Raw genomic sequence first — 144,179 nt, forward strand, 5'->3', positions numbered from 1 at the left:
TCAATTCTTGTTCTTTTTTCGATGCCTATCTAATGGTGTGCACGGTGGCACCCATTTCAGTTTGGAATGACCATTTTTCACTTGGTCAACCCTAACTCCAGTCTTACTTTCGTTGAGTCACGGGACTTCTCGGAAGGCCATTCTCGTGACTTGGGGATGATGTACATCTCAATAGACTTGTTTATATTTATCTTCTGTGATACCCCTCGGATCCAAGACACGGGTTGACCAAGTCCGACCCGAGTCCGAGGGATATCAAACAATTAAAGTATTTTAAACGAACACAGATTACAAAAAAAAATGATTTAAGAAATAAAAGAATAAGCGGAAAGAAACTATAAAAGAAATCCTCAATATAAAAACCTTAAAATATTAATAACTTAAAATCCTACAATCCAAAATCTCCAATCTTTTAACAACTCGGGAATCCATCTCTAGTGGACCCCTAATATAAAAATCCCAAACTGAATCAAAGTAAAACTGAAGATAAAATCCAAGTCGAACATCTGGAAAGAGATCCTACATCGTCGGAAGAATGAGTGACCGTCTCTGCTCCACACGAACAAGTTCAAGCCTGGAACTGACGTACACCTGTAAAATAGGAGTGGGTCAGGCCCACGAATAAGTTCTATCCTACTGCAATCCAAGCAGAGACCCGATACGCATGTACATACTAAATAGTTCAACAATAGCTAATAGTCCGTACATAAATATATATCCACACTACTGGACCCTCGCTAGACTATGAAGAGGGTCTCAACCTGAATAGAAGGCATCACACAAATCGCACCTGAGTGGGTATGAGTACCTAAGCCTAAATAGGGTATACCTTAATCCCCACAGTCAGCTACACATCCAACTGCATATACGCATCCTAACCGTTGACTCTGAAACTCAAGCTCATGTCATGGTACCATAAAAATATATTTAAACTCTAATTCCATCCATCCACAAGAAATCCATGAAGTCGTTCGGCGTAGTCAACCGCACCGACTTACATACATATAAGGAGGATTTATTTAATAACCCGTATCCTCATTCCAAATAGGTAGGACTTAGCAACTTGTGCTGTCCAAACCTAGTATGTCACCGTCCTATACCGGTACATACAATCCAATCCATCCAATAGTTGATACCAAACATAACCAATGCACATAGCAACTGAGCCGTAATAAGCATAAATAGAGATATAGACTAACATGTTTACTCCAGTAATTGATAACCCAAAATCATAAGACATATCAATTAATACCATGATGAATATAAAAAAATATATAGGTTATCATATTCATCCCATATCTCCATTATAAATTATCATATTTCTGAGCATGCAGATAATTCATCATTCTCGTCCACGAATCCATGACAAGTACAATAAACTTAACTATATTAATTATCATGCTTTTCACTATTAATAGCATCATAATAATCCATTTTCCATCCACAGAGAATATAAATTAAGTTCAGTAAAATTATAATTTCTCTGCACTATAATGAACAACTTCCGTCGATGCTTACTAATGTTTAAGCTATAAACACATATTGGTTTATTAAACTTTAATCCACCCTCACAAGTGTTGATTAGACTTAGAACATCTCAAAACACCCAAGTATAGCTTCCTACAGCTTCTGAAAAATCCAAAATCTGAGTTCCGTAGCCAAATTGGTCGCAGAATACGCAAAACTGGAAAGAGCCTACTCTTTCAAATGAAAGAACCTGCTCTTTTAACCGAAAGAGCCTACTCTTTTTTTGCTTAGAGCCTGCTCTTTGGTTGCAAAGAGCCTGCTCTTTGCTTCTATGAGCCGTCTCTTTGCAAACTCAAAGCGTTTTTTCTCTGTTCTTCATACTTAGAGTTCTTAAGTGTCTAAATTAGATTCCAATGTGCTTTAATAAATATTTTAATTCCCTATTCAATCAACACTATCCCTTAAACAGGAAGTACACAAAGAATTCACCAAATTCATACATCTCTGTAAGACACACAGAAATACTTCCACAGACTTTTAACATTTAATGCTCTGAGTTCAATTCTGTATTATTCTGTTCTTGGAGACTTTAATCATACTCTAAACCATTGCTAAACCATCCATTACAGTCATAATTCTACTTAGAAAAACTTAGAAAATCAACCCCCAAGAAGCCACTTCACTGAAAATTGAAGACACCACAAACAGAACGTAGTACAAACTGGAAAATAAAAGTAGAGCCGGCTCCCCAAATATTGGAGCCGCCTCCAATAGCCTTGGAGTCGGCTCCAATTTCCTAGGAGCCGCCTCCACCTCAAGGAGAGCCGGCTCCAATCAAGGGAGAGCCGGCTCTCCCCCTCCTCTGCCTCGTGTTCTCTTTTCCGGCTACGTTTAACCCTTCTACAAATCACCGTTTTGATTTCCAGAAATTTCTAAGTAATTCCCAGTAAATTCTAATGTTGGTTTAAGCCTTGATTATACTTAATAATATGGATTTAACCAAGCACAATGCAAGATCAGTTCCAAGCTTAACAGTTTATCAAACCAAACCTAGGACTAACAGTTTGCGTCCTAGTAACAGATAGCCTATCTATTTTTGTTTTAAAATCATATAATAAACCTGGAACCAATTTAATATGCAAAGAACACGAGTATAAGGGAGAGAGTAAGGTTAGAACTTGCCTTTGAGATCTTTGTTCAAAATCTCTACGCTGTCTTTAAAGCTTTCCAACGATTCCCACTGCAAAACTACTCTGTTGCTTCTCTATCTCTAGAGACGTGAATAGGGTTTTGTTTGTTTTCTAAAACCCTATACAGACATCTCACATATATTTATAGGGTTTTACTAAACCCTAGATTAATTCCAACCCTCCTAAAAATCCTCACCGACCCAAAGAAACCTAATAAAACCTATGTCCGCAACAACTGACTTTTAAAACAAAACCCTATTTAAAAATACAATTAAATTAAAATAATTACCACTTAAATTAAATTAATCAAACCATTTTATTAAATTAGATTAAATCAATTAAACAGTTAAATTAAATCAAGTAAAGCATTTAATCCTAATTAAAAAAAATAACTAAATGCAATCAAAACAACAACCATGAAAACAATTAAACTAAAACAAGGTATAAACATAAAACCCAATAAACTCATAATGAAATTTAAATAAATTTTCAATTAAAACAAACCAATTCATAATTAAATAAATAAAAATATAATTTAAACAATAAAATAAATTCCAAACCTATCCTTTTTAAATTAGGGGTATTACAGCTTCCGTATTTTGGATCCATTTCGAATCACCACAGGACACACTGGGTTGTAAAATCCAGGGTCGTCACATTAGTAGCCCGATTAACTTCCACGTCTTGGTTTTATTCTGGGATTTGATGTCCAAGATATTCTGCTATTTGATTTCATATTTAATTACAAGTTGACGACCAATGCTTAATTATGACTTGTGTGATTTTGGTGTTTTAAATGTTGAAGTTGTTTAGTACACTTATGCCTAGTATGTTTATATATTGCATTTGCATTTTAATTACTAGTGTAGCTTGGAATCATATTCCGCTATTTGATTTCTCATTTAATTACAAGTTGGTAACCAATGCTTAATTGTGACTTGTGATTTTTGTTTATCAAGTTCTAAAATTGTTTTAGAGACTTGTGTATTTTGTATTTCATTTCAACCATTTAAGTAATTGAGATGATCCCGTAGTTCGCTTTGGAACATAGACGCTAGATGGCATGAACCACTTTAGTTGATTTCGTATCTTAGATTTCAAGTTGATAATTTTAAGAATCTATATCTTGTTACGTTGTATAGTATGTTTTTATATTATTTAATTGCATAAATATTATAGTTTATGCTAGAAATGTTTTAAAGTAGCTTAGGATGACCCTTGAGTCTCACTTTTGACATAGACGTTAGGTAGCATAACCCCTTTGAATTGTTTCACATTAATGTGATAACCTTGTAAAATGTTAGGTCTATGTATGCTCATTCCCTATGAGTAATACAAGTTACTCACCTCGCTGAATGCGACTTGTTTCAGGTACAGGAAATTATGATTAAGGATTCACATTATGTCTTGGATGTTTTGTAGACTTGAAGTATTTGATTCATGCAATTGTTAGCAGGAAATGCTATTTTTGGTATATAATGTCAAAACTTGTATATTTGATTCTAAATATGTAATTTGTACGTAAGTATACCTTTTGAGATGTATTTGACATGTATGTAATGAGGCCATGGGCCAAGTGCTTTTATTTTGCATCGTAAGTACTTTTACTTTCAAGCTATTTTATTGAAAAATAGAAAAATGGCATGCTTTAACTTCACTACATTTGCATGGGTGGTGGGAAGTGGGTTTTAGCACTTTTATAGGGTCTTTTGATTTATGCATGAAGTGTGGCCAAGGGCTAAACGGTCTTTTGACACCACTTTATAATTTTTAGTTTCAAGTTTTCTTTTAAAAGTCTATTTTAGGCAAAATTGAGGTTTGATAGTTCATATTTTGCATTGGTGGTATTTTTAAGTCATGGGTCATTGTTGTACATCCTAATAGGTAAGTTACATCTGCGTGCAAGATCGTTTTCGGGCAAAACCTCTCCCTTGGTGATTTGAGTACCCTTTGGACTCATTTTGCAGTTTTCTTTACCAATCTGGTTTAAAGGGCATTTTGGGTAATTCACTTGAAAAATAAAAGTTGGTTTTGACATGGTTGATCAGAAAACATGATTTTGGGGGAGGGGTCACTTCACAACTTTTTCCAAAAAAGTCCCTTAAAGGCCTCAAATTTGCATTTCAAGTTGGCTGATCTGGTGCAGCCTTAAAAGGACGAGTGCTCGTAGGCAAGGGACGAACGCTTCAACTTTGGGCAATGGGCTCAAGCCTAACTATGAGTGCTACACGAATGTCAGATAAGCACTCATCCGACATGATAGCTTGGACGAGCGCTCCAAGCCCTTTTTTCTTGTTGACTTAACTTTGACCCTCCGACTTCATATAGTCATATCTCTTTCGTTTTAACTCCGAATTGGTCCGTTCTTGAGTCTAAACTGACAGAGTCAAAATACGCTTTCCAATGGTACCAATTAAAGTTTCAGATTCCACTTGTAGCTCAAGATATTAAATTTTTAGTGAGGTAGTGTCAGGATTTAGTTCGACCCAGGATGGGATTCTTTTGGGGTTTCTCTTCCTTTGACTTTGGGACTTGATATCTTTGTCATCCGGACTCCGAATCAAGTGATTATTGAGTTTATATTTATTAATTTTTTGTTGTCTATCCAATGGTGTGCACGGTGGCACCCATTTCATCTTGAAATGACTATTTTGCCCTCGAGACCAAACTTGGTCCATTTTCCACCTTGCTTCCGCACTTTGTTTTCTTTGACTTCCGTGACCTCATGGAAGGTCACTTTGGCATCTTAGGGATGTGTTACATCTCTAGAGACCTTGGTTTTGTGTTTCACTTTTGCATTTCAATCCGTTTATGGGCCATCTTCGGGTCATCATAGGACGCACTAGGTTTGTAAATCCAGGGCCGTCACAGGTATACATCCCACCCTCTATGTTTGTCATAAAATGACTATTTTACCGTTAGCTTCCGCATTATAACTGTTTTGACCTTAGCTTCCCCATTTGTTGCCCAGGTTCTCGAGTCGTGTTTGGATTTACTTAGTTAATGCACCGGATCATGGGATTTAGGACGTTACATAAAAATTACTTTCTCAACACCTTTAAGATCTCGATTGAGCCTAGTTTCAATTTCTTAAACCACACCCGTGCTAACCCTTTGAGAGTAGTAGGAAATGTGATACCCCCTGATTTCGGAACATGGGTTGATCAAGTCCGCGCACAGGACCAAGGGATATCAAAACAATTAAAGTATTTCAAACAAGCACAGAGTACAAAAAGAAATAAAATAAATAAATAACTTGTAAAAGGAAAATCTATTAAATAATAAATCCATTAATAATTCTCCAATGGTTACAACTCGAGAATCCCGTAACTCAAGGACTCCTAAAAATATTATCCAATAATCCAGTCAACTAAAAAAAAAAAAAAAAGTCTATCATCCTACTTTGAAATAAACTGAAAGAGTAGATAAGTCCCCCAAGCTGCGGATCCTGAACCTTAAGACTTGAACCTTTAATACTCTGAAAGATAAAACTAAGTGGGTCAAACCCACGGGCAAGTTCTATCTACCAGGCCTCTGAAAACCAATAAACACATCATCTCAAACCAAAACCAAACCTAATAAAGCTTTTATCTTTAATATACAATGATACATATATATATATATATATATATATATATATAAATAATTATATATAATACAACAGTCACATCTATTACTAGATTCATTAATTCCAAAACCATTAACAATGATTAAACAATAATCATACCTAAACCAATCCACCATTTCTTTTAAAGAAAAAGTCCCTTAAACCTTAATTCCATTTAAACGATTATTAAACCATTTAAATAATAAAACATGCTTCAAGAAATATTTCCTTTAATCCAAAACTAAATAATGATTTTAATTATTTAAATCACATATCAATGATATATGCCTTGGCAATTCATCCATGCCTTTACCATTATTATTTTATTAATATTGTAAAATAATATAACAACCCTTTTAAATAATAAACTCTTCTACGATAAGAATATCTATCAACTCCAAGTTATATATACAATAATCCTAGATGCAATTTAAACATCTAATACACATAGCCATTGAATTATGCTTTGCAAATCAACCATGCCATTATAAATATATTTATTTATACATTGATAATTCAACCATGCCTCCTCAAGTATAAATATTTATACTTTTAAACTAGCAACTCGTCCATGCTTCCTATGTATGTATTTTATTCATACAAATATTTAGGCAATATATTTACCTTTGGCAACTCATCCATGCCAACAATTCAAACATGTACCAATTTTAAACTTAAAAACAAACTAAATCATACATAGACATCTCATGCATATTATAAGCATATTATTAATTTAATAACCAACCTATTATGATTTAATCACCCATACTACCTATAAATCAACATATATCAAATAAGAATAATTAACATTAATCATCTTCAATAATATATATATATATATATATATATATATATATATATATATATATATATATACGCACTTCCTTCCATAACAAATTATGAATTATTTATATTTACGCAAATTATATGCTACTAAATAACTTAGTAACACTCTATGGCTCTCAGAACACCTCAACTAATGGTTGATTTCAACACTAATAAGCTTGAAACCAATTTTGGGACATCGCCGAACTTCATAACACCTTTCTGGAACTCCAAACACCTTTTTACGTGCACGCACTCCCACACTCCCCCACACACGCTGGTGAGTTGGCACACGTGTTGGGGCGCGTTGCTAAGCACGCGCACGCGCGCTGGCTGTTTCTCATTAAGACGCAGCGCGCTCTCATTGGTTGGTTGCATTGTGTTTCTGTGGGTGCACTACACTGAATTAATCTGCCCACTTCAATGGCCCAGATCCGTGTGCACCATAGCATGCACATGTCGCGCCGCACCGGATCGTTTCCTCTAGTTAACCCCATCTCTATGCCTCAGATCCGTATGCCCACCCTTTTAACATAGTCCACACCATACTAGAATGCTTGCCCTTTTGATGCGCCGATTACAAAATTCCGGTGCATCTATATAAATAGTGTATATATATATATATATATATAATTTTCCAACAAATATAGGAAAATAAATTCGAATAAAATTCTAAAAATATAGAAAAATCACAAAAAATTCCAGAAATTCTAAGTAACTCTCTTGGGTCATAGATCAAGTATAATAGTTGATTTTAAATATATACAACCTATATATATAATTAAAATCCAACAATTCCAAAAAATAAAATAATAATAAATCATGTTTCTAATACTTCGATTTAATCCTGATTTAATCAAATACAATTAACTTAATGCTTTTGATTAATCCGTTCTAACCATGATTTAAATTAATAAATTTAATTGACGTCTTGATACTCAAGGTGAAATATTTATTAGTTCTAAGAGGAAAGATAAAGAAGAACTCGTCTAAAGGTTTCAAAACGAAACCGATGCCTCAATCCTTGGTTGTCTCTTCCAATTTCTGCATCCTCTTTCTCTGATCTGGCCTCCTCTTTTCGGCCTTTTTCCTCTTCTTTCTCTACCTCTCTTATTTTTCTAATGTGAAAACCTTTTAACGATAATAATCTTATGTGTATATATAACCACATTAATAACCTAATCCTATTTCTATTATGACTACCAATTAAAAGAAATAATAATAATCTTTAAATTATATAAATATATACACATATATTATATTATATATATAAATACACATATATTATATAATATATATATGTATACTTCCTTCCTTAATTAATTAAATCATATACACATATATATATCCACAAATATATATATATATATATATATATATATATATATCTTTCCATAATAATTATTAATTAATTATATTTAAATATTAATTAATTAACTTCAAATAATACTTATAATTATATTTATGCAAAACAAAATCCTTTAAATAACCACACAACCATGGACCTCTAATTAATTACCCAACAAGGCTTCATCCACACTCAAGACCACTTCCATTGGTCCAACATCCCTTAACCCCAAATTCAATTAATTTAAATAAATTAAATAATTAAATAAATACTTAAATTAAAATAACTAATTACTTGAAGCACATAAACAAAATAAGAATTTACAACCAAGTCACACCATACCAATAAAATCAACACGACAACAATTCAATCAATAATCAAGCACAGACACAAACAATCATTATATCAATAATTCAAATAAAACAAATGTTAGAAACGGGGGCATTAAAAACATAAACTTTGGATGAGATTTTGAATAGATTCCACTAAGAATTTTTTGCAGATCCATAGACGAGCGCGTTCCTCTCCGCAAGAAGATGAACGTGGTATATTTGCTTTCTTAAATTTGTTTCCGGGTGAATGATAAATTAGTTCCAAAGTAAGGTATTTAATAAGCCTAAATGGGTTTGTAAAATTTGGGAAATGTTTGTCCCACATAAGAAAAATATTAAAACCAATTTGAGTTTAAATAAGCCTAGTATGGGATTTGGGTTTGGCCCCAAGGGCACCCAATTTTAAGAGGGGAAGGACCTAAGCAAGTTTGGGTCCGAACCAACTACCACACATGCGCATGCCACCTGACCCGGTCTGGTCTGGGCTTGGGCTGGGGCGGGGCGGGGCTTGATTGTGAAATATGTTTAATTTTTTATTAAATGAAATTGGGCTTGTGTGATTTGATTTTAATTTTATTTTTGCTGGGCTTATTAAGATAGCCGAATTGGGCCTATTTGCTGGGCTTCATAATGGATTAAAAAATAGTTTTGGTATTTAATTTAAATTAAAACCTTAAAACAATTTTTTATAAACCATTATAAACCAATGGTTGTACCCTTTTACAAATTAAACCACTTGCAGTTTTTCCTGAACCATTGTGAACCAATGGTTGCACCCATTCGAAAAAGGCACCATGTAACCTATAAATACCCCTCATTGGGTTAATTCCAAATCACACCAAAATTTAGAGAATTCTTCTCTTCTTCTGAATTTTCTTCTTCCTCCTTCTTTCTTTAGTCTGTGGGTTCAATCCCTACTCTTTGGATTCGAGCCTTAGTCAGTGAGTTCGAGTCCAAGGTCAAGTCAGAGAGTACTACACTGAGCCAGTTCGCCTATTCCTTTGGTTTGCAGTGTTACTACCGAAGGAAGACAAGTCGTTGTATCTTGGGAGATAGACGCCACTGAGTCCGTTAGCACCATAGCGAGGCAAATCTGTCTTAAGGATATAGAATCAAATTCTAGCCTCGACTTTTAATCAGGTTTTTTATTTTATTACATTAAACTATATATTATAAGAAATCATATATATATATATATATATATATATATATATATATGAATATTACATTCTTACATAATATTTAAATAAATAATACTACAGTATATGGCATAGTTAAACCATATTTTGGACAACAATCTTAAGACAGATTTTGCCTATACTATAGTTTAATTATTTAAATATTGTTGTTGTTATTTTATTTCTGTAAATTTGACTATGGTCTGTATATTTAATATATAACAGATGAATAGCAAGTGCAAGTGCTACTATGCCTAATGTTCCCATCAGTCATGGGGAGAAGCCCGAAAAATTTAATAGGGCAGAGTTTAAAAGGTGACAACAGAAAATGTTATTTAACCTTACAACTCTGAGTCTAAGCAAGTACCTAACTGAGACTGCCCCAATGCTAAATGAGGGTGAGACTGATATTAACAAGCTAGGAGCTATTGATGCATAGAAGCATGGAGACTTCCTATGCAAGAACTACATCCTCAATGGATTGGACAACACTTTTTATTATGTGTACAGTGATAAGTGCTAAAATATGAAGCATTTTAGCACCTAAACTAAGGTATTTTAGTCCAATCATCTATCTTTCTTTCATGTTTTAGTACTTATGTGTATTTTTGTTCATTTCAGGTTATTAAGGTTTAAACGGGCTAAAATGAGCCTTTTAGCTCAATTTTGGAGCTAAGTAGAAGACCCGGAAGAAGTCAAAAAAATTGCACCTGAATGGTTTTCGATCGATCGAAGATTTCTACAATCGATCGAGATTAAGGCGTCGCCAGCTCAATTGTAACGACCCGGTCATTTGCCTTCCTTTCCTTTTTCCTGAAACTTTACGAATGAATTTTTTTCATTTAATTTTCTTTTCTGAGCTCTGTTTCGTGTCACTTAGTGTCATCTCCAGTGCTCGAAATTGGTTCCTAAGACTCTTTTCCGTGGATTGACAACTTTCTTTGAGGACCGAGTCAGTTTAACATTTTTCGTTTTTTGACACTATGCGTTATTTCGTCCTTTTCCTTATTCTGTCTTATCTCCGTTTGTCAGTTTTTGGCACAACCTCACTTCTCATGCTCGGAGTTGGTTTTTGACTTCATGTGCCTTCATCTTGAGTGGTTGTCTCGAAATACGTATCTTTACTTTTGCAAGAAAGTACTCTGGTTGCTCCCGGTGCCCATAGGGGCATGGATGCACAATTCTTTAGAATCTTTTTCATTTCTTGGGGTGTTTTTCGTAAATATCTTTTGAAGATATTTTATTTTAGGGGTATCTAAGAAAATATCTTTTGGAAGATATTTTCATTCTGGGGCAGTTTCGCAGTTAACCCTTTTTGTAGGGGTCATTGTGCAATTAACGAAAGTTATCGCAAAATGTCTCGTCTGGAGCCTGGATCCTCGTACGGGATTCATTTTCACATTTCATCGAGTCATGGACTCTTAGAATTTCCTTCTGGTCGTTTTCCCCAGTTTTAGGGATTTCTGGCCCCGGTTGTCGTTGAACTTGTTTGGGGCATAACTTTCTGCTCGGGACTCAGTTTTGACACTGTTTCTTCCTTTGTTCATATTTTCTCATTTTGAATCTTTTTTGTTCATGGAGTTTTGCTGTTTGAGCACATCTGCTCAAAATCCACTTTTCCAGACCTGGCGGGGCCCTTTCGGGACACTTTTTGTGATTTTCTATAAATAGGGGGTTTGAAAAATTAAAACATAATTTTCCTCTTCTTCCCCACATGTTCTGGACCAGATCCCACAGCCTTCCATGGCTTCCATCTTCTCTCTCCTCTTTTGGTTCACTTTTCTTTGATGAAAAGTCTTCGGCCTTAACGTTTAATGCTTGTCTTGACGCCGCGCATCTTATGCCCTTATTAGAATCCATTTCTGACGATTTTTTGAGTTCGCGTTTGGAGTGAAGTTGGGATTTTCATGGGGCTTCTTGCGGATTCTTGTTCACAGTGTTGTCCCCGACAAAACCTCTCGGTATCGTCGGATTCGGAGCACTTTCGTTTCAGTTGGGATTTGAGATTTTCATCTCAAATTGAGGTAGGGGATGTTCTAGGTTTAAATTCTTGTTATATAGCATGCTTGTGATGCTTATACTACTTGTTTGCATGATTAAATATAAAATCTAGAGATTTTATTATTTATTTTTCTTGTACGGGATCTAATTTTCCCAGTTGCTCGTGACTTGGTTTAAACATGTAGCATGATATTATATTGCCCCATGATATGCTCATTGTCGTGTATTAAAATTAGAGCATTTAAATAAGTACTAAAGTTTTTATTTAATATTTATCTTAGGTGAAAGATTAATTCACATGGCCTTAACTAGCTTGAAATCAATATGTGTTAGCATATTATATTAGGCCCTAGCATGCTTTTCAACATAGATTAAATTGAGAGAAATCGGAATTGTTTTGAAAAATTAGTAATTATTAAATAACTTGATTAATTAATTTGCCCCGAGTGCACTATTCACTCTATTTGAATTCTGACTTGATATTCTTGATCTACATGCCATATAGCTTCACATATATTTGATTTAGAATATTTGGTGAGGTTTTGAAACCTTTCATTTAATTAATTTCCTTGTTTAAGATTTAATCCTCATGGTGATATACAACTTGGAATTGATTTGTGGCATGCAAGAAAATTAGGCTTTGGTATGGTTGTTCATGTATATTAAATTGGGATTAATTACATGAAAATTGTAACTTTTATTTTATATTTAACTTTAGTGAAAGTTTAATTCACATGGTCGTAAATTGAATGAAATAAACTTGTAATGTGATATTTCATTAGTCCTTGGCATGTTCTCTAAGATATGTTAAATTGAGAACATTTAGTTAAGTTTGAAAATCTAGGGATTTTAATTAAAAGAATTAATTAAAATCTATTTAATGGTCCCCTTAGCTTAATTAAGTTTTTAACTTGATAATTGTATTGATCATGACTTGTTTACTAGCATATATTAATTTGGGACTATTAGAAGTTGTTTTAGAACCTTGGGATTTAAATTAGCATGATTTAATTAAAGTTCTACTTTGTTGTTCCAACAACCTAATTGAGTTTTAGAATGGATATAGGTGATGACCATGCCATGTCCTTTAATATGTATTAAATTGAGGTTATTTGGAATTGAATCGGAATCTAGAGAATTTAATTGTGTTTATCTATTTAAATTCTATCAATTTGCTCCATGATTTAGTTGTGTTTTAGAAGTGGTTTCTATATTCAAATCATGGTCTTGGACTTGTTGTATATTCATTTGGTTATGTTTTGAGCATTGGATAACATAGTTGCTATGTTTATACTCATGAGAATATGTTTTCCTTATTAAATATATTGTTGCCTTGTGTAATGATTTGCACACTTCGTATTTAACATCTTTCATGCATAGCGTGTAATGAATCGCATACTGAAGATTCAACATCCATCATATCATATTAGTTGTGGACTTAGAGCATGTATTGTATAGGTTTCCAAATTTGATGTGCATGGTAGATAGTTGATTATCTTGTATATACATGCTGATATATACGTTGTTGCACAACTTGTTGATTTTGGAAACTTGGGGATGTTGTTGTTTTGCTACGGCTAGGACATGGTTCTAGTACGGGGGATAGTCCCTCTATATAGTCTAGTGGGCACATAGGGAGGTTACCCATGGGCTAGTAACCCTAAAGTAACCACATTATCGGTTTGATCCGGCGTGACATCTAAGTATCCACTTTATTTGACTTCGCATTTCATTTCAAGTTGATAACTAGATGATGTTGTGACTTGTTGTTTCTTTGTTGATTTCCCATTTTAAGTTGCAAGATGTTAACTTAGAGAAATCATGCTTTACGTATTGTATTAGAAGTTCTAATGTTGGTTAGATGGCATTGAAATTGTAATTTGTGTTTTGATGTTCTAATGTAGTTTAGGATTAATCCTATAGATTCAATTGGAACATATATATTATGCCCCATTCGTGATTTCAAGTATACTCCTTGTCATGTTAATTGCATCGATAATGTAATTCTTGCTAACATATGCCCGAGCATACTTATTTTCATGTTATATGGAATGTTCCATCCTTGTATACTTGCATAGATATTATGCCTTATTCTTGATTCCGTGTATAATTCTTATCGTGTTCTTTGGATTATCCCAAACTTGACTTATTTCATATGTGTATATGTATCATAATTCTTATTGCTTATGTTCCATGATAGCTTAGGATGCGCTCTGAGTCTCACTTTGACATAGACGTTAGGTGGCATGAGCACCTTTTACATGTTTCACCTTAAGGTGATGAAATTGTAAAATGCTAGGTCGATGCATGCTCATCTCCTTCGAGTAGCTTTATGTTGCTCACCCCTACGTTACTAGGGCATATTTCATGTACGAAGACTTGGTTCGTGATGCTTAGCATTCCTTGGATGTCGTGTAGCTTTCAAGTTTCCATTTCATACAAATGTTAGCATGAAATGTCATTTTGTAGACTTATATGTAAAACTTGTATTCTTTGATTCCATGTATGTAATGTATACTTAAGTGCACTCTTTTCAATGTATTCAACATATATGAAATGAGGCCGGAGGCCATTGACATGTATATTGAATTTTTTGTAACTTCTAACTTCTTGAAATATTAGGAAAATATGGAAAAATGCCAAGTCATTGTCTCACCATGGTTGTATCAGGTGTGGGAATTCCATTTTCATTCTTTCATAGGGTCATATAAATCATGTTTGAAGTGTGTCTAAGGGCCAAACGGTCATTTGATCCCATTTTGTATTTTTGGATTCCGAGTTTTCATGCTAAGTTCCATTTTTGCCTTTTTGCCCGGTTGGGGGTCGAATTTTGCATCGGTGGTATTTTTAAGCCATGGACCATTGTAGCACGTCCAAATAGGTAAGTTACGTTTATGTGCATGGTCATTTCCGGGCAAAACCTTATCGTTTGTGTTTTGAGCCTCTTGTGAATTCATTTCGCACTTTTTTTGAATAATCTGATCTAGGGGCATTCTAGACCTTTCATATCAGTTTTATTTTGTTCTTTTCACATGGTCGCTTATAAAACATGATTTTAGGGGGGGTTTCTTTTTCGTGTTTTTCCAGAAAATGTCGTCTTAGTGCTGAAAATCGATGGCAAAGTTCAGCTTTCTGTTTTTTTTTTAGCAGTTTTTTGGACCTCCATGACTAGATTTCATGGAGGGGCATTTCCGGCATTCTACATTGCATTTTTTTTTTTTAAATTCTTGCGATTCACGTAGAAAACTCAATTTTGAGAGGGGTTTCTTCTTTGTGTTTTTTCAGAAAAATTCATCTTCTAGTTTGTTTTTGCTCTCAGTTGTGGGCAGATTCTGAAAAATTTCATGTAGCAGCTTTTTGGGTCCATATTGTCGTACGCTGTTCAAGGGGCATTTTAGGGGCTTTACATCGTGTATTTTTTGGTTTCTTCTATGATGTCGGGTAGAAAACATGATTTTAAGGGGGGTTTCTTCTTCGTGTTTTTCTAGAAAAACTCGTTTAAGAGTCCGTTCATAGCCTCAGTTCTGGGAAAAAAATCAAATGTGGCTTGCTGTTACAACACTGTTCATACCCAGATTTTTGACCCGAAAAGTGAGTCTATTTTTTTGAAACTTTGAGGCTTCATATCTTCATCATCCGAACTCCAAATCAAGTGATTTTTGAGTCTAAGTTTATTAACTTTTGCTTGTCTATCCAACGGTATACACGGTTACATCCAATTATATCTGAAAAGACCATATTACCCCTTGTCAAATACCCATGCCGCATTATTTTTAAACCCAAAAGATGTTTTTTTTAAAACTCTGACGTGTCATATCTTCTTCGTTCGGACTTCAAATCAAGTGATTCTTAAGTCTAGATTCATTAATTTTTCCTGGTCTATCTAATAGTATGCTCAATTGTATCTAGTTTGGTCTAAAAGGACCATTTCAACCCATGTAAAGTACCCTTGTCGCATTGATTTCAAACCCAAAAGTTTAATTTTATGAAACTTTGGAGTTTCATATTTTCTTCATCCGGACTCCGAATCAAGTGATTCTTGAGTCCATCTTAATTAGTTTTTCGTTGTACTTCCAATGGTGTGCTCGGTGGCACCCGAGTCCATAATTTTTGAAATGACTATTTTGCCCCTGGGGGCTTATTTGTCATATTTTTGGTCTTTTGCTTCCGCGTCAGTTCTCATTAAGTTCCACGACCTCATGGAAGGTCAATTTGACTTCTTAGAGTCTTGTTTTATGTTTTCACTTCCGCATGTTGGATCTGTTATCGGGTCAATCTTTGGTTCATCACAGGACACGCTGGCCTAAAAACCAGGGTCGTCACATCAATGGATAAGGTTGCCAGGTGTCAAAAGTGTCTTGCTACATCAGCTTCGATCAAACGAAGTAAGTGTTTGATCGATCGAAGTTCTGTTTGATCAATCGAAATGACTGCTGGTAGTGCACTTTCTAATTCCCTAGCGGGCCCGGACTCTACCAACTTTTGTTGCTGCGAATTTCCACCAATCAAATGCAGTATTTCTGACTTGCTGCCTACTTAAAGAGGATTGTAATAGATTAATTGAACCAATTTGTAAAAGGTTCCTCTAGTTGATATTTTACCAATTATAGAAACAGTTTCTCTCTCTATACTAGGGTTTGTGAAGAAAGCAAGGATGAAAAAGATGATGACAACTTTGAAGCTAACCCTTGATGGTTCCATGGCCACTACAATGAATGGCTAAATCTTTCTCTTAGGACTAGAGATAGCCCCTAGGCTTGCTTCCTAAACCTAGCCTTTTGTATATTTTTGGGGATTTTAGTTGTAATTGATGTTTTGACCATGAATAAATATAGATCTTGTGATTTTTATATGATTTGTATGGATTAATGCTTTTAATTGATCATTTAATTATATCTAAATGTCTATGTATGCTAGAATGAATGTTCATGTGCTTTTCTCTAGATTTAATGAAATTGATGTATGTCTATGTGTGTTGATATTATGAATCTAGTGATGATCAAGACATGGTGCTTAATTGATTATTCTTGTGGTTTATTTGATGGTTCATACTTATTTCTTGATAGATTGTGCCACCTCCTTAGCTTAATTAGTTTAATTTTCATGTCATTAGCATAGTTATAGTGTAATTGCTTTAATTTCCTAGATAGCTGGATAATCCATTTTTGTTGTTCGATGTTCCATACTTATGAGTGCAAGAAGTAAATTTCTCTAGATTTTTGTGTATGCATTAATTGTGGTTTAATTGAATGGTCAGTGGTTTATTTGATAGGTTGGCTACTCACTTAATTGATTAGATAATCTATACTTATTTGTCATCCATGCTTAGTTTTCATTTGATGACACACACACAAAAGTTACAACATGAATTTCCCCATTAATTTACAATTGCTAGTGTTTGGTGAAGTGAAGCTTAGTGTTGAACTCTAAGCCCTAAGACCTTTCTCTCATATTAATTTCCCTAATTTCTAGATTGTCACTTAATTTCATTATTTTAATTGAACCATTAGTTTAATTGAACCAATCAAACCCTATTTGATCATTTGACCTACTAATCCAATATTGATTCTAGAATACCTTGCTTTTTCCTTGGGACGATCCTTACTTACTCTTGCTACGTTAGTAATTAGTAGTGGTAGTAGCACTTTACAAATTTAAACTTGGCCACATTTTATCACACACCGAGTATTGGTTGAGCGACGACACACCAAGTTTTGGTGCCGTTGCTGGGGATTTGCAACGCCGTATTTTGGGATTAGTTAGGAATTAGTACTCCTTTGATCTTGTTTTTACTTTATTTTACTTGGTTTACTTATTGTGTTTGTTCTTGATTAGCTAGGTACTTGGAGCCAAGGAAAGCAAAGCAAAAAACTTCAAAACAAAGAAACAAGCTAAGCTAAGCAAAAAGCATAAAAAGCAAAAATATAAAATATAAAATATATTTAAAAAAATTGCAAAGCAAAGCAAGGTAAAAGTTAAAAAATATTTTAAAGTTGCTTAAGGACCTTTTGTGAGTTATTCTAACTCCCTTTACTTAGTTAAATCATAGGCACGTGTGGTGGCAATTCTTATTTTCATTGTTTATCATCGGTCCGCGTGGAAGCAATTTATTTCTTGCATTTGTTGAAAGTATGGGAGTATAGGATCAATGTATGTGGAGGCTTGTTGTTGATTGACTTGTTACGGAGGAGAATTGTTTGCTACTTGATATTTGTTGAGTTGTTACTTGTTTTGATTTGTATTGTGCATGCATGGTCGTAGGTCTTTGAATCCTACTCTTGTCCCATTGAATTTTAATCTTGAATCAATTGTTCATAATCGAAGGGGAAGGGGAAGGGGTAATTCAAGTGAGTCCATTTCATCAATCGATGTCCATAATGAGGACTATGTTGAAGACCTTGGTCACATCGACTAACAAGGCATTTTTCACCCTAATGTGCATCAACAACATGATAATATTCAAGTACCATTAGGCATGCCTAGACCTTTCATTCCACAACAACAAGGCCAAGTTTCAATGGGAATGACAAGTAGGGTTGCAAATGAACTGAGTTGGTCATGAACAGCTCGGGCTCGGCTCGTTAAAAGCTCGGTTCGGGCTCGTTCGTGAACTAAACGAGCCGAGCTTGAACAAATTTTTTAGGCTCGTTTAATAAACAAGCCAAGCTTGAGCAATGCTAAGCTCGGCTCGTTAGGCTCGTGAACAGGCTCGTTTATTAAAATACTCAATTTTTATTTTATCTAATTTGATACTCATATATAATTCTTAAAATACTTAATTTTTATTTTATCTAATTTTATACTTATATACAATTGTGTGGCCCATTTAATATTAGACCCAATCTAATTATAAGTTCATAGCCCAGCTTCATTTAACCCTAAGCCCAACTATATTTAACCCCAAGCCCAACTATACTTAACCTATTGACCATTACCCTATCATCATTTATATATCTTTATATCACCGGATTTTCTCACCAAATTCATTTAAGCAACCGTAACAATGTCACAGCATCACTCTTTCAACCCAACATCACTTCTTCTTCTATTTAAAGCCGTCGACTGTCTGCAACAAATATCTAGGATGAAACCCTAAAGAAATCTTGCAACATCACTCCACTAATCCCTTTTAACTTCTATACAGCATCTTACAGTGATGGTTTCCAAATTCCAATAGATCTCTCTCGTAAATCTCTCTCTCAAATCTCTCTCTTGGGTCCCGATGTCTCAATCCCATTTTAGTGTTGGGGAAATAAGAGGAAGATGATCAAACAAAGGACGTCTCCGAAAGAGATGGAGCGATCTAAAGGTTTTTGTTGTTTTTTTTTTTTGTTTTTTTTTTAATTATTTCTTTTGGGCTAAAGGCAAGCTTGAGCCAAGCCAAGCCTGAGCTTTCCAAAATATTGGTGAGCTAAGCCCGAGCTTAGTTTGGCCAAGCTCGCATGAGCCATGCCCGAGCCTGAGTCACCTCCTGAAACTGATGAGCCGAGCCCGGGCAAGGTAAAGCTCGGCTTAGCTCGGCTTGGCTCATTTATAGCCCTAATGCCAAGGCCATTTTTTTGTACCACCTCCACCTCCCATTGCTCAAGCAAATCATAGGGCTTATGTAGAGTCACCGATTGTGAATCCCCCCCCTTGCTTTAAGAAACCATTATGTGCCCAATGAGTATAATGCATTAACATGCATTCAACTCCCTCCATTTAGAGCACACCATTATGAGATTAAACCACAAACAATTCAAATGCTTCCTAATTACCATGGATTACCAAATGAAGAACCTTATAAGCATTTGGATGAATTTCTTAAAGTATGTTCCACCATGAAATACACGGACATGCCGGAAGAAGTTTTGAGGTTAAAACTCTTCCTTTTTGTAATGACCTGGTCATTTTTATTCCTTTCCCTTTCTCAGATTTTCAAGGATATTTTTTTGCCGTTGATCTTTTCCTTTCTGAGTTGAGTTCCTCATCGCTTAGTGTCATCTTGAGTGCTCTGGAGTGATTTCTGAGACTCTTTTCTTTGGATTGACAACTTCCTTTGAGGACCAAGTCAATTCTACATTTTTCGTTTTTTGACACTATTCACTTTTCGTCATTTTCCCTATTTCGTCATTTTTCCTATTTTGTCTTTTCCCCGTTTGTCATTTTATTGGCGTAACCACACCTCTTGTGTTCAGAGTTGATTTTTGACTTCATGTATCTTCATTCTAAGTGGTTTCCATGAAATACGTATCTTTACTTTTGTAGAGAAGTACTCTGGTTGCTCTCAGTGTTCATAGGGGCATAAATGCAAAGTTCTTTGGAAACTTTTTCTTTTCTTGGGGTGTTTTTCGTAAATATCTTTTGAAGATATTTTATTTTAGGGGTTTTTAAGAAAATATTTTTGGAAGATATTTTCATTCTAGGCCATTAGTGCAGTTTTCACTTTTTGGAGGGGCCATTGTGCAATTAATGAAAGTTATTACTAAATGCATGGTTTTGGGCTTGGATCCTCGTACAGGATTCATTTTCACTTTTTGTTGAGTCACGTACTCTTGGGATTTCCTCCTGGTCATTATTTTCCAGTTTCAGGGTTTCTGGCCCTAGTTAGTGCCAAACTTGTTTAGGGCATAACTTTCTGCTCGGGACTCGGTTTTCGACGCCGTTTCTTCCGTTGTTCATATTTTATCATTTGGAATCTTTTTTGTTCACAGAGTTTTACATTTGAGTGCGTCTACTTGAATTTTACTTTTTAGGACCCGGCGGGGCCCGTTCGGGGCACTTTTTGAGATTTTCTATAAAAGGGGGATGAGATATTTCATTTTTCATCTTCCCCACTCCTCTTGCACAACCTAAAGCTTCCATGGCAGCCCAAGGGAGGCTGCCACCTTCTTTCTCCTCTTTTGAACTTCATTCCTTTGTTAAAACATAGTAGGGCCTTTGTGTTTATTGCTCGTCTTGGCGATACACATCTTTCACCTTTATTAGAACCTATTTTTGGCCACATTTCGAGTTTGGGTTTGAGGTCAAGTTGGGATTTTGGTAGGTCCTCTTTAGAGTTTAATGTTTATGGCGTTGTCCTCGACAAAACCCCGAAGTATCAACGGATTCGGAGCCGTTTTGTTTTGGTGACTTTTGAGATTTTGATCTCAAATTGAGATAAGGGATGTTTTAGGACTATCTATGTGTTGTATTGAGTGTTTCCCATGATTATACAATTTATATGTTTGTCTTGTATTAAATCTAGAAAGTTAGTAATAATTATTTCTTTGTATAAGATTTAATTCACATGATGATGTATAACTTAGATTTAAATTGTGGCATGCTAGAAAGTTTAGTTTTAATATGTTTGTTAACATATATTAAATTGGGATTTATTGAATAAGAATTGCACTTTTTATTTAATATTTTTCTTTGTGAAAGATTAATTCCCATGCTTTTAAATTAAGTTGTGACATGCTTTTAAATTAAGTCTTGGCATGTTTGTTAACATACTTTAATTTGAGAGCATTTGGACAAGTATGAAAATCTAGAGATTTTAAATTAAATGACTAATTAAAATCTATTTAATGGTTCCCTTGGCCTAATTAAGTTTTTAACTTGATAATCATGATGACTAGGACTTGTATACTAGTATATATTAAATAGGGACCATTTGAAGTTGCTTTGAGATTAAGAAGTTTAATTATCATGATATAATTAAATTCTACCTTCTTGTACCATTGGCCTACTTGAGATTTTAGCAAATGTGTGTGGATACCATGCTATGTTGTTTAACATGTATAAATTGCGGGCCATTTGATTGAGATTTGAAACCTAGGGAAATTAATTAGTTATTTGATTAATTTCCGTTTCTATTGCGTTAATGATTAAATCATGTATTTGACATTGATAATATGTTTAAAGCATGATTTTAGACTTATAATGGATTTATGAGTTATGTTTCAATATTGGATTATATTGTTAGAGCGTGTAGCGAATTGCACGCTGAAGATTCAACATGTGATGTTATATTAGCGCGCAACGAATCACGCTTTGAAGATTCGACATTGTCATCCTATAGTAGTTGTACATTTAGAGCATGTGTTGTGTGGTTTCAGCCTACTTGTGCATGAAGGTAGTTTCGTGTACTATTCAATAAGTATATAAGTTGTTCACTTATTATTTTGGAGTCTTGGGACATTGTTATGTTGAGATGGCTAGAGTTTGGCTCTAGTCCGGGGACAAGAGTCCTCTAAGTTGTTGAGATAGTGCATACTAGGGTGGTCTTCCCAGCGGGTTAGTGCCCGGAATAACCATTGCGGTCTCGGCAGAATTCCCAGCGTGATGTCCAAGTCTTCCACTATTTGTTTTCACATTCACTTCCAAGTTGACAATCATGTTTATATTGTGACTTGTGGTTTTGGCTATCGGCGATTTTGATGTTGTTAAGTACATCCATGCTTTATGATCTTAGAGGATCTTTGTAAATTTTGATGTTGTTGAGTACATCCATGCTTTATTATCTTAGAGGATCTTGTAAATTTTGATGTTGTTAAGTACATCCATGCTTTATAATTTTAAGGGATCTTAGTAATATTTTGTTGTTGTTAAGTACATCTATGCTATCATGTTCAAATGTAGCTCAGGAATGATCCTATATATTCATTTGGAACATAGATGTTAGGGGGCATGACCACTTTTGTCGTTTTCGTATTTTAGATTTCAAGTTGATGACTTTGAGGATCTATATCTTGTTGCTTTGTGTAAGCATGCTCCTATGTTGTTGAAATTGCATGAATGATGTGTTATATGCTAGAAATGATCTTAGGTAGGTTAGGATGCTCCCTGAGTCTCACCTTTGACATAGATGCTAGGTGGAATTAATCACAATGATTAAATCATGCAAACTTGTAAAACGTAGGTCGACGCATGCTCATTTCCTATGAGTGGCTTTATGTTGCTCACCCCAAAGTTACTGGGGCATATTTCAGGTACAGGATTCGAGATTGGAGTATTGCATTTGCTTTGGGTGAATTGGAGAGTTAAAGCCTCTTTAGAAGTATTCTTGTTCACTTGCAAATGTTGGCATGTTTAGTTTTGCCTATGAAATGTAATTTTTCTAACTTGGAGGTTTGATATGTCAAATGTTGTAAATGAATTGTAATAAGGCCAAGGGCCATTGTAACATGTTTAAAAATGTTATTTTATACTTGTGTGTATGTTCATATCATCATTTAATAGCATATAACTCATTATGGTCATGCAATGGGGGATTCATTTAAGACTTAGAAACTTTCCTTCATTTTTGGTGCATAGCAGGTTCATTCTTACATTTTTGTCCTATTTTAGTCGATTGATGGGTTGTTTCGGTCGACTGATGGGTTGTTTCGGTCGACCGACACATCTTTGAATTCCATTTGCACAGTAAATCCCAAGTTCCAGTAGCTCTTTTCAGCTTTCAGGCCTATTTCGGTCAACCGATGGTTCACTTTAGTCTACCAAAATGAGGGCTCAATCCTCTTCTCTTCCTAGCTCACTTCGGCCGACCGAAGCTCCATTTCGGTCGACCGAAATGAGGCTGCCTTGTAAGTTTTGTTTGGTTTGTTGCCTAGGTTGGTTGACTCCATTTCGTTGTTCCTACAGGGTCTTTCTTAGCTTGTTTTAGCCATTTTAAGACACTCTTGGTCTAGTTTAAACTAAATTTTGTTCCCTTGGTTGTCATTGGTACTATGGGGTACCATTTGTCGTTTCATTCTAGTTTTCGCTTCCGCATTTCGGATCCGTTCTCGGGTCGACTTCCGGTTCATCACTGACACACCGGGTTAAAAAACTTGGGCCGTCACAAGTGGTATCGGAGCTCCTTGGTTTGAATACCTTAGATGATAGGTTTTGGGTGCATATCATGCTTTTGTTGCCATGCTCTATGTGGTTATATGCTTCATGATAACATGTTTTGGTTTGATAACATGTTTATGTGCTTATATGGTGTATGTAGTATCATGTTTGTTTAAGCATGATTTTATTTTAATGTTGAGAGCGTGACATATGATGTATGCTAAATTAGAATTATATATGCATAACTGTGTTGCATATTTGGCATGACATGGGATTGGTCATTGAGGCACGAGTTGAGGTTGATGGTGATTGTAGTCACAATCTCGTTGTGGTATAGGTTGTTGTCGACCTAGCATTGGTTTTGAGGTAGGTGGATGGTCACCTTTTTGTTTAGGCTCTCGTGAGATGAGTCATTTGGCGTTGCCATAGTGGTGGATTTATTGGTTTTGGGCCATTATGAGGTTATGGACCTCTTAGGATCCTTGATTATTCAGGATAATTCCTTTGGAACTTGTGTTTTTCATGGGCGGGTACGTTTGTGGGCAGGTGCATGGCACTGTCATGCTACCATACTGGCTAGCTACAAGTGCAGTTCGGATGGAATCAGTGTTGGTTTTGCTTTGATAGGCATTGTCCTTTTGATCGATGATGATAATGGTTGTTTTGGAGATCAGTCGTGGTGATTGATTTGGTTGTTGTTTGTATGGCTATAATTGCCATTTTCTTTGGAGTTCTCCTTGCGTGATGACGCTTTTGGGATCAAGTCAATTAGATGATGTTTCCCGCAGAGAGAGCATTGCACTGTTAATGTCACTTGTAGTGTCACCTATAGATTCAGAGATAGATTGTTAGAGTCTTACCATTGTGGTAGGGGCTCACGTTTGTTTTGAGACAGGTTGTTATCGCATTGGTTATTTTGGAGTCAGTTTATGGCTAGGACTGGCCTTTGCTTTTACTTAGGCACTCTAGGACATGATGTCCATAGGGTTCATTGTTGCCTCATTTTTATTTTCTATAGTTTCATTTACTACCGTGTTAGTGGTTTGATTTATGATATTGTGATGCCTGAGTAGGTGGAGATCTATCCACATTTGCCTTTTTGTTGGGTGGCATTAGCATGCCTTTCTTATATGCTTAGAGATGCTATATTGTTACTGTACTATAGTGACATGGTTTTGTGCTTACATGGAGACATGCTGTATGTACCCTTGATTTATCTATGTGAGTAGATTACTTATCTGGTAGTTGCATTCTTTGTCATATGCATGACTTCCAGGTTTGGTTTTCCCATTCGTTCCCCTCGGTCGCATGTAGCATTTATGCGGGTTTCCATAATGGTTTCATGTTTGTTTTGTGTAAGGGACTTCACAAGAAGTGAGTCTATTTTCTTCGTTGCATTGTGCGCTGATTTGGGGTTGGTTGATCTATGAGGATCACTATCATTGTCTTGAGTCCTTGATGAGGATTTGATAGATTTTGGTCGACTTACTTCCATATAGGGGGTGGAGTCTTTGACCTAGTTGTCTTTCATTTTAGAGATGGAGTCGTGGTGTTGTCTTTGTAGGACTGGTGGTTCCCTTTCTTTCGTGTCTTCCCTTGGGGAGTTTTTGCCGTGGTTGTTGACGGAGTTATGGTGCTCGGAGTGAGTTGATTGGTGTATGATCATTTTACGGGGACTTGTGTCCATATTATTGAGGAATTATTTCATTCGTGAGGTGAGCTTGATGCTCTTTTGAGAATGTCTTTTGGAGACTTACCTTGGTTTTGGAGACCTGGATGTGGTTGACTCTTAGGAGGAGTTTTGGAGGATCGCTGTTAGATATGGCTTGTTTGTGGAGTTTTCTCGTCCTAGCTATGACTGGCGTGGTTTTGAGGAATTGTAGTTCCAATGATTGGTTGTGGATTGAAATTGAGGAATTTTGATTTAGCTTGGTATTGCCAAGCACAGTTTTGAAAGATTCATTTTGTGACCTTGGTTGTTGGCATTTTGATGTGTGTGCCACTTGGTGGACTTTTATTTTGAGGATTTAGTTATCCGTGATAGGGATATGGATCTAATGTTTGATTATGGTGATTGGTCTTGTAGTTGATCTGTTTCATGGAGAAATGTAGGACTTTCGATGAAATGTCTTGTTAGGAGATTTGTTCTGATTTTTGTTGGCGTTGATTTGTTTGTTAGACTTTGGATTCTCGATTAATGTTGTTGGTAGTAGTGTTTTGAGACATTGGAGTTGTTGGTTTTGTTGTATTGAGGATTTAGGGCCTTTAGCATAATGGTGCCTATGACATTGTTGTCAGAGTTTGGGATTGACCAGGATGGTCTAGAACGTCTTTGGACCATATTCCAACTCTCACAGATGCCTGGTTCCCGCATTGCTTTTGGCCATGATTGTTTTGTGACATTGATGTCATTTGTATCGAGAGTTTCATGGGTAGACCTAGTGGGGGCAGGTTATGAACTAGTGCCTTATACTGTCATGCTACCGTACAAAGTTGTGTGTTGTGGGCGAGTGTTTGTTGCCGTCGATGCTACCTTACTGACGAGTAAGTGTGGTCGGGCGCTGTGCACTGTCTTAGCTACCACACATTTGAGTACGTCGTAGGCGAGTTCTGGTCGCTATTCGTACTGCCATGTCGTCTTTGTTCGGTACCTTGATTTGATACGTGGTTATCTTGGAGTTCTTTTGGTGATTGTTTTTGGATCGGTATGATGGTTCAGCAGGAGGGATGGTCACGGTTGTTGTTTTCCGCTCTTTTGTCTGACCTTGGGTTCTGTGTGTTAGTTCTGACTAGTCGTGTGGCCATGTGGTCACTTTTCCTTTGAGAGGTTGTTTTGTCATTAGCACGTGGGTGCAAATGACACTAGTTTGTGTGTTCCTTTCAGCTTTGAGGTCGCTGGTGTGGCGTGTTATGTGGGATACTCAGAGATGTACTCTGTAGTTATCCTGGTTTTGCCTTTTGTTTTGTTGGGGCTGGATTTCGAGGATGAAATCCCTTTAAGGTGGGAAGGTTGTAATGACCCGGTCATTTTCATTCCTTTCCCTTTCTCAGATTTTCACGGATATTTTTTTTCCGTTGATCTTTTCCTTTCTGAGTTCAGTTCCTCATCACTTAGTGTCGTCTCGAGTGCTCTGGAGTGATTTCTGAAACTCTTTTCTTTGGATTGACAACTTCCTTTGAGGACCGAGTCAATTCCACATTTTTCGTGTTTCGACACTATTCACTTTTCGTCATTTTCCCTATTTTGTCTTTTCCCCGTTTGTCACTTTATTGGCGGAACCACACTTCTTGTGTTCGGAGTTGGTTTTTGACTTGATATATCTTCATTCTAAGTGGTTTCCACGAAATACGTATCTTTACTTTTGTAGAAAGGTACTCTGGCTGCTCCCGGTGTTCATAGGGGCATAAATGCAAAGTTCTTTGGAAACTTTTTCTTTTCTTGAGGTGTTTTTTGTAATATCTTTTGAAGATATTTTATTTCAGGGGTTTTTAAGAAAATATTTTCGGAAGATATTTTCATTCTGGGCCATTAGCGCAGTTTTCACTTTTTGAAAGGGTCATTGTGTAATTAATGAAGTTATTACTAAATACCTTGTTTTGGGCCTGGATCCTTTTACGGGATTCATTTTCACTTTTCGTCGAGTCGCGTACTCTTGGGATTTCCTTCTGGTCATTCCAGTTTCAGGGTTTTTGGCCCCGGTTAGTGCCAAACTTGTTTGGGGCATCACTTTCTGCTCGGGACTCGATTTTCGATGCCATTTCTTCCGTTGTTCATATTTTCTAATTTTGAATCTTTTTCGTTCATATATTTTTGCATTTGAGTGCGTTTGCTCAAATTTTACTTTTTCGGACCCGACGGGGCCCGTTCGGGGCACTTTTTGAGATTTTCTATAAAAGGGGGATGAGATATTTCATTTTTCATCTTCCCCACTCCTCTTGCACGACCTGAAGCTCCCATGACAGCCCAAGGGAGGCTGCAACCTTCTCTCTCCTCATTTGAACTTCATTCCTTTGTCAAAACATAGTAGGACCTTTGTATTTATTGCTCGTCTTGGTGATACGCATCTTTCACCCTTATTAGAACCTGTTTTTGGCTACATTTCGAGTTCGGGTTTGAGGTCAAGTTAGAATTTTGGTAGGTCCTCTTTGGAGTCTAATGTTCACGCCGTTGTCCCCGACAAAACCCCGAAGTATCGTCAGATTCGGAGCCGTTTGTTTTGTTGACTTTTGAGATTTTCATCTCAAATTGAGGTAGGGGATGTTTTAGGACCATCTATGTGTTATATTGAGTGTTTCTCATGATTATACAACTTATATGTTTGCCTTGACTTAAATCTAGAAAGTTAGTAATAATTATTTCTTTGTATAAGATTTAATTCACATAATGATGTATAACTTAGATTTAAATTGTGGCATGCTAGAAAGTTTAGTTTTAATATGTTTGTTAACATATATTAAATTGGGATTTATTGAATAAGAATTGTACTTTTTATTTAATATTTTTCTTTGTGAAAGATTAATTCCCATGGCCGTACCTTGCATGAAATTAAGTTGTGACATGCTTTTAAATTAAGTCTTGGCATGTTTGTTAACATACTTTAATTTGAAAGCATTTGGACAAGTATGAAAATCTAGAGATTTTAAATTAAATGACTAATTAAAATCTATTTAATGGTTCCCTTGGCCTAATTAAGTTTTTAACTTGATAATCATGATGACTAGGACTTGTATACTAGTATATATTAAATAGGGACCATTTGAAGTTGCTTTGAGATTAAGAAGTTTAATTATCATGATATAATTAAATTCTACCTTGTTGTACCATTGGCCTACTTGAGATTTTAGTGAATGTGTGTGGATACCATACTATGTTGTTTAACATGTATAAATTGCGGGCCATTTGATTGAGAAATGAAACCTAGGGAAATTAATTAGTTATTTGATTAATTTCTGTTTCTATTGCATTATTGATTAAATCATGTATTTGACATAGATAATATGTTTAAAGCATGATTGTAGACTTATAATGGATTTATGAGTTATGTTTCAATATTGGATTATATTGTTATAGCGTGTAGCAAATCGTACACTGAAGATTCGACATGTGATGTTATTATAGCGCGTAACGAATCATGCTCTGAAGATTCGACATTATCATCGTATAGTAGTTGTGGATTTAGAGCATATGTTGTGTGGTTTTAGCCTACTTGTGCATGAAGGTAGTTTCGTGTACTATTCAATACGTATATAAGTTGTTAACTTATTATTTTGGAGTCTTGGGACATTGTTATGTTGAGATAGCTAGAGTTTGGCTCTAGTACGGGGACAAGAGTCCTCTAAGTCGTTGAGATAGTGTGCACTAGGGTGGTCTTCCCATCAGGTTAGTGCTCGGAATAACCATTGAGGTCTCGGCAGAATTCCCAGCGTGATGTCCAAGTCTTCCACTATTTGTTTTCGCATTCATTTCCATGTTGACAATCATGTTTATATTGTGACTTGTGGTTTTGGCTATCGGTGATTTTGATGTTGTTAAGTACATCCATGCTTTATGATCTTAGAGGATCTTTGTAAATTTTGATGTTGTTGAGTACATCCATGCTTTATGATCTTAGAGGATCTTGTAAATTTTGATGTTGTTAAGTACACCCATGCTTTATAATTTTAAGGGATCTTTGTAAATTTTGATGTTGTTAAGTACATCTATGCTATCATGTTCAAATGTAGCTTAGGAATGATCCTATATATTCATTTGGAACATAGATTTTAGGTGGCATGACCACTTTTGTCATTTTCGTATTTTAGATTTCAAGTTGATGACTTTGAGGATCTATATCTTGTTACTTTGTGTAAGCATGCTCCTATGTTGTTGAAATTGCATGAATGATGTGTTATATGGTAGAAATGATCTTAGGTAGCTTAAGATGCTCCCTGAGTCTTACCTTTGACATAGACGCTAGGTAGAATGAACCACAATGATTAAATCATGCAAACTTGTAAAACGTAGGTCAATGCATGCTCATTTCCTACGAGTGGCTTTATGTTGCTCACCCCAAAGTTACTGGGGCATATTCGAGGTACAGGATTCGAGATTAGAGTTTTGCACTTGCTTTGGGTGAATTGCAGAGTTGAAGCCGCTTTAGAAGCATTCTTGTTCACATGCAAGTGTTGGCATGTTTAGTTTTGCCTATGAAATGTAATTTTTATAACCTAGAGGTTTGACATGTCAAATGTTATAAATGAATTGTAATAAGGCCAAGGGCCATTGTAGCATGTTTAAAAATGTTATTTTATACTTGCATGTATGGTCATATCATCATTTAATAGCATATAACTCATTATGGTCATGCAATGGGGGATTCATATAAGACTTAGAAACTTTCCTTCATTTTTGGTGCATAGCAGGTTCATTCTTACATTTTCATCCTATTTCAGCTGACTGATGGGTTGTTTCGATCGACCGACACATCTTTAAATTCCATTTGCACAGTAAATCCCAAGTTCCAGTAGCCATTTTCAGCTTTCAGGTCTATTTCGGTCGACCGATGGTTCACTTCGGTCTACTGAAATGAGGGCTCAATCATCTTCTCTTCCTACCTCACTTCGGCCCACCGAAGCTCCATTTCAGTCGACCGAAATGAGGCTGCCTTGTAGGTTTTGTTTGGTTTGTTTCCTAGGTTGGTTGACTCCATTTGGTTGTTCTTATAGGGTCTTGCTTAGCTTGTGTTAGCCATTTTAAGACATTTTTTGTCTAGTTTGAACTAAATTTTGTTCCCTTGGTTGTAATTGGTACTATGGGGTACCATTTGTCCTTTCATTCTAGTTTTCGCTTCCGCATTTCGGATCTATTCTCGGGTCGACTTTGGTTCATCACTGACTCACCGGGTTAAAAAACTTGGGCCGTCACACTTTTCACCTTAAAAGATAAAGCAAAATATTGATTTAACAATTTGAGACCTTTTTTTTATAACTACTTGGGCAGAGATGCAGCAAGAGTTCTTGAAAACATATTATCCCGTGTCAAAAACCAATGCAATGAGAACTTCAATTCGTGAATTCTTACAAGGGGATGGGGAATTGTTTCATGAGGCATGGGAATGATCGAACGATTTGCTTAGGAAATGTCCTCACCATGACATCCGTAAATGACAATTAGTTCAACAATTCTTTAAAAGTTTATCAAACAACCATAAGGGTATGGTTGATACTTCTATGGGTGGTTCTTATCTTGATAAGTATGAAGATGATGTGTGGCGCTTATATGAGAGCATGAGTGAAAACTCATTGCACCAATCCTTGTCATCTAAAAATTGTAGAAATGTAGGTGGAAGGAAGAATATAAGCTTATATCAAGTTGATAATTCTAATGATGTTTCGCCGAAGTGAAGTCTCTATCCCAAAGGTTTGATCACTTTTTGATCAACCAAAATTCGGCCCATCAAGTATCTTCCTCCCCTAATCTTACTGTTTTGCATTCTACTTCCAATTGTCCTCATGGACATGTGCATAGTGAACACCACGAACAAGTGAATGCCATTTTTTTAAACCAAGGGAATAATCCTATGGCACTCACTATAATCCCGGGTGGAGGAACCATCCAAATTTTTCTTGGAAAAGCCAAAAGGAAGGCTCAAACCCTCCCCAAAGTGGTTTCCAAAGCAAGTATGTTCTGCCACCTATGCAAGGCCAAGGTTCCTAAGGTTATCGTTCATCTTACCAAGCATCACATGGAAACCAATTTTCAAACTCTCATTTTCCAAACCAATCATCATATTCTTAAGGTAATTCAAGAAGTCCCGCATTTGAAGAGAAAGTTTTATCTGCTTTGGGTACTTTAGAGGCAAATACTCAATTGTTTCACCCTCACTTCCAATCGATTGCAAAGCTAGAAACCCAAGTTGGGCAAATAGCTAGCACGTTGAATGCAAGGGAGAAGGGAAAAATGCCTTTGAATCCCCCACCAAAGCAACAATTTGTTGTGGAGACCAATTCTTCTTCGGAATGTCATACACTTGAACATGTGAATGCGATGACTACTTTAAGAAGTGGAAGAGTTATTGACAACCAAGTTGGTAAATCCAATGAAAAGAGTGAACCGGTGCAACCCAAAGTTGACACCCATCCCGTCTCACATCCCACTCCTCCTTCATTGAATGTGAAAGACGTCATTGTTGAAAATGCTTCAAAGAATATTTTTGAAAAAGCTTTTGAGCCTAAGGCTCCATTTTCGGATGCTTTAAAAGCATCCACCTCTTTTGAAAAACAACAAAACAAGGCTAATGAAATCACTGATGTGTTTAGGCAAGTAAAAATCAATCTTCCTCTCTTGGATGTAATTCGACAAATTTCGGCTTATGCCAAATTTTTAAAGATCTTTGCACCCTTATGAGGAAAAACAAAAGCCAAGCACCAAGAAAAGTTGCTTTAACCGAACAAGTAAGCTGTATCTTGTAACACAACACCCTCCCAAAATTTAAAGACCCCGGTTCACCAACCACTTCATGCACTATAGGTGATCATACTATCAATTAGACTCTTCTTGATTTAGGAGTGAGTGTGAATCTTCTCTCCTATTTGGTTTGTGTTCAATTGGGCTTAAGTGATTTAAAACTGACGTCGGTAGTTTTGTAACTAGCCGACCGATCAATTAAGAAGCCCCAGGGTATCATTGAAGATGTTTTGACTAAAATTGACAAGTTCTTCTTCCTGATCGATTTCGTTGTCATTGACACGGAGTTGGTCCCAAATCCTAAGAGCCAAATTCCTGTTATCCTTGGTCATCCCATCTTGGCTACTGCTAATGCCAACATCAATTGTGGGACAGGGATGATGCAGATCTCATTTGGCTACATGAAAGTGAAGTTGAACATTTTTAATCCAACCCCAAATTCTATGGACAAACATGAAGATATATGTGTTGTTGAAAAATATTTTGTAAATGAATTTTTTAAAAAAATGAGTCCCTGCTTGGTGTTGAAATATCAAATGATTTGTCTTCTAAAAAGATCTCAAAAGAGATTATTTTAAAATCTAGTGTTGAACGGGAATAGAAGCCCAAAAGTTTTGTTGACCAAAGACCGTCAATTTCACTTAAACCAAATCCAACAAGTTCCTTAGGGAATAGTTTGTTAGGTGGGGTTCGAAGTTCGATTCACTCCGCCGAGAAGGGGATGTCTACCAAGATCTTTGATCGGGGGTAAAAGAGCCCAACGTCTTACTAGAGACATTAAAGACTAGTGCTTCGTAGGGTTTACCAACCCTATTCCTCCCTCATTTCTTGTTTTGATATTTTCTGCGTCGTCTAGATATAAGTTGAATTAAAAAAATCCAGTTTTCAGCCAGTTTCTTGCATTTTCTGCACTTCTAGTGAAGTTTCGATCGATCGAAGCCCAGTGAAACTTTGATCGATCGAACCCTGTGAATTTATGGCTTTTCATCTTCCATTTTGATCGATCGAAGCTCATCTTAATCGATCGAAATCCATTTGGATTGATCGAAATCGATTAATCGAAATTGCGTCTTTTGAATTTTCAGAAAACGCTTTGGCTGTTGGCCTTCCCACCACAACCCTAATTTTTAAATGATTTTCTCTCTCCTCCCTTATTATTATTTTTTTATATTTTATTTTATTTTTTCTTTTTCCTTTTCTTTTTTCTTCTTCTTTTCTTTTCTTTCTTTTTCTCTCTACCTCCCTCTCAATTCTCTTCGTCTTCTCTCTCTCTCCCGGCGAAAACCCTCTCTCACCCTCTCTATATTTCTCAATCCCTCACTTCTCTCTTCTCTAGCCTACTCTAGCGAGATGAACCAAGGCTACCACCACCTTCCTTTCTCTTCTCTCGCAGGCGAAAGCCACCCCCATCCCGCCGTCTTCCATCCAACCTCCATTCTTTCCGGCGACGAGTTTGTAGTAGTTTAGAAGGAGAACGGGCATTCATTGAATGGTAGATTGATGTAGTGGGCGGTGTCCCTTCTTGAATTGTTGAATGAATTTGATTTGAATTCCATATGCTTCTTAAACTGTTGATTGAATGTTAAAATGCATATGTGTTTGTACCTTTGAAAATTTTGGAAATAACCATTTTTAAAGGGAACCCATGCAGGATTTTTGAAAAATTAAATGTGAATCTTTTTTTAAAATTCCAATCGACACGTGGTTCATTTTTTATCTTGAAATGGAATTTGAAAAAGAGTTTTGAAGTTAAAGGATTTGATTTGAATTGAAAAGAAAGAAAATTTCAAATTTTTGGAAAATTGTTTTAACAATCTACTTTGATTTCAAATGTGAAGTTCTTGACTTTGGAAATATATTGATTTTGAAATTTTGTTTATTGATTCAAAGTGCAAAATTTGAATGTCAAAATGTCGAAGTTGTATGTTAATTTGATATTTGAAATGGAAATTTGTTGCTTTGAACTTGTAAAATTCTTGATACTTTGAAGTTGTTATGGCATTGCAAATTTGCAGTGTTGTGAGCATAATCCCGACTTGTTTCATTTGCTTGTTTTAAATACGAAATGCATGGATGTATTTTGTTTTGAGTTGTCTTAATTGCATGCAAGCATTTGTGATGCAAAGTCTTGTCTTAAATGCATAAATGTGTTTCAAATGAACCTCTTTGAATGGTTTTGATCTCCAATTGACTTTAGCTCATGGTTTAAGTGCATTGTTTTGGTAAAATGAACTTTAAATGTTTAAAATGCTTTGTGATCACACTTGTTGGTTTCAAAATGATTAAAGGGAAATTTTTTAACTTTGTTTTGAAAATGAGAAGTCAAGTTGCTTAATTTCTTCTTTTGATTGTTCATTCATTGCATGATTCTTGTTATGAAGCTTTATACAATGCAATTGAATGTTTTAACTCCAAAGTTTTCAAAAATTCCAATTTTGCCCCAAAAGTGTCAAGAAATTCCACAGTTGACCAAAATGTACTTGCTTGAGATGAAATATGTTCCATTTGACTCATTTCCTTCCAATTGCATATGTTAAGTGCCTTTGAACTTGTTTGTGATACAATTCTTGATTCTTGCCATGCTAGGGCATAAGTTTCATGTCTTTTGACCTTCCCTATCATGATTTTGAACTTATCTTGAAAAATGAGTTGAATTGGCATCCCATTCCAACTTTTTGAAGTCAAGTGATCCCATTGTTGCTTTATGATCTTGAAACTTGTCAAATGTGTTCCTATTTGAATAATTGTGTGCATTTTGGAATAATTGCAACTTGTTACTTGTATATACACCATTTTGCACACACTTATGTCACATTGATAGTTTTTGAGAGTTTTTGTGCATACTTTGAACATATCTTCTTGGAATTGATCTTTGACTAGGTTTTGGGGTAGGAAATGGATGTTTAGAGTTTAAAATGCATGATTAGGATGTGATTTTTGTTCTTTGGCCTTAATATCACTTTTTGAGCTTAACGTGAATTTTGAAATGCAATTTGACATGAGTCTGAGGATATGTTTGCTTTGTCTTGAAAATTGTCTATTTAAATGCCATTTGCTTGATATCATACACTTGTGATCCATTTCTAAAAGCCAAGTAAGGGCTTATGGCCTAGGTTCTTTCCGGTCTTGATTTGGATTCCAAAATGATAAGCTTCTTGTATTCTCAATTTTTTACCATTCTTTGCTTCATTTAAGCTTTAAAGGGGGTCGCGAGCCAAAAACGATCATTTTTCTGCCTATCTATTGCTTATAGCGGGGTCACGAGCCATGAGTGATCATAGGATGTTGATTTTGTTGCAATGGAGTACGAGATATTTCTTTATCTGGAGTTTGTTGATATATGTGCATCATTTAGATATATGTTATCTAATTGCATACCATGTCCAGGATTCATTCTTGAACTTGTCTATCATAACATGCCTTGGATTGAAGTGTTTTGCAACCATGCATTCCACTTAGTCTTTATTACATGATATGCATGCTTCTTGAGTCCTAGGTTGACATTTTCCATGATTATTGATGAGCGTTGAATATTACATATTCGAGCCCCTAAATATACGTATGTTAAGACCTAAAGTGATACTTCTATCCATTGCTAGACTGATTTCTGTGAATTTTGTGTTTTTAGGTACTTTCCCTAAAAAATGGTTAAAACCGTGATGTTATGATGAAAAGAATGATAAAGAAGTTTACCGAGTCATTGCTGGTCATTCAAAGTAAGTCGAGAGTCAAAATGGTGAATTTTGGGGAGTTTCAAGTTCAGAAGCTCGAGCCTTAGTTCTATGGCTCGAGCTTAGTAGAAAAAGACAAGAAATTGCAAAGGCAAGAAAGCTCGAGCCCTGACCCTCAAAGCTTGAGCCCAACCACAAGGTGCTCGAGCCTTTGCCTAAGAGCTTGAGCATATGATGCGTCAGAATTTGAAGAAGTTGATCCAAGTTCGAGGACCTTGTGCCAAACCTCAACGGATCGAGCACTACCACCTAAAGCTCGAGCCCACTGGCCCAGAGCTCGAGCCTAACACCTTGGGATCGAGCACCATGAAGGAGGGATTGAGCACCATCAATAAAAAGATGTTTCAGACAAATTTTGCTCCCAGAGCCCGAGCCCATGCTTCAAAGCTCGAGCACAACCACTCAGGGCTCGAGCATTGCTGAAAAGTCTGAATCTGCTTCAGTATTTTGGGCATAACTTTTGACTCAAAATTCTAAATTGAGCAAACTTAGAGACTTTGAAAAAAAGACTCGAAGCCTGATGTTTTTGTCTCTAATATCCATCTTGAGATTTACGATCTAAATGGGTCAAAATCGCATTACAACATCAAAATAAGTTGCTGGCAAGTGAAGCTTGAGCCTGGGACTCCAGAGCTCAAGCCTTGACATCCTGGAAGTTACAAATACATGCGGGAATTATATATTTTTACCTCTCTTTATTTCCTTAAAGGCCCAATTGTTACCAAAAGCTAGAAAACCAATCCAAAGGGGATTAGGACTTGTTTTCCACTATAAAAGAAGGGATCCATCAACCCATCATATGATTCCTCTCTCTTGATCTCTTCCATGGTTATTAATCTCTCTCTCTCACGACGGCTTTTAGGGTTTTAAAGAAAAAGATCCAAAAGGAGTTTTGGCGGTCCATGGCGATGAAGACCACAGCAACACAGATGATATCTTGCGTCGTCATGAGTAGCTAATTCCTATCTTAGGGCATTGATGTAGCCCGAATCCGAATACTATGGTTTGATTGTTCTGTACTTTGGGAATTTAATATATTATGTACTTTGATTACATGATTTTGAGCAATTGAGCCAACTCAATTGGTGTTTTAATGAATTAATAGTTTTTAAATAGTTATTACCTTATCTTAAATATAATTACTCCTAAATTATTCTCAACCCATTCTTATTAGACGATATCTGGCGGAGCCCTGTTGGACATAAGAATGGAGATCATGTAGTGGTGTTCAAACGTTTCTCTTGAATGAACTCTTTCATAATCTATGCTTAGGAAAGATGAGTTATACTGCAACATTACTAAGAAGTACATAGGCGGATAATTCATGCCAACTTTTGATAGGTTATAGTTAGCTAAATTCAATGAAACATCTTTCTTTAAAATCGAATTAAATGAATGTTATTGTGTTTAATTCATATGATATATAAAATGTTAAAATCTCAAGGTTGAACAGTTGACCATAGTATAAGGTTCGTGGTGAAGTCAATCCTTAAGTATCTCTATCTCTGATCTCAATCCCTTTACTTTATTTATTTTTTGTTTATGTTATTGCACCACAACAAATCAAATCCTCTTTTTAAATTAAAATAGTATTAATTGAAGACTTGATAAACTACCACAGTCCTTGAGGTTTGACACCCTCAACATAGCCTTATCCTATGAGGATTTGTTCTATTGCGAGTGGTATTTTATTATTGATAAATAAAAACACACATCAATTATATGCTTCATGTTATCCTGCTTGCTCCATTTGATATTAACTGCTGAATTTGTAGACATTCTTGCTTAGGAATTGATATAATGTCATCCTAGGGTCTACTCGTCATGAAATTACATAATCTACTTAAGTTCTAGGTTTGTGAATACACGTTGCATCTTTTATACACATCACAACCTATGCTTGTCCTTTTGATCCTATTTCTGCTCAAAATGTTCCAAAAGTGACTTTTCTACCCTCTATACCATCATTGCATTGTCTTGCATATCTGAGATTGCTTATTGTGCTTTGACCTATTCTGTTTAGTTAAGGTATGTTGAATGATAATTTTGAAGCTTTCTTAATTATTTCTTACACAAGCATGATCCTATTTGTCTATTCTCTGTTTCTACTTGATTCAAGCATGGTTTGTGTTTTTTTATCAGTTGCTTACCTTATTCTCTACCTGTGCACTGATTTATTCTTATTTCTTTTGTAAATACAGCACAGATAAAAGACTGTTGCTAGAAAGCGAGTACATTATACATAGAGCTCCACAACCACCTCCATCTCCAGAGGCAGAGTCTTCTTCGTCTTTATCTTCTACTGCTACAGCATTTACAGCAGTACATTCAGAGCCATCTTCTATAGAGGCCCAGCGTCTTATTGTCCGTGCAGTACTTTCTATCTCGTACTCTCATAGGAAGCTGGAGCCCGAGTACAGATTCGACCGCAATCTATTTCCCCGGTTGGTTGTATTGTTTTACCAGAACCTCCGATTGGATGAGGATGACAAACTTTTATTATATATGACTATAGATGGCTAGGAGATCAACATTTCTCTCCTGGCCATAGTTGCTACTTGCCGATGCCCTCATTCATCTCCATTGATTGTTGATTCTCAGGATCCATTATATCCTAGTGCTTCACCTTATCCCTCCGAGCTGACCATGGTAGCAACTCTATCTCCACATGCTGCCTATGAGGGCAACACATTTACAGACCAGGTTGCCATTGATCCCTAATACTAATTTATTGATTCTATGTTGCACCTAAATGCCTTTCCATTAGACCATGGTACACAGCGGAGAGAGGGAATTTTTCAGGCTTTATAATATTTGAGCCAGGGCTATTTAATTTCTGTTCCTTCACTCATCTGGGAGCTCATTTATAAGTTCTAGAAGAATTTGATTCATAATCATAATTCTAAAGCTGAGGCTCGGCCTTTACCTTGTGGCCACCTGATTACTCAGCTGCTGATTGACCAGGGTTATCAGTTTAACCCAGATGAGATTCCAAAAGAGGATGCACAGAGAGCTAGGAGGGCTTATGACTAGGCCAAGTAGACAAAGACTTATAATTCTTGCCGTAAGAATAGAAAGAACATGGATCAAAAAAAGAAGCGCGATCAGGAGAGAGCATAGGAGAATGCAGCTACAGAGGAGATAGCCGATAGATCACCTCTCAGATAGAGGTGTCTCACAACTACTTGAGCTTCTACCTCATAGCCAGATGTACCTACTGCATCTCAGCAGACTGGCCCCTCTCATATTTGTGACGACCCTGGATTTATACAAACCCAGTGTGTCCTATGATAACCCAAAATGGATCCAAAATGCATAAGCTAAAAAGAAACATGGCCTCTAGAGATGTATAACATCCCTAAGACACAAAAGTGGCTTCCTGAGGAGTCCTGAGGCTCAACGGAAGTAAGAAGGAAATAATGATTCTAAAACCTTACAAGAAATGGACCAAGGGTAAAATGGTCATTTCACCCATAAATGAGTGCTACCATGCACACCATTGGAAATAAAACAAAAAATTAATAAATTTAGACTCAAGAATTGCTTGATTTGGAGTCCGAACGAAAGATATATGAAAATAGGACAAAACGGCATCCTCCGATTAAGAGGTACCATGACCCTATCTCACTAAAACTGGTATAACTCTCACTACGGTTAATTTTTTGAGTGTGGCTGGTATCATTGGAAAGCTAACTTCAAGCTATTGAGTTTAGGCTCAAGAATGACCTGATTTGGATCAGAAACGAAGGAAATATGACCCTCTGAAGTTGACTCAAGAAAACTGTCCAAGAAGCTGAAAGGTGTAATACCCCTAATTTTATAAAGGATAGTCCTGTAATTTTATTAATTATTTAATTGCAATTTTTAATGGTTAATTGTGATTCTTTGATTTATTTGAATTACTTATTATTATTTGAATGATGTGTCAGTTTACTTGATTATTTGTTTAATTGATTTTAATTGCATTCATTGTTTACGTTAATTAATTAATTGTTTTATTTGGGTTTATTTAATTAAATTTAATTATTTTTTTGCCTTAACGTGTCTATTTATTGTTGCATATACATAGTCACATTAGGTTTAAACTTTATATGGGTAGCCGACGTTGTTTATATCACAGGATGGTTTATGGGCCGAGTTGGGCTCTGTCTCTAATCTTACAGGGATTAGGGTTTTAGGGATTAAAGCTTATAAATACATCATAATAATATAGGTCTAGGGTTACGATCAAAGCATTTAGTTCACAGACATAACCTAAGTTCTGTAAACACATAAATAGAGGGTTGAGAGCAAAGTATTAAAAGATCTGCTAAGGGGAGAAGTTAGAAGGGCAACGAGGAAAGGCTAAAGGCAAGTTCTAACCTCATCTCTTTCCGTTTTACTCATGTTCTTTGCAAGCCTAAGTAGTTCCAGGAAATCATTAAACGAAAATAATTGACTATGCATGTTTAGAACTCATTACATCAGTATGTGCTGAAACTTGTTGCAAACTGTTTGTCTTGTGTTCAACTGTGTAATTGTTCTTTTAAATTACTGGTAATCAATGCATAAAGGAGGTAGATGGGTTCTCTCTGGGTAGGACTGAACATAAATAAAAGTGTTAGAAGCTGCAACAGAGAGGGACGGAAGTAGTGGAGTCAACCAGAGACGAAACCAGCAGACAGAGGAGAGGGGGAATAGGAGGCGGCTCCAAGGGATGATGGAGCTGGCTCTACATGGTTAGGAGCCAGCTCTACCATGTTTGGAGCCGGCTCTACCATGATTAGAGGCAGCTCTACTTTGTGGGAGCCTGTTCTCCTTGTTTAGTTTTTTTTAGTTTTTGCGAGTTCTGGGCTGGTTTCTGACATGGTAGATGTGTGTAGGAGCTGTGAATGGGAATTGTGGTTGATGTATGAGTTTAACTTAGGTCTTCAGAGGGCTTGTTAATACATATTCAACCAATTAATATTATTGTTTGGACGGTATACAATTTCTAAGAAAACTGGTAGACTATTTTGGAGACTTAAGATTTAAACTACACCATTTTAGGTGTAGCAGTTTTATTTGGGAATGGAGTTAGGCTATGATCATGGTTCTGTAATGGTCTATAAGCATGCAGGAGTATAGAATGAACTACATGCTTATAATGGATGAAAGATGTATACTTACATTATCTGTTTCATTCACTCCAGAACACCTGTTTAGTATTATAGGATAAGTATGTGAATTTGTAAAATAAATCTGTCATGCTTACTTGGATTTGATTAAGGGTTATATACATAATCTGTATTATCCATTGTGGAACTGTGTGGAGGAGTGTTGAATAGACTTGTTAAATAACAAAGTTTTAACATGTTTAATGTGAAGCAATTGATGTTTACAATTGAGTGATTTACTGTCGATTGTTGGATATTCTGTATGGTTGATAATTATTTTTATTACTTGCATTATCAACTATGGATGTCGGATTATCATTAGATATACTATATAGTTGATAATTACATTTATTACCTATATTGTCAACTGTGGATGTTGGATTACATGCACCGGTATGGGACGGTGGCATGCTTAGGTTTGGATTAGTTTTCAAATACTAAATCCTACACACGGAATAAGGGAATGGATATCAAAATAAATCCTACTTATAATTGAGTCAAAGAAGCTGTATAAGCTGAATGACTCCTTGGATTACTCGTGAGTTATGTTAAGTCAAAAAAGCTGCACAAGCTGAATGACTAACTGGACTTTTTATAGTTAGGATGGACTTTAAGTATATATTATGGTATTGCGATCTAAGCTTGAGTCTCAGAGTCGTCGGTTAGGGAGCGTATATGCAAAAGGATGCGTAGCTGGATATGTGAGGTTGAGGTATACCCAGGTATTCATGCCTACCTTTGGGTGCGTTTTCACATGTTGCCTTCTATTCAGGTTGAGACCCCCTCCGTAGTCCAGTGAGAGTCCTGTAGTTTGGATATAATTATGTATCGGACTATTAGCTATTGTTGAATTGCTTAGGATGTATATGCGTATCGAGTTTCTGCTTGGATTGTAGTAGGTTAGAACTTGTTCGTGGGCCTGACCCACTTCTATTTTTCCAAGTACTCGTCAGTTCTAGACTTAGGCCTGATCGTGTTGAGCATATACTACTACTCACTCTTTCGACGATGTAGGACTCTCTCCATAGTTTATTTTTGGATGTTCCTTTCAGTTATCGTTATTTTCAGTTTGGATTATTATTAGGGGTCCACTAGAGATGGATTCCCGAGTTATTTAATCTATTGGAGGTTTTTGAATTATTGGGATTTAAGTTTTTATTTTAAAGAGTTTTATTTTAGTTTCTTCCAGCTTGTAATATTTATTCTTAATTCATTTTGTTATCTGTGTTCATTTTAAAATATTAATTGTTTGATATTCCCTCGGGTTTGGGCCTGGGCCTGATCAACCCGTGTCTCAGATCCGAGGGGTATCACAGTTGGTATCAGAGCACTCTAGGTTCAAGTGTCTCTAGGATGTTTCGTACTAAGACTTCCGCATAGCGTTTCTCTTGATTAGAGCTTAAGTTTAGGTTTCATTGTATTCCTTTACGGTTCAGATTAAGTCGTTCTGATGTCTGATCATTCCATGTTAATAGATAGTTAACGCTAGAAGGGGACGAAACTTGCAAGGAAACAGGCACTGGAGGAGAGCTGCACGTAGGCAGCAGGAACGCCTACAGCGTCAGCAAATGGAGGAGGAGCAGTAAAGGCTTGGGTTTCGGGATGATGATGTTCAGTCTCAGGAGGAGTAGGAGGAGGTTCAGCAAACTCGGGATCAGGGAGGAGATCCAGAGTATCATCCTCACATTAATAATCTCATTGCTCGGGCTATAGAAGCTGGGGTAACAGCTGCACTTCGGAATCAGCCTCAGGTACAGCCTGCACCACTACCAGCACCGACTGTTCAGACTGATACTTGGGAGAAAGCCAGGAGTTCTTTCACGAGGGGAGTCCACCTGAGTTCACAGGCTCCACCGATGTGAGGGCAGCTCATCAATGGAAACAGGACATCGAGCAACATCTTCGCTTGGTTTAGTGCACGGAGGTTCAGAAGCAGATGCTTGCTACCTTCAAGCTAGTTGGGGATGCACTACTGTGGTCAGAGTCCGTTACCACCACAGAAGAGAGGATGACATTGACATATGATGAGTTCAGTGCACGCTTTGAAGAGAAGTACTTTCCTTATGCAGTCAGGGCAGTAATGAAGACTGAGTTTCTTAATCTGCAGCAGGGAACTTGACAGTAGCGGAGTATGAGCAGCAGTGCACACGCTTGTCTCCTTTTGCACCAGAGGAGATGGATACAGAGGAGAAGAAGCGCAATAGTTTCGTCAAGGGACTGATGTGGTCTATCAAGAGAGCTATTACAGGTAGTCCAAACTATACTACCTATGCTCAGTGGTAGACGCCGCTCTACAGCAGTATTAGTTGACCGTTGATTTCAGACAGGCCAAGGGTGAGAAGTGGGGTGATAGAATCTCTGCTAATCAGTCAGCTAAGAAAGGGAATGGGAACGGACACTGACAGAATGACAAGGGCAAATTCCAGGGACAGCAGCCTTGGAAGAAGCACAAGGGTGGTTCAGATGCTCCCAGGGATGTGGCACCTATTCAACGACAGCAAAATGGGGGACCACAGGCAAGATAGGGTCAGCCACAGGCTAACCAACAGAGGAGGCCATTTGGTACTTTCCAGGGTAGTTGCTACACTTGTGGAGAGTATGGTCACACTTCTAGGCAGTGTCCTACAGCAAGATAGGGACAGGGACAACATGTACAGCAGGGGCAGAGGGCGCCAGTGCTTTTACCAGCTCCACAGGTTCCACGGATTCAGGGACAGACATATCCAGCTTTACCAGTGCCATTGCAGCCTTAGGGACAGGCACCGCAGCAGTTACATTATGACAGGGTGTACAACCCTAAGCCACAGGATATGCAGGCACGTCAAGCTATTGAGGGTAAGTTTCCTATTCATGGTTTACTTGGACGTGTTTTATTTAATACGGGTGCTATACACTTATTTGTATCTAGGACGTTTGTTGTATTGTCTGGGATGACGACTCGGGAATGCAGTAGACCATAGGGTATTTCTACACCATTGGGTGATACAGCCATTTTTCATGAAAGTGATAGGCCTGTGACACTAGACATTGGTAGACTCAGATTTCTAGCCAATCTGCTAGTTTTGGACATGCACACTTATGATGTGATACTTGGGATGGATTGGTTATCTCACTACCATGCCCAAGTTAATTGTTTTGATAGGTCTATTGTGTTTACCATACCTGGTCAGGATATGTACGTTGTCGCTATGCCGCGTTCTAGCGGGGTTATTAGCACCTATTTGTTTCATATGGAGGAGGAAACGGGGGAGGGGACTACTGTATCGTTGGATAACATACCGATTGTACAGGATTTCCCGGATGTATTTCAGGAGATTTCAGGGTTACCACCTAGTCGCGAGATCGACTTTGTGATAGACTTAGCTCCAGGAACTACGGCTATTACTAGGGCACCATATAGGATGGCACCAGTGGAGATGTGTGAGCTGAGGGATCAGATTCAGCAGCTACTCAACCAGGGTTTCATTCGCAGGAGTATTTCACCCTGGGGAGCACTGGTGTTATTTGTGAAGAAGAAGGATGGTTCGCTCCGTCTGTGTATAGATTACAGGGAGTTGAACAAGGTTACTATTCGTAACAAGTATCCGTTACCCAGGATTGATGATCTTTTTGATCAGTTGAAGGGAGCTACGTATTTTTCTAAGATTGATCTGCGATCTGGATATCATCAACTTCGGGTTCGGGAGCAGGATGTTCTGAGGACAGCGTTTCTCACTAGATATAGATCTTACGAGTTTCGAGCGATGTCGTTTGGGTTGACTAATGCACCAGCGATTTTCATGGATTTAATGAACAGAGTCTTTAGGGCTTACTTGGATCAATTTATCATTGTCTTCATTGATGATATTTTGATTTACTCGAGGTCAGAGGACGATCATGCTAGACATCTTTGGATAGTCTTGCAGACGCTTCATGAGCACCAGTTGTACGCCAAGTTCAAGAAATGTGAATTTTGGCAACGGGAAGTGAAATTTCTAGGTCACGTGGTGTCAGAAAGGGGAATAGCGGTGGATCCGGCCAAGGATTCAGCGGTGGTTGAGTGGGGACAGCCTACATCACCTACCGAGATTCAGAGTTTTCTTAGTTTGGTAGGATATTACAGGAGGTTCATCTAGGGGTTCTCAAAGATAGCGGGACCACTCACTCATCTGACTAAGAAGGGTGTACGATACGTGTGGGATGAACATTGTCAGAAAGCTTTTGAAGAGCTAAAGACTAAGTTGACTTCTACATCGATTTTGTCTACCCCACAGAGTGGGATAGAGTATCTGGTCTACACGGATGCTTCTTTGCAGGGTCTTGGATGTGTTTTGATGCAGGAGGAGGGTCCGATTTCGTATGGATCTCGGAAGCTTAAGCCTCACGAGCTTAATTATCCAACACATGATTTGGAGTTGGCAGCTGTGGTCTTTGCCTTATGTATTTGGAGGCATTATCTATTGGGTGAGTCCTTCAGATTATTTAGCGATCACAAGATTCTGTAGTATTTGTTCACTCAACGGGAGCTGAATATGAGACAGTACAGGTGGTTGGAGTTTGTGAAAGACTATCACTTTTCTATACAGTACCATCTAGGGAAAGCAAATGTGGTGGCAGATGCACTCAGTTGCCAACCTGTTGGTAATCTTTCCGCTCTATTCACTACTGAGTGGAATGCATTGAAAAAGGTTGATAAATTGTTGGATGCTTTCATGGCTTGCATGGTAGTTACACCTTCTATCATTCGCAAGGTTTTGAAGGCACAACTAGCGGATCAGCAGTGTATTGACAAAGTTACAGAAATAATTTCTAGAGAGGTTCCATTCTACCATGTTGGGGCTGATGGAGGTTTGCGATACAAGGGACGGTTAGTGGTACCTTTTGCTGACGATTTGAGGAAGGATGTGATGACTGAGACTCATCACTCTGAGTTTTCTGTTCATCCAAGAGGGAACAAGATGTATCAGGATATGAAGCGGCAGTTTTGGTAGGTAGGTATGAAGAGGGACATTGCCCTTTTTGTTTCTCAGTGTAGTACTTGTCAGATGGTCAAGAGAGATCATCAGAAGCCGCCAGGAGCTCTACAACCACTGCCGATACTGAAGTGGAAATGGGAGAGCATTTCTATGGATTTTATGGAAGGGTTGCCAAATTCCTTCAGGGATCACAATTCCATTTAGGTCATCGTGGACAGATTAATGAAATCAGCTCACTTCTTGCCTATTCGCACTGACTTCACTTCGGAGTAGTTGGCGAGACTTTATATTTCAGAGATTGTAAAGTTGTATAGCATTCCATTGTCTATTATATCGAACAGGGATTCGAGCTTTATGTCAGGATTTTGGAAGAGTTTTCAGCAGGCTTTGGGTATAGAGTTACACCTTAGTACTGCTTATCATCCTCAGATTGATGGACAGACTGAGAGGGTGAATCAGATCATGGAGGATATGCTTAGGTCGTGTGTTCTTGATTTCAAGGGCCACTGGGAGGATTACTTACCGCTTGTGGAGTTTGCTTATAATAATAGTTTTCAAAAGACTATTGGGATGGCACCCTTTGAGGCGTTATACGGCTGCCCGTGTCGATGGCCTGTTTGTTGGATGGAGGTTGGTGAGAGCAAATTCTTGTGTCCTGAGTTCATCAAGGATACTTCTGAGAAGATCGCTCTTATTAAAGATCATATGCGCACTGCTCAAAGTCGGCAGAAGAGCTATGCTGATCGTCGCACACGTGCGCTGGAGTTTCAGGTGGGGATCAGGTATTACTCAAAGTGTCACCTATGAAGGGTATAATGCGCTTTGGGAAGAAAGGGAAGTTGTCTCCATGATTTGTCGGTCCATTTATGATTATGGATCAAGTTGGAGCTGTCGCTTATCGGTTGGCACTTCTAGATAATTTGGATCGCGTCCACAATGTGTTCCATGTTTCTATGTTACGAAAATTTCTACGAAATGAAGATCGGTATCAACATATCAATGTTAGGGAGATTGAGTTGTAGCCGGATGCAACTTATTTGGAGCCATCGTGTTCAGTGGAGTCACCACAATAAGGCTGAGTCCACTTGGGAACGGGAAGATGTCATTCGCTCGTAGTTTCCTGATATTTTGGAAGAAGGTAAGAGCGAATTCCGAGGACGGAATTCCTTTTGTTAGGGGGGAAGAATGTAATACTCCTAATTTTACAAAGGATAGTCCTAAAATTTCATTAAGTATTTAATTGCAATTTTTAATGGTTAATTGTGATTCTTTGATTTATTTGAATTACTTATTATTATTTGAATGATGTGTCAGTTTACTTGATTATTTGTTTAATTGATTTTAATTGCATTCATTGTTTACGTTAATTAATTAATTATTTTATTTGGGTTTATTAATTTAAATTTCATTATTATTTTGCCTTAACGTGTCTGTTTATTGTTGCATATATATAGTCACATTAGGTTTAAACTTTATATGGGTAGCCGATGTTGTTTATATCACAGGATGGTTTATGGGCCGAGTTGGGCTCTGTCTCTAATCTTACAAGGATTAGGGTTTTAGGGATTAAAGCTTATAAATACATTATAATAATATAGGTCTAGGTTTATGATCAAAGCACTTAGTTCACAGACGTAACCTAAGTTCTGTAAACATATAAACAGAGGGTTGAGAGTAGAGTATTGAAAGGTCTGCCAAGGGGAGAAGTTAGGAGGGCAACGAGGAAAGGCTAAAGGCAAGTTCTAACCTCATCTCTTTCCCTTTTACTCATGTTTTTTGCATGCCTAAGTAGTTCCAGGAAATCATTAAATGAAAATAATTGACTATGCATGTTTAGAACTCATTACATCATTATGCGCTGAAACTTATTGTAAACTGTTTGTCTTGTGTTCAACTGTGTAATTATTCTTTTAAATTACTGGTAATTAATGCATAAAGGAGGTAGATGGGTTCTCTCTGGGTAGGACTGAACATAAATAAAAGTGTTAGAAGCTGCAATAGAGAGGGACGGAAATAGTGGAGTCAACTGGAGACGAAACAAGCAGACAGAGGAGATGGGGAAGAGGAGGCGGCTCCAAGGGATGATGGAGCCAGCTCTACATGGTTAGGAGCCAGCTCTACCATGTTTGGAGCCGGTTCTACCATGATTGGAGGCGGCTCCACTTTGTGGGAGCCTGCTCTCCTTGCGTTTGTTCAGTTTTTTTTTAGTTTTTGCGAGTTCTGGGCTGGTTTCTGACATGGTAGATGTGTGTAGGAGCTGTGAATGGGAATTGTGGTTGATGTCTGAGTTTAACTTAGGTCCTCAGAGGGCTTGTTAATACATATTCAACCAATTAATATTATTATTTGGATAGTATATAATTTCTAAGAAAACTGGTAGACTGTTTTGGAGACTTGGGATTTAAACTACACCACTTTAGGTGTAGCAGTTTTATTTGGGAATGGAGTTAGGCTATGATCATGGTTTTGTAATGGACTTTAAGCATGCAAGAGTATAGAATAAACTACATGCTTATAATGGATGAAAGATGTATACTTACATTATCTGTTTCATTCACTCCGGAACACCTGTGTAGTATTATAGGATAAGTATGTAAATTTGTAAAACAAATCTTTCATGCTTACTTGAATTTGATTAAGGGTTATATACATGGTCTGTATTATCCATTGTGGAACTTTGTGGAGGAGTGTTGAATAGACTTGTTAAATAACAAAATTTCAACATGTTTAATGTGAAGCAATTGATGTTTACAATTGAGTGATTTACTGTCGATTGTTGGATATCCTGTATAATTGATAATTATTTTTATTACTCGCATTGTCAACTGTGGATGTTGGATTATCGTTGGATATACTATATAGTTGATAATTACATTTATTACCTGTGTTGTCGACTATGGATGTTAGATTACATGCACCGGTATGGGACGGTGGCATGCCTAGGTTTGGATTAGTTTCAAAATACTAAATCCTACCTACACGGAATAAGGGAATGGATATCAAAATAAATCCTACTTATAATTGAGTCAAAGAAGCAGCATAAGCTGAATGACTCCTCGGATTACTCGTGAGTTATGTTAAGTCAAAGAAGTTGCACAAGCTGAATGACTGACTGGACATTTTATGGTTAGGACGGACTTTAAGTATATATTATGGTACTGCGATCTGAGCTTGAGTCTCAGAGTCATCGGTTAGGGAGCGTATATGCAAAAGGATGCGTTGCTGGATATGTGAGGTTGAGGTATACCCTGTTAGGTCTAGGTATTCATGCCCACCTTTGGGTGGGTTTTTGCATGTTGCCTTCTATTCAGGTTGAGACCCCCTCCATAGTCCAGTGAGAGTCCTATAGTGTGGATATAATTATGTATTGGGCTATTAGCTATTGTTGAATTGCTTAGGATGTATAAGCATATCAATTTTCTGCTTAGATTGTAGTAGGTTAGAACTTGTTCATGGGCCTAATGCACTTCTATTTTTTCAGGTACTAGTCAGTTCCAGACTTAGGCCCGATCGTGCTGAGCAGAGACTACTACTCACTCTTCCGTCGACTTAGGACTCTCTCCATAGTTTATTTTTGGATGTTCCTTTCAGTTATCGTTATTTTCAGTTTGGATTATTATTAGGGGTTCACTAGAGATGGATTCCTGAGTTGTTTAATCTATTAGAGGTTTTTGGATTATTGGGATTTATGTTTTTATTTAAAGAGTTTTATTTTAGTTTCTTCCAGCTTGTAATATTTATTCTTAATTCATTTTGTCATCTGTGTTCTTTTTAAAATATTAATTGTTTGATATTCCCTCGGGTTTGGGCCTGGGCCTGATCAACCCGTGTCTCGGATCCGAGGGATATCACAAAAGGAAACCAAGCTCCAAGAAGGATCAGCCAGCTAACGTACAGTACCATCCAACTAAAACTCAATTATCAGCCGGTTGATGAACAGTACCAGCCAGCTGAAACGCCATTTTTCACTTGCAAACCTACTGGAATTGGTCTCGAGCAGTCATCAGTCGGCTGATGACTACTATCAGCCGACCGATAGACCTGGTAGCAGTAGAAAAAGCTGTTACAATCCATGGGGAAGGTGCTTGGCTTAATCCTAAAGCTATGCATGCTTCCCATTTGATCTGAACAAGTTTCAAAATATTCTATGATCACAATTATGCATCCTTAGCATGTTAAGACAAGAGGGAAGCTTAAATCAACTCTAATGCATGAATTTTTCATAAAATTCCATAAAATCACCCAAAATAGTTTCAGAGTTGAAACTTAAGAGTTTTGTGAAATGTGGACATGCATGCAAACGTAAAAAGACATTTAAGACGCATCCCAATGGTCCGCGGCTTCAAAATAACCCCAATGCAAAATATAACCTCTCAACAGCCAAAAATGCCTTAAAATGCAATAAATGTAACAAAAATGTAAAACCTATAATAAAATGGTGTTTGGCCCTTGGCCACACCTCATACATGATCATAGAGACCTATGAAAGAAAAAGAATAGAATTCCCTCACCCGATGCAAACATGGTGAAGCTCTGCAATTTTTCAATATTTTCATAGTGAACCTTGAAAACGAAAGTGCATAGAATACAAGATACATGTCATGAGCCTTCGGCCTCATCTTATACATGTTAAATACATTGAAAAGAGTGTACTTATGTACACATTACATATATGGAATCAAAGATACAATTTTTGATATACAAGGCTACAAAATGACATTTCATGCTAACATTTGCATGAAATGGAAATTTAAAAGCTACAAGTCATCCAAGGAATGATGAGCATCACGAACTAAATCTTCATACTTGAAAAATATCCCCAGTAACTTCGAGGTGAGTAACATAAAGCTACTCGTAGGAAATGAGCATGCATAGACCTAGCATTTTACAATAATATCACCTTAAGGTGAAATATGTTAAAGGGGCTCATGCCACCTAACGTCTATGTCAAAATAAGACTCAGGGAGTATCCTAAGCTACCTTAGATCATTTCTAGCATAAATCACATCATTGATGCAATTTAAACAATATAGAAGCATGTTATACAAAGCAACAAGATATAGGTTCTCAAAGTCCTCAACTTGAATTTTAAAACACGAAAACAACTAAAGTGGATCATACCACCTAACGTCTATGTTCCAAATGAATCTATAGGATCATTCCTAAACCACATTTGAATATTTAAAACACAAATCACAATATCGATGCAATTCAACCAACATTGGAACTTCTAATATAACGCATAAAGCATGATTTCTCAAAGTCAACATCTTGAAACTTAAAATAAGAAATCAAATAAAGAATAACAAGTTACAACATTATCTAGTTATCAACTTGAAATAAAGTGCGAAATCAAATAAGGTGGATACTTGGACGTCACGTCGGATCAGACTGACACCATAGTTACTAAAGGGTTACTAGCCCACGGGTAACCTCCCTATGTGCGCACTAGACTATAGAGGGACAATCGCTCGTACTAAAACCATGTCCTAGCCTTAGTCAAACAACGACATCCCCAAGTTTCCAAAATCAACAAGTTGTGCAACAACGTATATATCAACATGAATATACAAGATAATCAACTACCGACCAAGCATAACCAAATTTGGAAACACATACAATACATGCACTAAGTCCACAACTACTATGGCGTGACAAATGTTGAATCTTCAGTGTGCGATTCATTATAGGCTATGGCAATCTCATTCAATATTGAAAACATATACTCATGAATCTAATACAAATCCAAAATCATGATTTAAACATACAACGAATGTCAAATACATGATTATATCATTAATGCAATAGAAACGGAAATTAATTAAATAAACCCATTAATTTCCCTTGATTTCAAATCTCTACCAAATAATCCCAAATCAATATATGTTAAATAACATAGCATGGTCATTACAAAAATCAAGCTAACAACTTAATTAAGCCAATGGAACCATTAAATAGATTTTAATTAATTCTTTTTATTAAAATCTCTAGATTTTTAAACTCATCCAAATGCTCTCACATGAACATAGGTTAGAGAACATGCCAATGCCTACTTTAATATCACATTACAAGTTAGTTTCATGCTTGATACAACCATAAGAATTAATCTTTCACAAAAGATGAATATTAAATAAAAGTTGCAATTCTTATTCAAATAATCCAAATTTAATATATGTCAACAACCATACCAAGGCCTAAATTTCTAGCATGCCACAATTTAATTCTAAATTACGTATCATCATGAGAATTAAATCTTAAAAATAGAAAATAATTAAATTAAATTCTAGAACTTGAACTAAAGCATGCATACAAGTTGTATAAGTATCTAAAATCATCAATACAACATTTAAATGAACCTAAGACATCCCCTACCTCAATTTGAGATGAAAATCTCAAAAGCCACCAAAATGAAACCGCTCCGAATCCGACAATATTTTGGGGTTTTATCGAGGACAACGCCGTGATCATAAAACTCCAAGGAAGATATACCAAAATCCTAACTTGGCCTCAAACCCGAACTCAAAAATTGGCTAAAAACGGATTCTAATAAGGGGAAAAGATGCGCGGCATCAAGACAAACACAAAACGCAAAGGTACTATGACTTTTTAACAAAGGGAAGAAGCTCAAAAGAAGAGAGAGAAGGTGGCAACCCCATAGGCTTCCATGGCTACTGGCTAAGAGAGGGAGAAGAAGACAAAAATCTGATTTTTCTTCTTAAGTTGCCATATTTATAGAAAAACCCTAAAAGTGCCCCGAAAGGGCCCCGCCGGGTCCGAAAAAGTGGAATTTGAGCAAACGTGCTCAAACGCCAAAACTCCGTGAACGAAAAAGAACCAAAATGAGAAAATATGAATAACAGAAGAAACGGCATCAAAAACTGAGTCCCGAGTAGAGAAATATACCCCAAACAAGTTTGGCGGCAACCGAGGCAAAAACCCTAAAACTGGGGGGAAAACGACCAGAAGGAAATTCTAAGAGTACACAACTCAACGAAAAGTGAAAATGAATCTTGTACGAGGATCCAGGCTCAAAACGAGGCATTTTTGCAATAACTTTCATTAATTGCACAAGGGCCCCTCCAAAAAGAGTTAACTGCATTAATGACCCAGAATGAAAATTTCTTCCAAAAATATTTTCTTAAAAACCCCTGAAATAAAATATCTTCAAAAGATATTTACGAAAAACACCCCAAGAAAAGGAAATATTTTTGACGAACTATGCATCCGTGCCCGTATGGACACCGGGAGCAACCAAAGTACTTTCTTACAAAAGTAGAGATACATATTTCGTGAAAACCACTTAGGATGAAGGTACTTGAAGTCAAAAACCAACTCCGAACATGAAAAGTAAGGTTGTGCCCAAAAAGTAACAAACGAGGAAAAGACAAAATAGGAAAAGGACAAAAAGTGAATAGTGTCAAAAAATGAAAAATTTAGAAATGACTCAGTCCTTATGTGACGACCCTGGTTTTTAGGCCAGTGCGTCAGTAATCAACCGAAAGGATGATCCGATAACGGATCTGAAATGCGAAAGTAAAAACAGAAAACAAGACTCTAAGAAGTCAAAGTGACCTTCTATGAGATCGTGGAACTCAATGAGAACTGATGCGGAAGCAAAAGATCGAAAATGTAACAAATAAGCCCACAGGGTCAAAATAGTCATTTTACATGGAAATGACATCCCTAGAATGTAAATTATTCTCGAGACACATCCTTGACTTCCCGTAAAATCACGGAACTCAAAAGAAAGTAGTGGAAGCGAATTACAAGAAAACCGGACAAAAATAGCCCCAAGGGCAAAATGGTCATTTCTAAAAATATAAAATCGGGTGCTACCAAGCACATCACTGGGAAGATAGCAAAAAATTAATCAAGTTAGACTCAAGAATCACTTGATTCGGAGTCCGAATGGAAGAGAAAAGTCAAAACAAAGTTTTGATGTCACCGCGGCTGTGAATAATAACCTGGGCAAAATGCTGAAATTTGTGTGCCGTTTTGAGGCAACTAACAACATTTTCTGGAAAACAAGAAGAAGAAACCCTCCTCAAAATAATTTTTCCAAGCTGACCATGTCAAAAGAAAATTTTATTTTTTGATATGAAATCCCCAAAATGTCTTTACAACAGACTTTTTCAAATAGTGCAGATGTGCACAGGAAATCAGATTTGACGCGGGATTTTCGGGTACAAGATAACATTTTCTGAAAAAACACGAAAAAGAAACCCCCCCCCCCCCCAATAAAATCGAGTTTTATACCCAACCACGGGGAAGGAAATGAAAAACACACACTACAAAATTCCCAAAATGTCTCTAGATTAGAACTGGACAAGAGGGCAAAAGTTGCTACAGTAACTGTCCTGATCTGAGAGCAGAAACGGGCTATCAAACGAATTTTCTAGAAAGACACGAAAAAGAAACCCCTCCCAAAATCAAATTTTCTACTCGAAAACGCAGGGGAAAATGAAAAAAAAAAAAAAACTTACTATAAAATGCCCAAAATGACCCTCCATGAAATCAGGTCATGGGGGTTAAAAAGCTGCAAAAATACAAACTGAAAGCTGAACTTTGCGAGGGATTTCAGGTACCAAGATGACATTTTCTTGAAAAACATGAAGAAGAAACCCCTCCCTAAAATCACGTTTTCTAAGTGACCATGTGAAGACCGGAATTCATTTCTCAAAGGAAAACCCCAAAATGCCCTAAAATCATATTATGCAAAAAATGTCAAAAGTAAACCCATAGGAGGCTCAAATCACCAAGGATGAGGTTTTTCTTTAAAATGATCATGCACGAAAACGTAACTTACCTATTAGGATGTGCTACAATGGTCCACGGCTTAAAAATATCGCTGATACAAAATTCGACCCCCCCCCCCCCCCCACGGCCAAAAAGGCAAAAATGAACTAGAAATGGAGAATTTGAAAACTAAAATTAACAAATGATTTCAAATTACCGTTTGGCCCTTGGCCACACTTCATGCATATTAAGTAGGTCCTAATGAATGTGCTCGTGCACATTTTGCATCACCTGATTTGGAAATGAACCCTTAAAGGTTCGAATTTTACTATTTTAGCTCAAAATGCAAAGTATGAAACTAAAATGCAAAAATGAAAAAAAAATGGTGATTGGCCCTTGGCCACACCTCATACATATTAAATGAATGTTACATAATGAATTTCATACCCGATGCACACTCCGGTGCAAAAATGTCATGCTAAAACCCTAATTTCTTATATATTCTCATTAAAAGCAAGATTTCAACATTTATGAATATACATGAACTTCAAATATAGTTTGGCCCTTGGTCTCATATCATATACATAAAATGAGAATGAAAAAGTATGTTTAGGCACACATTACAAGTTTAGAATCAAATATACACATTTAACAAATAAGGCTACAAATGGCTTTTCAAGCCAACCTTCACAAAATGGAACCTTTAAGTCCACAAATCGTCCAAGCATAACGAGAATCTTGATTCCTGTACCTAAAAAATGTCCCCACTACATGAGTGAGTAACATAAAGCTACTCGTAGGAAATGAGCATGCATCGACCTAACGTTTTACAAAGTTATTACATTAACTTAAAATAATTCAAAAGGGTCATGCCACCTAACGTCTATGTCAAAAGTAAGACTCAGGGAGCATCCTAAGCTAACTTAAAATATTTCTAGCATAGATCACATCATTCATGCAATTCAAACAACATAGAAGCATGCTATTCAAAGCAACAAGATATAGATCCTCAAAGCCATTGATTTGAAATATAAAATGCGAAAACAACTAAAGTGAATCTATAGGATCATTCATAAGTTGCATTTGAACAATATAGCATAGATATACTTAACAACATCAAAACCTGCAATGATTTATTAGAAATCATAATGCCTGAATGTACTTAACAACATCAAAACCTACAATGATTCATTAGAAATCATAATGCCTGAATGTACTTATCAACATTAAATCGCCAATAACCAAAACCACAAGTCACAATTAAACATTGGTTGCCAACTTGGAATTGAATGCGAAATCAAGTAGTGGAAGACTTGAACATCAAATACTGGATAAAGCCAAGACCTATGGTTATTCCGGGCATTAACCTGCTAAGATTACCACCCTAAGTGTGCACTATAAATGGGGAAAACTCATACCTCCCACACTAGAGCCAAACTCTAGCCATGTCTCTGTAACAATGTCCCAAGTGACTCCAAAATAAATAAGTTAACAACTTATATACACAATATATATAAAGCACGAAACTACATTCCATGCATAAGTAGGTTACAACCACACAGCTCATGCTCTAAATCCACAACTACTATAGGATGACAAACCTCGAATCTTCAGAGCGCAATTCATTACGCACTATAATAACATCACATGTCAAATATTCAGTGTGCGATTCGTTACACACTATAACAATATAATTCAATATTAAAAGCATAAACTGAAAAATCTAACACAAGTCTAAAATCATACTTTAAACATACCACCAATGTCAACTCATAATTAAATCAATAATGCGATAAAAACATAAATTAATCAAGTAAACTAATTAATTTATCTAAGTTTCAATTCTCAACCAAATGGTCCCTAATTAACACATATTATACAACATAACTTAATCATTACATATATCAATTCAAAAACTTAAATAGGCCATTGAAACAACAAAATAGAATTTAATTAAATCATGATAACCAAATCCCTAATTTTTAAAACAACATCAAATGGTCCCCAATTAACATACGCTAGTATACAAGTCCTAGTCATTACAATTATCAAATTAAAAACTTAATTAAGTCAATGGAACCTTTAAATTGATTTTAATTAATCCTTTTAATTAAAATCTCTAGATTTTCAAACTCATCCAAATGCTCTCAAATTAAAGTACGTTAAAGAACATACCAAAACTTAATTTAAAAGCATATCATAAGTTAATTTCATGCAAGGTACGACCATGGGAATTAATCTTTCACAAAAGAAAAATATTAAATAAAAGTTACAATTCTTATTCAAATAACCCAAATTTAATATATGTTAACAAACATATTAAGGCCTAATTTATCATCTTGCCACAATTCAATTCTAAGCTATATACATCCTTATAAATTTAATCTTATACAAAGAATTAAATATTACTAATTTTCTAGATTTGATACAACGCATGCAAACAAGTTATATAATCATGGAAAACACTCAATACAACATATACAAAATCCTAAAACATCCCCTACCTCAATTTGAGATGGAAATCTCAAAAGCCACCAAAATGAAACGGCTCCAAATCCGACAATACCTCTGGGTTTTGTCGGGGGCAATGCCATGAACATTAAACTCCAAAGAGGACCTACCAAAATCCTAACTTGACCCCAAACCCAAACTCAAAAATTGGCCAAAAACGGGTCGTGAACATTAAACTCCAAAGAGGACCTACCAAAATCCTAACTTGACCTCAAACCTGAACTCAAAAATTGGCCAAAAACGGGTTCTAATAAGGGGGAAAGGTAGAGCACGAAGAGGCCTACGATAAACGTTGAAGTGGAAGACTTTTTACAAAGGCATGCAAGTGGAAAAGAAGAAAGAAAGAAAGGTGGCAGCCCCTTGGGCTGCCAGCCATAAAGTGGAGAAGAAGGCTGAAAAGTTAACTTTTTAAATTTGGGCAACCTATTTATAGAAATCTCAAAAAGTGCCCCGAAAGGGCCCCGCTGGGTCCGGAAAAGTGGAATTTGAGCAAACACGCTCAAACGGCAAAATCCATGAACAAAAAAGAACCAAAATACAAAAATATGAATAACAAAATAAACGGCATCGAAAATTGAGTTCCGAGCTGAGAGATATGCCCCGAACAAGTTCGGCGACAATTGGGGCCAGAAACTCTGAAACTGGAGAAAAACGACCAGAATGAAATTCTAAGAGTACACGACTCAACAAAAAGTGAAAATGAATCCCGTACAAGGATCTAGACTCAAAATAAGGCATTTAGCAATAACTTTCATTAATTGCACAATGGCCTCTCCAAAAAGTGAAAACTGCACTAATGGCCCAGAATGAAAATATCTTCCAAAAATATTTTCTTAAAAACCCCTGAAATAAAATATCTTCAAAAGATATTTACAAAAAACACCCCAAAAAAAGAAGAAGATTCTGAAAAACTATGTATCCATGCCCCTAAGGACACCGAGAGCAACTAGAGTACTTTACTGCAAAAGTAAAGATACGTATTTCGTGGAAACCACATAGAATGAAGATACATGAAGTCAAAAACCAACTCCGAACACAAAAGTGAGGTTATGCCAACAAAGTGACAAATGGGGAAAAGACAAAATAGAGAGCAGGACGAAAAGTGAATAGTGTCAAAAAACGAAAAATGTGGAAATGACTCGGTTTTTAAAGAAAGTTGTCAATCCAAATGAAAGAGTCTCAGTAACCATTTCTAAGCACTTGAGATGACACCCAGTGACGAGAAACAGAGCTCAAAAAAGAAAATTAAACGAAAAAAATTTATCCGTAAAATTTCAAAAAAAGGAAAAGAAGAAAATGACCGGATTATTACACCTTAAAGGAAGTTGTCAATCCAAAGGAAAGAGTCTCAGAAACCATTTTTGAGCACCCGATACAACACTAAGTGATGAGAAACCAAACACAGAATAGAAAAGACAATGGAAAAAAAAAATTATCTGTAAAATTTGAGGAAAAAAGAAAGGAAGAAAATGACCAGGTCATTACAATGTCCCTCCCACAGAGCCTATAACATAGACCGGCACTCGATCTCGACATGCCAATACAGATTTGAGCTACAGATTTGATGTCACTTAGCTGCACACAGATTTCATTTCCTTCAAAGCTGATATGACCAGTCGGCACGAGGATATCTCGAGGTGGCATGATGATCTGGTGAGGAGGCACAATGACTTAGTGAGGAAGCACGATGACTTGAGGATAGATGTAGCCGAGATGAGGCGTGAGCTTAGAGCATTGCAGACTGACCTTACGACTTCTCTGACTCACCACAGCCGAAAGATGTCTGACATGCTACAGCACATTGCTGACATGATGACTACAGATCCTACTCCCTGATTTCACCATTTTCTCTTCCTACTACTCATTATCTACTCTGATACACTGCTATTACTAAGATATTTTTGCACTTTCTTGATATTTACACTGGTTTTGGATACATTGGATATTATTTTTGCACTGCACTTGCTATATCTGATCATTAGATATGTGGTTTTGGATTCACTTGCTATATATGGATTTTTAGGATTTTGATATCGGTTTTGGATATTCTGAGCTTTATATTGCAAGATGCCATGATTTTCGCCTAGTTCTCAATTTCACCTCTCATTTATATCATTGATGCATATGCTTTGACCATTGATAGTGTGACCATTTTTAGACATGTTTTTGGAATCTAAGTTTGAGGGTGTACCTTCCAAAGCTAAGCTTCCATTACCGGGTCTCATTTGCTACGCCCATTTGGTATACTCTTTCCACTATCTATTGCTTCTTTGCACATTGAGGACAATGCATAGATTAAGTTTAGGGGTGTGTTAGCATATTTTTCATGTCGCACTTAGTTTCTATGCATGTGGTATGATTTGAGAGTTTTGAGCCATGATTTTAGTCTTTTGAGGACCATGATACTTAGAATTTAAAAATTGCTTGACTTGAAAGTCCTCCTTGTATGCTTTGTGGATGCCATTTAGGAGTAAATTTTTTGAAATATTGATATCTTATTTGCATTTGTGATCCACACTATCCTGATTTTATGATTACCTTGAGATTCACTCTATGATTCTACATTAGCATAGGCGCACACTAGCATTCATTTGTGGGGTACATGCTTTGTTGACTATTGATTTGATTATATCCCAATTGAGCTAGTAGTGCATTAAAAGCTTTCATTATTGACAAAGGTGGATAATAAACCCTTTTCATGACGTAGCCGGGATTCTAACATCATCAAGCACTGAATTTCTCACACCGAAAGATGGAGGGCCCAAACTCTAGGTTAAAAAAAATAAAATAAATAAAAAAGTTTTCAAAAAGCAAATAAAAAAGTGAGGACTTCTCCCAAAAGGTGAGAAGTGAGAAATAATTAGATGTAGGTTGTTTTGATTTGTAGCCAAGTTGATTTGAGCTTGTAAGTCCTTAGGGGTGTTTAAACATCTAATGCCCTAAAGTCGTCCGGTTTGGGAGTCATTGGACTAACGCTCGACCTCATGGATCGTTAAAGAGCTTAATAAATCACTACATTTGATAAATGCCGAATATTGTATATTCAAGCGCCCTTAATTACATTAGTTAAATTCCATTATTTGGTCTTTGTATATAGATTATCTTCATTTTTGTGTTTTTATCTATTTTCAGGTGTATTCTCCAAAAAGAAATAGAAGACTTTAAAAGTTTTTGAAGATCAAATGCACTTCGGGTGTCAACATCTAGGGCTAGTCAAGAAAAGAGGTTCCTATGGAAACTCTCAGTAACACATTAGGATGAAGAACGACTCAATGGTCCAAGTTGAAGAAATGCAAAACAGTTGCATTTGGGACATACATTATCACTTCGCGTCCGAACGCAGGATATGGCGTCCAGACGCCATGCACTTAACCTCGCATCTGAATGTAGGATATGGCATCCGGACGCCATGCACTTAACCTCGCGTCCAGACGCCAAACCTTGCGTCTGAATGCCAGCCTACGAGGCCCAACTTTGATTTGGTCAAAGTTTGTTCCCTTTTTCTAGAAAATTTGAATTTCAACGGGTTAAAGTTGTTAGACAGCTTATTTTGAGATTAAAAGGGGGCAAAAGGCTTGGAAGAGGTATCATTATTATATTTTGAAAAATATATTGCAGAGAGAGGAGAGTTTTCTAGGGTTTGATGCTAAGTTTTGCAACAATGGGGCTGTAGGGGAAATCTTCTTCTTCTTCAATCCTTGAAGCTACTGCCATGTCCAAGAGGAACTAACTCCTTTCCTAGAGAGTTGATGTAACCTAGACCAAGTAAACATATTGTAATTGTCTTTTCAATTTGGGGATTCATCTTGTATATATTTGATTTCATAAATTAGAAGTTGTTTACATTGAATTGATGTGTTTTCACATTGAATTAATGTATGTGATCTTCATTTGCATATACAATTATGTTGATATGTTTATCTTGTCTTAGAAATCATATTGGCATAATTATGCACTTGATATTCCTATAGTAACAATGGGAATGAATTTATGAAATGGTTATATTAGCAAGTTAATTTAGAATTTGTATAGATTATACTTAAGGAAGATGGACCATCTTATACCTTTAGGTTAATTTATGTTAGGTAGATGGTCCATACCAACTGAAGATAATTTATTATAGATAATCGAATTTCATGTGCTTCAACATATAATTGAAGGACCTTGGTAGGCCATGCCTAGAGAAAATAATTCATACCACAACTTAGTTTAGGTGGATGAACCATACCAACTAAAGATGGGTTATGCTTAGTTCTGAAATATATGAATTTCTAAAAAATGTTGTGGTTGTTTTATATTTCTACACATCATTTTATATACATAGTCCCCAAGTTGAATGCAAGTTAGCATGTTTATGAGGTTTTGGTGAAGTCAATTCCCTAGCCTTGTCTCTTTATTTTCTCAAATCAATGAAATCATTTTACTTTCTATTTTAAGTTTTAATTTCATGTTAAGTGATAAACAAATCAAATCATCTTATCTCTAATCAAACTTGAAGTGATTTTACAATTTTAGTTGCCATAAACTAGCATTCCTTGTGGTTCGATGATCGGATGAGACTCGATCTATAATAAATCAACTCTTTGCAATAGCACAAATCATTGTAAAATTAGATGGGTAAGTCGAACCACTGGGAATGCTAGCTTATGGCAATCAAGCTTGTAAGATTAATTTACGGTTTGATTTATGAAAGATAGTTTTTGGATTGGTTTGTTTGTCATATAGTTTTTGGATTGGTTTGTTTGTCACATACATAAACTGAAATTAACTACAAATAAATAATTTGAATTTCAAGTAAGGAGAATGTGGGAAAGGCTAGGGAATTGACTTCACCACAAGCCATATAAACATGCCTAATTGCAATTAACTTGGGAACAAAATATACATGTAACCATAATACGTAGAGATGCAAGACAATTAAAAAATCTTCAAGAAGTTCACACATTCAAGAATTAAGTATAATCCATCAAAGGTTGGTATAATTCATCTATCTAAACTAGGGTATAGCATGAAATATCCTTCCTAAGCTATGAACTATCAAAGTCCTCAATTTGTGTGGTAAGTGCACATGAAGTCAAAAACTAAGCAATAATCCATTAAAGGTTTCCTTAAGTCATGGACTATCAAAATTTACACACAACATGTCAATAAAACCATTTTATAATCTCATCTTCACTCTCACTATAAAGATGTAAGTAGCATAATCATGAAGAAACAATTTCTAAGACAAGATAAGAGTCTCAACAAGATTAAATATGGAATGCAACATAAACACATCAAAGTGTATCTCTAGATTATACAACTTGTCACATATATGCAAAGTTCCCCAAATATAAACACAATTAAAACATGTTTACTTGACAAGGGTTACATCAACTCCCTAGGAAGAGAGTTAACCTCTCATGGTTGAAGTTGCAGACCCCGAAGGAGCTAAAGAGCTTCTATTTCCGTGCACCTAAAGGCCAAGAACAACCCAGACCCTCTAGCACTTAATATTTCTCTCTCTAGCCCCTTACAAAATGTGAGATGTATCTCCTCTTACATGCTTTAAGCCTCTAATATATCAACCTTATCTTTCCATCCACTCCAAATTCGTGGTCCTAAAGCCTCTAGACAATTTTAGAGCAATCCCCTAATTAAGGGGATAACATTAGGTGAAGAGGAGGGAGCCCATGCTCTCTTGTCTGTAGATCGGTGGGTGCCCGCATGCGCAGGGCGGGTGCCCACGGAAGCTCGAAGATTCTGCCCAAAACAGCGGGCGCCCGCTGGTTCTTGGCGGGTGCCCGCGGGTGCTTGTCAGCTCTGCGCACCTTTGGTAAAAAGGCCATAACTCTCTACTCCAAACTCCAAATGATGAACCGTTGATGATTTGGAAAGCTAACTCAAAGATCTAAGTATGTCATGTTTTAATAAAAGTCCAGTTCTTAAGTTTGGTAGGTCAAAAATGAAGAACAAATTTGAACTACACTGCCGCCAGGCTGTAAATTTCATCATTGCACACTTTGATCTTCAAGAACTCACCAAAACATCATTGTTATTCCTTTTTGGGAAACAAACTTGAAAATATATAAAAACATGCAAATGAAGATAATCTATATAAAATAATCAAATAATGGACTTAACTAACGCAAATAAGAGTGCTTGAATATGCAATATTCGGCGCTTATCACACTCCTAAACTTACATTTTGCTAGTCCCATAGCAAAATTAGAATGAAAACACTTAATGAAATGACAACAAATCTCTTCTTTCGTGAGAGTGACGGTTACATTTAGCATATGCAACAAGCCTTTTAAACCCCTAGGCATTCCTAGAGGACGAGTGAAGTCTCATGAGGGTTTAACAGGAATGTTACCCACAAACATCAACATAGTGCATGAAGATGCACGAAGCTCATTTACAAACTTGGAACATAGAGAACACTGGAGATGGGATCCTTATGAAGATTACCTCGTGTATATGAAGCATTGATAAAACAAATTGGCTATTCAACTTTCAACTTTCATGCATTGACATCATAGTCTATATAAATACTTCAATTGTCACATCTATAATAGAAATCATCTCAAGCTTCATTTAAAGTGAACCGAATTCCCAATATGCAGCTTTTACCTTCTTTTTCCAATTTCAAAACACAAGTCTTCAAATCATTGAATTTTCCTTTTACATGAGGAATCTAAGGCATGATTTATTCAAAATACACACAACTTTTTTTTTTTTTTTTTTAAATACATATTATGGTCGTGCAATGCCGAAGTCCTTTAAGCTTTCGAACCAACCCATGTAGCAAGTGTTAGGCCAGCAACTCCCAAACCGGATGGCTTTAGGGTGCTAAGTGTAAAAATACTCCAAGGGCTTAATAACTCAAGTTTGCAAGGCTACGAACTCCAACGAACCATATTTATTTATTTTTATATATATTTGTGAATGACCGTGCAATGCCTAAGTCCCTTAAGCTTTCTAACCAACCCATGTAGCAAGCGTTAGGTCAGCAACTCCCAAACCGGATGGCTTTAGGGTGTGTAGTGTAAAGACACTCCAATGGCTTAATGACTTGAGTTAGCAAGGCTACAAACTTAAACTGGCCATTATCCTTATTTAACTTCTTCTTATTCTCTTTTTTTTTTTTTTTTTTTTTTTTTTTCATTGCCAAAGATATCCATTCATTAGGGTCATCAATTCAAATCAACTAAGTCAAGGTCAAGGTAAATCAGGTTGCATGCCTCACAATTAAGTTTCCAGTTTGCATCTGTGCAGTATGAAGCATAGAAGAATAGCATAAAATCCGACGAAAATCTAATTGAAGCATTTATACAAACCGGTTTGACTCAACATGATCATTTCAGATTTTTCTTTATTTTCAAAACTATCATTTGCCTCTATACACAAAGTTTTAAACACATGCTTCAATCTCCAACAAGTTTTAAGATTACTCTATCATTGCTTTCCAAAAAAAGATTTTAATAACTTACATGAATCAAGTTAGAACATGCAAGCAAAAATGTAATACCAAAAATGCAATACTATACCCCCAAACTTGAATGGCACATTGTCCTCAATGTGTAAAGACAAGTAAATCAAAATAAGAGCAAAGAGGGTAAAAGAACAATAATTCCAAGTGGAGTGACAAAGGCAAAGGTTGCCATCTATGTGAATGCGCAAATGTTTCCCCCAAACTTAGACATGAAGACCTGTCAAAATACAACTAACATACACATGTAAAAGCATAGGTCTCTTAAGAAAAATTAAAACAGAATTAATAACATAAACATGAATTTTATTGAAAGATAAAAATCCACACAAAACACAAAGCTGCACACATAAGAAAAAAAATGTAGCCACAAGTTTAAAACGGATAACAAAATAATGCCAAAAGTGGTGCCATTTAAAAAGATGAAGTTGGGTCAGGAATTTTTCAAGCAGGTGGTGTGCACTCTGCAAAAATTAGAGACAAAGACAATGAATGGTTCTTGAAAACCCAAAAATTTGTCCTGCAATCAAGATACACTAGCCCCAAATCAACCACAAATCTCCACTACATGCAATCCTATCCTCCATTTATACCAAAAACTTTAAGAGAGTGGAGGAAAAGAGAACTTACCCAAATGGAGATGCCCGACCATGCCTCCTTGCTTGGTGCAAATTGGAGAGGAAAAGAATGAGAGATGAGGGATTGAGAGAATGGTGAAGAGGGATGAGGGATGAGATATGAGAGAGAAAGAATAGAAGGAGAGGAAGGAGGGTTGAGAGGGCAAGGGAGAGGTTTGGGGTCACAGGTTGAGAGAGAGAGAGAGAGTTAGATTTTTGAAATGGGCCTTGTTATGTAACCATGATATATAGCAACACATCGTTACTACAATATCTTCAAGAAATTCATTAAATCACAAGGCAAGAATAACCTATCAAAGCTTCACATGCTCGAACTACCTAGACTAGAGTGTAGCCTTAGACATGCTCACTAAGCTAGAGATTATCAAGCCCTCAATCAAATGGTAAAAGCACATGGAGTCAAGAGACAAGATTAACCCATCAAAAAGAAGCCCTAAGCTATGGATTAACAAATTTCTCAAAAACCATGCCATTAAAACCATTTAATAATCTTATTTCCATTGTCACTATGAAAATGCTAGCCATACAACCATGAGAACAAATAATCTACGACAAGAGTAATTGATTCAACAAGATCATTTATACAAAATAATATTCATTACACATTGTAAAGTGCTCTAGATTATGAAACTTGGTCCATACATACATTATTTAAAACCATGAGCAAGCTAGAACTTAAAACCATCAAGAACACTCCTTTCTCCCTCTAAAACTTAGCAAAAATATGAGATGTATCTCCTCTTACATTATTTAAGCCTCTAATATATCAACCTTAGCTTTCCATCTACTCCAAATTCGTGGTCCTAAAGCCTCTAGATAATTTTAGAGCAATCCCCTAATTAAGGGGATAACATTAGGTGAAGAGGAGGGAGCCCATGCTCTTTTGTCTGCAGATCGGCAGGCACCCACATGTGCAAGGCAGGTGCCCGTAGAAGCTTGAAGATTCTGCCCAAAACGGCGGGCGCCCGCGTGTTCTTGGCGGGCGCCTGAGCGTGATTGTCAGCTCTGCGCACCTTTGGTAAAAAGGCCATAAATCTCTACTCCGAACTCCAAATGACGAACCGTTTGATGATTTGGAAAACTAACTTGGTGTGTGATGGGGCGTCAACCCAAAACCCACAGTTTATGATACCAAAAGATAATGGTGTAGAGCTATGATGAATGTGGCCAAGTTTTATATTTAGAAATTGCCAGTACTACCTTTCACTAAAAATATAGTTAGGGTAAGTAGGGATCGTCCCAAGGGATTGGTGGGTTGTACTAGGTTGAGGAATCAAGATTAGGGTTAGTAGGTCGAGTGATCAAAAGATTGGTTGGTGGTTGAATTACACTAAGATGCAATTTAGACTAAAATAGGCAATTAAATGTAAATGAGAGAAAATAAGAGAGAGATCTTGGGGTTTAGAGATCACCACTAAGCATAACTTTTCTACACCCTTAATAAATTATTAATGAGGGGGAAAACATGTATTGCAACAAAGTGTGTGTGTGTGTGTGATTGTTTCAACAAGCATGGATTGACAAATTAAGCATATATTGTCTAAGCAACATGGTGGATAGCACAACATATCAAATTAAGCCATTAATCCTTTCTTTAAGCGCATAACCAAACACATCACAAGGTTAGAGATATATGTTACTTGCTTTCATAAGTATGGAACATCAAACAAAAGCATGGATTGTCCTCCCATTTAACATCTAAACTACACTACAATTAAGCTAATGACATGAAATTAAACTAATTAAACTAAGGGAGAGGTACAATCCATCAAAAAATGAGTATGAACCATCAAATAAACCACAAGAACATTCCATCAAGCGCTATGTCTTGACAATCTCTAGATCTATAGCATTAATACACATAGACATTCATCAACAACACAAGAAATAGAGACACACACATGAATATCTATTCTAGCATACATAGACATATAGATAGAATGAAATGATCAATTGAAAGCATTAAACCATATAAATCATTGAATAAACAAGATCTATATATATATAAGTGTTAAAACATGTATTACAATACAAATCCCTCAAAAATACATAAATCAAGATGTAGAAAGCATGCTTAGGGCTAACTCTAGCCCCAGGAGGATGTCTAGCCACTCATTGATGGTGTTCTCTAACCCTCAAGGGCTAACTCCATGGTAGAGATTGCTCCTCTTCTTGGTTGATGGAAGAACTCCAAGCTTGTGTCTCTAGCCTTCTTCTCTCTTTTCTTCTTCACTAAGATATGAAAATTGTGCCTCTCAAGTATATCAAAAGTCTCTAGTCTCCTTTTTCAAAAAGTGGCTTATATTCCTTATATAGGTAGGTCAAATATCACCCTAAATGAGCTGGGTTCGTACACCAATATTCCTCCAATGATTGGATATGAGACAACTTTTAATGAGCTGAAATTTGGATTTTCTCAGGATTTGGGAAGTTTGATCGATCAAACTTGTGGTGAGATCAATCGAACATGGCTGAGATCTATCGAATTAAAGCTGGATCGATCCTCTATTGCAGCGCCTTTTTGGATAAAAACAACTCTGAGATATTTTGAAGATATTTTTGGGAAAAGTACAAAAGTGGTTGGTAGGGTGGTACAGCTGGATAAGATCTAGCATGTGGATAAGGACAAGAAAGTTCGATCGATCAGAGAATCAAGTTGGATCGATAAAACTTTGAGATCTTTGAATAGGGACAAACATGGCTCAGATCTATCTTGAAGTGCTGAAATCGATGGAAGTTGGATCGATCGACCTTTTCTTGAGATCGATCGACGTTGCTGAAATTCCACCCTTTGCTTCCTTTTGCTCTACTTTGCTCCTTCTTTGATTCATCCCAGAATTGCTTCATTTCTGCTCTTATTTGGCTGAGTTAGCTTATTTTAGGGATAAGTACCTAAAAATGGAAATAACATGAAATCAATACAAAGCAAGAAAATAAGATAGATAAAGGTTCTAGAATACTCGAGCTTAAGGGGTTTAAATGCGCACTTTTCAGCGCTCATCACACCCCCAAACTTAAATATTGCTAGTCCCTAGCAATGAACTACAAGGTAAAGGAATGAAATGAACAACTATACAACTATGAATCTAAAAAGCAATAAATGGATAATGCCACTTTCGTAGGAAACACGATTGCATTTAGCGTATGCAACAAGCCTTTTAAACCCCTAGGTTACCCCTAGTGGACGAGTGAAGTCTCGTGAGGGTTTCCAGAAATGATACCCACAAACATTAAGCTCATTATCACAAAAAAGGCACCAATATTACAAACAAGCATTAGGAGAAAACTACCTCAAGTATGCAATTTTTCAACCATTTCCAAGCAATCTCCCAAAATTTTAGCATCAAGCAAACAAATATGGTCCTCTACACATTAAGAAAATGATCATGCAAATCAAAACAACTCTAGAATTCTTTTTGAGTGGACCAGCATCAAATATATTGCTATCTAAGCTAACTAAAGAAATGATCACATCCTTACCCTCAAACTAGCACACAAATCTAGTACCGATCATCAAAACAAAGAGTGGTCCTTTTATTAAAGCTTTATTGATCTAGGTGCGCTTATTCTTTTCACTCGATTTTTTTTTTTATTTAATCCTAAGGATCAAAGATAGAAGCATAGTACAATGTGTTGATCTATTAAGCTTTCTAGCGATCCATGAGGTCGAGCGTTAGGTCAATGACTCCTAAACCGGACGGCTTTAGGGCACTAGGTGTTCAAATACTCCTAAGGACTTACAAGCTCAAATCAACTAAGCTACAAATCAAAACAACCTTTATCTAATCATTTCGCACTTCTCACATTTTGAGAGAAGTCCTCACTTTTTTATTGCTTTTGCAACTTTTTCTTTTTTCTTTTCTTTTTTTTTTCAAGTTATTAACCTAGAGTTCGGGCCCTCCACCATTCAGCGGGAGAAGTTCAGTGCTTGATGAGGCTAGAATCCCCACTACTTAGTTAAAATGGGTTGTTATCCACCTTTATCAAGAATGAAAACTTTCAATGCACAACTAACCCAATTGAGATATAACCAATTTAATAATCAACAAAGCATGTACCCCACAAATGATTGCTAGTGTGCGCCTGTGCTAGTGTAGAATACTAGAGTAAATCTCAAAACAATCACAAAATTAGGATGATGTGGACCACAAGTGCAAGCAATGTAACGACCCGGTCATTTGCCTTCCTTTCCTTTTTCTTGAAATTTTACGAATGAATTTTTTTCGTTTAATTTTCTTTTCTAAACTCTGTTTCGTGTCGTTTAGTGTCATCTCGAGTGCTCAAAATTGGTTTCTAAGACTCTTTCATGTGAATTGACAACTTCCTTTGAGGACCGAGTCATTTTCGCATTTTTCGTTTTTTGAACATTATGCACTATTTCGTCTTTTCCCTATTCTGTCATTTTCCCTATTTCGTCTTATCTCCGTTTGTCAGTTTTTGGCACAACCTCACTTCTCATGCTCGGAGTTGGTTTTTGACTTCACGTGGCTTCATCTTGAGGGGTTTCCTCGAAATACGTATCTTCACTTTTGCAAGAAAGTACTCTGGTTACTCCCGGTGTCCACAGGGGTATAGATGCACAATTCTTCAGAATCTTTTTCATTTCTTGGGGAATTTTTCATAAATATCTTTTGAAGATATTTTCTTTCAGTGGTATCTAAGAAAATATCTTTTGGAAGATATTTTCATTCTGGGGCAGTTTCACAGTTAACCCTTTTTGTAGGGGTCATTGTGCAATTAACAAAAGTTATTGCAAAATGTTTCTTCTGGAGCCTGGATCCTCGTACGGTATTCATTTTCACTTTTCGTTGACTCGTAAATTCATAAAATTTCCTTCTGGTCATTTTTCTCCAGTTTCAGAATTTCTAGACCCGGTTGCCGCCGAACTTGTTCGGGGCATAACTTTCTGCTCGGGACTCAGTTTTTAACGCCGTTTCTTTCGTTATTCATATTTTCTCATTTTGAATCTTTTTTGTTCATGGATTTTTTCCGTTTGAGTGCGTTTGCTCAAAATTCACTTTTCCGGACCCGGCGGGGCCCTTTCGGGGCAGTTTTTGAGACTTACTATAAATAGCATGCCCTAAAGTGAAAAATCAGATTTTGGTCATCTTCCCCACCTCTCTTGGCCGGATCTCCTAGTAGCCATGGCTGCCACTTTCTCTCTCCTCCTTTGGTCCACTTTTCCTTAGTAGAAATCCTTCGGCCTTAGCATTTATTGCTTCCCTCGACATGGTCTACCTTTTGCCCTTATTAGAATCCATTTTCGACGATTTTTTGAGTTCGGGTTTGGAGTCAAGTTGAGATTTTCATGGGGCTTCTTGCGGATTCTTGTTCACGGTGTTGTCCCCGACAAAACCTCTCGGTATCATCGAATTCGAAGCACTTTTATTTTGGTGGGCCTTTGGGATTTTCATCTCAAATTGAGGTAGGAGGTGTTATAGGTTTAATTCTTGTTATATAACATACTATTGATGCTTAAACAACTTGATTGCATGCTTAAATGTGAAATCTAGAGATTTTATTATTTAATTTTCTTGTATTGGATTTGATTTTCCCAGTTACTTATGACTTGTTTTAAACACGTAGCATGGTAATATAATGCTCTATAATATGGTCATTGATATATATTAAATTGAGGGAATTTGAACAAGTATTAAAGATTTTATTTAATATTTATCTTGAATAAAATATTAAATCATATGGCCTTAACTAACTTAAAATCAATATATGTTAGCATATTAAATTAGGCCTTAGCATGCTCTCCAACATAGTTGAATTTGAAAGTGATTGGAGGTGTTTTGAAAATTAGTAATTATTAATTAATTTGATTAATTAATTTGCCCCGAGTGCACTATTCACTCTATTTAAATTCCGACTTGATATTCTTGATTTACATGCCATATAGTTTCACATATATTTGATTTAGAATATTCGGTTAGGTTTTGAAACCTTTTATTTAATTAAATTCCATGTTTAAGATTTAATCCTCATGGTAATATACAACTTGGGATTGTATTGTGGCATGCTAGAAACTTAAGTTTAGGTATAGTTGTTCACATATATTAAATTGGGATTAATTACATGAGAATTGCAACTTTTAATTTATATTTAACTTTAGTGGAAGGTTAAGTCACATGGTCTTAAATTGAATGAAATAAACTTGTAATGTGATATTATATTAGTCCTTGGCATATTCTCTAAGATATGTTAAATTGAGAGTATTTGGTTAAGTTTAAAAATCTAGAGATTTTAATTAAAAGAATTAATTAAAATCTATTTTGTGGTCCCATTAGCTTAATTAAGGTTTTAACTTGATATTTGTATTAGCCATGACTTGTTTACTAGTATATATTAAATTGGGACTATCTGAAGTTGTTTTAGAACTTTGGGATTTAAATTATTATGATTTAATTAAAGTTCTACTTTGTTGTTCTGACAACCTAATTGAGATTTAGAATGGATATAGGTGATGACCTTGCCATGCCCTTTAACATGTATTAAATTGAGGTTAATTGAAATTGAATCGAAAATCTAGAGAATTTAATTGTGTTTACCTATTTAAATTCTATCAATTTGCTCCATGATCTAGTTGTGTTTTAGAAGTGGTTTCTATATGCAAATCATGGACTTAGACTTGTTGTATATTCATTTGGTTTTGTTTTGAACATTGGATAACATAGTTGTTATGTTTGTATTCATGAGAATATGTTTTCCGTATGGAATATATTGTTGCCTTATGTAATGATTTGCACACCTCGTGTTTAACATCTTTCATGCATAGCGTGTAACACTGAAGATTCGACATTCATCATATCATATTAGTTGTGGATTTAGAGCATGTATTGTATAGGTTTCCAAATTTGGTTGTGCTTAGTAGATAGTTGATTATCTTGCATATTCCTGTTGATATATGCGTTCTTGCACAACTTGTTAATTTTGGAAACTTTGGGATGTCGTTGTTTGACTATGGCTAGGACGTGGTTCTAGTACTGGGGATAGTCCCTTTATATGGTCTAGTGCGTACATAGGGAGGTTACCCATGGGCTAGTAACCCTAAAGTAACTATGTTGTCGGTCTGATCTGGCGTGACGTCCGAATATCCACTTTGTTTGATTTCGCATTTCATTTTCAAGTTGATAACTAGATGATGTTGTAACTTGTTGTTTCTTAATTGTCATTCCATTTTAAGTTACAGGATGTTAACTTTGCGAAATTGTGCCTTATGCGTTGTATTGGAAGTTCCAATGTTGGTTAAATTACATCGATATTGAAAATCGTGTTTTGACGTTCTAATAAAGCTTAGGATTAATCCTATTGATTCATTTATAACTTAGACGTTAGGTGGCATGACCCACTTATGTTGTTTTCGTGCTTTAGATTTCAAGCTGATAGCTTTAAGAAATTGTATTTTGTTACCTTGTATAATATGCTTTTATGTGGTTAATTGTATTGAAGTTGTAAATTGCGTTTTGATTGTTCAGCATGGCCTAGGATGATTCCTTAGACTTATTTAGAACATAAACGTTAGGTGATATGATCACTTTAGTTGTTTCTGTATTCGAGATTGCAAGTTAATACCTTTAAGAACCTATATCTTGTTGATTTGTATAACGTGCTTCCATATTGTTTAAAAGGCATAGATGATGTGATTTATGCTAGAAACACTCTAAGGTAGCTTATGATGCTCCCTGAGTCTCATTTCGATATAGACGTTAGGTGGCATGAACCCCTCAACATGTTTCACCCTAAGGTGATAAACTTGTAAAATGCTAGGTCGATGCATGCTCATCTACTACGAGTAACTTTATGTTACTCACCCCTACGATACTGGGGCATATTTCAGGTACGAAGACTTGGTTCGTGACGCCTAGCATTCCTTGGATGTCGTGTAGCTTTCAAGTTTCCATTTCATGCAAATGTTAGCATGAAATGTCATTTTGTAGACTTATATGTCAAAATATGTATATTTGATTTCATGTATGTAATGTGTACTTAAGTACACTCCTTTCAATGTATTTGATATGTATGAGATGAGGCCGGAGGCTAATGACCATTATATTGTATTCTATGTACTTTTTAACTTCATGAAATATTGTGAAAATCTTGAAAAATCGCAAGTCATTGCTTCACCATAGTTGCATCGGGTGTGGGAATTCCATTCTCATTCTTTTAAAGGGTCTCATAAATCATGTTTGAAGTGTGGCCAAGGGCCAAACGGTCATTTGATCCCGTTTTGTATTTTTGGATTCCAAGTTTTCATTCCAAGTTCCATTTTTGCCTTTTTGCCCATTGGGGGGTCAGATTTTGTATTGGTGGTATTTTTAAGTCGTGGACCATTGTAGCACGTCCAAATAGGTAAGTTACGTTTGCGTGCATAGTCGTTTCTGGGCAAAACCTTATAGTTTGTGTTTTGAGCCTCTTGTGAATTCATTTCGCATTTTTTTTGCATATTCTGATCTAGGGGCATTATATACTTTTTATGGAGGTTTTATTTTCTTCTTTCAACATGGTTAAATAGAAAACATGATTTTAGGGGGGGTTTCTTTTCTGTGTTTTTCCAGAAAATATCATCTTAATGTCGGAAATCGCTTACGAAGTTCAGCTCTCAGTTTTTCAATTCAGCAACTTTTTGGATCTCCATGACCAGATTTCATGGAGGGGCATTTCAGGCATTCTACATTGCGTTTTTTTTTTAATTCTCTCACAAGTCATGTAGAAAACCCAATTTTGAGTGAGGTTTCTTCTTTGTGTTTTTGCAAAAAAATTCATCTAGGCCTCCAAATTCAGTCTCTGTTCTAGATTTTTTTGAAAAATAACCCCACAGCAGCTTTATGGCTGCTGCTGCCAGCCATGGTGCACCCAGCACGCGCGCGGCATGCATGGGCGAGCGCATGGGCATGCGCATGAGGCTGTCATGGCCCCTCGTCGGGCCGCCGCGACGTCAATTCTTCTTTTGGGCTTTTCTCCTTCGTCCGGACTCCAATTCAAGTGAATTTTTTTTTGAACTTGATTAATTTTTCGTCGTCTATCTAACGGTGTGCTCGATTACACCCGGATATTTTTGGATAATTACCAGTTTGCCCTTAAAGCTTTAAGTGTCCATTTTTCGTCGTCATGCCGTTTCTCCTTCGTCCGGACTCCAAATCATGCGATTCTTGAGTCCATCTTGATTAGTTTTTCGTTGTCCTTCCAGCGGTGTGCTCGGTGGCACCCAAATCTATAGTTTTTAGAAATGACTATTTTGCCCCTTGGGGCTTATTTGTCATGTTTTTGATCTTTTGCTTCCACATCAGTTCTTGTTAAGTTCCACGACCTTATGGAAGGTCACTTTGACTTCTTAGAGTCTTGTTTTCTATTTTCGCTTCCGCATATCGGATCCGTTATCGGGTCAATCTTCGGTTCATCACACGACACGCTGGCCTAAAAACCAGGGTCGTCACAGGTGGTATCAGAGCGTCCGGGTTTGAATACCTTGGCCGACAGGTTTTGGGTGCATATCATTCTCACGTTGTTTTGCTTTGATGTGTCATTTATATCTTGATAACATGCCTTCTTTGATAACATGTCTTATATAATAACATGTTCACATGCTTAGGTGTTTTGAGACATTTATTATTTGTTAAGCATGCTTTATGTGTATATATGCTCTTGATAACATATTTTGATTTGATAACATGTCTGTTTGCTTATGTGGCACTTTGAGTAGATAGTCCATTGCTATGTTGCATGCTAGCTACTTCCTTTATGTCAGGTTTTGACATTGTCTCATAGGATTTTTCGTATTCCTTGGATGCATTCTTGTTTCACGAGTTTCTTCCTTGGATAGGAGAAATTCATTCTGTAAGGACCCATATCGGGAACCTTCTTGTCTGTTTTGTTGATACGAGTAAGGCTCATGTGAGCGTAGAATCGCAATCCTTGTCTGGTGGAGTGAGACGTGTGCCAGGGAGACACAGTTTCATTTCCTTTTCCTTTGTGGCTTCTAGATCTAAGGCCTTAAGTGTAATGGTGCAAGTGTCATTGTTGTCAGAGTTTTGGGATTAGCTACCCCAACTCTCGCAAATGCCTAGTTCCCGCAGTGCTTTTGGTAATGATCATTTTCGACATTGATGTCATTGGTACCGAAAAGTTCCTTTCTGGGGCATGTTACGAACTAGTGCCTTATACTGTCATGCTACCATGCTGACAAGTAAGTGTGGGCGGGTTCTGGTCACTGTTCATACTGCCTTGTCACTCTCTTCTTCTATCATGTTTCAACCTTTCGTTGTCTTGGGATTCTCTTGGTAGTTGACGTTGAGTTAACGTGCTGATTCGTATGAGGTGTTACCTCAGTTCATGGTTTCGCGTTCCTTCAGTTGATCTTTAGACTTCAGGATTTGTCCTTTGATTTGACCTTTTGTTTGGTCATTATTCTGTTCTCTCTGATATGTTCCTAATTTCGGGAACGAAATTCCTTTAAGGAGGATAGGTTGTAACGACTTGGCCATTTGCCTTCCTTTCCTTTTTCTTGAAATTTTATGAATGAATTTTTTTCGTTTAATTTTCTTTTCTGAGCTCTGTTTCGTGTCGCTTAGTGTCATCTTGAGTGCTCGGAATTGGTTTATGAGACTCTTTCATGTGAATTGACAACTTCCTTTGAGGACCGAGTCATTTTCGCATTTTTCGGACACTATGCGCTATTTCGTCTTTTCCCTATTCTATCATTTTCCCTATTTCATCTTATCTCCGTTTGTCAGTTTTTGGCACAACCTCACTTCTCATGCTCGGAGTTGGTTTATGACTTCACGTGGCTTCATCTTGAGTGGTTTCCTTGAAATACGTATCTTCACTTTTGCAAGAAAGTACTCTGGTTACTCCCGGTGTCCACAGGGGTATAGATGCACAATTCTTCATAATCTTTTTCATTTCTTGGGGTATTTTTCATAAATATCTTTTGGAATATATTTTCATTCCGGGGCAGTTTCGTAGTTAACCCTTTTTGTAGGGGTCATTGTGTAATTAACGAAAGTTATTGCAAAATGTTTCTTCTGGAGCCTGGATCCTCGTACGGGATTCATTTTCACTTTTTGTTGACTCGTAAATTCATAGAATTTCCTTCTGGTCATTTTTCTCCAGTTTCAGAGTTTCTAGACCCGGTTGCCGCCGAACTTGTTCGGGGCATAACTTTCTGCTCGGGACTTGGTTTTCAACGTTGTTTCTTCCGTTGTTCATATTTTCTTATTTTAAATCTTTTTTGTTCATAGAGTTTTACCGTTTGAATGCGTTTGCTCAAAATCCACTTTTCCGGACCCGGCGGGGCCCTTTCGGGGCAGTTTTTGAGACTTACTATAAATAGCATGCCCTAAAGTGAAAAATCAGATTTTGGCATCTTCCCCACCTCTCTTGGCTGGATCTCCTAGCAGCCATGGCTGCCACTTTCTCTCTCCTCCTTTGGTCCACTTTTCCTTGGTAGAAATCCTTCGGCCTTAGCATTTATTGCTTCCCTCGACGTGGTCTACCTTTTGCCCTTATTAGAATCCATTTTCGACGATTTTTTGAGTTCGGGTTTGGAGTCAAGTTGAGATTTTCATGGGGTTTCTTGCGGATTCTTGTTCATGGTGTTGTCCCCGACAAAACTTCTCGGTATCGTCGAATTCGAAGCACTTTTATTTTGGTGGGCCTTTGGGATTTTCATCTCAAATTGAGGTAGGAAGTGTTATAGGTTTAATTCTTGTTATATAACATGCTATTAATGCTTATACAACTTGATTGCATGCTTAAATGTGAAATCTAGAGATTTTATTATTTAATTTTCTTGTATTGGATTTGATTTTCCCAGTTGTTTATGACTTGTTTTAAACAGGTAGCATGGTAATATAATGCTCTATAATATGGTCATCGACATATACTAAATTGAGGGAATTTGAACAAGTATTAAAGATTTTATTTAACATTTATCTTGAATAAAATATTAAATCATATGGCCTTAATTAGCTTAAAATTAATATGTGTTAGCATATTAAATTAGGCCTTAGCATGCTCTCCAACATAGTTGAATTTGAAAGTGATTGGAGGTGTTTTGAAAATTAGTAATTATTAATTAATTTGATTAATTAATTTACCCCGAGTGCACTATTCACTCTATTTAAATTCCGACTTGATATTCTTGATTTACATGCCATATAGCTTCGCATATATTTGATTTAGAATATTCGGTTAGATTTTGAAACCTTTTATTTAATTAAATTCCATGTTTCAGATTTAATCCTCATGTTGATATACAACTTGGGATTGTATTGTGGCATGCTAGAAAATTAAGCTTAAGTATAGTTGTTCACATATATCAAATTGAGATTAATTACATGAGAATTGCAACTTTTAATTTATATATAAGTTTAGTGAAAGGTTAAGTCACATGGTCTTAAATTGAATGAAATAAACTTGTAATGTGATATTACATTAGTCCTTGGCATATTCTCTAAGATATGTTAAATTGAGAGCATTTGGTTAAGTTTAAAAATCTAGAGATTTTAATTAAAAGAATTAATTAAAATCTATTTTGTGGTCCCATTAGCTTAATTAAGGTTTTAACTTGATATTTGTATTGGCCATGACTTGTTTACTAGTATATATTAAATTGGGACTAACTGAAGTTGTTTTAGAACTTTGGGATTTAAATTAGCATGATTTAATTAAAGTTCTACTTTGTTGTTCTAACAACCTAATTGAACTTTAGAATGGATATAGGTGATGATCTTTCCATGCCCTTTAACATGTATTAAATTGAGGTTAATTGAAATTGAATCAGAAATCTAGAGAATTTAATTGTGTTTATCTATTTAAATTCTTTCAATTTGCTCCATGATCTAGTTGTGTTTTAGAAGTGGTTTCTATATTCAAATCATGGACTTAGACTTGTTGTATATTCATTTGGTTATGTTTTGAACATTGGATAACATAGTTGCTATGTTTGTATTCATGAGAATATGTTTTCCTTATTGAATATATTGTTGCCTTGTGTAATGATTTGCACACTTTGTGTTTAACATCTTTCATGCATAGCGTGTAACGAATCGCACACTAAAGATTCGACATTCATAATATCATATTATTTGTGGATTTAGAGCATGTATTGTATAGGTTTCCAAATTTGGTTGTGCTTAGTAGATAGTTGATTATCTTGCATATTCCTGTTGATATATGCATTGTTGCACAACTTGTTGATTTTGGAAACTTGGGGATGTCGTTGTTTGACTATGGCTAGTACGTGGTTCTAGTACGGGGATAGTCCCTTTATATGGTCTAGTGCGTACATAGGGAGGTTACCCTTGGGCAAGTAACCCTAAAGTAACTATGTTGTCGGTCTGATCCGGCGTGATGTCCGAGTATCCACTTTGTTTGATTTCGCATTTCATTTTCAAGTTGATAACTAGATGATGTTGTAACTTGTTATTTCTTAATTGTCGTTCCATTTTAAGTTACAGGATGTTAACTTTGCGAAATTGTGCTTTATGCGTTGTATTGGAAGTTCCAATGTTGGTTAAATTACATCGATATTGAAAATCGTGTTTTGACGTTCTAATAAAGCTTAGGATTAATCCTATTGATTCATTTATAACTTAGACGTTAGGTGGCATGACCCACTTCTGTTGTTTTCATGCTTTAGATTTCAAGCTGATAGCTTTAAGAAATTGTATTTTGTTGCCTTGTATAATATGCTTTTATGTGGTTAGATTGCATTGAAGTTGTAAATTGCTTTTTGATTGTTCAACATGGCCTAGGATGATTCCTTAGACTTATTTAGAACATAGACGTTAGGTGACATGATCACTTTAGTTGTTTCTGTATTCGAGATTGCAAGTTAATACCTTTAAGAACCTATATCTTGTTGCTTTGTATAACGTGCTTCCATATTGTTTAAATTGCATAGATGATGTGATTTATGCTAGAAACACTCTAAGGTAGCTTATGATGCTCCCTGAGTCTCATTTCGATATAGACGTTAGGTGGCATGAACCCCTCTAACATGTTTCACCTTAAGGTGATAAATTTGTAAAATGCTAGGTCGATCCATGCTCATCTCCTACGAGTAGCTTTATGTTACTCACCCCTACGATACTGGGGCATATTTTAGGTACGAAGACTTGGTTCGTGACGCCTAGCATTCCTTGGTTGTCGTGTAGCTTTCAAGTTTCCATTTCATGCAGATGTTAGCATGAAATGTCATTTTATAGACTTATATGTCAAAATATGTATATTTGATTTCATGTATGTAATGTGTACTTAAATACACTCTTTTCAATGTATTTAATATGTATGAGATGTGGCCGGAGGCCAATGACCATTATATTGTATTCTATGTACTTTTTAACTTCATGAAATATTGTGAAAATCTTGAAAAATCGCAAGTCATTACTTCACCATGGTTGCATCGGGTGTGGGAATTCCATTCTCATTCTTTTATAGGGTCTCATAAATCATTTTTGAAGTGTGGCCAAGGGCCAAACGGTCATTTGATCCCATTTTGTATTTTTGGATTCCGAGTTTTTATTCCAAGTTCCATTTTTGCCTTTTTACCCGTTGGGGGGTCGGATTTTGTATCGGTGGTATTTTTAAGTCGCGGACTATTGTAGCAGATCCAAATAGGTAATTTACGTTTGCGTGCATGGTCGTTTCTGGGCAAAACCTTATTGTTTGTGTTTTGAGCCTCTTGTGAATTCATTTCGCATTTTTTTTGCATATTCTGATCTAGGGGCATTATAGACTTTTCACGGTGATTTTATTTTCTTCTTTCAATATGGTTAATTAGAAAACATGATTTTAGGGGGGGTTTCTTTTCCGTGTTTTTCCAGGAAATGTCATCTTGATGTCGGAAATCGCTTCCAAAGTTCAGCTCTCAGTTTTTCAATTTAGCAGCTTTTTGGATCTCCTTGGCCAGATTTCATGGATGGGCATTTCGGGCATTCTACATTGCGTTTTTTTTTAATTCTTTTGTGAGTCATGTAGAAAACCCAATTTTGAGGGGTGTTTCTTCTTTGTGTTTTTGCAAAAAAAATCATCTAGGCCTCCAAATTCAGCCTCTGTTTTGGATTTTTCTGAAAAATAACCCCACAGCAGCTTTTTGGCTACTGCTGCCAGCCATGGTGCACCCAGCGCGCGCGCGGCATGCATAGGTGCGCATGGGGCTGTCATGGCCCCTCGTCGGACCGCCGCGACATCAATTCTTCTTTTGGGCTTTTCTCCTTCGTCTGGACTCCGATTCAAGTGAATTTTTTTTTCAACTTGATTAATTTTTCATCGTCTATCCAACGGTGTGCTCAGTTACACCCTGACATTTCTAGATAATTACCAATTTGCCCTTAAATCTTTAAGTGTCCGTTTTTCATCGTCATGCCGTTTCTCCTTCGTCCGGACTCCAAATCATGCGATTCTTGAGTCCATCTTGATTAGTTTTTCGTTGTCCTTCCAGCGGTGTGCTTGGTGGCACCCGAAACTATAGTTTTTAGAAATGACTATTTTGCCTCTGGGGGCTTATTTGTCATGTTTTCGATCTTTTGCTTCCGCATCAGTTCTTGTTAAGTTCCACGACCTCATGGAAGGTCACTTTGACTTCTTAGAGTCTTGTTTTCTGTTTTCGCTTCTGCATATCGGATCCGTTATCGGGTCAATCTTCGGTTCATCACAGGACATGCTAGCCTAAAAACCAGGGTCGTCACAAGCAAGATATCAATCTTTTAAAAAATTTACTCCTAAATGGCATCCACAAGGCATACAAGGAGTATTGGACTCTCAAGTCAAGCAATTTTTAAATTTTAAGCAATATAGTCCTCAAAAGATCAAAATCATAGCTAGTTATGGACCAATCATAGAAAATCCCTCAAATACACAAGTCATGCTCAAAATTTTAAATTTAAAGCAAACACTGCAAATCACACTATTACCCCCAACCTTAAATGGCATAATGTCCTCAATGTGCAAAGAGAACAAAAGAAAAGAGTATACCAGTGCAACTATAGCAAAGATTAGCCGCAACAGAAGTATCCAAAGTAGGTGGCATAGGCCCCCCAAACTTGGGATTAATTGTGGTCTTGAAAATTTTGCACTTAGATAAAACTCATCAGATAACAAAAGGGATAATACAGTGCATAGTGGACATATAAGTGTAAATAGGATAGCAACTGAAAAACGAGAGAGGTATAAGGGTGGTCCTGAAAATTTTGGGCAGTACTCTCTCTCACTGAAGTCACTGGAATACACCGATGGAGTCAATCACAAACAGATATATCAATACAAAGTATGGCATCCAACATATAGCATGTATAAACAGAAATAATATACATCATAGCACAGTATCAGGGCCAACAAACTGGCTGCAAAAATAGAGTAACAGTAATAATGTATTACAGATATATAAAATGACAAGAGTAAAGGGATAGAGAGATCAGGAAGACGAGGTAGGAGGGGCAAGGCGTGCTCCGCGGATATCTCAAGATAAGTCTCGCAACGCAGCCATGACATCAGTACGGAGAGATGTAATGTCAGCTCGGATAGAGACAGCATCCTCTCGGATAGAGACCGTGTCGGTGCGGATAGATAATATAGCATCCTCCAAAGCCTAGAGTCGCTCTCCAAATCCGAGTGTCTGTACTGGAGCCTCAGGTACCGCTGGAGCGGGAGAATGATGATCCTGAGCCTGCTCCTCATCATGAATGGGCGACCCGGCCGAAGAGTGATGCTCCTGGGCCTCTACGGGCTGCTCCAAGTCAATATCCATGTGTATGGCAGGTAGATCTACTGGTATATCATCCACCGCCTGTGCTGCTGCTGCTGTCTGCTCCATCTCCTCTCTTTCTAGCTCCTCAGCTACCTCGGCAGCGTCGTCCCACAGACTCTTGATAAGAGCATTGTAGCTCTTATCCCAATCCTTCTTCTTGAATGAACAGGCCCCGGACTCAATATGCTCCCGTGGCTGGAAGGGATAGCGCTGGTCTCTCAGAATCTGTGTGATGAGATGGCCGAATGGGAGATACTTAGCCCTTTTGGGCTTGGCCTTACTGATATGGTCAACATACAACTTCATCATAACACTCCAGATGAGCGCAAGAATGGATAGCCAGTGCCCTGTATAGAAGGCGTATAAAGCTGTAAGATAGTCATCGCGCCTCTGTGTCTTGTGGCCGGCCATAAAAATATTTCGGTATAGCACCAAATCGAAGAACCACAGGTCATCTAGCAGATAAGTCCGGGTGGCGAAAGTCTCACCACCAGCACAGTGACCTGTGAGTAAAATGGCCATGTCTGCATATATGGGCCTCCAAAGAGTAGGATAGGTATCCTGGAGATCAGGAGGGCAAACGTATGGATAACGGCAGGATCTGGAAAGAGTGTCCACCGTGATATTGATAGGGTGGCCATCGGTGGTAATCCGCAGCTCTGTCAGGTTACTCGAGGTAGGTCGAAGGTTCTAGAAGAACATTTGGACCAACCTCGGGTACACTGGGTATATGACAGGGGCTAGTATGGCTGAGATGCCCCTCCGATCTACATCATCATATGCTGCTCTGGTAAGAACAGACCGGGAGAAGTAGTCGATGTCAAAGACAAACTCGTGCACCACCCGAAGGTGTGAGTTTCTAGGTAATGGCCGGTCTAAGTGCTGGGCTGGCTAAGCTGACGGTAATGATGAAGATGGTATGTGCTCAGCGTGCTCAGCCCCAACGTCAGCCTGTGAAGAGGATACCTCGGCTGAAGACTGTAGTCGACTGTCAGCTGGAGACCGAGGTAGAGTGGGCTCTGCTGGCTCCTCTTGAATGGGGTCCTGGCCGCGAGATGGACCTACCTCATCGTCCAAACTCTGTTTGGCCCTACGGTGATAGTGTCCGCGAGCAACAGTCTTGACCCTAGCCATGGCCTGCAAAATAAAAGGAAAACTTACAAAAAAGAAGTCAGTGCCGGTATATAGAATTAAAGCATATTTAATAGAATCATGTATGTCAAATAGGATAGACAAAACAGATAAGGAACATAAATCTATACAAGTGACAAGGAATGAGTGACATGATGTGAAGCATGCTAGACAGTTTAAGTATGGAATGCATCCAATGTGGAAAACATAAGCATTGGGCATGTATGAGATAGCATGAAACACAAGAGATGATGTGTGAAATGTGTAAAGCAAATCTGTGAAGTTCGATCAATCACAAAAATGTGAGATTGATGCAAGTTCGATCGATCGAGAATAAGTGAGATCGATCTGTTACAGATCGATCGAATAAAAAGTTCGATCGATCGAACTATAAGGTGAAACTCGAAAAGTCACAAATCTGTGACGTGGATGGCACGGGGCCTTCACGAACATGGTCGTGGGCCCATCTACACAACAAATCAACATATTTGGTCACTAGGTTAGGCCCATAACCCTCAAAATCAAATCAAATCAAGAACTATTTAAAACATATATACATATATATACATATATATACACAGAGGTTCGAAGTTTCATCAATGGCAATATACATCATCAAAACAACATAAATCTAAAGTTTAAAGCATGTATTTAACAAATCGAAGCTCAAAGTCACAGATGAGATCTCGGATCTTACCGGAATCGAGAGAGAAGGTGAGATGAAAATGAGATCCTAGATCCGAGAAGAGAGAGATAGATTCGACGCTTGGGATGGTCGCCGGAATCTTACCGAAGGTGGAGAAGGGTGAAACAAGGGTTTGAGATTGATTCTTGTGAAATCGATCGAATGACCCTAAATCGATTTTTAAAAACATTCCCTTGCCAGTTCGATCGATTGAACTGAATTCTCAGATCGATTGAACTGAATTCTCAGATCGATTGAACTGAAATCGATCTCTCCTCTTAAGTGACAAAATATTTTTGGGATTTTTGAAAAATAAAAATAATAAAATAATAAAAAGTAAAAATATTTTTAGGATTTTTGAAAAATATTTATTTATTTATATATTTTTTATATTTATTATTATTATATTTTTATATTTTTTTATTTTTTTTATTTTTTTGGAAAATGAAAATAAAAATAAAATGACAATAAAAATTATAAAATATTTTTTTAGAATTTTTGAAATTAAGAATTTAAAACAAAGTCAAAACAAAGTCAAAATTAAAAATCAAAGAACAAAGATCGATTTCACCAAGATCAATCTCAGAATACTTTCGATCGATCGAGAATGCAAAGATTTGAAGAAATGTTCGATCGATGAGACAAAGAGGTTTTTGGATGCAAGTGGATGCAGGTTCAAAATTTTTCTAAGAGTTGGAACTACAGATCGATCCAAGATAAAGTTGGATTGATTGAAGTATTAAAGATCGATCTAGGAACAAGTTCGAATGATGGGACAGAGGGCTGAAATATGCAGGTTTTGTTCGAATAATTGGACAGAGAGTGATTTGGATGCAGGTTTGATGCAGGTGGGAAGTTCGATCGATCAAACTCATTTTGAGATCGATAGAACTTATGCAAAATGCTCAATTTCAACATAAAAGTGCATGCAATCTTAATCACAATTCCTAGCAATGCATATGAACCCAAAGCCAATATCTAGACTTCGCAAGAAATGAAATTAAAGATAGAAATAAGGGAGAAATAAGGTTTTGACACCCAACGAAATGTCTTGCTAGTCTTTAACATCTCTAGCAAGACGTTGGGCTCTTTTAGCCTGGATCAAACATCTTGTAGTGCATCCCCTCCTTGATGGGGTGATAAGTGTTTTGAACTCCACCCAACAAATGGTTCTTTAAGGAACTCGTTGGATTAAGCTTAAAAGAAGTTTTTGGTCCTTGGTCAAAGCAATCTTTGGGCTTCCATGCCCTTTCAAAACAAGACTTTGAAACAACTTTCTTTGGTTTCAAGGTTGAAGATGAGCTTTTTGGAATTTTGGTTTCAAGTAAAGACTCTATTCCTTCACATACATGGTCATGACATTTCTCCACAACATTCACTTCTTCATGCTTGTCAAATGAATTGGGGGTTGGATTGTAGATATTCAATTTCACCTTCATGTGGCCAAATGAAATCTTCATTATCCTCGTCCTACAATTAATGTTGGCATTTGCGGTTGCCAAGAAAGGACGACCAAGGATAACAGAAATTTGGCTCTTAGGATTTGGATCCAGCTCCGTGTCAATGACAACGAAATCGATGGGAAAAAAGAATTTATCAATCTTAATCAATACATCCTCAATGATACCCCTACGCTTTTTAATGAATCGGTCGGTAAGTTGCAAAACCACCGACGTCGGTTTCAAGTCTCCTAAGCCTAATTTGACATATACCGAGTATGGAAGAAAATTAACACTTGTTCCTAAGTTAAGAAGAGCCCGATTAATGATATGATCTCCAATAATGCATGAAATGGTAGGTGAACCGGGGTCCTTAAACTTTGGAAGAGTGTTATGCTGCAAAATTAAGCTTACTTGCTCAGTTAAGACCACTTTCATAGGTGTTTGGCTTTTATTCTTCCTCTTTTGGGTGCATAAGTCTTTTAAGAACTTGGCATAAGCTAAAATTTGCTTGATTGCATCCAAAAGTGGAAGATTGGCTTTCACTTGCCTAAACACATCCATAATTTCATTTGCTTTGGCCTTTTGCTTGTCATTTGAAATGGATCCTTTTAAGGCATCCAGGAATGGAGCTCTTGGCTCAAAAACCTTTTCAGACATTTTCTTTGAAGTCTCTTCAACACAAGAAGTTTTAAAATCATGTTGCAAATCTTTCTTTTTAAAATCACTTTTCAAATCAATTTTCAAGGTATTCTCATTTGAAAAATCATGCATATGCAACGAAGGAGGAATAGGTGTGAAATGGGACAGGTGTCAACTTGTGGTTGCACCGGTTCACTCTCTTCATTGGACATACCCACTTGGTTGTCCACAATCTTCCCACTTCTCAAGGTAGTCACCGCATTGACATGCTCTATTGTGTGACCTTCCGATGAGGAATGAGTCTCTACAACACATTGTTGCTTTTGTGGGGTATTCAAAGCCATTTTCCCTTTCTCTCTAGCATTCAAAGTACTAGCTATTTGCCCTACTTGGGTTTCTAGCTTAGCAATGGATTGAGAATGAGAATGAAGCAATTGAGTATTCGCCTCTAGAGTGCCTAGAGCGGTCAAAACTTTCTCTTCAAAAGAGGGACTCCTAGCATTTCCTTGAGAATATGATGATTGATTAGGAAAATGAGAATTAGAAAATTGGTTTCCTTGTGATTGAAATGGTCTATATCCTTGGGAACCTTGACTTTGCATTGGAGGTGGAACATACTTCCCTTGGAAACCACCTTAGGAAGGGTTTGAGCCTTCCCCTTGGTTTTTCCAAGAGAAATTCGGATGATTACTCCAACTAGGATTATAGTGATCGCCATAAGGGTTGTTCCCTTGATTAACAAAAGTTGCATTAACTTGTTCGTGATGCTCACTTTGCACATGTCCATGGGCATAATTGGAAGTAGAATGTAAAACACTTGAACAATTCATACATGTCTCATTGGATGCATGATGGGAATGGTTAGGGATGGAAGATACTTGATTTGCCGAGTTTTGGTTAATCAAGAATTGATCAAACCTTTGAGGTAAGGATTTCATCTCGGCGGCTATTTCATTGGAATGGTCAATTTGATGTAAGCCAACACTCTTCCTTCTACTTGAATTCCTACCATTCTTAGAAGATAAAGTTTGATGCAAAGAATTTTCACTCATACTCTCATAAAGACGCCACACGTCATCCTCATGCCTATCAATGTAAGAGCCACCCATGGAAGCATCAACCATGCCCTTGTAATTGTCTGATAAGCTCTCAAAGAAATATTAAACTAATTGCCATTTAGGCATGTCATTATGTGGACACTTCCTAAGTAATTCATTGAATCCTTCCCATGCCTCATGGAACGTTTCCCCATCCCCGTGTGAAAACTCTCGAATTGAAGTTCTCATGGCATTGGTCTTAGAAACTGGATAGTACTTCTTCAAGAACTCTTGTTGCATTTCTGCCCAAGAAGTTATTGAAAAAGGTCTAAGATTGTTAAACCAATATTTTGCCTTATCTTTAAGGGTGAATGGAAAAAGTTTAAGCCTTAAGGCCTCTTCCGGCATGTCCGTGTATCTAACGGTGGAACATACTTCAAGAAACTCATCCAAATGCCTGTAAGGTTCTTCACTTGGAAGTCCATGATAGTTAGGAAGCATTTGAATGGTTTATAGTTTGATCTCATAGTGGTGTGCTCTAAATGGTGGCAATTGAATGCATGTGGGTGCATTGTATTCATTAGGCACATACTGATCTCTTAAAGCAAGGGGAGGATTAGCAATTAGAGGTGCAACATGGGCACCTTGATTGCCTTGAATGATGGGAGGTGGTGGAGCATAGATTGGCCTTGGCATTCCCAATGGGACTTGGCCTTGTTGTTGTGGTGGATGAACAAATGGCCTCGGCATGCCTAATGGTACTTGCATGTTATCATAATGTACATTGGGGTGGAGGATACCTTGTTGGTCTATGTGACCAAGGTCCTCCACATGGTCCTCATTATGTCCTTCCATTGATGAAATGGATTGACTAGAACTTCCTCTTCCACTAGGGCGAACAACGGATTCAAGATGAAAATTTAGAGGCACAAGAGTGGGTCTCAATGATCTATGACCATGCATGCACAATGCAACACAACAAGCAATAATGACAAACACTTCACCTTCACAACAAATCAATCAACAAATCTCCACATACAATGATCACATACTCGCATGCTATCAACAATATGCAAGAAAAGTAAATTGTCTCCACGTGGGCTCACGATTTATCTAAGAATTAAAATATAAGCCTCTACGCGGGCCGACGATTTAACTAGAGATTGAGTTAAGAAAGAGCTCACAAAGGGTCCTTTAGCACTTCAATTCAATTTTTAATTTTAGCCTTGCAAATTTTTAGAATTTTTCCTTTTTCCTTTGCTCTGCTTCGCTCCTTGCTTAGAATACTCCTTTGTTCACCTTCTTGCTTAATGCACCTAGTCAAATAAGAACCAACAAAATAAGTAACCAAAATGAAAACAAAGTAAAGACACGATCAACAGAGTACTAATTCCTAATTGATTCCACAAATACGACGTTGCCTTCAATTAATCCACGGCAATGGCGCCAAAAACCTGGTATGTCTCGGGGCGTCAACCCAAAACCCAGGTTTGTGATACCAAAAGATAATGGTGTAAAGCTATAATGAATGTGGCCAAGTTTTATATTTAGAAATTGTCACTACTACCTTTCACTAAAAATATAGTTAGGGCAAGTAGGGATCGTCCCAAGGGATTGGTGGGTCGTACTAGGTTGAGGAATCAAGATTAGGGTTAGTAGGTCGAGTGATGAAAAGATTGGTTGGTGGTTGAATTACACTAAGATGCAATTTAGACTAAAGTAGGCAATTAAATGTAAATGAGAGAAAATAAGATAGAGATCTTGGGGCTTAGAGATCACCACTAAGCATAGCTTTTCTACACCCTTAATAAATGATTAATGAAGAGGAAAACATGTATTGCAACAAAGTGTGTATGTGTGATTGTTTCAACAAGCATGGATTGACAAATTAAGCATATATGTCTAAGCAGCATGGTGGATAGCACAACATATCAAATTAAGCCATTAATCCTTTCTTTAAGCTCACAACCAAACACATCACAAGGTTAGAGATATATGTTACTTGCTTTCATAAGTATGGAATATCAAACAACAAGCATGGATTGTCCTCCCATTTAACATCTAAACTACAACTACACTACAATTAAGCTAATGACATGAAATTAAACTAATTAAACTAAGGGAGAGGTACAATCCATCAAGAAATGAGTATGAACCATCAAATAAACCACAAGAACATTCCATTAAGCACTATATCTTAACAATCTCTAGATCTATAGCATTAATACACATAAACATGCATCAATAACATAAGAAATAGAGACAAACACATAAACATCTATTCTAGCATACATAGGCATATGGATAGAATGAAATGATCAAATGGAAGCATTAAACCATACAAATCATTAAATAAATAAGATCTATATATATAAAAGTGTCAAAACATGTATCATAATACAAATCCCCTCAAAAATACATAAATCAAGATGTAGAAAGCCTGCTTAGGGCTAACTCTAGCCCCAAAAGGATGTCTAACCACTCATGGATGGTGTTCTCTAACCCTCAAGGACAAATAAAGGCGCTTGAATATGCAATATTCGGCGCTTATCATTCGACAACCTTATAATAGCGCTATTATACATTGTTATATATGTTATTGCAAGTGGTAATTTTAAGTGGTAACAATTTGTACCCATCAACATTGCACCATCCTTCCATCTTTGATTATTTAGGTTAGTTAAAACAACAAAAAAAAAAAAAAAAATAAAAAATAAAAAAAATAAAAGGGCTCACCTAGTTTAATAAAGCTCTAATGAAAGGTCAATTCTTTGTCTTGATCATTGGTACTAGATTTGTGTGCTAGTTTGAGGCCGGGTGTGATCATTTCTTTGGTTGGCTTAGATAACAACATATTTGATATCGATTCACTTAAAAAGGATTCTAGAGTTGTTTTAATTTGCATGATCATTGTCTTAATGTGTGGAGGACCATACTTGTTTACTTGGTGTAGAGATTTTGGGAAATTGCTTGGAAAGGGTTAAAAAATTGCATACTTGAGGTAGTTTTCTCCTAATGCTTGTTTTGTATGTTGGTGCTTCATTAGTGAGAAAGAGCTCAATGTTTGTGGGTATCATTTCTAAAAACCCTCACAAGACTTCACTCGTCCGCTAAGGGTAACCTAGGGGTTTAAAAGGCTTGTTGCAAATGTTAAATGCAATCGTGTTCCCTACAAAAGTGGCGCTATCATTTCATTGATTTCTAGTTCATAGTTACTTAGTTGTTTATTTCTTTCTTCTCTTTGTAATTCATTGCTTGGGACTAGCAATATCTAAGTTTAGGGGTGTGATAAGTGCTCAAATGTGATGCATTTTAGGACCTAAATTAGGGTATTTTAGTCTAATCATCTATCTTACTTTTATGTTTCAGTACTTATTTGTGTTTTTGTCCATTTTAGGTCAATAAGGTTCAAACAAGCTAAAAAGAGCCTTTTAGCTCAATTTTGGAGCTAAGGAGAAGACCCGGAAGAAGTCAGAAAAATTGCACCTGAAAGGACTTCAATCGATCGAAGGAAGTCCCAATCAATTGAAGATTTTTACAATCGATCGAGATTAAAGCGGTGCCAGCTCAATGGATAAGGTTACCAGGTGTCAAAAGTGTCTTGCCAAGTCAGCTTCGATTGATCGAAAAAAGTGCTTGATTGATCGAAGTTCTGTTCAATCGATCGAAGTGACTGCTGGCAGTGTGCTGTCTAATTCCCGAGCACGCCCGGACTTTACAAACTTTTGTAGCTGCAAATTTCCACCAATTAAATGCAGTATTTCTGACTTGTTACCCACTCAAAGAGGATTGTAATAGATTAATTGAACCAATTTGTAAAAAGTTCCTCTAGCTGATATTTTACCAATTATAGAAATAGTTTATCTCTCTAGAACTAGGGTTTGTGAAGAAAGTAAGGATGAAGAAGATGATGCAAACCTTGAAGCTAACCCTTGAGGGTTCCATGGCCACTACAATGAGTGGCTAAATCCTTCTCTTGGGGCTAGAGATAGCCCCTAGGCTTGCTTCCTAAACCTAGTCTTTTGTATATTTTTTGGGATTTTAGTTGTAATTGATGTTTTGATCATAAATAAATATAAATCTTGTGATTCTTACATGATTTGTATGGATTAATGCTTTCAATTGATCATTTAATTCTATCCATATGTCTATGTATGCTAGAATGAATGTTCATGTGCTTTTCTCTAGATTTAATGAAATTGAGGAATGTCTATGTGTATTGATATTATGAATCTAGTGATGGTCAAGACATGGTGCTTAATTGATTACTCTTGTGGTTTATTTGATGGCTCATACTTATTTCTTGATGGATTGTGCCACCTCCTTAGCGTAATTAGTTTAATTTTCATGTCATTAGCATAGTTGTAGTGCAACTGTTTTAATTTCCTAGATAGGTGGACAATCCATTCTTGTTGTTTGATGTTCCATACTTATGAGTGCAAGAAGTAAATTTCTCTAAATTTTTGTATGTGCATTAATTGTGGTTTAATTGAATGGTCAATGGTTTTATTTGATAGGTTGTGCTACTCACTTGATTGATTAGACAATCTATGCTTATTTGCCATTTATGCTTAGTTTTTAGTTGATGACACACACACAAAAGTTACAACATGAATTTCCCCATTAATTTACAATTGTTAGTGTTTGGTGAAATAAAACTTAGTGGTGAACTCTAAGCCCCCAGACCTTTCTCTCATATTAATTTCCCTAATTTCTAGATTGTCACTTAATTGCATTGTTTTAATTGAACCATTAGTTTAGTTTAACCAATTAAACCTTATTTGATCATTCGACCTACTAATCCAATATTGATTCCAAAATACCTTGTTTTTCCTTTAGGACTATCCCTACTCACTCTTGCTACGTTAGTAGTTAGTAGTGGTAGTGGCATTTTACAAATTTAAACTTAGCCACATTTTATCACACACCTAGCATTGGTTGAGTGACGACACACCATACAGTCTAATAAATACTGCTAAAGAGCTCTGGGAGTCACTAGACAAGAAGTATAAAATAGAGGATGCTGGCTTGAAGAAGTTTGTGGTCGGACGATTTCTGGACTTCAAAATGATAAACTCCAGGACAGTCATAAACCAAGCGCAGGAGCTCCAGCTGATCCTACATGAGATACATGCTGAGAAAATAACTTTGAGTGAATCCTTTCAAGTAGCTTCAATCATTGAAAAGCTGCCACCTACTTGGAAAGATTTTAAAAACTACTTGAAGCATAAGCGCAAGGAAATGGGGATCGAAGACCTGATTGTCAGGCTAAGAATTGAAGAAGATAACCGCACATCTAAAAAGAAAGCCGAGAATTCTTCAATGGTGTCAAAGGCAAATGTAGTAGAAGCTGGACAGAAAAAAAAAAAAAAAAAAAAAAAAAAAAAAAAAAAAAAAAAAAAAGTACTATAGAGAATGTCCCAGTTAAAAAAACTACAAAAGGTTCACTGGGAAGTGCTTCATATGCGGTAAGCTATGACACTGAGCTAAAGACTGTCGTAGCCGCAAAGCAAAACATAAACCTAAGGAAAAAACCACTGAGGTGCACATTGCAGAGGAAGATAAGCTGATAGCTGATGTATCAGAGCTAAATCTTTCAACTGTGGTTTCTGAAATCAACCTTGTGAGCAACAATAGAGAATGGTGGATGGACACAGGAGCTACTAATCATTTTTGCTCAGAAAAAAGGATGTTCACTACCTATGAAGCTATAAATAATGAAGAACAACTCTACATGGGGAACTCTTCTACTGCAAAGATTGAAGAACAAGGAAAGATTAAGCTGCTAATGACCTTGGGGAAAGAGCTCATCCTTAATAATGTGTTGAATGTACCAAACATCAAGAAGAACTTGGTCTCTGGGTCATTACTAAGCAAAAATGGGTTTAAGCTGGTCTTTGTATCTGAAAAGTTTGTGTTAACTAAGAATGGGGTGTATGTGGGCAAAGGGTATCTAAGTAATGGACTATTTAAGTTCAATGTGATGACTGTTGTACCCAAAGCTATTATTAATAATAATAATAAAGCTAATACTTCTTCTACTTATATGATTGAGTCATTTGATGTGTGGCATGATAGGTTAGGACATGTTAATTATGCTATGATTCGTAGATTAATTAACATGGATTCTATACCTAAATTGAGTATTGATTTAAATAAAAAATGTCAAACATGTGTAAAAGCAAAACTGACTAGAACCTCATTTCACTCTATAGAGGGAAGTACTAAACCTCTAGCATTAATTCACAGTGATTTCTGTGACTTTAAATCTATGCCAACTAGATGTGGAAAAAAAGTATTTTATTACTTTTATTGATTATTGCACAAGATAATGTTATGTATACTTGTTAAGAAGCAAAGATGAAGCCTTGGACATGCTTAAACATTACAAGAATGAGGTTGAGAATCAACTTGGCAAAAAGATAAAGGTATTTAGAAGTGATAGAGGTGGTGAATACGAAGCACCATTCGCTGACATTTGCTCAAAACATGGTATTATTCACCAAACTACCGCTCCTTATTCACCTTAACAGAACGGTGTTGTTGAACGCAAAAATTGTACCTTAAAAGAAATGATGAATGCTATGTTGATAAGTTCTGGTTTAACCCATAATTTATGGGGGGAAGCTTTACTTTCTGCTAATTATGTTCTCAACAAAATACCTCAAAAGAAAACAAATGTGACACCTTATAAATTATGGAAAGATCAAAAACCTTCCTATAAATTATGGAAAGATCAAAAACCTTCCTATAAATTCTTAAAAGTGTGTGCATGTCTAACTAATGTTGCGGTTCCTACTCCTAAGAAAGTCAAGATAGGACCAAAACCCTTTGATGGTATTTTCATAGGCTATGTACATAATAGTAGTGCATATCGTTTCCTTGTGCATAAATCAGATATTCCTAACATCCATGTCAATACAATTATTGAGTCAATGAATACTTGTTTCTTTGAGGATATATTTCCTTGTAAAAATCCTCTTAAAAGAAATCATGATATTGGTAATAGCAATATACAAGAAAATATAGACCAAGAGTCTATATATGATGAAAATAAGGAAGAACCTAGACGTAGTAAAAGAGCTAGAATGTCTAAGTCATTTGGTCTTGATTTTCTGACATATATATTGGAGACTGAGACACAAAGCTATAAGGAAACTATGTCTTTTCCTGAAGTTCCTTTATGAAAAGAAGCCACAAATAGTGAAATTGAATCCATCATACAAAATCATACTTGGAAGCTGGTGGATCTTCCTCCTAGTACTAAACCTTTAGGGTATAAGTGGATTTTCAAAAGGAAAATGAAGCCTGATAGTTGAATTGATAAATATAAAGCCAAGCTTGTTGCCAAGGGATACAGGCAAAAAGAAGGGTTGGATCATTTTGATACATATTCACCGGTCACAAGAATAACATCCATTAGATTGTTATTAACTATTGCGGTATTGCAAAATTTAGAAATACATTAAATGGATGCTAAGACTGCATTCTTGAATGGTGAATTAGAGGAGGAAATCTATATGGAACAACTGAAGGTTTTATAGTTCCAAGAAAAGAAAAGAAGGTGTGCAAACTTGTAAAATCCTTATATGGATTAAAACAAGCACCTAAACAATGGCATGAAAAATTTGACAAAGTGATTTTGTCAAATGGTTTTAGAATTAATGAGTGTGATAAATGTGTTTATGTGAAAAACACTCTAAATGGATATGTCATTGTGTGCCTATATGTTGATGATATGCTAATAATGGGTAGTAATGATGTTACAATCAAAACTACTAAAAAGATATTGACTAAAAATTTCGATATGAAAGATTTAGGCATAGCTGATGTCATACTAGGAATCAAGATTTCTAGAACGTCAGATGGTCTAGTATTATCTCAATCTTACTATATTGAGAAAATATTATAAAAGTTTAATAAAAAAGATAGTAGTCTTGTAAAGACTCATGTTATTGTAAATCTTCATTTATCAAAAAATGCTAGTCCTGGCATATCACAACTTGAGTATTCTCGCATTATAGGAAGCTTAATATATTTGATGAATTACACATGACCAGACATAGCATACTCAGTTAATAAATTGAGTAAATATACAAGTAATCCAGGTTAGAACGATTGGACTGCAATAATCAGGGTTCTGAGGTATTTAATATATACCATAAGTTATGGATTACATTATTCTAGATATCCAGCACTACCTGAAGGATATAGTGACGCTAATTGAATATCAGATACGAAGGATTCTAAATCCACAAGTGGCTATGTCTTTACTATTGGAGAAGGTGTCATATCTTGGAAATCTTCAAAATAGACTTGTATTGGCAGATCCACTATGAAATCTGAATTTATTGCTTTGGATAAAGCTAAGTGGCTTCGTAATTTCTTAGAAGATATTCCAAATTGGCCTAAACCTGTGCCCGCTATATGTATACATTGCGATAGTCAATCAGCAATTGAAAGGTTACAAAGTAATATATATAACTGTAAGTCTCGACATATACGTCGACAACATAATACCATTAGACAATTGGTCTCAAGTGGGATAATCTCAATAGATTATATCAGGTCAAAAGATAATTTAGCGGATCCATTTACAAAAGGTTTGTCAAGAGAGCAAGTGTATAGTTCATCGAGGGGAATGGGATTAAAGCCGAAAGCTAACGAGTCATCTTAATGGAAACCCAACTTAGTTGACTGGAGATCCCAAGATCTAGGTTCAAAGGGACAATAGAAATTCCGAATGGGTCACTAGAAGCACTAGGAAGATTTAATCTTCTATTCATAACTATGATGAGATAGTGTTACCAACAGCAATGAGTAGGATAAGCTATGCTTTTATTGACTCTTATACCTTGAAAATTCAAGTGGGGTGTAGTAGGATATTCTTAATAAGAAGTCACCTATATGAGTATGAAGTGGGGCCGCTTCTATGAGAACTTCTAAGGCTAATTTTTCTAGAGCACTCATGAAATACCAGGAATTGTTCAGGGCCATATGAACAAAACCGTGAGAACTGACTTTGTGCAGCAAGGAACTGTTTGTTTGCTATTGTCATGGTTTACATCAACGACTGAACAGTTCAAGACATCATGTTAACTAGTTAGCCAGTAAATCTGATAGTAATACACCAGGGAAGGTTCAAGGCCAAAAGTTACCTATCCCAATGCAGTTACTTTCCAATAGTACTCTCACTAATGTATGTATCTTCTTCATTTGCAATTTACGCAAATTTCCATTCACGTGGGGGATTATTGGAAATGGGGTCATTAAAACATAAACTTTGGATGAGATTTTGAATAAATTCCGCTAAGAATTTAGACGAGCGCGTTCCTCTCCGCAAGGAGATGAACGTGGTATATTTACTTTCTCAAATTCGTTTCCGGGTGAATGAGAAATTAGCTCCAAAGTAAGGTGTTTGATAAGCCTAAATGGGTTTGAAAAATATAGGAAATGTTTATCCCACATCAAAAGAATATTAAAACCAATTTGAGTTTAAATAAGCCTAGTATGGGATTTGGGTTTGGGCTCAAGGGCACCCAATTTTTTAAGAAGGGGAGGACCTAGGCAAGCTTGGGTCCGAACCAAATACCACACACGTGCGCACCGCCAGCCCAACCCGACTTGGTCCAATCTGGCTTGGGCTGGGGCGGGGTAGGGCTTGATTGTGAAATATGTTTAATTTTTTATTAAACGAAATTGGGCTTGTGTGATTTGATTTTAATTTTATTTTTGCTGGGCTTATTAAGATGGTCGAAATTGGGCCTATTTGTTAGGCTTCATAATGGATTAAAACAGTTTTGATATTTAATTTAAATTAAAACCATAAAACAATTTTTTATTAACCATTATGAACCAATTGTTGCACCCTTTTACAAATTAAACCACCTGCAGTTTTTCCTGAACCATTGTTAACCAATGGTTGCACCCATTCGAAAAAGGCACCATGTAGCCTATAAATACCCCTCCTTGGGTTCATTCCAAATCACACCAAAATTTAAAGAATTCTTCTCTTCTTCTGAATTTTCTTCTTCCTCCTTCTCTCTTTAGTCTGTGGGTGCGATCCATACTCTTTGGGTTCGAGCCTTAGTCAGTGAGTTCAAGTCCGAGGTCAAGTCAGAGAGTATTACACCGAGCCGGTTCGCCTATTCCTTTGGTTTGCAGTGCTACAACCGAAGGAAGACAAGTCGTCGTATCCTGGGAGATTGATGCCAATGAGTCCGTTAGCATCATAGCGGGACGAATCTGTCTTAAGGACATAGAATCAAATTCTAGCCTCGACTTTTAATCAGGTTCTTTTATTTCATAATTTTTATTTTATTATATTAAACTATATATTATAAGAAATTATATATAAATAGATTATTATTTTATAATAATAATTATATATATATATATATAAATATTACATTCTTACATAATATTTAGGGTTAATTACAATGACACCCCCTAAGATTTGCTATAATGACAGTCATATACAAGTTGGGCCTTTTTTGTACAATGACACCCCCTTAGTTTGGATAAAGTTAACAAAGACACCCCAATTGAGCATTACAACATCTAATACATAATAAAATGACATTTTTGCCCTTTAACTTATGTGTTGACCTATATAAATAATGAAATTACATTTTTAACCCTAATATAATATTTATATAATAATAATAATAATAAATAAAATATCAAACCAAAAAAAATATCAAACCCGTTAAAAATGAGTATGAATCTCAGACCAATATTTTTATATATCATCACCCACCATCACCACCACTTCACCGAGTTCAAAACCCAAATCAATATATATATATATATATATATATATATATATATATATATATATATATAAAAGCCTTCAAGGTCGTCCAGCCACGACTTCAACGGTGGTCGCAGCATGGTTTTTAATTAGTTTAGGTACGACGACGATAGCTCTGTGGCTGATGGAGAATCAACGGTCGGCAAGGCACCAAGATTTATGATGATTGGCGATTCACCAAGATCTCTTTCGATGTCATTCTTACCCAAAACGTATGAGTTCGTTGATGGATCGTACAATTGATGACATGATCTGGTGGAATGAAGACTATTAACCTTCAATCCAAGGATTTTGATTATCGTAATTTATTATTGGTGTTCTATGTGTACTAATGTTTACCTTGAGCAAATTACAGATTAAAAGCATTCATCAACACAAGTCATTACACATTAAAGCTCAAAGGAAAAATTATTATCAAGACATGTCAAAAAGGACTCAAGATTCAAAGAAATTATCAAGATCTCATCAATGGGGTAGCTAGGATGGTGAGTTGTTTTAGGAATAAAGTTTGTACGAACATTTTGAAGCTCATTCCCAAAATCATGCATAAACAACTCATTCATAATATCTAAGGAACAAAGGACCAAGCTTAACACATCATCAAAACAGATTCCTAAAACATAAACTAATTCGGTCGACCGAATTGAAAGGGCATATTAAATCAGTCGACCGATATAAAAAGATAGCTTGGATCAAAACCTCTAAACTATTTTGGTCTACCGAATCTCAAGACCTTTATTTTTCGGTCTACCGAACCTAGCATTTGAAAGGCCCTCACTTGAGTTTCAAGCAACCGAAACTAGAAAGGCAAATAAATCAGTAGATCTGATTCTCACAGAGAGTTTAGAACTAAGGACAAAGGAGTTTTGGTCGACCGAAACAAAGAGAGCTTTTTCATCGGTCTACCAAACCAACGCTAATGGCCATCCTTTAACCAAATCAGTCGACCGAACCTCAAGAGTGATTTATTTCGGACGACTGAACCTGCGAGAATTCAAATTTCAAACGGCCATTTTTCCTCGAAGTGTGTGTCCAACAGCTAGAATACTTATCAAATATTTCTAAAAGACTATATAATGACTTATTGACTTAATAAAAGGTTGTTGTATTCATTGAGAAAGATATTCTTGCAATCATAAAGCCTTTCATCATCATATACACACTTTATATTATAAAAGAGTATTGAGCTTCAATTTATTCATACATACTCTAGAGTGAGCTGAATCTTATACGTTAGATCTAAGAAAGATCATCTTGTACTTCATCAATCTTGTTCAAATCTTGTAAAGGCTGGTGTGGCCCAAGAAAGACTAAGAGAAGGTGTTTCTCTTAGCACTTAGAAGCAAGGAAGAGCTTTTTATAAAAGGTTTGTTCTCCACCCGCAAGGAGAAGCCATAGTGAATTGGGAAGTCTTAAGAGGGGTCTTGAGCCGAGGAGTAGGAGTTTCCGAACCTCGCTAAAATCGCTGAGTATATGTTTGCAATCTCTATCTCTATCTCTTACATTTATTGCTCCATATTTTGTTAGATAAATATTGTCTTTTGAAGTTTAAAATTCAGATTACTTTCTTCATTATTTATCAAGAAAGTTAAGCCTTGTTCTAGTTAGTAAATTAAAATCAAAAATTAACCTTAGTTTGCTTAGACTCTATTCGCCCCCCCCCCCCCCCCCCTCTAGAGTCTATATCTGGGCAACAATTGGTATTAGAGTTAGAACTCTATTGAGAAGACTTAAGTGTATTAGAGAACAATCTTGGCAAACTTAAATGGTCATCTTCATCATGAAGGCCAATCTAATACTAGACCTCCTTGGTTCGATGGAACAAACTACGGTTATTGGAAAAATAGAATGATAGACTTCCTTTAATCCGTAGACTATCAAATTTGGCTGGTTATAGTTAATGGACCTTTTGTTCCAATGAAAGTTGTTGACACAAGAAGAATCCCTAAAACTAAAGCTGAATGGGACACCGAGGATTATAAACTTATTTCCTTAAATGCTAAAGCTAAAGTCAATCTAAATTGTGCTATAAGTCCTAGTAAATATAATAGAGTCTCTACTTGTACCATAGCTAAAGAAATCTGGGATAAACTTCAGGTCACTTATGAAGGTACTTCACAGGCAAGGAATCCAAAATTGACATTCTTATGCATCAATATGAATTGTTTCGTATGAATGAAAATGAGTCTATTAGTGCAATGTTTGTGAGATTTACTGACATTATAAATGGCTTGAAACATCTTGGCAGAACTATGACTAACTCTGATCTTGCAAGGAAAATTCTAAGAAGCTTACCCGAAAAATGGGATGCAAAAGTAACAGCAATTAAGGAAGTTCACAATCTCAACACACTTGAGTTAGATGAACTTCTTGGCTCTCTTCTCACATGGGAAATCACCCTAAAAGATAGAGAGGGAGATCATCATCGAAAGAAGGAAATTGCTCTCAAAGTATCTCAAATAGAAAAGGAAGTTGCCGACAACGAAAGTAAAAATGATGATCTGGCTCTCATCACTCAATCCTTCAAAAGATTTCTTCATAGGAAGAAATTCAACAAAGGAAGTTTCAAGAAGGGTGAATCATCTAATGAACAAAGCAAACGAGACACCCCTGCCTATTTTCATTGTGGAAAACCGGGACATTTCAAAGCAGATTGTCATGTTTATAAAGAGGAAAAGAAAAAGAAAAGAGCAATGCAAGCCACTTGGGAAGATGACGACTCAAATGGCTCCGAAAGCAATGAAGAAAAAGCTATCCTCTGTCTTATGGCAAACAAGGATGAGAATGGTTTCAAAGTCTCCACATCTTCCAAGGACAAATGGTTTCTAGATAGCGGATGCTCAAGACATATGACGGGTGACCGAACAAAATTCTCCTCTCTAGAAGCATACAATGGAAAAAGCGTAACATTTGGAGACAACACTAAAGCCAAGGTAATTGGCATTGGGATCATAGGTATTTCTCCTTATTTATCTATTGAACATGTCTTACTTGTTGAAGGTTTAAAGCATAATCTATTTAGTGTTAGTCAACTTTGTGATAATGGATTTGATGTGACTTTTAAATCGGATAAATGCATTGTTAAAAGAAATGAATCTCAAATATTTTGTGCTCTTAAAAGTGGTAATGTATATACCTTGCTCTTAGGTGAACTTCAAGAACAAGATGTTAAATGTTTCATGTCATCTAATGAACATAGTTGGTTATGGCATAGAAGGTTAGGTCATGCTAGCATGGATTTAATCTCAAGATTGTCTAAAAATGAACTAGTCAAAGGTCTCCCCAAGATAAATTTTTCAAAAGACAAACCATGTAGTGCTTGCCAAATTAGTAAGCAAATTAAGTCCTCCTTCAAAAGCAAAAAGGATATAACCATTTCAAAACCACTTAAATTGATTCACATGGATCTTTTTGGACCGGAGAAAATTACTAGTCTTGGTGGTAAACTTTATGCTTTTGTGATCATAGATGACTACTCTAGATTCACTTGGGTATTCTTTCTTGCACACAAAAATGAGGCTCATTCAATTCTTTCAAAATTTTGCAAAAGAGTCGAAAATGAAAAAGAACGTAAAATTAAAACCATTAGGAGTGATAGGGGTAGAGAGTTTGACAATCAAGACGTTAAAAGATTTTATGACGAAAAAGCTACAATCACAATCATTCGGCACCTAGGACTCCCCAACAAAATGGTGTTGTTGAAAGGAAAAATATATCTCTTCAAGAAATGGCTAGAACCATGCTAAATGAGCATAATTCACCTAGATCTCTATGGGCTGAAACCGTAAACACTTCATGCTATGTTATAAATAGAGTTATTATTAGAAAAATTCTCAACAAAACACCTTATGAGTTATGGAATAAAAGAAAACCTAATATAGGTTATTTCAAAGTCTTTGGATGCAAATGTTTTGTCCTCAATGACAAGGATAATCTAGGAAAATTTGATGCTAAATCTGATGAAGGCATTTTTCTTGGATATTCCTCTAGAAGTAAAGCATATAGAGTTTATAATAAGAGGACCTTAGTTGTGGTTGAATCCATACATGTTGTGTTTGATGAATCCCCAACATTTCCCTTAAAAAGTGTGATGGGCGATGATGAAGAAGTTGAATTGAAAAGGGTACCAATGAACTCAATACAAATAGGTCCCCAATAAAGCTTGAGAAGAGTATCAATGATCTCAACATAAATGAGTCTCCTATTGATATCTATCAAAGTTCCAATTCAAGTGATGATACCTCTCAAAATAAAACTACTCCAAATGAATGGAAGTTAGTTCATAATCATCCTGTTGACCAAGTTATTGGTGATCCATCTAAAGGTGTTAGCACAAGGTCACAATTAAGAAATGTATGCAATTTTATGGCATTTGTTTCTCAATTCGAACCTAAAAATATACATGAGGCTGAAAATGATGAATCTTGGCTTTTGGCAATGCAAGAAGAACTCATTCAATTCAGAAGGAAAAAGGTTTGGCATCTTATCCCTAGACCTCAAAATAAAACAGTCATTGGCACAAAATGGGTCTTTAGAAACAAAAAGGATGAGTCGGGAACTAATGTTAGGAACAAGGCTAGATTTGTTGCAAAAGGCTATGACCAAAAAGAAGGTATAGATTATGAAGATACTTTTACTCCCGTTGCTAGACTTGGGGCTATAAGAATGTTACTTGCATTTGCATCTGTGACGGCCCAAGTTTTTCAACCCGGTGCGTCAGTGATGAACCGAAAGATGACCCGATAACGGATCCGAAATACGGAAGCAAATGACAAAACAATGGTCTCTAAAGATACAACATGCCTCTAAGACACCATTATGACCCTCAACGAGGTCACAGAACCCAAAGGAATCAAATGGAGAAGCAACGTTTTGAAAATGAACAAGAATGAACCTAGGGGAAAAATCAACATTTACAGCAAAAAAGTGGGTGCCACGGAGCACACCAGTGGAAAGACAATGAAAAATCAATGAACTTAGACTCAAAAATCGCTTAATTTGGAGTCTGAATGAAGAAGATATGACTAACGGAATAAGAAGGGGCAAAACGGTCCAAAAGAGGTAACCCATGAACATCTAACCGGTTAGGAGACCTTCCCAACCGGTTAGGAAGCCAAAAATAGTGAAAAAAACGCTGCCCACACTCATCTAACCGGTTACGAAACCACTCGTAACCATTTAGATGTGAAGGGGCAGTAAGGGTGCGACCCAAAAACCTGGCAGCAGGGGTTTTTCCAGAAAAAATGGAAATTTGAGGCCTTAGATGACATTTTCTGGAAAAACTCAAAGAAGAAACCCCCCTCAAAATTGAGTTTTCTACATCACTCTCACGTAAAATTGAAAATACACAATGCAAAATGTCCAACATTCCCTCCCAAGAAAACAGGTCCAAAGGGTCCAAAAAGCTGCTAAATTTAAAAACTGAGAGCTGAACTTCGGATGCGATTTCTAATGCCAAGATGGCATTTTCTGGAAAAACACGAAAAAGAAACCCCCCCTAAAATCATATTTTCTATTCAATGATGTGAAGAACGGAATTTATTTCAAAAATAAAATCCCCAAAATACCCTTAGGTCAGAAAATGCAACAAAAGTGTAAAATGAGTCCGTAAGAGGCTCATTTCACCAAAGAAGAAGCTTTGCCCGGAAACGACCATGCACGCAAACGTAACCTACCTAGTAAGATGTGCTACAATGGTCCATGGCCCAAAAATATGGCTGATGCAAAATATGACCCCCCAATGGCCAAAATGCCAAAAATGAAGTTTGGAACGAAAACTTGGAATTCAAAACTATGAAATGGTTTCAAAATGCCGCTTGGCCCTTGGCCACACTTCATACGTGGTGAATGAATGCTAATGGAAGAATCAAAATGGAATTCACACACCCAATGCAAACATGGTGAATCAAAAACTCAATATTTTACAATACTTTCATAATATTCCATGAAGTCAAAATTTACATAGGATACAAATTACATGTCATTGGCCTCTGGCCTCAACTCATACATGTCAAATACATCGTAAAGAGTGTACTCATGTACACATTACATACATGGAATCAAATGTACACATGTTGACATATAAGGCTACAATTGGCATTCCAAGCCAACCTTCACAAAAATGGAAGTCTCCAAGTCCACAAACCATCCAAGCATAATGAAGACCTCAACTCTGATTCTTGTACCTGAAATATGCCCCAGTATCGTAGAGGTGAGTAACATAAAGCTACTCGTAGGAAATGAGCATGCATCGACCTACGTTTTACAAGTTGCATAATTTAATCCTTGTGGTTCATTCCACCTAACGTCTATGTCAAAGGTGAGACTCAAGGAGCATCCTAACTACCTAAGATCATTTCTAGCATCAATCACCTCATTCATGCAATTTTAGCAACATAGGTTCATGCTTACACAAAGCAACAACATAGGACCATGCTTACACAGAGCAACAACATATAGATTCTCAAGGTTATCAACTTAAAGTCTAAAATGCAACATCAACTAAATATAACAATTTAGCTTAATTCAAATATCTAATACCACACATCAAGACAAAGATTCTCTAGGTTATCAACTAGAAATCTAAAAGTGTGAAATCAACTAAATATATCAATTTAGTATGGATGTACTTAACAACATCAAAATCGCCAATAGCCAAAACCACAAGTTAACAAGGCAAGCATGATTGTCAACTTGGAATTGAATGCGAAAACAAATAGTGGAAGACTTGGACATCACGCTCGGAATTCTGCCGAGACCTCAATGGTTATTCCGGGCACTAACCCGCAGGGAAGACCACCCTAAGTGCGCACTATCTCAATGACTTAGAGGACTCATGTCCCCGTACTAGAGCCAAACCCTAGCCATCTCAACTCAACAATGTTCCACGATTCCAAAATAAGCCAAATAAGTTCTTAACTTATACATATTACTATTACATAGTAACAAGTTAGCAATATAACTCTCAATTGTGCATAATAAGCATTTCATATCCATAATGCTACGAAATCACAAGCCAACAATATATTCATATGAAACATACTCTCGTGAATATAAATTTAACAACAATGCCATTCAATGCGTATAACACAATCAAGTGAATACTTCACAAGTCTAAATCCATGCTCTTAAAATAGAAACAACTTCTAAAACATGATTAGATCCATGGATACACAAGATAGAATTTCATTACATCAAAATAATTAAACTCTCTAGATTTCAAATCATTTTCAATTGCCCCCAATTTAATATATGTTAATAGACATATCATGGTCATTACATATGTTCATACAAAAGCTTAATTAGGCCCATGAAACCACAAAATTAGATTTTAATTAATTCTCTTAATTAAAGTCTCTAAATTTTCAAACTCAACTGAATGCTCTCAAATTAAAGTATGTTAACAAACATGCCAAAACTTAATTTAGAAGCATAACACAACTCAATTCCATGCAAGGTATGGCCATGAACTTAAATCTTTCAAAAAAGATAAATATTAATTAAAAAGAGCAATTCTTATTTAATCAATCCCAAATTAATATATGTTAACCAACATATTAAAACAAGAGTTTCTACCATGCCACAATTCAAAACCAAGTTTCTCATCATCATGAAAATTAAATCTTATACAAAGAATTAAATATTTCAAATTTCCTAGATTTGATACAAGGCATGCATATAGGTTGTATAAACATGAAAAACACACAATACAACACATATAAAATCCTAAAACATTCCCTACCTCCATTTGAGATAAAATCTCAAATCCCCACCAAAATAAATTGGCTCCGAATCTGAAGAAACTCCTAGGTTTTGTCGGGGACAACACCACGAACATGAATCCCAAGGATGCCCCATCAAAACACAACTTGACTTCAAACCCGAACTCAAGAAATGGCCAAAACGAGATTCCAATCGGTTGGAATCGAAGGCCTCGCTGAGGGGAACAATAAACACAAAGGCGTCACCACTTTTTAATGCAAGGAAGAAGTCCTAAAGAGGATAGAGAAGATGGCAGCCATGGATGAGCTTGGATAGGCCATGAGAGAGGAGAGAGAGAGGGAAAAATCTGATTTTTCTTTCTAAGACCTCCTATTTATAGAAAAACTCAAAAAGTGCCCAAAACGGACCCCGCCGGGTCTGGAAAAGTGGAATTCGCCCAGACACACTCAAATGGCAAAACTCCATGAACAAAAAAGATTCAAAATGAGATAATATGAATAACGGAATAAACGGATTCAAAAATTGAGTCCCGAGTAGAGAGTTATGCCCAAAACAAGTTTGGCGCAAACCAGTGCCAGAAACCCTGAAACCGGAAAACACCATCCAGGAGGAAATTCTAAGAGTCCGCGACTCGACGAAATGTGAAAATGAATCCCAAAGGAGGATCCAGGCTCAAAACAAGGCATTGAATAATAACTTTCATTAATTGCACAATGGCCCCACAAGAAAGTGAAAACTGCAAAAATGCCCCAGAATGAAAATATATTCCAAAAGATATTTTCTTAGATACCCCTGAAATAAAATATCTTCAAAAGATATTTATGAAAAACACCCCAAGAAAAGAAAAAGTTTCCAAAGAACTTTACACTTATGCCCCTATGGGCACCGAGAGCAACCAGAGTACTTTCTCACGAAAGTAAAGATACGTATCTCATAGAAATCATTGGGAATGAAGATACGCGAAGTCAGAAACCAACTCCGAACACAAGAAGTGTGGTTACGCAAACAAAGTGACAAACAAGGAAAAGACAAAATAGGGAAAAAGACGGAGTAGGGAAAAGGACGAAAAATGAATAGTGTCGAAAAACGAAAAATGTAGAAATGACTCGGTCCTCAAAGGAAGTTGTCAATCCAAAGAAAAGAGTCTCGGAAATCACTCCAGAGCACTCGAGACGACACTAATCGACAAGAAACCAAACTCAGAGGGGAAAAGACAACGGAAAAAATTTATCCGAAAAATCCGAGTCATTACAACCTTCCCACCTTAAAGGGATTTCATCCTCGATATCCGGCCCAACGAAACAGAAAGCGAAACCAGGATAATTACAGAGTACATCTCCGAGGACCCCTCACAACGCGCTACACCAGCGACCTCGAAGCTGAAAGGAATACACAAACCACTATCAATTGCACCCGCGTGCTCATGACAAGACAACCTCTCGAAGGTAAAATGACCACATGGCCACACGACAAGTCAGAACTCACACACTGAACCCAAGGTCAGACAAGGGAACGGAAGACAACAACCGAAAGCATTCCTCCTGATGAACCATCATAAGGAACCAAAAACAACCACCAAAAGAACTCCAAGATAACCACATATCAAATCAGGGTACAGAACAAACACAACATGGCAGTGCGAATAGCGACCAGAACTCACCCACGACGTACTCGAATGTGTGGTAGCAATGACAGTATCTAGTGCCCGCCCACACTTACTCGTCAGTAAGGTAGCATCGACGGCAACTAGTACTCGCCAACAACACACAACTCGTACGATAGCATGATAGTATAAGGCACTAATTCATAACCTGCCCCCCACTAGGTCTACCCACGAAAACTCTCGATACAAATGACATCAATGTAAAAAAAAAAAATGATCATTGCCAAAAGCATTACGGAGACCAACATTTTGTGAGAGTTGAGATATGGTCCAACGATGTCTGGCTAGACCATCCTGGCCAATCCCAAAACTCTGACAACAATGCTATAGGTACCGCTATGCTTAAGGCCACAAATCCTCAATACAGCAAAACCAACATCTCCAATGTCTCAAAATACCCCTATTAACAACATTAATCAGGAATCCAAAACCTGACAAACAAATCAACGCCTACCGAAATCAAAACGAACCTCACAATAAGACATTTCATCGAAAGTCCTTCATATCTCCCTGAAACAGATCAACTACAAGACTAAACCGTAATCAAACATCAGATCCGCATCCCTATCATGGATAACTAAATCCTCGAAATACAAATCTACCAAGTGGAACATACATCAAAATGCCAACAACCAAGGTCATAAAATGAATCTCTCAAAACCGTGCTTGGAAACACAAAGTTAAATTAAAATTCTTCAATCTTTGATTCACAACCAATCATCAGAACTATGATTCCTCAAAACTATGCCTAGTCATAACTAGGATGAGAAACTCCACAACAGTCATATCGAACAGCGATCCTTCAAAACCCCTCCTAAGAGTCAACAAAATCAAGATTTCCAAAATTGAAACAAGTCTCCAAAAGACAATCTCAAAAGAGCATCGAGCTCACCTCTCGAATCAAACGAATCCTCAATGGTATGGACACAAGTCCCCATAAAATGATCTCACACCAATCAACTCACTCTGAGCACCACAGTCGTCAACAACCATGGCAAAAACTCCCCAAGGGAAGACACGAAAGAAAGGGAACCACCAGTCCTAAAAAGGACAACTCCACAACTCCATCTCTGAAGCGAAAGACAACAAGGTCAAAGACTTCACCCCCTACATGGAAGTAAGCCAACCAAAATACATCAAATCCTCACCAAGGACTCAAGACAACAACGATGATCCTCATGGACCAACTAACCCCAAAACAGCGCACAACACAACGGAAAGAAGAGACTCACTCCTTGTGAAGTCCCTAACACGGACCAACACAAAACCCTTGTGGAAACCCTCATACACACTACGTGCAACCGCGGGAAACGAATAGGAAAACCAAACTCGGAAGTCATGCATATGACAAGGAATGCAACTACCAGAAAGAAAATCTACTCACATAGATAGAAACCAAAGATACATGCGGCACGTCTCCACGTAAGCACAAAAATCATGTCAGTAAAATACAGTAACAACATGGCATCTCTAAGCATATAAAGAGCGCATGCTAATGCCACACAACAAGAAGGCAAATGTGGAAATACCTCCACCTACTCATGCATCAGAATATCATAAATCATACTACTAACATGGCAGTAAATGAAACTGCATAAGACAACATGATGCAACAATGAACCCTATGGACATCGTGTCCTAGAGTGCCTAAGAAAGGAAAGGACAATTCCTAGTCATAAACTATCTCTAAATCCAATGCGACAACAACCTGTCTCAAAGCAAACGTAAGCCCTTGCCATAACGGTAAGACTCTAACAATCCATATCAGAATCTAGAGGTGATACTACAAGTGACACTAACAGTGCAGTGCTCTCACTATCCGTAACATCAATCAATCGACTTTATCCCAAAAGTGTCATCACGCAAGAACTCCTGAAGGAAAATGGAAACTACAACCATACCAACACCAATCAGATCGATCACTAAGACTGATCTCCAAAACAACCATCATCATCATCGATCGAAAGGACAACGCCTATCAAAATGAAAACCAACCCTGATTCCATCCGAATTGTACTTGTAGCTCGCTAGTACGGTAGCATGACAGTGCCATGCACCCGCCCACAAACATACCCACCCACGAAAAAACGCAAGTTCCAGAGGAATCATCCTGAACAATCGAGGATCCTAAGAGGTCCATAACCTCATCATGGCTCAAAACCAACAAATCCACCACTAAGGTAATGCCAAATGACTCATCTCACAAGAGTCTAAACAAAAGGTGACCATCCACCTACCTCAAAACCAATGCTAGGTCGACAACAACCTACATCACCATAAGACTATGACTATAATCACCATCAACCTCAACTCAAGCCTCAATGACCAAACCCGTGTCATGCCAAGTATGCAACACAATTATACATAAGCAATTCTAATCTAGCATACGTCACATGTCATGCTCTTTACATTAGAATAAAACAATGTTAAACAAACGGCATAAAACATGTAGCACGTAAACACATAAACATGTTATCAACCAAAACATGTTTACATAAAGCATATAAACAGATAGAGTATGGCAACAAAAGCATGATATGCACCCAAAACCTGTCGTCCAAAGGTTTTCGAACCTAGGAGCTCTGATACCACTTGTGACGGACCAAGTTTTTCAACCCGGTGCGTCAGTGATGAACCGAAAGATGACCCGATAACATATCCGAAATGCGGAAGCAAAAGACAAAACAATGGTCTCTAGAGATACAACATGGCTCTAAGACACCATTATGACCCTCAACAAGGTCACGGAACCCAAAGGAATCAAATAGGGAAGCAACGTTTTGAAAACGAACAAGAATGAACCTAGGTGCAAAATCATCATTTCCAGCATAAATGTGGTTCCACCAACCACACCATTGGAAAGAGAATGAAAAATCTATGTACTTAGACTCAAAAATCGCTTGATTTGGAGTCCGGATGAAGAAGATATGACTAACGGAATAAGAAGAGGCAAAACGGTCAAAAAGAGGCAACCCATGAACATCTAACCGGTTAGGAGACCTGCCTAATAGGTTAGGAAGCCAAAAATAGTAAAAAAAAAAAAAAAAAAAACACTGCCCACACTCATCTAACCGGTTACGAAACCCCTCGTAACCGTTTAGACGTGAAGGGGCAGTAAGGGTGCGACCCAAAAACCTGGCAGCAGGGGTTTTCCGGAAAATAAATGGAAATTTGAGGCATTAGATGACATTTTATGGAAAAGCTCAAAAAAGAAACCCCCTCAAAATAGACTTTTCTACATGACTAGGGAGAAAAATTGAAAAATACGCAATGTAAAATGCCCAAAATGCCCTCCCAAGAAAACTGGTCCGGAGGGTCCAAAAAGCTGCTAAATTTAAAAACTGAGAGCTGAACTTCGGATGCGATTTCTGATGCCAAGTTGGCATTTTCTGAAAAAACACAAAAAAGAAACCCCCCCTAAAATCATATTTTCTATTCAATGATCTGAAGAATGGAATTTAATTCCAAAATAAAATTACCAAAACACCCTTAGGTTAGAAAATGCAACAAAAGTGTAAAATGAGTCCGTACGAGGCTCATTTCACCAAAGAAGAAGCTTTGCCCAGAAACGACCATGCACGCAAACGTAACCTACCTAGTAAGATGTGCTACAATGGTCCATGGCCCAAAAATATGGCCGATGCAAAATATGACCCCCCAACGGCCAAAATGCCAAAAATGAAGTTTAGAACGAAAACTTGGAATTCAAAACTATGAAATGGTTTCAAAATGCCGCTTGGCCCTTGGCCACACTTCATACGTGGTGAATGAATGCTAATGGAAGAATCAAAATGGAATTCACACACCCAATGCAAACATGGTGATTCAAAAACTCAATATTTTACAATACTTTCATAATATTCCATGAAGTCAAAATTTACATAGGATACAAATTACATGTCATTGGCCTCCCGCCTCATCTCATACATGTCAAATACATCGTAAAGAGTGTACTCATGTACACATTACATATATGGAATCAAATGTACACATGTTGACATATAAGGCTACAATTGGCATTCCAAGCCAACCATCACAAAAATGGAAGTCTACAAGTCCACAAACCATCCAAGCATAATGAAGACCTCAACTTTGATTCTTGCACCTGAAATACACCCCAGTATCGTAGGGGTGAGTAACATAAAGCTACTCGTAGGAAATGAGCATGTATCGACCTACGTTTTACAAGTTGCATAATTTAATCATTGTGGTTCATTCCACCTAACGTCTATGTCAAAGGTGAGACTCAAGGAGCATCCTAGCTACCTAAGATCATTTCTAGCATCAATCACCTCATTCATACAATTTTAGCAACATAGGTTCATGCTTACACAAAGCAACAACATAGGAGCATGCTTATACAAAGCAACAACATAGGACCATGCTTACACAAAGCAACAACATATAGATTCTCAAGGTTATCAACTTGAAGTCTAAAATGCAACATCAACTAAATATAACAATTTAGCTTAATTCGAATATCTAATACCACACATCAAGACAAAGATTCTCCAGGTTATCAATTAGAAATCTAAAAGTGTGAAATCAACTAAATATATCAATTTAGTATGGATGTACTTAACAACATCAAAATCGCCAATAGCCAAAACCACAAGTTAACAAGGTAAGCATAATTGTCAACTTGGAATTGAATGCGAAAACAAATAGTGGAAGACTTGGACATCACGCTCGGAATTCTGCCGAGACCTCAATGGTTATTCCGGGCACTAACCCGCAGGGAAGACCACCCTAAGTGCGCACTATCTCAATGACTTAGAGGACTCATGTCCTCATACTAGAGCCAAACCCTAGCCATCTCAACTCAACAATGTTCCAAGATTCCAAAATAAGCCAAATAAGTTCTTAACTTATACATATTACTATTACATAGTAACAAGTTAGCAATATAACTCTCAATTGTGCATAATAAGCATTTCATATCCATAATGCTACGAAATCACAAGCCAACAATATATTCATATAGAAACATACTCTCATGAATATAAATTTAACAACAATGCCCTTCAATGCATATAACCCAATCAAGTGAATACTTCACAAGTCTAAATCCATGCTCTTAAAATAGAAACAACTTCTAAAACATGATTAGATCCATGGATACACAAGATAGAATTTAATTACATCAAAATAATTAAACTCTCTAGATTTCAAATCATTTTCAATTGCCCCCAATTTAATATATGTTAATAGACATATCATGGTCATTACATATGTTCATACAAAAGCTTAATTAGGCCCATGAAACCAAAAAATTAGATTTTAATTAATTCTCTTAATTAAAGTCTCTAAATTTTCAAACTCAACCGAATGCTCTCAAATTAAAGTATGTTAACAAACATGCCAAAACTTAATTTAGAAGCATAACACAACTCAATTCCATGCAAGGTATGGCCATAAACTTAAATCTTTCAAAAAAGATAAATATTAATTAAAAAGAGCAATTTTTATTTAATCAATCCCAAATTAATATATGTTAACGAACATATTAAAACAAGAGTTTCTACTATGCCACAATTCAAAACCAAGTTTCTCATCATCATGAAAATTAAATCTTATACAAAGAATTAAATATTTCAAATTTCCTAGATTTGATACAAAGCATGCATATAGGTTGTATAAACATGAAAAACACACAATACAACACATATAAAATCCTAAAACATTCCCTACCTCCATTTGAGATGAAATCTCAAATCCCCACCACAATAAATCGGCTCTGAATCCGAAGAAACTCCTAGGTTTTGTCGGGGACAACACCACGAACATGAATCCCAAGGAATCCCCATCAAAACACAACTTGACTTCAAACCCAAACTCAAGAAATGGCCAAAACGAGATTCCAATCGGTTAGAATCGAAGGCCTCGCTGAGGGGAACAATAAACACAAAGGCGTCACCACTTTTTAATGAAAGGAAGAAGTCCAAAAGAGGAGAGAGAAGATGGCAGCCATGGATGAGCTTGGACCGGCCATGAGAGAGGAGAGAGAGAGGGAAAATTTTGATTTTTCTTTCTAAGACCTCCTATTTATAGAAAAACTAAAAAAGTGCCCAGAACTGACCCCGCCGGGTCCGGAAAAGTGGAATTTGCCCAGACGCGCTCAAATGGCAAAACTCCATGAACGAAAAAGATTCAAAATGAGATAATATGAATAACGGAAGAAACGGCGTCGAAAACCGAGTCCCGATTAGAGAGTTATGCCCAAAACAAGTTTGGCGCAAACCGGTGCCAGAAACCCTGAAACCGGAAAACACCATCCAGGAGGAAATTCTAAGAGTCCGCGACTCGACGAAATGTGAAAATGAATCCCGAACGAGGATCCAGCCTCAAAACAAGGCATTGAGCAATAACTTTCATTAATTGCACAATGGCCCCACAAGAAAGTGAAAACTGCGAAAATGCCCCAGAATGAAAATATCTTCCAAAAAATATTTTCTTAGATACCGAGAGCAACCAGAGTACTTTCTCATGAAAGTAAAGATACGTATCTTATAGAAATCATGGGGAATGAAGATACGCGAAGTCAGAAACCAACTCCGAACACAAGAAGTGTGGTTACGCAAACAAAGTGACAAACGTGGAAAAGACAAAATAGGGAAAAAGACAGAATAGGGAAAAGGACGAAAAGTGAATAGTGTCGAAAAACGAAAAATGTGGAAATGACTCGGTCCTCAAAGGAAGTTGTCAATCCAAAGAAAAGAGTCTTGAAAATCACTCCAGAGCACTCGAGACGACACTAATCGACAAGAAACCAAACTCAGAAGGGAAAAGACAACGAAAAAAATTTATCCGAAAATTCCGGGTCATTACAACCTTCCCACCTTAAAGGGATTTCGTCCCCGAAATCCAGCCCAATGAAACAGAAAGTGAAACCAGGATAATTAAAGAGTACATCTCCGAGGACCCCTCACAACGCGCTACACCAGCGACCTCGAAGCTAAAAGGAACACACAAACCACTATTAATTACACCCGCGTGCTCATGACAAGACAACCTCTCGAAGGTAAAATGACCACATGGCCACACGACAAGTCAGAACTCAAACACTGAACCCAAGGTCAGATAAGGGAACAGAAGACAACAACCAAAAGCATTCCTCCTGATGAACCATCATAAGGAACCAAAAATAACCACCAAAAGAACTCCAAGACAACCACATATCAAATCAGGGTACAGAACAAACACAACAAGGCAGTACGAATAGCGACCAGAACTCGCCCACGACGTACTCAAATGTGTGGAAGCAATGACAGTATCTAGTGCCCGCCCACACTTACTCGTCAGTAAGGTAGCATCGACGGCAACTAGTACTCGCCTACAACACAACTCGTACGGTAGCAAGATAGTATAAGGCACTAATTCATAACCTGCCCCCCACTAGGTCTACCCATGAAACCTCTCGATACAAATGACATCAATGTAAAAAAAAAAAATAATCATTGCCAAAAGAACTACGGAGACCAACATTTTGTGAGAGTTGAGATATGGTCCAACTATGTCTGGCCAGACCATCCTGGCCAATCCCAAAACTCTGACAACAATGCTATAGTTATCGCTATGCTTAAGGCCACAAATCCTAAATACAGCAAAACCAACATCTCCAATGTCTCAAAATACCCCTATTAACAACATTAATCAGGAATCCAAAACCTGACAAACAAATCAACGCCTACCGAAATCAAAACGAACCTCACAATAAGACATTTCATCGAAAGTCCTTCATATCTCCCTGAAACAGATCAACTACAAGACTACACCGTAATCAAACATCAGATCCGCATCCCTATCATGGATAACATATCCTCGAAATACAAATCTACCAAGTGGAACATACATCAAAATGCCAACAACCAAGGTCATAAAATGGATCTCTCAAAACCGTACTTGGAAACACCAAGTTAAATTAAAATTCTTCAATCTTTGATTCACAACCAATCATCAGAACTACGATTCCTCAAAACTATGCCTAGTCATAACTAGGACGAGAAACTCCACAACAGTCATATCGAACAGCGATCCTTCAAAACCCCTCCTAAGAGTCAACAACATCAAGATTTCCAAAATTGAAACAAGTCTCCAAAAGACATTCTCAAAAGAGCATCGAGCTCACCTCTCGAATCAAACGAATCCTCAATGGTATGGACACAAGTCCCCACAAAATGATCTCACACCAATCAACTCACTCTGAGCACCACAGCCGTCAACAACCATGGCAAAAACTCCCCAAGGGAAGACACGAAAGAAAGGGAACCACCAGTCCTAAAAAGGACAACTCCATGACTCCATCTCTAAAGCGAAAGACAACAAGGTCAAAGACTTCACCCCCTACATGGAAGTAAGCCAACCAAAATACATCAAATCCTCACCAAGGACTCAAGACAACAACGATGATCCTCATGGACCAACCAACCCCAAAACAGCGCACAACACAACGGAAAGAAGAGACTCACTCCTTGTGAAGTGCCTAACACGGACCGACACAAAACCCTTGTGGAAACCCGCATACACACTACGTGCAACCGAGGGAAACGAATGGGAAAACCAAACCTGGAAGTCATGCATATGACAAGGAATGCAACTACCAGAAGGAAAATCTACTCACATAGATAAAAACCAAAGATACATGCGGCACGTCTCCACGTAAGCACAAAAATCATGTCAATAAAATACAGTAACAACATAGCATCTCTAAGCATATAAAGAAGGCATGCTAATGCCACATAACAAGAAGAAAAATGTGGAAATACCTCAACCTACTCATGCATCAGAATATCATAAATCATACTACTAACATGGCAGTAAATGAAACTGCATAAGACAACATGATGCAACAATGAACCCTATGGACATCGTGTCCTAGAGTGCCTAAGAAAGGAAAGGACAATTCCTAGTCATAAACTATCTCCAAAACCAATGCGACAACAACCTGTCTCAAAGCAAACGTGAGCCCTTACCATAACAGTAAGACTCTAACAATCCATATCAGAATCTAGAGGTGATACTACAAGTGACACTAACAGTGCAGTGCTCTCACTATCCGTAACATCAATCAATCGATTTTATCCCAAAAGTGTCATCACGCAAGAACTCCTGAAGGAAAATGGAAACTACAACCATACCAACACCAATCAGATCGATCACTAAGACTGATCTCCAAAACAACCATCATCATCATCGATCGAAAGGACAACGCCTATCAAAATGAAAACCGACCCTGATTCCATCCGAACTGTACTTGTAGCTCGCTAGTACGGTAGCATGACCGTGCCATGCACCCACCCACAAACGTACCCGCCCACGAAAAAACGCAAGTTCCAGAGGAATCATCCTGAACAATCGAGGATCCTAAGAGGTTCATAACCTCATCATGGCTCAAAACCAACAAATCCACCACTAAGGTAATGCCAAATGACTCATCTAACAAGAGTCTAAACAAAAGGTGACCATCCACCTACCTCAAAACCAATGCTAGGTCAACAACAACCTACATCACCATGAGACTATGACTACAATCACCATCAACCTCAACTCATGCCTCAATGACCAAACCCGTGTCATGCCAAGTATGCAACACAATTATGCATAAGCAATTCTAATCTAGCATATGTCACATGTCATGCTCTTTACATTAGAATAAAACAATGTTAAACAAACGGCATACAACATATAGCACGTAAACACATAAACATGTTATCAACCAAAACATGTTTACATAAAGCATATAAACAGATAGAGCATGGCAACAAAAGCATGATATGCACCCAAAACCTGTCGTCCAAAGGTTTTCGAACCAAGGAGCTCTGATACCACTTGTGACGGACCAAGTTTTTCAACCCGGTGCGTCAGTGATGAACCGAAAGATGACCCGATAATAGATCCGAAATGCGGAAGCAAAAGACAAAACAACGGTCTCTAGAGATACAACATGGCTCTAAGACACCATTATGGCCCTCAACACGGTCACGGAACCCAAAGGAATCAAATAGGGAAGCAACATTTCGAAAACGAACAAGAATGAACCTAGGTGCAAAATCATCATTTCCAACATAAATGTGGTTCCACCAAGCACACCATTGGAAAAAGAATGAAAAATCAATGAACTTAGACTCAAAAATCGCTTGATTTGGAGTCCGGATGAAGAAGATATGACTAACGGAATAAGAAGCGGCAAAACGGTCCAAAAGAGGCAACCCATAAACATCTAACCGGTTAGGAGACTTGCCTAACAGGTTAGGAAGCCAAAAACAGTAAAAAAAACACTGCCCAAACTCATCTAACCAGTTACGAAACTCCTCGTAACCGTTTAGATGTGAAGGGGCAGTAAGGGTGCGACCCAAAAACCTGGCAGCAAAGGTTTTTACGAAAAATAAATGGAAATTTGAGGCATTAGATGACATTTTATGGAAAAGCTCAAAAAAGAAACCCCCTCAAAATATAGTTTTCTACATGACTTGGGAGAAAAATTGAAAAATACGCAATGTAAAATGCCCAAAATGCCCTCCCAAGAAAACTGGTCCAGAGGGTCCAAAAAGCTGCTAAATTTAAAAACTGAGAGCTGAACTTCGGATGTGATTTCTGATGCCAAGTTGGCATTTTCTGAAAAAACACGAAAAACAAACCCCCCCTAAAATCATATTTTCTATTCAATGATGTGAAGAACGGAATTTATTTCAAAAAGAAATTCCTAAAATACCCTTAGGTCAGAAAATGCAACAAAAGTGTAAAATGAGTCCGTAGGAGGCTCATTTCACCAAAGAAGAAGCTTTGCCCAGAAACGACCATGCACACAAACGTAACCTACCTAGTAAGATGTGCTACAATGGTCCATGGCCCAAAAATATGGCCGATGCAAAATATGACCCCCCAACGGCCAAAATGCCAAAAATGAAGTTTGGAACAAAAACTTGGAATTCAAAACTATGAAATGGTTTCAAAATGCCGCTTGGCACTTGGCCACACTTCATAAGTGGTGAATGAATGCTAATGGAAGAATCAAAATGGAATTCACACACCCAATGCAAACATGGTGAATCAAAAACTCAATATTTTACAATACTTTCATAATATTCCATGAAGTCAAAATTTACATAGGTTACAAATTACATGTCATTGGCCTCCGGCCTTATCTCACACATATCAAATACATCGCAAAGAGTGTACTCATGTACACATTACATATATGGAATCAAATGTACACATGTTGACATATAAGGCTACAATTGGCATTCCAAGCCAACCTTCACAAAAATGGAAGTCTCCAAGTCCAGAAACCATCCAAGCATAATGAAGACCTCAACTTTGATTCTTGCACCTGAAATATGCCCCAGTATCGTAGGGGTGAGTAACATAAAGCTACTCGTAGGAAATGAGCATGCATCGACCTACGTTTTACAAGTTGCATAATTTAATCATTGTGATTCATTCCACCTAACGTCTATGTCAAAGGTGAGACTCAAGGAGCATCCTAGCTACCCAAGATCATTTCTAGCATCAATCACCTCATTCATGCAATTTTAGCAACATAGGTTCATGCTTACACAAAGTAACAACATAGGAGCATGTTTACACAAAGCAAAAACATAGGACCATGCTTACACAAAGCAACAACATATAGATTCTCAAGGTTATCAACTTGAAGTCTAAAATACAACATCAACTAAATATAACAATTTAGCTTAATTCGAATATCTAATACCACACATCAAGACAAAGATTCTCTAGGTTATCAACTAGAAATCTAAAAGTGTGAAATCAACTAAATATATCAATTTAGTATGGATGTACTTAACAACATCAAAATCACCAATAGCCAAAACCACAAGTTAACAAGGTAAGCATGATTGTCAACTTGGGATTGAATGGGAAAACAAATAGTGGAAGACTTGGACATCACGCTCAGAATTCTGCCAAGACCTCAATGGTTATTCCGGGCACTAACCCGCAGGGAAGACCACCCTAAGTGCGCACTATCTCAATGACTTAGAGGACTCATGTCCCCGTACTAGAGCCAAACCCTAGCCATCTCAACTCAACAATGTTCCAAGATTCCAAAATAAGTCAAATAAGTTCATAACTTATACATATTACTATTACATAGTAACAAGTTAGCAATATAACTCTCAATTGTGCATAATAAGCATTTCATATCTATAATGCTACAAAATCACAAGCCAACAATATATTCATATAGAAATATACTCTCATGAATATAAATTTAACAACAATGCCCTTCAATGCATATAACCCAATCAAGTGAATACTTCACAAGTCTAAATCCATGCTCTTAAAATAGAAACAACTTCTAAAACATGATTAGATCCATGGATACACAAGATAGAATTTAATTACATCAAAATAATTAAACTCTCTAGATTTCAAATCATTTTCAATTGCCCCCAATTTAATATATGTTAATAGACATATCATGGTCATTACATATGTTCATACAAAAGCTTAATTAGGCCCATGAAACCACAAAATTAGATTTTAATTAATTCTCTTAATTAAAGTCTCTAAATTTTCAAACTCAACCGAATGCTCTCAAATTAAAGTATGTTCACAAACCTGCCAAAACTTAATTTAGAAGCATAACAAAACTCAATTCCATGCAAGGTATGGCCATGAACTTAAATCTTTCAAAAAAGATAAATATTAATTAAAAAGAGCAATTCTTATTTAATCAATCCCAAATTAATATATGTTAACCAACATATTAAAACAAGAGTTTCTACCATGCCACAATTCAAAACCAAGTTTCTCATCATCGTGAAAATTAAATCTTATACAAAGAATTAAATATTTCAAATTTCCTAGATTTGATACAAGGCATGCATATAGGTTGTATAAACATGAAAAACACACAATACAACACATATAAAATCCTAAAACATTCCCTACCTCCATTTGAGATGAAATCTCAAATCCCCACCAAAATAAATCGGCTCCGAATTCGGGGACAACACCACGAACATGAATCCCAAGGAAGCCTCATCAAAACACAACTTAACTTCAAACCCGAACACAAGAAATGGCCAAAACGAGATTCCAATCGGTTGGAATCGAAGGCCTCGCTGAGGGGAACAATAAACACAAAGGCGTCACCACTTTTTAATGAAAGGAAGAAGTCCAAAAGAGGAGAGAGAAGATGGCAGCCATAGATGAGCTTGGACCAGCCATGAGAGAGGAGAGAGAGAGGGAAAAATCTGATTTTTCTTTCTAAGACCTCCTATTTATAGAAAAACTCAAAAAGTGCCCGGAACGGACCCCGCCGGGTCCAGAAAAGTGGAATTCGCGCAGACGCACTCAAATGGCAAAACTCCGTGAACGAAAAAGATTCAAAATGAGATAATTTGAATAATGGAAGAAACGGCGTCGAAAACCGAATCCCGAGTAGAGAGTTATGCCCAAAACAAGTTTGACGCAAACCGGTGCCAGAAACCCTGAAACTGGAAAACATCGTCCAGGAGGAAATTCTAAGAGTCTGCGACTCGACGAAATGTAAAAAAAAATCCCAAACGAGTATCCAGGCTCAAAACAAGGCATTGAGCAATAACTTTCATTAATTGCACAATGGCCCCATAAGAAAGTGAAAACTGCGAAAATGCCCCAGAATGAAAATATCTTCCAAAAGATATTTTCTTAGATAACCCTGAAATAAAATATCTTCAAAAGATATTTATGAAAAACACCCCAAGAAAAGAAAAAGTTTCCAAAGAACTTTACACTTATGCCCCTATGGGCACCGAGAGCAACTAGTGTACTTTCTCACGAAAGTAAAGATACGTATCTCATAGAAATCTTTGAGAATGAAGATACGCGAAGTCAGAAACCAACTCCGAACACAAGAAGTGTGGTTACGCAAACAAAGTGACAAACGAGGAAAAGACAAAATAGGGAAAAAGACGGAATAGGGAAAAGGACGAAAAGTGAATAGTGTCAAAAAATGAAAAATATAGAAATGACTCGGTCCTCAAAGGAAGTTGTCAATCCAAAGAAAATAGACTCGGAAATCACTCCAGAGCACTCGAGACGACACTAATCGACAAGAAACCAAACTCAGAAGGGAAAAGAAAACGGAAAAAATTTATCCGAAAAATCCGGGTCATTACAACCTTCCCACCTTAAAGGGATTTCGTCCCCGATATCCGGCCCAACGAAACAGAAAGTGAAACCAGGATAATTACAGAGTACATCTCCGAGGACCCCTCACAACGCGCTACACCAGCGACCTCGAAGCTGAAAGGAACACACAAACCACTATCAATTGCACCCGCGTGCTCATGACAAGACAACCTCTCGAAGGCAAAATGACCACATGGCCACACGACAAGTCAGAACTCACACACTGAACCCAAGGTCAGACAAGGGAACGGAAGACAACAACCGAAAGCATTCCTCCTGATGAACCATCATAAGGAACCAAAAACAACCACCAAAAGAACTCCAAGATAACCACATATCAAATCAAGGTACAGAACAAACACAACATGGTAGTACGAATAGCGACCAGAACTCGCCCACGAAGTACTCGTCAGTAAGGTAGCATCGACGGCAACTAGTACTCGCCTACAACACACAACCCATACGGTAGCATGACAGTATAAGGCACTAATTCATAACCTGCCCCCCACTAGGTCTACCCATGAAACCTCTCGATACAAATGGCATCAATGTAAAAAAAAAAATGATCATTGCCAAAAGCACTACGGAGACCAACATTTTGTGAGAGTTGAGATATGGTCTAACGATGTCTGGCCAGACCATCCTGGCCAATCCCAAAACTCTGACAACAATGCTATAGGTACCGCTATGCTTAAGGCCACAAATCCTCAATACAGCAAAACCAACATCTCCAATGTCTTAAAATACCCCTATTAACAACATTAATGAGGAATCCAAAACCTGACAAACAAATCAACGCCTACCGAAATCAAAACGAACCTCACAATAAGACATTTCATCGAAAGTCCTTCATATCTCCCTGAAACAGATCAACTACAAGACTACACCGTAATCAAACATTAGATCCGCATCCCTATCATGGATAACTAAATCCTCAAAATACAAATCTACCAAGTAGAACGTACAACAAAATGCCAACAACCAAGGTCACAAAATTAATCTCACAAAACCGTACTTGGAAACACCAAGTTAAATCAAAATTCTTCAATCTTTGATCCACAACCAATCATCAGAACTACGAATCCTCAAAACTATGCCTAGTCATAACTAGGACGAGAAACTCCACAACAGTCATATCGAACAGCGATCCTTCAAAACCCCTCCTAAGAGTCAACAACATCAAGATTTCCAAAACTGAAACAAGTCTCCAAAAGACATTCTCAAAAGAGCATCGAGCTCACCTCTCGAATCAAACGAATCCTCAATGGTATGGACACAAATCCCCACAAAATGATCTCACACCAATCAACTCACTCTGAGCATCACAGCCGTCAACAACCATGGCAAAAACTCCCCAAGGGAAGACACGAAAGAAAGGGAACCACCTGTCCTAAAAAGGACAACTCCACGACTCCATCTCTGAAGCGAAAGACAACAAGGTCAAAGACTTCACCCCCTCCATGGAAGTAAGCCAACCAAAATACATCAAATCCTCACCAAGGACTCAAGAATTAAACGATGATCCTCATGGACCAACCAACCCCAAAACAGCACACAACACAACGGAAAGAAGAGACTCACTCCTTGTGAAGTCCTTAACACGGACCAACACAAAACTCTTGTCGAAACTCGCATACACACTACGTGCAACCGAGGGAAACGAATGGGAAAACCAAACCTGGAAGTCATGCATATGACAAGGGATGCAACTACCAAAAAGAAAATCTACTCACATAGATAAAAACCAAAGATACATGCGGCACGTCTCCACGTAAGCACAAAAATCATGTCAGTAAAATACAGTAACAACATAGCATCTCTAAGCATATAAAGAAGGCATGCTAATGCCACACAACAAGAAGGCAAATGTGGAAATACCTCCACCTACTCATGCATCAGAATATCATAAATCATACTACTAACATGGCAGTAAATGAAACTGCATAAGACAACATGATGCAACAATGAACCCTATGGACATCGTGTCCTAGAGTGCCTAAGAAAGGAAAGGACAATTCCTAGTCATAAACTATCTCCAAAACCAATGTGACAACAACCGGTCTCAAAGCAAATGTGAGCCCTTACCACAACAGTAAGACTCTAACAATCCATATCAGAATCTAGAGGTGATGCTACAAGTGACACTAACAGTGCAGTGCTCTCACTATCCGTAACATCAATCAATCGACTTTATCCCAAAAATGTCATCACGCAAGAACTCCTGAAGGAAAATGGCAACTACAACCATACCAACACCAATCAGATTGATCACTACGACTGATCTCCAAAACAACCATCATCATCATCGATCGAAAGGACAACGCCTATCAAAATGAACACCAACCCTGATTCCATCCGAACTGTACTTGTAGCTCGCTAGTACGGTAGCATGACAGTGCCATGCACCCGCCCACAAACGTACCCGCCCACGAAAAAGCGCAAGTTCCAGAGGAATCATCCTGAACAATCGAGGATCCTAAGAGGTCCATAACCTCATCATAGCTCAAAACCAACAAATCCACCACTAAGGTAACACCAAATGACTCATCTCACAAGAGTCTAAACAAAAGGTGACCATCCACCTACCTCAAAACCAATGCTAGGTCGACAACAACCTACATCACCACGAGACTATGACTACAATCACCATCAACCTCAACACATGCCTCAATGAACAAACCCGTGTCATGCCAAGTATGCAACACAATTATGCATAAGCAATTCTAATCTAGCATACGTCACATGTCTTGCTCTTTACATTAGAATAAAACAATGTTAAACAAACGGCATACAACATGTAGCACGTAAACCCATAAACATATTATCAACCAAAACATGTTTACATAAAGCATTTAAACAGATAGAGCATGGCAACAAAAGCATGATATGCACCCAAAACTCGTCGTCCAAAGGTTTTCGAACCTAGGAGCTCTGATACCACTTGTGACGGCCCAAGTTTTTCAACCCGGTGTGTCAGTGATGAACCGAAAGATGACCCGATAACGGATCCGAAATGCTGAAGCAAAAGACAAAACAATGGTCTCTAGAGATACAACATGGCTCTAAGACACCATTATAACCCTTAATGAGGTCATTGAACCCAAAAGAATCAAATAGGGAATCAACGTTTCGAAAATGAACAAGAATGAACCTAGGGGAAAAATCATCATTTCCAGCATAAAATGGGTGCCACTGAGCACATTATTGGAAAGACAATGAAAAATTAATGAACTTAGACTCAAAAAATCGCTTGATTTGGAGTTCGGATAAAGAAGATATGGCTAACGGAATCAGAAGGGGCAAAACGGTCCAAAAGAGGCAACCCATGAACATCTAACCGGTTAGGAGACCTTCCTAACAGGTTAGGAAGCCAAAAACAGTAAAAAAAATGCTGCCCACACTCGTCTAACCGGTTACGAAACCCCTCGTAACCGTTTAGATGTGAAGGGGCAGTATGGGTGTGACCCAAAAACCTGGCAACAGGGGTTTTTCCGAAAAAAAAAAATGGAAATTTGAGGCCTTAGATGACATTTTATGGAAAAACTCAAAGAAGAAACCCCCCTCAAAACCGAGATTTCTACATGACTATAGACAAAAATCGAAAAATACATAATGTGAAATGCCCAAAATGCCCTCCCAAGAAAACTGGTCCAGAGAGTCCAAAAAGCTGCTAAATTTAAAAACTGAGAGCTGAACTTCGGATGCAATTTTCGATGCCAAGACGGCATTTTCTGGAAAAACACGAAAAAGAAACCCCCCCTAAAATCATATTTTCTATTCAACGATGTGAAGAACAGAATTTATTTCCAAAATACCCTTAGGTCAGAAAATGCAACAAAAGTGTAAAATGACTCCATGGGAGGCTCATTTCACCAAAGAAGAAGCTTTGCCCAGAAACGACCATGCACACAAACGTAACCTACCTAGTAAGATGTGTTACAATGGTCCATGGCCCAAAAATATGGCCGATGCAAAATATGACCCCCCAACAGCCAAAATGGCAAAAATGAAGTTTGGAACGAAAACTTGGAATTCAAAACTATGAAATGGTTTCAAAATGCCGCTTGGCCCTTGGCCACACTTCAGACGTGGTGAATAAATGCTAATGGAAGAATCAAAATGGAATTCACACACCCAATGCAAACATAGTGAATCAAAAACTCAATATTTTACAATACTTTCATAATATTCCATGAAGTCAAAATTTACATAGGATACAAATTACATGTCATTGGCCTCCGGCCTCATCTCATACATGTCAAATACATCGTAAAGAGTGTACTCATGTACACATTACATATATGGAATCAAATGTACACATGTTGACATAAAAGACTACAATTAGCATTCCAAGCAAACCTTCACAAAAATGGAAGTCTCCACGTCCACAAACCATCCAAGCATAATGAAGACCTCAACTTTGATTCTTGCACCTGAAATATGCCCCAGTATCGTAGGGGTGAGTAACATAAAGCAACTCGTAGGAAATGAGCATACATCGACCTACATTTTACAAGTTGCATAATTTAATCATTGTGGTTCATTCCACCTAACATCTATGTCAAAGGTGAGACTCAAGGAGCATCCTAGCTACCCAAGATCATTTCTAGCATCAATCACCTCATTCATGCAATTTTAGCAACATAGGTTCATGCTTACACAAAGCAACAACATAGGAGCATGCTTACACAAAGCAACAACATAGGGCATGCTTACACAAAGCAACAACATATAGATTCTCAAGGTTATCAACTTGAAGTCTAAAATGCAACATCAACTAAATATAACAATTTAGCTTAATTCGAATATCTAATACCACACATCAAGACATAGATTCTCTAGGTTATCAACTAGAAATCTAAAAGTGTGAAATCAACTAAATATATCAATTTAGTATGGATGTACTTAACAATATCAAAATCGCCAATAGCCAAAACCACAAGTTAACAAGGTAAGCATGATTGTCAACTTAGAATTGAATGCGAAAACAAACAGTGGAAGACTTGGACATCACGCTCGAAATTCTGCCGAGACCTCAATGGTTATTCCGGGCACTAACCCGCAAGGAAGACCACCCTAAGTGCGCACTATCTCAATGACTTAGGGGACTCATGTCCCCGTACTAGAGCCAAACCCTAGCCATCTCAACTCAACAATGTTCCAAGATTCCAAAATAAGCCAAATAAGTTCTTAACTTATACATATTACTATTATATAGTAACAAGTTAGCAATATAACTCTCAATTGTGCATAATAAGCATTTCATATCCATAATGCTACGAAATCACAAGCCAACAATATATTCATATAGAAACATACTCTCATGAATATAAATTTAACAACAATGCCCTTCAATATATATAACACAATCGAGTGAATACTTCACAAATCTAAATCCATGCTCTTAAAATAGAAACAACTTCTAGAACATGATTAGATCCATGGATACACAAGATAGAATTTAATTACATCAAAATAATTAAACTCTCTAGATTTCAAATCATTTCCAATTGGCCCCAATTTAATATATGTTAATAGACATATCATGGTCATTACATATGTTCATACAAAAGCTTAATTAGGCTCATGAAACCACAAAATTAGATTTTAATTAATTCTCTTAATTAAAGTCTCTAAATTTTCAAACTCAACCGAATGCTCTCAAATTAAAGTATGTTAACAAACATGCCAAAACTTAATTTAGAAGCATAACACAACTCAATTCCATACAAGGTATGGCCATGAACTTAGATCTTTCAAAAAAGATAAATATTAATTAAAAAGAGCAATTCTTTTTTAATCAATCCCAAATTAATATATGTTAACCAACATATTAAAACAAGAGTTTCTACCATGCCATAATTCAAAACCAAGTTTCTCATCATCATGAAAATTAAATCTTATACAAAGAATTAAATATTTCAAATTTCCTAGATTTGATACAAGGCATGCATATAGGTTGTATAAATATGGAAAACACACAATACAACACATATAAAATCCTAAAACATTCCCTCCCTCCATTTGAGATAAAATCTCAAATCCCCACCAAAATAAATCGGCTCCGAATCCGAAAAAACTCCTAGGTTTTGTCGGGGACAACACCACGAACATGAATCCCAAGGAAGCCCCATCAAAACACAATTTGACTTCAAACCCGAACTCAAGAAATGGCCAAAACGAGATTCCAATCGGTTGGAATCGAAGGCCTCGCTGAGGGGAACAATAAACACAAAGGCGTCACCACTTTTTAATGAAAGGAAGAAGTCCAAAAGAGGAGAGAGAAGATGGCAGCTATGGATGGAGCTTGGACCGGCCATGAGAGAGGAGAGAGGGTGAAAAATCTGATTTTTCTTTCTAAGACCTCCTATTTATAGAAAAACTCAAAAAGTGCCCCGAACGGGCCCCGCCGGGTATGAAAAAGTGGAATTCGCGCAGACGCGCTCAAATGGCAAAACTCCGTGAACAAAAAAGATTCAAAATGAGATAATATGAATAACGGAAGAAACAACGTCAAAAACCGAGTCCCGAGCAGAGAGTTATGCCCAAAACAAGTTTGGCACAAACCGGGGCCAGAAACCCTGAAATTGGAAAACATCGTCCAGGTGGAAATTCTAAGAGTCCACTACTTGACGAAATGTGAAAATGAATCCCATACGAGGATCCAGGCCCAAAACAAGGCATTGAGCAATAACTTTCATTAATTGCACAATGGCCCCACAAGATAGTGAAAACTGCGAAACTGCCCCAGAATGAAAATATCTTCCAAAAGATATTTTCTTAGATACCCTTGAAATAAAATATCTTCAAAAGATATTTATGAAAAACACCCCAAGAAAAGAAAAAGTTTCCAAAGAACTTTACACTTATGCTATGGGCACCGGGAGCAACCGGAGTACTTTCTCACGAAAGTAAAGATACGTATCTCATAGAAATCATTGGGAATGAAGATACGCGAAGTCAGAAACCAACTCTAAACACAAGAAGTGTGGTTACGCAAACAAAGTGACAAACGAGGAAAAGACGAAATAGGGAAAAAGACGGAATAGGGAAAATGACGAAAAGTGAATAGTGTCAAAAAACGAAAAATGTGGAAATGACTCGGTCCTCAAAGGAAGTTGTCAATCCAAAGAAAAGAGTCTCGAAAATTACTCCAGAGCACTCGAGACAACACTAATCGACCAGAAACCAAACTCAGAAGGGAAAAGATAACGGAAAAAATTTATCCGAAAAATCCGGGTCATTACAGCATCTCACAAAAATTTCAAATTATTTCAAATGGATGTAAAGAGCGCCTTCCTAAATGGTTTTATAGATGAAGAAGTATATGTAGAACAACCACCGGGCTTTGAAAGTTATGATAATCCAAACCATGTTTATAAATTGACTAAAGTTTTGTATGGTTTGAAACAAGCTCCTAGAGCTTGGTATGAGAGACTTAGTGGGTTTCTACTTTCAAATGGTTTTAGTAGAGGAAAAATTGATAATACACTTTCTACCAAAATCATTGATGGCAAGTTGTTGATCATTTAAATTTACGTTGATGACATTATTTTTGGATCAACAAATGACTCTCTAAGTAAAGAGGTTGCTACCTCCATGCAAAAAGAGTTTGAAATGAGCATGATGGGCGAACTCAACTTCTTCTTAGGGTTGCAAATCAAACAAACTCTTGATGGAATTTTTATTTCCCAATCAAAGTATACTAAAGATTTGCTAAAGAAATTTGGCTCGGAAGACGCCAAACATGCTAAAACTCCCATGAGTCCTGCTTTATAGCTTGATAAGGATGAGAAGGGCAAGGATGTTGATATTAAGAAATATAGAGGGATGATTGGAAGTCTTCTATATTTAACGGCTAGTAGGCCAGACATTATGTTTAGTGTGTGTCTATGTGCTAGATTTCAATCTTGTCCCAAAGAATCTCACTTAAATGCTGTCAAGTGTATTTTTAAATACTTAAATGGCACTATCAACTTAGGATTGTGGTATCCTAGGCGTACATCATTTAAACTTGTAGGATTTACGGATGCGGATTTTACCGGTTGTAAAGTTGATAGAAAAAGTACAAGCAGTGCTTGTCACCTTATAGGTCAGTCCCTTGTAACTTGGTCATGCAAGAAACAAAATTCAGTCGCATTATCCACTGCTGAAGCTGAATATGTTGCTGCTAGTAACTGTTGTGCACAAATCCTATATATCAAACAACAGCTTGAAGACTTTGGTTTATTCTTCAACAAAATCCCTATCAAATGTGATAATACCAGCGCCATTTGCATAACAAAGAATCCCATTCAGCATTCTAAAACAAAGCATATAGAGATTCGATATCATTTCTTAAGGGATCATGTTTCTAAAGGTGATATTAAATTAAAATTCATCAACACCGAGAATCAATTGGCTGACATTCTCATGAAGCCACTTCAAGAAGATAGGTTTTGCACACTTCGTCGAGAAATCAGAATGGCTATAGAAAGAGAGATTCTTGACCACTGATGTATCCTTCAAGAAAAATAAAAGATGTACTTTTAACTCCTGTTCAGCAGACCGAAACTATGTTCGGTCGACCAATTTAAATTTTTCGGCAGACCGAAACTAAAGCTTCATCAATTTCGGTCAACCGAAATAAGAAACTCGAATTCTCTTCAAAAGCCATTTCGGTCAACCGATGTAGACATTCGGTCGACCGATTCTTCGAGGGCCCAGATACGAACAGGGCTAAATTAGATTTAAATGACCCGCGAACCAATCTCACCTCACAAATCCATTAACCCTCTCGCTCCGTATCTCTCCACAGGCAATTGCAAATCTCTCGCTCCTCTCATCCTCGTATTCAAGGTAAGTCTCACTTCCTCTTCCACAAGTCAATCACTTTGACATCAGTTTTTTTTTTTTTTCCTCGTGATCTTTAATCTCTGTTGAATCATCCTAGGATAGATTTGTTACACTTGTCTCTTATCATTGTGTTATCTATCTCACCAAATCTCTAATCTACTAAAAAGAACTCATGGCTTCCCGAAAGAATCCTTCTAGAACTAATAGAAACCCAGAAAAATGCAGCACTCTCATGATATGGATGTCGGAGGATCTAATCCACCAAACCCTAAGCATTCCGACTCCTATCCCGCTCCAAACATGTGTCTCTTCCGAGAACCTGAGTTCAAGGAGGTCTATGAAACCCGATTCCTCCATAAGGTACTTGAAAAAGGGAAGTTTTTTGACAATAGTGAAAGTGAAGCATTGATCCAACACACCTACTCTCTATTTGCTGTTATTGGGTTGGGTGAATTTGTATCGCTTAAAGTCCTTTTCTATCCCATGCTTGTTAGACTGTTTTACACCCATCTCGAGAAAGAACTAGGGAACAACGCTTACGATTCCTTTGTGGTAGGCTCTCACATTCACTTTACCGTGTCCAGTTTGCGACGCATTCTCAAACTTCCTCACAGTGATATCACCTACTTTACATCTTATAATTGGTATCATGGAGAAGAGTTTAATCCTCTCCAAGTAATCCAACAAATGAGTCAATTCCCTACTGAAAACACCGACAAGATTTTTGCAAGTCAGTTAACAGTCCAAGCCCGTCTCATCTATCATGTTATCATCCATACCATTCTTCCAAAATCCGGCGGATGCTCGGATGTGTCGTTTATGGAAGCCTTTCTCATATGGTGTGTCCTAAACAGAAAATAATTTGATTTCTCCTTCATCATCTTTCACCACATGCAAGATTGCATTAAAAAGGAGAAAACACACTTCTTTTATGCCATGCCTCTTACCCTCATCTTCAGAGCATACACAGTGCGAATAGAATGAGAGGACAAAAAGGAGCTTACTAATCTCTACAGATTTGACAGAGACTTGCTAACTCGAATAGGTCTAAAAAAATCTGAAGCCAACATTTGGTATGACCCTAAGTTTGGAGTTCCACCAAATGAAGGCCAAGACATTGTCATGGCTGAGCACCAAGCAGGAGGTGCTGAAGAGGGTGATGATGGAGATAGAGAAGAGGAAGTAGAGCTTGAAGAAGAAGAAGATAAAGGGCAACAAGAAGCCACTACTATTCCTCCTTCAGAAAAGCAATCCCTTCGTGAGCTGATCTTAGAAAACATTGCTCTTTCTAAAGAACAAATTGCCCTTGGCAAAGAGAACAAGGAACACATTCTTGAGTTGCGTGAAAAACTTGAAGAAGTCGCCAATGAAGTCAATCTTGTGAAGCGTGATCTTGCCGACCTCCGAATCATGGGACTTCCTCATTTCTGATGCTCTCAAACCCCCTACCTTTTTTATGCATGACAAAGGGGGAGAATGATGTTGATGTAGGCTGTGGTCAAAAATGTAGTGATGATGTGAATAGGATAATGAAATGGTGAAGATATGTTGATATGGCCTTTGACTTAACTATATTTTGAAATCAAATGGAAATACATGTTTTCTTTTGGCATTTATGAAGTATATGTTTTTAAATTTCAAATATATTGTCTTGATATTTTTTATATATGCCTTAAATATGTCTTGCTAACAATGTTTAAATGAATGCACAGAGAAGGGGGGAGATTTGTAAATCTCTTAGATGTATATCCTCGCTTTTAAAACTATGCACATTGATAGGGGGAAAATTGTTCACTTCTTTATTATTATATTTATTCTCATTTGACGAACACATCAATGAATTTTCTTCAACAAAAAGGGGGAGATTGTTGACCTTGAATCCAAGGATTTTAATAATCGTAATTCATTATTGGTGTTCTATGTGTACTGATGTATACCTTGAGCAAATTACAGATTAAAAGCATTCATCAACACAAGTCATTACATATTAAAGCTCAAAGGAAAAAAGCATTATCAAGACATGTCAAAAGGGACTTAAGATTCAAAGAAATTATCAAGATCTCATTAATGGGGTAGCTAGGATGGTGAGTTGTTTTAAGAAACTTTGTTAAAGTTTGTATGAACATTTTGAAGCTCATTTCCAAAATCATGCATAAACAACTCATTCATAATATCTAAACAACAAAGCACCAAGCTTAACACATCATCAAAATAGGTTCCTAAAACATAAACCAATTTGGTCGACCGAATTGAAAGGGCATATTAAATCAGTCGACCGATATAAAAAGAGAGCTTGGATCAAAACCTCTAAACTATTTCGGTCTACCGAATCTCAGGACCATTATTTTTTGGTCTACCGAACCTAGCATTTGAAAGACCCTCACTTGAGTTTCAGGTGACCGAAACTAGAAAGGCAAATAAATCAACAGAGCCGATTCTCACAAAGAATTTAGAACTAAGGACAAAGGAGTTTCGATCAACCGAAACAAAGAGAGCTTTTTCATTGGTCTACCTAACCAAGGCTAATGGCCATCCTTTAACCAAATCGGTCGACCGAACCTCAAGAGTGATTTATTTTGGACGACCGAACCTGCGAGAATTCAAATTTCAAACGGCCATTTTTCCTCGAAATGTGTGTCCAACAGCTAGAATACTTATCAGATACTTATGAAAGTCTATATAATGACTTATTGACTTAATAAAAGGTTGTTGCATTCATTGAGAAAGATATTCTTGCAATCATAAAGCCTTTCATCATCATATACACACGTTATATCATAAAAGAGTATTGAGCTTCAATTTATTCATACATACTCTAGAGTGAGCTGAATCTTATACTTTAGATCTAAGAGAGATCATCTTGTGTGATACCCCCGAATTTCTGAATGCGGGTTGGCCAGGCCCACGCCCAAATACCCGAGGATATCAAAACAAATTGATAATAAACGAACACAGAGTACAAAAGAATAAAGAAGAATAAATAAAATGCTGACAAGAAACTAAAATGATAATTTAATAATAAACCTCATAATATATTTCCATTAATTAATAAACTCTTCTGATACAACTGATCCTCCAAAATACAACTCGGGAATCCATACTGTGTGGACCCCTAGAAAATCCAAACTAAACAAATGACAGTAATCTAAAACAGGAAACTGAATCATAAAGGAACTCCTATGTAGCATCGGAAGAATAAAGTAGACTGATCCCCGCTCAACACAAACAACCTCTACTCGTGACGAACACCTAAAAAATAATGGTGGGTCAGGCCCACAAACAAGCTCTACTCTACTACAGTCCAAGCAGAGATCCGATACACGTATACATCCTAGTCAATCCAACAGTAACTAGTAGTCCGTATATATATATATACACACTAAAGGAACCTCACTAGACTATAGGGTTGTCTCAACCTGAATAGTAGGCAACATGCAAAACGCATATATAGTAGGCATGAGTACCTAGACCTACCAGGGTACACAACTACACTATATCTTGCTACACATCCCTGGCGATATACGCGCCCTAACCATTGATCCTGAGACTCAAGCTCATATCATGGCACCATACTTATATATATATAATCTAGTAACCATCCTATCCAGTATAAATTAATCCTCCATAAGTCATTCAACTTGTTCAGCTGACCTGACTTGAATATAAGTAGGACTTAACATTTTAGTTAATCCATTCCCTTATATAATAAATTAATCCTCCATAAGTCATTCAACTTATTCAGCTGACCTGACTTAAATATAACTAGGACTTAACATTTTAGTTAATCCATTCCCTTATATAAAATAGGTAGGACTTAACTGATAAGTTAATCTGTCCCTAGAATGCCACCGTCCCATACCGGTGCATTAAACCACACAATCCAACAATTATCACAAAATAACTATCCAACAAGGAAATACATCAAGCAATCCAGAAAATAACTATGATAATATGATATCAGTTATCACAAAATAGGAATGACTTATTATTTATTTAAGCTTGCTATATCATATGTCTTACATAAACTGAATCTTATACATATGATGATATTTTATTATACCGTCAAATAAGCATTCTCCATATCTATTCATCCTACACATTTAATCTCAATTGTTAAAACATATTAAAAGATTAAATTCATTCGTTTGTTTAAAACATTCAAATAGCAAGCATCATTATGATTGAGTCTATTTAAATTTATTTAAACCCAAACCTAGTTCCTATTTAATGTTCAGGAATCATAGGCATGTTTCTACATTCCATCATTCCACAGATATGAAATATACATAATTTAAACATGTAAAAATTCACACCGAAAATTAAATCAAAATCATGCATTTATCAATTCATAACACAAGAACAGATATGAACCAAATTCATAAAACCTATGTTCTAATCCAATTAAACATGCATAATTATTTAATTTTATGTGTTTAATAAATCCTGAAATTTCCTAGGCATATATAAAAACACGAATCAAAGGGAAAGAGATAGAAGAAGAACTTGCCTTAAAGTTTCGGATTGAAAGTTAAACTTCTTCTTTCTTGATCTTTTCTCTAAAGGGTTTTCTCCTCCTTCCTTCCTCTTTCTCATTCTCTCTCTAACTCTTTCTCTCTAGAATATATTACGTGATATATTTTCACTCCTTTTTCAATCTATAGTTGTGTATTTATAGGCTAAATAATAACCCTATTCCTTTTCCCAATCCAAGTCAACTTAATAAAGAAAAATAAAAAAAAAATGAAAATATTAAAAAGGTAACTTAAAATATGTTACGTATATAATCTATGTATATCTTTATTAATTAAATAAAATATATACATTAGATTATTTATTAATACTAAAGTTACCATAATATTAAAAGGTAACTTAAAACATGTTACGTATATAATCTATCTATATCCTCATTAAATAAATAAAATATATATATCAGATTATTTATTTATACTAAAGTTACCATAATATTAAAAAAGTAACTTAAAACATGTTACGTATATAATCTATCTGTATCCTTATTAAATAAATAAAATATATACATCAGATTATTTATTTATACTAAAGTTACCATAATATTAAAAAATTACTTTCCTTTTTAAATATATGTATATACATATATATCTATATATAAACATATAGAACTATCCTTGGGTAATTATCCATACCCATCCAACCTCCTATCCAAGCAGTCCATGGGACCCAATTAGTTAGCCCATTACCACTAACCATAACCATAAAATAAAATATTTAATCATTTAATTTACAATTAATCAAATACATCATTTAAGCACACAATCTAATTAAACAAATAATACAAATAACACCTAGATAAAATACAAATAACACATAAATAAGTAGCCAATTAATCAAGTAACACTTAATTCAATTAAACACATAAACAGTTAGTCAAATAATCAATTAAACAATTAAAAAAATACAATAAAAATAAATAAATAAATACCGAGACTATCCTTTTAAAATTAGGGGTATTACATCTTGTACTTCATCAATCTTGTTCAAATCTTGTAAGGGCTGGTGTGGCCCAAGAAAGACTAAGAGAAGATGTTTCTCTTAGCACTTAGAAGCAAGGAAGAGCTTCTTGTAAAAGGTTTGCTCCCCACCCGCATGGAGAAGCCATAGTGAATTGGAAGTCTCAAGAGGGGTCTTGAGCCGAGGAGTAGGAGTTTGCGAACCTCGCTAAAATCGCTGAGTATATGTTTGCAATCTCTATCTCTATCTCTTACATTTATTGCTTCATATTTTGTTTGATAAATATTATCTTTTGCAGTTTAAAATTCAGATTACTTTCTTTATTATTTATCAAGGAAGTTAAGCCTTGATCTAGTTAGTCAATTAAAACCGAAAATTGACCTTAGTTTGCTTAGACTCTATTCACCCCCCTCCCCCCCCCCCCCCCCCCCTCCTTTAGAGTCTATATCTAGGCAACAAAGATGGATCAACCTTAATTGTTTGGAATCTAAATGAGTTCACCCCCCTCCCCCCCCCCCCCCCTCTAGAGTCTATATCTAGGCAACAAAGATGGATCAACCTTAATTGTTTGGAATCTGAATGAGTTCACTGGAGATTTTTCTGCCTTAATTAGTTAGAGATTTGTTGCCTTAATTTTTCAAACATGATAATTTTTCAACACCCATGAAATAGAGAAAATAGAGGAGATAATAGGTTTCACCATTTATGATAGATGAGGTGAGAGAAGAGAGAGTGTTTGGTGAGGTGTACTATTGGTTAAAAGGGCAAAACTGTCATTTAAGAGTTTTGATATTTTACTTTTTAATTTAATAAAATATTGAAGGGCAATCTTGGCTTTTCACCTCTTTTAAAGGGCTGTTTGAATCCACTTTCTGACGGGGGTGTCATTGTTCAAAAAAAGCTTAACTTCTATATGACTGTTATTATGGAAAACCTCAGGGGGTGTCATTGTAATTAACCATAATATTTAAATAAATAATACTATAGTATATGGTATAATTAGACCATAATTTGGACAATAACAAATAAATAAATAATTTAATTTGAAACAAATAAATCCAATAAACCCATTTTAAAACAATTTATTTAATTAAATAATTCCTCTAAAATATGGGGGTATTACAGGAAAGGCCCGACATATTATCTTGTATAGTACAACTTGGAGATGTATAGGTTCCTAGAAAATTCCAAGTGATCAAGAGGATCACAAGACCCATCAAAGCTCTTAAATGTTGGCATCTTGAACTTGCTCGGTAATGGGCATTTCATGACAGTCGTGCTAAATAACAAATTTGTGTTTTTAACAAGGTCATCTATAGTGATAGCAGAGCATTTTCCCTTCACAGCATGCATCATATTTTCCATCTTGGCTTTGAGGTCCTGGATCTATAGGTGAATATGGGTGACCTCTTCAGTCCTTTCACCGACGTAGGTTGAAACGAGTGGCCTAGAACTACATGGGGGAGATGGGTGACCCATCTCTCTATGTCGATCATCAACTTGGATATGGTTAGCTTGTGCCTCCTCATTGGGAGGCTCGTTGTTTTGCGCTTCATGATTTCCCTCCTTAATATTCAGGTTAGGAGGATCTTGAGGTGGGAGTTCTATATGGTGATTTTGTCCTAAAGGGGGGCCTGGGACGGCAAGACATTGTAGGATCATCGCATTTTGTTGGATCAACTTATTCATTCCCTGATTCAGGGTTTGAACTTGTTGTTCCAATGTTGTGATGCACTCTTGGTCATTTGGGACGTGAGGGGGTTCCGCCTGCACCACCTTTTTGCCAGAGGCTTGCAACAACGCTCCTTCACCCGAGCAAATCCAAATCATAAGACCATAATTGATGTTTAAAATAAAATGTAAGTCGCAAGCGCACGAATCTGTAGTACAGAAAATGCAAGTGCGAGGTCGAACCCAAAGGAATGCTTTGTAGAAGAACTAATATGAATTCAAACTAATTTAAATCTAACCTAATTAACCAAATTGATTAAAGAGAGTGAATTTGTTATACTAACATGCAAGAAATAAAAACAATACACTTGAAATCAATATAAAGGAAATACTAAGGTATCAGATTCCACCACCATTAACCTCATAAAATCTTAATTATTCATTTATAAATTTCCAAAGGCAAGAAAAACAAATCGAGTGTAACTCCGTTGCTTCCTAATTCAAGATTAGATTTTGCTTCGCTTACAACAGTAATATTCCAAACATCAAATGTATCCAACTTAATGAAAAATACAAGATCAAAGATTATCACTCAAGCAAGGATTAATTATAATAATTTCTAATGTATTAATGGTGAAATAAACTTAAAATAATTAAACAGAAGTGAAAATCATATACATTAAAATCATAAAAGTGGAAATCAATGAAGGGATAATAAAAACTTGATTTATTAATGGAGTTTCCTCCTCCACCTTAGATAAAAATTAGTTACATATATTAAAAGAAAATAAATCAAAATAACAAAAATAGATCAAACTCTGTGTGCAACTCTCTATCCAAAGCTCCATCCGGAGCTCTCTTCCCCTTCACCTCACTGTCGAATCCTTCTTGTATAGCCTAACCCATAGAAGCAATTCTCCTCTTTGTTCACATGATCATTTATTTAATACACCCACATTCAATTCTCATTCTTTTTTGGACTCCTTTCTTGGCTACAACCAGTGGTGGGGCGATCAAAGACGGCTTCGTTTAATTTTCTGGTGCATAAGCTTAGCTCAAGGATCAAGCAAATTAAGGGAGATATGTTGTCGAAGGCTGGGCGCGAAGTTATGCTAAAGTCCGTTCTGTCGTCTCTTCCTACTTATGCTATGGCATGCTTTAGAATCCCGTTAACTCTATGTACTTCATTGAGTCAAAAATGACGCATTTTTGGTGGAGTGGTACCGAATTTTGCAACAAATTTAAGTGGGTCAGCTGGTAAAAAATGTGTGAACCCAGATCTAGCGGTAGGCTGGGATTTAAGGACATGGAGTGTTTCAATTTAGCTCTTATTGCAAAACTGGCCTGGAGACTCACCATTCCAAATGACTCACTTTTCTACCATGTTTTCAAAGGCCGTTACTTCCCGGATTCTTCTTTTCTTGAGGCCCCTTGCAAGACCACTGCTTCTGGGCATGGCGAGGAATTATTGCAGCTAAGCATATTATCACTAAAGAGATTCGATGGTGGGTGGCGAATGGGCTGAGGATTAATTGTTGGTCAGACCCGTAGTTGGCTGACCCTTCAAATCCATTTATTTCTTCCCCAAAGCCTCCTCAATGTTCAATTAAGTATGTGGCTGATATAATCTACCCGGAGACTAAGCAATGGAAGGTTGATCTGATAAATCATTTTTTCAACCGTCAGTTAATCCTTCAAACTCCGTTAAGTTGATTTGGGGAAGAGGACCAAATTATTTGGGGAGCTTCGCCTAAAGGTTTTTCAGTTCGGAGTGCTTATGATATTGCGTTGAGTCTATTTCAAAAGGGGGATCGCCCTCCGCCTGAGGAATCCAGCAGCCACATTTACGAATTTAGGCCTCGGTGGAAAGAGATTTGGTTGATTAAGACTAAACGCAAGATAAAATTTTTCTTGTGGCAGTGTGCCCATGATAGAGTACCTGTGCTTCGATTCTTGAAGTCGGGAAATATGGCTCCCAATGCAATATGTAAGCTCTGTGAGGCCGATGACGAATCGATTCACCATTTGATTTTAAAATGTCCCGTTGCGCAAGTAATTTGGAAAACGAGTCCTTTTAGGCTCGATTTTTCCTCTTCTCATATCATTTCCTGGAATCAACGGTGGTTATCCCTGACAGAGGCTTGGAAAGCACAGGATAATTCTTCAGAGCTTGTTAGTCTGGCGTCTTTTATCTGTTGGCAGATATGGAAGAGTAGGAATGACAGGATCCTAAGTCCACTTTGTGTTGGAAACTAGTTGTGTAAACCAGTGTTTTAATGTGCGAATGAAACTTGCCTGTGTATAGAATATATCGTCGTGTATATGTAGAATACAACGTTTGTGTATATGTTGTTGCGACATAAATATAGTAGAGTCATATACGTTAAAACATGGCAGTTGTAGGCTAAACCTATGAAGGATAGTCACAACGGTTTTATTGTTACTGTTGGTGGCAATTGGAAATTTAATGAATTCTTGACACATGATTCAACGTGGTTAAGGATGGGTTAGAAAGTTTAGGATGCATTGCACTTATAAGGTGTGATAAAGGATTATGAAGAGGTGTGACAGTAATACGTTAATCCAACACAACCTTTTGAACCATTAATGCATCCGGTGGTTGTGTCTCGTGACGAACAGACACCATGTTTCAGATATTTCCAGAATAACGATGAATTGCATTTGATCTGAAATGTTGCAATAGATGGTGAAATGACGCACCCAGTCCCAATAGACACCATTTGTCTATAAATACCACTATGAGCTGCATTAATTTAATGTTCAATTCTCTGATCTCTTCTCCCCCTCTCTAGATTTGAACCAAACACATGTGGGTTCAAGCCATGGTCAAGTGGTCTGAGCCACTTGGGCCCAAAACCAATTTCATTGAGCCATATTAAATTTGGTCCGAGCCATTTTGTTCGGATTGCACCCAATTCATTATTTATATAGTATAGATGCATTTTTGAGTCAGAGAGAGTATTACACGGAGGAGGTTCGCCGTATCCACGAGTTTGTAGTGCTGCTATTGGTGAATGTAAACCGTTGTATCCTGAAAGATAGACACTACTGAGTCTATTAGCACCATAACGGGGTGAATCTATCTTAAGAACATAATATCCAATACTAGCCTCGGTCCAGGTTCTTTATTTATTATTATTATTTTATTACTTTAATTTGCATGTTTAATTATATTCAATTAATTATTTTAGCATATTATAAATATCTTATGGCATATTAGTACAGTGTTAATTATATCTTAAATATCATTTGAAGCATATATTTTACCAACAATCTTAATACAGAACTAATCATTGCTTAGATTTTATTATGTGCTTCTATTTAAGATATAAACAAGAGATATTATACTAATAATTGAGATATAATAAAATAATGTATATACATTATTATATGATAATATGCTAAATATTGATGTGTTCAATATTATGTGAAATTGAAGCATGTTATATAAGTAGATTATTGAATTATTTATATAATTCAATATTGGTTGAATTATTTTTGTAATATGATGTTATGTAGTGTATTATATTATCTTAATTTTGTGACAACTAGAGGTAAAAAAAGTACTTTGTTATTTTTATCAATGATTGCATAAGATGATATTATTTTTATTTGCTACGAAGCAAAGATACAGCCTTACAAAATATTTAAACATTACAAAAATGAGGTTGAGAATCAACTTGGCAAAAAGATCAAGGTGTTAAGAAATGATAGAAGTGGTGAAAACAAAACACCATGCTCTTATATTTGTTTAGAATATGGTATCATTCATAAAGAAATGATGAATGTTATGTTAATAAGTTCTAGTTTAATTCAGAATTTATGGGGGGAAGTTTTGCTTTCTGCAAATTATATTCTCAATAAAATACCTCAAAAGAAAACAAATGTGACACCATATGAATTATAGAAAGGTTGAAAACCTTCCTATAAATTCTTAAATGCGTGAAGGTGTCTAGCTGAGGTTATAGTTCTTACTCCTAAGAAAGTTAAACTGGGACCTAAAATGTGACGACCTTGTAGGCGGGTGTGCCGTGGACGGGTGCAAGAGTCACTGACAGGCTACCACATTGGGTGAGCTGCAAGTGCACAGTCCCACATCGCTTAGGTAATGTGATGACCCGGTCATTTTTTTTCCTTTCATTTTTCTCATATTTTCACGGATATTTTTTTTTACGTTGATCTTTTCCTTTCTGAGTTCGGTTTCTTGTCATTTAGTGTCATCTTAAGTGCTTGGGGATGGTTTCCGAGACTCTTTTCCTTGAGTTAATGACTTCCTTTGAGGACCGAGTCATTTTCACATTTTCACTTTTGTGACACTATTCACTTTTCATCTATTTCTCGGTTGTCACTTTGTTAGCATAACCCCACTTTTCGTGTTCGGATTTGGTTCCGGTTTTGCATACATCCATGATATTTAAATTCCATGCTATGTGTATTTTTACTTTGGTAGAAAAACATGATAGTTGTGTACTTTCTTCCTTACGGGTGTGGATGCACACTTCTTTGGAATTTTTCTTTCTTTTAGGGTCATTTGTGTAATTACTGTAAAGTAATTATTTTTCGTCTTAGGAACCATTTTGCAATTTAATTTGGAAGATATTTTCAAAAAGGACCTTTTTTGTAATTTTTGAAAAGTGTGACAAGTGTCATACTCTCATTGGTCTACTTGTTGACATTTGTGTGGGGACACTTTGAAGCCTTGGATCATAACATGTGGAGGGTGGAGATTGAACCACTTGTTGACCTAGGATAGGTGCACTTGTTGGCTTGGATGGTTGACAAGTGTAGGCTTAGGATTAAGCCTACAACGGATGCTTGGATGAGTGACAAGTGTATGCTCCAAATTAAGTCTTGCAATTATTTTTGGGCCACTTTGGGTTTATGGTTTTAAAGAGGGGTTTTTTGTGCAATTGACCAAGACTTGTGTGTGTTGACCTTGGTGTAAGACCACATAGTGAGTGGAGGATTTCTATTTCCTCCACTCACATTCTATCACACTTATTTTCTATCTCCTCCCTCTCTTGTAAAGAAAACCCAAGCCTCCATGGATAGAATTTGAAGCCTTAAGCTTTGACCTTGATTTTGAGGGCCTTCCATTGATTTCTAAGCTTGACCTTGGGAATACTTTTTATTCCCCCCATCTTCCTCTTCATAATCCTAGAAGGGTTTACCATTTTGTGCTTGCTAGCCTTGGATTCAAGAAGAACAATCTTCTTGTGAGATAAGGGGTGTTATAATTTATTTTCTAAGTGGCTTTATTTGCTTTTGTATGAATATATAAGTTGGAAGCATGTTTTTTTGTTAATTTGAGAAATAAATGATGTATCATAGTTGCTTATAACTCATTTTAGACTTGGTTTATGGCATGGCCATAGCTTGATCTTTGGTATATATAAATTTGGGATGATTTAGATGAGTTTTCAAATCTAGAGATTAAATAAATTTAATTTGATTTAAATTCTAGTAAATTATGTTTTACTTGTATTCCATTTTGGACTTGAGATATGGTGTAACCATGACTTAGTGCTTGATATATATTAATTTGGGGTCATTTGAATGACTTTTGAAAATTAGAGATTTAATTAATTTAAATTAATTAAATTTTATATGATGATGTCTTGCTCATTTTGCTCTTTTGATTTAATATATATAATAAGTATGATATGTTGTTTAACATATAAAAAATTTGAGGTTATTTGATATTGATTTGAAATCTAGAGGGAATTAGTTGATTAATTTAGTTAATTTTCATTATTTTGTTCTTATGATTTAAGTTAAGTTTTGAAGTGATTTATGTTATGACCATGATAGGTACTACAAAAATATATTAAATTGAGCATGTTTAGATGAGAAATGAAATATAGAGAAATTGGTTGTCTTATTAAATTAATTTCTATCCTTGTTATGTTAATGAGTTAAGTATGAATTTCATGTTGATTACATGTCTAAGTGTTGATTTTTAAACTTGTGTAATACTTGTGAGGTTATGTCCCTATTATTGAATAGTATTGTCATGAATTATGATAAGTTGCATAATGATTATTCAACAATTTGCATGCCATTGCAGTTGTGAACTAGAGCATGTATTGTGTTTCCAAATTCGGTTGTGCATGGTAGATAGTTGATTATCTTATATATACATGTTAATATATATACGTTGTTGCATAACTTTTTGATCTTGGAAACTTAGGAATGTCGTTGTTTAACTATGGCTAGGGCTTGGTTCTAGTACGGGGGATTGTCCCTCTACAGTCTAGTGCGCACATAGGGAGATTACCCATGGGCTAGTAACCCTAAAGTAACCATGGTGTCGGCCTGATCCGGCGTAACGTCCAAGTATCCACCTTGTTTGATTTCGCATTTCATTTCACGTTGATAACTAGATGATGTTGTAACTTGTTATTCCTTATTTAATTTCCTATTTTAAGTTACAAGATGTTAACTTTAAGAATTCATGCTTTATGCGTTGTATTGGAAGTTCCACTGTTGGTTAAATTGCATCGGCATGGTTAATTGTGTTTTGTTGTTCTAATGTAGCCTGCGACGATTCCTTAGACTCATTTGGAACATAGATGCTAGGTGGCATAAACTACTTTAGTTGATTTCGTGTCTTGGATATCAAGTTAATGATTTTGAGGATCTATATCTTGTTGCGTTGTATAGCATGCTTCTATATTGTTTAATTGCGTAAATATTGTAGTTTATACTTGGAATGCTTTGAAGTAGTTTAGGATGATCCCAGAGTCTCACTTTGACATAGACGTTAGGTGGCGT

The 144,179-nt window shown here is 36.7% G+C and overlaps 1 pseudogene; it reads left to right on the plus strand.

Annotated features, from left to right (window-relative positions):
- The first annotated feature begins 87,199 nt into the window (after positions 1-87,199).
- On the plus strand, positions 87,200-87,298 carry LOC132305893 (small nucleolar RNA R71; annotated as a pseudogene).
- Positions 87,299-144,179: the final 56,881 nt, after the last annotated feature.

Source organism: Cornus florida, unplaced genomic scaffold (assembly GCF_030987335.1).
Source record: "Cornus florida cultivar Cherokee Brave unplaced genomic scaffold, ASM3098733v1 CherokeeBrave_3.0.0_Hap2_Chr04, whole genome shotgun sequence".
In the NCBI taxonomy this organism is placed as follows: Eukaryota; Viridiplantae; Streptophyta; class Magnoliopsida; order Cornales; family Cornaceae; genus Cornus; species Cornus florida.